Source organism: Hyaena hyaena, unplaced genomic scaffold (assembly GCF_003009895.1).
Source record: "Hyaena hyaena isolate Hyena2069 unplaced genomic scaffold, ASM300989v1 scaffold_880, whole genome shotgun sequence".
Taxonomy (NCBI): Eukaryota; Metazoa; Chordata; class Mammalia; order Carnivora; family Hyaenidae; genus Hyaena; species Hyaena hyaena.
In genome coordinates this window covers 307,842-452,020 of record NW_024081515.1, presented here as the reverse complement: position 1 = coordinate 452,020, position 144,179 = coordinate 307,842, and the positions used below count along the sequence as shown (strand labels likewise).

Below are 144,179 nucleotides of genomic sequence, written 5' to 3'. Positions count from 1 at the left end.
CTTGGATCAGTTCTAGTAGGCTTCTGGTGGAGTCTGTCGGGTTTTCTATGTAGAGTATCATGTCATCTGCGAAGAGTGAAAGTTTGACTTCCTCTTTGCCAATTCTGATGCCTTTGATTTCCTTTTGTTGTCTGATGGCTGATGCTAGGACTTCCAGCACTATGTTAAACAACAGTGGTGAGAGTGGACATCCCTGTCGTGTTCCTGATCTCAGGGGGAAAGCTCTCAGTTTTTCCCCGTTGAGGATGATGTTAGCTGAAGGCTTCTCATAGATGGCTTTGATGATGTTTAAGTAGGTTCCTTCTATCCCAACTTTCTCGAGAGTCTTTATTAAGAAGGGATGCTGTATTTTGTCAAATGCTTTTTCTGCATCTATTGACAGGATCATATGGTTTTTATCTTTTCTTTTATTGATATGATGGATCACATTGATTGATTTGCGAATGTTGAACCAGCCCTGTAACCCAGGAATGAATCCCACTTGATCTTGGTGGATGATTCTTTTGATATGCTGCTGGATTCGATTTGCAAGGATCTTGTTGAGAATTTTTGCATCCGTATTCATCAAGGATATTGGCCTATAGTTCTCTTTTTTTGTTGGATCTCTGTCTGGCTTGGGAATCAGAGTGATGCTGGCTTCATAAAATGAGTCCGGGAGTTTTCCTTCGACTTCTATTTTTTGGAATAGCTTGAGAAGAATTGGGATTAATTCTGTTTTAAATGTCTGGTAGAATTCCCCAGGGAAACCATCAGGTCCAGGGCTCTTATTTGTTGGGAGATTTTTGATCACTGATTCGATTTCTTCACTCGTTATGGGTCTGTTCAGGTTTTCTATTTCTTCCCGTGTGAATTTTGGTAGTGAGTGTGTGTTTAGGAATTTGTCCATTTCTTCTAAGTTGTCCAATTTGTTGGCATATAATTTTTCATAGTATTCCCTGATAATTGCTTGTATTTCTGAGGGGTTGGTTGTAATAAGTCCATTTTCATTCATAATTTTGTCTATTTGGGTGCTCTCTCTTTTCTTTTTGATAAGCCTGGCTAGAGGTTTGTCAATTTTGTTTACTTTTTCAAAAAACCAACTCTTGGTTTCATTGATCTGTTCAATTGTTTCTTTGGTCTCTATGTTGTTTATTTCTGCTCTAATTTTTACTATTTCTCTTCTTCTACTGGGTTTAGGGCGTTCTTGTTGCTCTGCCTCTAGCTCCTTTAGGTGAGCTGTTAGATTTTGGACTTGTGCTTTTTCTAATCTCTTGAAATAGGCCTGGAGAGCAATGTACTTTCCTCTTAGGACTGCCTTGGCCGCATCCCATAGATTTTGAATTGTTGTGTTTTCATTTTCATTTGTTTCCATATATTTTTTAATTTCCTCTCTAATTGCCTGATTGGCCCATTCATTCTTTAGAAGGGTGTTCTTTAACCTCCATGTTTTTGGCGGTTTTCCAGACTTCTTCCTGTAATTGATTTCAAGTTTCAAAGCATTGTGATCTGACAGTGTGCATGGTATGATCTCTATTCTTTTATATTTATTGAGGGCTGCTTTATGTCCCAGTATGTGATCTATCTTGGAGAATGTGCCATGCGCACTTGAGAAGAAAGTAAATTCCCTGGCCTCAGGATGTAAAGTTCTAAATATATCCGTCAGATCCATCTGGTCCAATGTGTCTTTCAAGTCCATTATTTCTTTAGTGATTTTCTGTCTGGTTGACCTATCCATTGCTGTAAGCGGAGTATTAAAGTCCCCTGCTATTAGCACATTCTTATCTATAAGCTTGTTTCTGTTTGTGATTAATTGTTTTAGATATTTAGGTGCTCCCATATTCGGTGCGTAGACATTTATGATTGTTAGTTCTTCCTGATGGATGGACCCTGTAATTATTATGTAGTGCCCTTCTTCATCTCTTGTGATTGTCTTTAATTTAAAGTCCAGTTTGTCTGATATAAGTATCGCTACTCCGGCTTTCTTTTGATTTCCTGTAGCATGATATATATTTCTCCATCCCCTTACTTTTAATCTGAAGGTATCTTCCCGTCTAAAATGAGTTTCTTGTAGACAGCATATTGATGGATTTTGTTTTTTAATCCATTCTGCTACCCTATGTCTTTTGATTGGAGCATTCAGCCCATTTACATTCAGTGTTATTATTGAAATATGTGGGTTTAGAGTCTTTGTATCTTTTGTAGGGTTCATGTTTGTGGTGGTGTCTCTGGTATCTTTGTTCCTTGCAACCTTTCCTTCAGAGCATCCCCCTCAGGATTTCTTGTAGGGCTGGCTTCGTGGTGACAAATTCTTTCAATTTCTGTTTATTTGGAAAGGTTTTTATCTCTCCTTCTATTTTGAATGAAGGCTTGCTGGATAGAGGATTATTGGCTGCATATTTTTACTCTTCATCACATTGAAGATCTCCTGCCATTCCTTTCTGGCCTGCCAAGTTTCAGTAGATAGGTCTGTCACCACTCTGATAGGTTTGCCTTTGTATGTTAGGGCCCTTTTCTCCCAAGCTGCTTTCAAAATTCTCTTTGTCCTTGTATTTTGCCATTTTTACTATGATATGCCTTGCAGAAGATCGATTCAAGTTACGTCTGTGGGGAGTGCTCTGAGCCTCTTGTATTTCAACATTTACTTCCTTCCTCAGGTTGGGGAAATTCTCTGCTATAATTTGTTCCAGGACTCCTTCAGCACCTTTCCCTCTCTGTTCCTCTTCTGGGATTCCTATGATATGGATATTGTTGCGTTTGACCGTATCGCTGTGCTCTCGAACTCTTCTTTCTTGTTCCTGAATCAGTTTGTCTCTTTTTTTGTCAGCTTCTTGTTTTTCTATAATGGTGTCTTCTAAATCACCTATTCTCCTTTCTGCCTCTTCAATCCGTGCATTGGAGGCCTCTAATTTATTACGTATCTCATTTATCACATTTTTTAATTCTTCATGCCTATTTTTATTTTCCATTCTGTCTGTAGCCATAGTTTCTTTGAAGTCCCCTATGCTTTTTTCAAGCCCAGCTATTAATTATACCATTATTATTCTAAAATCTTGTTCAGTTATGCTGCTAATATCTGTTTTGAGCAGTCCATTAGCTATCATTTCTTCTTGGAGTTTCTTTGGAGGAGAGGTCTTTCGTTTCATCATTTTAGTTAGCTTTCTGACTGTTGTTAGTTTTAAAGACCTGTTATGCTCTCTGCACCTATGAGCGCTGCTATATCCAAGAAGACTCTTTGACTGTCCAGGGCCTATCCTTTCAGAGAGTGTTTTTTGAATTGTATCTCTTGGTCTCTCTTGTTGGGACCTTGGTTATTTTTTTTTCCTATTCTTAGTGATATTTGTGACTCTCCACCTTGTGTACTCTTGCTTGTTTCTTGAGGTAGCCCTGGAGAAGAAAACAGACAGACAAACACCCAGGGAGCAGAAGCACACAAATGCACAGGCTAATTCAACTAACTTGCAAAGTGAGTGGGAAAAGGAAAAAGTTAAGAGAAAAGATGGAGAAGGGAGGGCGAATAATAGGGAGTGTAAAATACATAAAAGGGTCATAAAGGAGAAAAGAAATGGAAAAAAGAAAACCAATGGACAAAGAATGGTTTAAAGCATATAACTGGATTTCCCCGCTACAGTTAAATAGCTGTGTGTATGCAGTGCTGGTTGAAGAGCATAGAGAAAGAGAGAGAAGACAGGGTGGGGATGAGGCAAAATTGGGAATAGAATGAACAGGGAGAAGGGATAAGAAGCTTTATTCAAAGAGCTAAAGGGTGGAGTATGGTTGGATAGGTGAGAGAAGGGTGCTGGAATTATCCAGAGAAACTATATAGTCTAATTACTCCTGAGAGAAAGAGATGAAGATGTCGGTAGGTGTAGAATTTACATCTAAAGAATGGACTCATTGTGATTGTTTAAGCAAGCTGGCGACCAGAGTTAATCAGGTGAGTGTTCTGTGGAAAAAAGAGAGAAAAGAGAAAGAAGAAGAAAAAGAAGAAAAAAAAAGGGAGGAGGGCACCTCTCAGGCAGGGATGGGCGTGGCGTCACCCAATGCCTCAGGCGGGAGCTCTGCCTCGGCGGTTGTGGGGAGGAGAGTGACGGTGCTCCAGGCCCTTCTTGAACCCCGCGCTGCTCCTCGCTTTTTTGGGCGTGTAAACTCCCCGTACCGGGGGCGCAGCCGAAGTTGGTTGCACTCTTCAACCCAGGCCAGTTCCAATCTCCAAATCCCAGTCCGCGCGCCCCGCTGAAATTGCCTTAGACATGGCTTCCCAGGCAACCCCCTCGGGGCAATTCCAGGCCCCCTGTGGAGCTCTGGGGGTGGCGTCAGAATCGCTGTTTCCTTCTCTGGGTGGGGCTGGCGAGCAAGGGCGGGGGCTTGCCTGCCGGGTGTGCCGAGCCTGCTGGAGTGAGGAAAACCAGGTCCCTCTATGGCTCGTCACCCGAAACACGAACTCACAGGCTAATTTCCCAGGTTTTAGCTCTTTGCCTTCCCTCCAGAGTCCCAGCCAGCCAGGAGTGCGGACGCCCGGTGTCTGCGCGGCTCTTTCAGCGGCCCCAGCTGCCCGGGAGCTACAATGGCGGCAGGCGCGCCGCTACTCTGAAGTCTAGCCGCGGGGAGCAGCACAAAGAAGCAGTCTGTGTGCTCAGCGCCCCAGGACCAGTTGGCGCGAGGGGACCTGGCGTGCAGGTATTTGGTGTGCACGGCCTTTCTATGCCCCGAGTGGAGGTTTTTCCCCCTGAGCGGAGGTTTTTCTGTTTCCGACTCTCTCTTTTTCCCCTCTCACTCCCCGCAGAGGGGGATCGCCTCCCACCCTGGAGTCTCCAATCCCCGACCGATTTTACCTTCCCCAGTTCCACTCACGTTAGAAGGCTCTCTCAATGGATTCTGCATCATTTTTCTCCCAATCTCTTGGGTTTCGTAAGGTTTCCAATGGCTTCAGATCTTTTCCGTGTGAGGTATGGGCGAGGGTGCAAGTACGAGCTCCTTACTTCTCCGCCATCTTGCCGGAATCCTTGATATACCACCTTCTAAAACGTCTCGGTTTTGAGTTTATTTCAGTGACACGGTCATTTTGTTCAGGGTGAATTAACCTCATGTTGAATCCTTCTTTTTTGCTATTTTCTCAGTTTCCAAGAGGCCATCAGCTTCTAAAGATGACACTAAAATCTTTACTGCAATTTAAAGTAAATATTTGATCAAGAATTTTTTTCTTCAAAATACAATACACAGTTGGCATATTTGGATAGATTTTTGGAAGTACATCTGCATCATATTTACTTGTCAGAACAAGAAAGTTCTGAATTATTTTTATGGTGTTTTATGTAAATCCATTTCTTGAGTATATAAACATCATTTCTGTTTTAAAATGTATATAAACAGTGTTTGGATATACCATGCCAGCTCATTCATAGAGAACACTATACTGTTCATACTTCTGATATTAGCAGGCTATTTAAAATATTGCACAAAATAGCCATTTCCCCCCCAAAATGTAAGTAGTTAATTGTTTACTTTAAAAGCAGTTTGAGGGACGCCTGGGTGGCTCAGTCAGTTAAGCATCTGACTTTGGCTCAGGTCATGATCTCATGGTTCATGGGTTTGAGCCCCACGTTAGGCTCTGTGCTGACAGCCAGCTCAGAGCCTGGAACCTGTTTCAAAGTCTGTATCTCCCTATCTCTGACCCTCCCCTATTCATGCTGTCTCTCTCTCTCTCAGAAAGAAATAAAACATTAAAAAAATATTTTAAAAAGCAGTTTGATTTCTGTTTTTAACTTGTCACCAATTTTAAAGAATTTTTCAAAAGTGTTTATTTATTTATTTTAAGAGAGAGAGAAGAAAGAGAGTACTCAAGTAGGGGAAGGGTAGAGGGAAAAAGAGAAAGAGAATCCCAAGCAGGTTCCACACTGTCAGCACAGAGCCTGATGTGGGGCTTGATCTCACCAACTGTGAGATCATGACCTGAACCAAAATTAACAGTATGACGCTTAACTGACTGAGCCATTTGAGATGCTTGTCTCAAATTTTAAAAGCAGGAATCCAGAGACCTAAGTCTCTACTCACAGCTCTACCACTGACCTGTTTTCTGATCTCAGGCAAATCACGTAAGCAATTTTAATAGTTTTTCACTTTATAAAAATAATAGCAATAACAACAAAATATTAACATTTTAACTTATTCCATGCCAGGTGCTACATGTCTTAATATTTATTCCATTCTAATGAGGTTGGCACTATTATAATCCTCATTTACTAATGCGGAAACTGAGGAAACTGAAGCACAGAGAGACCTAAGGTCAGCCAGCTAATCCTTGGCAGAGCCAGGCTATGGGCAGTTTGACTCCAGAATCCGTACTTCAGCCACTATGCTCCACTCCCTCTGAAACCTAACTCCCATCGTGCCATTTATATGCTTCGACCACTTGCTTTATTCTTGTTCTTCAAAAGCTCTCTCCAGATATCTGTGGCTCTAGACAAAGAATATTTTTCCACTTCTCACAGATATTCCCATCTTTGGATGGGGTTCTTCACTAGCGCCTGCCCTCTGATTGGAATGCTTTGCACCATTCCGAGTCCTGCCCAACCTTCAAGAATAAGTTATTTCCTCATAATTACCAACTGGTAGATAAATGCTCTCTTAATGACACCAAAACTTTAGCTACTAACTGTACAGGGAAGAAGGCATTTACAAAATCATAGGAGAAACTTTGAGTGAACAGAGGTAAACCATTTATATGGATGAGGCAATATATTATGATTACGTCAATAGTTCCCAAATTGTTCTACAAATTCAGAACTCTTACAATAAAAAAACAGCAGATATTTATAGAAAATTGATAAAACTCCTTCCACAATTAATATAAAATAATAACGGTCTGCAACTAATTTTTTCAGTTTTGTGATGAAAGAACGAAGGTTAGCTTAGGTTGAATTACTTCACCACATATTAAAATACATTATATTCTTTAATAAGACCAACAGTATGTCATATGACTGGAACAAAAATGTCAACAAAACAGAATATATAGCTTATAAACAGACCTATGTATACAAAGAAACTGATGTTACTTAAAAAATGTGTGACAAAAATGATGCTTCAGAACAAAGAGGATAGATGGATTGCTCAATGTATAGTGTTGGGGAAATAGGCTCCTTCTACAGAGAATAATTAGACAAGTTCTCCACCTTATACAAATGCAAAAGCATACCCCATAAAAATTTTAAAAAATGATTGAGGCAATGCCACTAAACTAACAAAATAAAATATTTAATAATATCTGTCAATTTAGCAAAGATGAGAAAAACTTCTTAAACAAGAAGAATTTCCATCTAATAAAGTACAGTATAAATGAAGTGAACAGATAGATCAAAGACTAGAGAAAGGTATTTGAAATATCTAAGGTAAACATAGTATGACTATCTGTTATACACAAAGAATTCCACATTTAAAAAAAGACATAAATATAAAATTTTTAAGTGGTCAATAATATTAAAGTAGGCAATTCACAAAAGAGAAAGTTCAAGTACTAATTCTATGAAGAAGGGTTCCAACTCGTTTGTAAGTAATCAGATAAATTCATATTTTAGTGATGCTATTTTCATTCATTGAAATCACAAAACTTAGTAACTATTGGGGAGGATGTGTAGAAATACACTGGTGAGTGTGTAAACCAGAACAGTCTGTATGGAAAGCAGTCTGTTAATATTTAGTGAAATAAATTGAGTGCATACGCTATGATCTGAAGCACCCTGTTCCTAGAGGTGGGTAAAGGTCTAGATATATAAATATTCTTCATGGCACTGAGAGAAAGAACTGGGAAAATGGATGACAAAAAGGATGCATGCTATGAGATACTATATATTAGAAGCAGTACAAAGATAGATCTCAAAAAGATAATACTTAGTAAAAACATGAGGAATAATATTTATAGTACAAAACCTTTTGTGTAAATTTAACATATACACAACGATAGCATCATATTCAGTTTTCTTACAAAGATACATATGTATTTGAAGACATATATCAAACACTGTAGTAAGTGTCAACTGGGTGAAAGGAATGGGGACAGAGGTCATGATGAAAAAGGGGAAATTAAAGGTGAGTAAAGCAAGACAGACATTTTGCTTGAATCCATGATGATACTTTGATATCAAAGAGCCAAAACAAGAGCCAAAAAATAAATAAATAAATAAAGTAAAGTAAAAAATGAAATGAAATGAAATGAAATAAAATAAAATTAAATAAAATTAAATAAAATACATAACACATGCTTTAGATCCAGCTAGGTTTGCCTGGACTCACACAATAAGGAACATAAGAAGGGAGTAGAAAGCAGGGGAGTCCTCTGTCTTTCCTACACATTGGAACCATGTGCTGCCTGGTTTTCTCCTTCATTCTGAAAATGTGGTATTTGGACTAAAAGCACTCTTTTATTTGAAGAATGAAGAAATGGAACAAAAGGATCCTTAAGAATCTTTGAGGATTCCTGGAAATAATGGAAATAATGGATGCTTTGGCATACAGTTCTGCCCAGCGAGGCACAGGCTGTATGACTGTGGGGGAGTCGTTTATTTCTCTTTTAGAAGACTTGTTATTTTGGGGCGCCTGGGTGGCTTAGTCGGTTAAGCGTCCGACTTTCGCTTAGGTCATGATCTCGCGGTTCGTGGGTTCGAGCCCCGCGTCGGGCTCTGTGCTGACTGCCAGCTCAGAGCCTAGAGCCTATTTCAGAGTCTGTGTCTCCCTCTCTCTCTGACCCTCCCCTGCTCACGCTGTCTCTCTCTCTCTCATAAAAATAAAAAAAAAAAAAAAAAAGACTTGTTATTCTTGTCTGTCAGTAACAATAATATCACCTAGAGCACAGAGGTTGTTGTTGTTTTTTTATCTTTTTAATGTTTTTTAAGTTTATCGATTCATTAGAGACAGCAAGAGTAGGGGAGGGGCAGAGAGAAAGGGAGAAGTGAGAGAATCCCAAGCAGGCTCTGCACTGTCAGAACAGAGCCTTATGTGGGGCCCAAATTCCTAAAGGGATGAGATCATGACCTGAGCCTCAACTGAGTTGGATGCTTAACTGACTGATCCACCCAGGCACCCCCAGAGCTGTTAAGATGAGATGGGATTTCTTCCTTTCATTCAACAAATATTTATTGAGTCTGTGTCATGATCTACTGTTCTAGGGGCTGCACTATATCATTGAACAAAATCAGTTAAAAAAAATGTCTAGCCCTTAGACATTACAGTGGGGGGAGGGACTACAACAATAACAAAATATAGGTAAGATGTCCAGAATAGTAAATGATGGTACATTTGGGTGAGACCAAGAACAGAGTAGGTGGATAGGAAGTGTCCAGAAGTAGAGCCATTCCACTTCATTTTTTAAAAATTTTATTAATGTTTATTTACTTATTTTGAGAGAGAGAGAGAGAAAGTGAGAGAGAATAAGTGGGGAAGGGGCAGAGAGAAGGTGAGACAGAATTCCAAGAAGGCTCCATGCCGTCAGCGCAAAGCCCGATTAGGGGCTTAAACTCAGGAACTGTGAGATGACCTGAGCTGAGGTCGAAAGTCTAACACTTAACAGATTGGGCCATTTAGGCACCTGAGCCTTTCCATTTTAAATAGGACTGCTTAGGAAAAGTCTGGCTGAGAATTTAAACAAAGATCTAGAGCAAGTAAGGGAACAAACTGAGCAGACTAGAGTGAAAAGGGCAGTTGGACGTGGGGGCCAGGAGGTGGAAGCTGGTCTGACGTGTCCAGGAAGAGCTGGGAATCAGTGTAATGGGAGAGCAGTGGGCAAAGTGCAAGCAGCATGGGATGGGAGGTGAGAGTTCACAGAATCCAGAACACAGGGCTCTTGGAGTCCACTGTAATGACTTGGACCTCTACTCTGTGAGACAGGAAGCCTCTGAAGGGATATGAGCAGTGAAGGGTTTGACTTCACTTACTTTAAAAGAAAACCTTCTATCTGCTGGGTTGACAGAGACTGAAGTCAAGGAGGGATGGGACTTAGGGGAGCAGGAAACTAGCAAGGAGGCCCTGCATCTCCTACAGCAGGAGATGATGGTGGTTTGGCCTGACTTGTAGAGTAGAAAGAGGGAAAAGAGTCAAACTCTGGATCTGTTTTGAATATGTCGCCATCTGGATGCAGAGTCTAAAAGGAAGAGAAGTATCCAGAATAGCATACACCATACATATCTAGTCCAAAGGTTGGCATCTAGAAGTCACTTCTGAGGCAGTCACCTCAGATGTTTATATAAGAGACCAGAGACCTGGTGCAGAGACCTGGTATCAATGTTCAGAGATTTGCATTCAGTATACTTGGGATGAGCCTTCTCAGATTTTTATATTTTTGGCAGGCATGTTAAATGATTCTGGCACAGATGGCCTACCCAGCCATGCTTCAAGAAACACTGATCTAGAAAGGTGAAAACTCTTAAAATGTTTTAGTGTTCTTGGAAGAAATGCAATTAAACTAGAGAATGCCAATGAAAATCTTGAGGCAAATATTACATTTTAATTCTAAGACAGGGAAAAATACACAGTGACAACCATGGATGACAAGTCAGGCTTTCTTCTTCCAGTGAATGTAAGAGCCAAGAGGGTGGAGGATACTTATGAAAATATATGTAATCGTCTTTATAAATGGAATTAATGGACAATACAAAATTGAGTTAAAAGCAGAAATAAGACGGGGGAGGGGAGAAACTGACTTTTTGCCCATTCTTTTGCTATTGTTTTGCGTTTAGGTTAAAATTACACCCGTACAGCTGCTGAGGCAAAATCAGATAAAATGAATAGTGTCTGCCATGGATTGTCAAATGTCACCATGAACTTGAAGAGTCAAGTTAGAAGAGTAGAAAATATTTTTAAGCATTTTTTTTCTTTTTTGCTTGATTTTTATCTTTCTTTCAAAAGTGCAAACTATTTAATGCCTCCTGACCAGAGTTTCCTCATTTGCAGATTGAAGACTCTCAAATGGATCCCCAATTAAGATTCTCTCTGGGTCCAAAATGATATGTCATGCTAAACAAAGCAAAGTGAAAGTGTCTCTTGTAATTTAAATCAAATACTAGAGGCTGATATACAGAAGTTCCGTGCATGTACCAATTCCCACTGAATTTGCCAGCTTTTTTTTTTTTTTTTTTTTTAATGTAGAAAGCCTAGTGAGAGGATTGCTCTCTAATTTCCAGCTCAGAGTTTGAAGGTTTCAGAAAGCCCAGATCATTCAGATAAAGTTCAGATACAGATCCTAACATATGGGTGCATTTGAGCTTTTTAAATTCATCCTCTCCACTTACAGAGGGAGCTGAGTATTTGTGAATAAAGCCTAGAAATCGCTGGTGCAGATGGAATACGCAGACAAACATCAGGGTTAATGACAAACAATATCTTTTAGCAATTTTTATAAATAAAATTACAAATAGCATCATTATTATTTTGGCCCGAGGACAGCTAGAAGATTATAAACAACCCTGTTATGTAGCCAGGAAAAATTAAAGGCAGAGAGTGCCAAACGTATCTTATACTCACTAACAAATCATCGCAGATTGGTAAGTAACTCGAAAAAATGTGGTACAAATGCAGAGAGATGCGTGCCAGGCTCAAATGCTTACAGATGACAGACAGTTCAATGCAGACAAATGAAACGTAATTATGACTTTGATGAGTCTTCATGCCGCAAGACAACATTTTGTGAGAAATAAAATATGAGGTTTTTTCCTAAAGGATAAAAAAAAAAAGTCTCTGGAGACAAATCGCTATGTATCATTAATGAAAGAGAAACAGAAAGAAAAAGACAAATCAATGCAGTTAACGAGTCCTAATGGCTCAATTGTGTATTCACTTCACCAAAACTGAACACTCGAGAGAGCACAAAACAAAAGATGAATTCTGAATAACAAAATCCTAGAAATGAGAAGCAGACTTCTGAAGTCTAGGTATTCTTTGAACGGGGAGAATAGGTTCCGCATCCTCTCAGGTTTGATTTTTTGATAAATCCAAAATTAGAAAATAATGATGCTCACAAGATTCCCAAATGATTGCATTTGGGGAATATCTTATTTCCTTGTATTTTTTTTTTCTTTTCTCCTTGTCAACTACAATTAAAGCCTCAAGGGGCAGATAGGAATTAAGTTGAATTCAGTGGCTATTTGGTGGGCACGGGACCAAAGCTACGGGGAAACAAAAGTTTGATCCACTCAGCAAAAGTTTGATCTAAGAAAGTGGTTCTTGATTGTGGCAATTTTGTACCATCACCCCGGCCACCTGTGCTCTGGAGACATTTGGCAACATCTAGAGAGAGGGGTGGTACTGGAGTCTGGTGGGTAGAGGTCAGGGATGGTGCTATTATACCCCACTTCTCAGAACAGTTTTGCACAACCGTCATTCAGTGCAACATTCCAAGAGTTGCAAGACTGGGAAGCTCTGCACCAGCCTTTTACAGGTGTTTCCATCTATGTTCAGGGAGTGAAACTGGTGGAGAAAGATACTCAGAGTGTAATGAGAACATATTTAAGGTTGAAATTCGTTTCTTTCAGGATACGGAGAAACCGAAGGAAATACTTCACACCTGTAGTGTTCTTTAAACTGCACATTGAAGAATTTTGGTTGACAGAGGTAAAGAAAATATACATCCCAGGCTGATCCAAGGCAGAAGGACATAAAAATAAATGGGAATGTTGAATGGCAACCAGGAAGAACTGGGGCTGAGGAGAGGCAGGTTCATTCACAAAGCGCCCACTATGTGCAAAGAATTGTTGTCTACCTGGCCACCTACAGCTGATGAAGGTGGATTGCAGAAGACACCTCCAGTTTTGAATACGATAGTCAAACTTTGGACTCACTCAATAACTAATGTGAAGCCATTAAAAGTGTTTGAGCACAGGGATGATGTGATTACAGAAAGATGATTCTGGAGGCAGAAATAAGATGGAATGAAGGGAGGAGAAGTTGAAATAAGGAAATTGGTCGAGTTATGGGAGCACTTCCCAAAATGTGTTCCTGGACTTGTTACAAAGTGTCATTCAATAGAAGTTTTCTGTGGTCAAATAAGTTTGGGAAATTCTTGGTTACACAAAATCAGACAGGTTTCTCTAACACAGCACTTCTTGGATTCTTTCCTTAGCTGTTACACATTATTACTCTTCACAAGGGGCTATAGTATATAGCGTTTTCCAAGTATATTTGCCTCAGGAATATTTTTCATGGCATATACAATAGGAATCATGCTCCAAAGAACACTTGATAAAAATGTAAAGTAACATTTAGAAAAGAAATGGTGAGAGTGGGTTAATATAAGAACTAGTGAGGTAGTGGAATTGACTTTTGACTTCCAGTTTAACACTAACACACTGGGCAGAGAGTGTTAGGGAAGAGGACATTCTTGCACACTATCATGATAGACCTAGAGCTGGAAGTAAGACATTCTAAGAAAGGGCTAAAAGAGAAATGATGCATTGGATTAAACTAGTATGACAATTCCTGACCAATTGTTGTAGCTGTCTCAACTGCTGGGTTGGGAAGGATTCTGAGGCTCTCTCAGGAATCAGTGAGGGATTGCAGGAGAACAGTGATGTCTTCCATGGAAGCAAGGAACATAATAAGCAGCACTCATGTCATATGTTTGTCACACATGGACCAGAAAGCAGCTAGTTCAACATGATTTATGTAATGGCTTTAAATATCCTTAGTTCATGAAAATGTTCTTCAAAGGGAATCTCTTCTAAGATGTCAATAAACAAAGCAGATAAAAGCAACACTGTCTAAGTAAGGTCTAGCAACTCCACTATTCTCCCTCTGGGTCTCTCTCCCCATTTACATAACTAACCATGATAGCTTCTAGAGCTAATTAACTAGTTGAACAAGATAAGGCCACAGATGCTAAGGGAACCAATCTTCAAAAAAACACTTCTACCTTCTCAGGGAAAATACTTCTTGTTTTCCTTTCTATTCTTTTGGGGAAAAATTATTTTAGAGAGAAACCATCAGAAGGGAAGGGAAGAAAGAGAGAGAGAGAGAGAGAGAGAGAGAGAGAGAGAGAGAATCCCAAGCAGGCTCCATGCTCCTGTGGAGTCAGACATGGGGCTCGATCTCAAGACCCCGGGATCATGACCCGAGCGGAAATCAAGAGTCAGACACTCAACCAAATGAGTCACCCAGGCACCCCTATTTTATTTTATTTTCTAATTTAGTTCCCATTTCTTCTCTATTAATCTCCTGTAAAGATTTGAGAGTTCCAAATTAATTCAGTTTTACCAATTAAAAAAAAAAATAAAAGGAGGGCTTTTCAGTCCACACATTAACATTAAGAGGAAAAGTTAGAATTTACAGCTAAGGGACCCAATGGGTGTTGGGGAGTACATTGGCAGCAGTAATGGAAAGTGGAGAAAACCTAAGAGAAAGATGCCTCTGTGACAGGCGGAACCTGCCATCTCCTCTCCCGGGCAATTACCCCTGCTGAACCTTAGAGGTGTTGAGATTTATTTAATTACTGGGGAATGATTTCTTTGCAGCTCCAGTTGTTCACTTAATGGTTTTGTCCTGTAAACTCACAGCAAAGTGCAGGGCAAGGAAACATATTTTAAAATGATATTTTGTCTTGGAATCAACAGAAGAGTACTGAAAGAATAATTTGTCACTTTGACAGGCTTCAGAGAGCCAATGAAATTACCAGATACCTTTTTAAAATATATTAGATATAGAACAAAGCAAACCATACTCTGTAGTTGGACATCAATTGAAGGGTTTTATCTGATGCATACATACTACTCTCGTCAACTAAAGCAACTTAGTATTCTCTCTCTTCCAGTTTATATCAAATAAACTCTGAAGGATCACAGCTAGGAGAGCTTCCCATTCAGCTTTGTGTCCCCAGTACCTAACACAGATGTGTGACCCATGTGTATTAAGTTTCCAGTTATTTGCTAAGTTAAAGGGATGTCTGTCTGAATCTCTAGATCATATGCAATAGCAACACGTTTGTTACTTGTGAGAAACTTGAACAAAAAGAGGCTGAAAAGCCTCAGTCTTCTTTTTGGAGGTCTTATAAATATCTCTGGGGGCATAAGATGTATGTTCAAGTAGATGCAGATTCTGAGGTGCATGCAGATTATGCTTTCTGCTAATTTTGTCAGCAATGGGGCTACCAGCTGCTAGGAGTGTGTTTCCATCAATACACTGGTACACTTAGCAGAGTTGACATGGATGGGGTAATTGGCCCACATTAAAAATTCCACTTATAGGTTAGAAACATATTAGTAAGCATATTTTAGGCAGTGAATCTCTCAAAGTTCCCCAAAGACTTGGGTAGATACTTCCCAAGATAGGACATTAAAGTGTTTTTTTTTTTTTTTTTTTTTAGCATTGTGTTTGGAATTATCTAAAATGTATTCCATGCACTGTGGCTATGAAATGTTGATAAGTTACAATCTTGATCACCTACCCTGGATTTGTTTCAGCCAAAGTAATAAGTTTTTACAACTAATTGTAAATATCACCTTTCAGTGGTTTTAATGAACCTAATAAAGAGATATGGTAATTTGCCTGCTCTCTGCAGGCACTTAGCTGTGAGAAAATTAAATTAGGATTAAGCCATATTAACCCTCATTACTTAGTCAGAGTCATGGATTTATTAATATAACTTAAGACAAAAATATATATAACAAGACAATAAAACATTGTTATATATGAATCTTCCAAAAATTTCAAAAAAAAAATCCCATACATGATATTCTTTTTAGCTATATTTTACATGTGATAGAATCAAAATTTTCCTTACACTTTTATGACAGTGTACTACCTTCAGGGGCACTTAGAGGGGTACCCTGGGTAGACTCTGCCTCACACTAACAATATGCTTGGTAGAAAGCTAGAACCTTTTCTTTCATTTTTATTTTTAACCTAGGCCCTCTTTCATTAAAATGAACCATATATATAAATAGAAAAGCTGAAGGATTTGTCGTTAGACTGTGTACTTATTTCCTTGTGACAGACAGTATAACTAGGAGGATCTTTTGAAGTTGATGAAAGTTTTAAAAATAGGAAACCCTAGGATCTGCCTTTTGGAACATAAAAAATCCATGCATTTTACTTTACTTTTTGTACAATGGATTTTATTTCCCTTGGACTACACACACACAGACACACACACACACTAAATAAACTGCTTGCAATTGTATTCTTCCAAGTTCTTTTTCTAAGCAAGTTAAGCAAAACCTTATCCACATACATCTGGACGTACTCAGAGCTTGTCATGTTGAGGTTAAAAACTTGGGATGGCATCAACTTCGCTGTCATTGGTTTTTGACATTTGTATCAATGCCCTCCTCTAAAATGGGACAGTTAGACAGTTCTGGGAGGGGTTCTTGAGATCTAAAGCACGTTGACGTGACTCAATGTACATAAAAAGGAAATGTTTCATTGTTTTGTGGTGGTTTCCAGGCCAAAAGTTTCCAGACACTGAAGACACTGACACCATGTTTCCAGAGAATGGGGATTGGTGAAGTGGCATGAGGGAGGGGCATGGGCAGGATGTCTGGATTTTAGATGCTAAAACCAATGAAAGGTTGAAGTTCCAAGCTATATTTGCCAAGAATTTGAAAGTTACATCTTCTCCTATTGATGGTCTCACTGTGATAGCCCATGAGAAGCATGCCAGAAAGGAGGGGTGAAGGGATTTCCTTTACTCATAGTATATAATATCTCCCAAATGTCTTGCAGAAACCAATAATTAGGAGTTGCCAGAATATTTCAACATCATATTATGGTGCAACTTCCCTAACTTCATGTTCATCTGCAGAATATGAAGGATGGGAGCAAATATGGATACGGAGAAGGTAAGAAAAAAATGGCATGAGACTCCTAGATATTTATGATAACAGCAGTGACATTATATGGGAAGTTGGTAAAATTCTCATCCTGAATAAAGATAAATTATGGATGAAGCCACTCCCACAAGGAAAGAAATGGAATACAGAATATAACTAATGTAACTTGTTGAGGAGAAAAGGCAGATTCTTCACTCGTCTTATCTCTTAAGAATGAGATATTACACCATCTGCTCCCCAAACAGTTATTTCATTTCACTCTGGATTTCTCCTTGGTCTCCTCCCTATGTTTCTCTGAATTTTCAGATTGGCTCTCTTCCTGTGAGTCACATCCTTTCTTTAAATGCTTCCATATTTACCCTCTCTCTCTACAGCTTATGTGTGACTCTTTGTTAAGCATTTCAAAATATTACATGTTACTGAGTCGTAATACATTGCCTGTATCCAGCACCTTTTATTCTTAGAACTCAGTGGTGCTCAAACAAATGCTGTCTTCCTAATTACTATATTTTAAAAATGATTATTCATCTTGCAGGTATAAAGCTGTGTCATAATTTTTAATAAAGTTAGAATGACTAGCTCACATTGATTCTACACTGCTTAATCTAACTTGTGCTGGTACAACCATTTAAAGATATCCCCCAGGATATAATCACTCCTCTTACTGTGTCATTGCCTTCTTCTACAATGTTCTACAAAATGCATCCACCTTTAACCAGGCTTAGGGTCATCCATTGGAATTATCTCTCTCACATGGATTGAGCCAGAAACTTGATAGTTCCCTCTCCCTTCCTTCTACCCAGTGACCAAAGGTTTGCAGTTTTACCCCATCATTAGCTTTATAGTTTTGAAAACTATGGCCTGGGGGTCAATTCCTGCTAGTTGCCTTCTTTCCTCAGTAGAGTTTTATTGGAACACACCCACACTCATTGGTTTACATATCGTCTGTGGCAGGGTAAAGTAGCGAAAGCACAAATTGGATCTTAAGTATGCCCCCATTTTAAAAACCTTCAAAGACTCAATTTTTTCAGTATAAAGCTCAAGTTTTTAACTACAACTTTTAAACTCTATTACTGCCTATGTCTCTTCTCTTTCCCCCCTCCTTAACAATAGATATTCCAGGCAAAGCAGACATCTTTAAGTTTCTGTAATATTCCTTCTATACCCTACCAGCAAGGACTCTTGATTCCAAAAGTCAGGTGCCTCTTCTATGTTTCTTAATACAATTTTCTATGTCTCCTAACTTAGCACTTGCTACGATCACAGTGTAGTTTCACTCACTTGACTGAATCGTCTACAATAATCTACTTCTTACTGACACATTTACTAGCATCAATTACAATGTCTGGCACATGTAGTATTTCATAGAGTTTTAGAAATAGTTAATTATGTAAACAATAAAAACATAGATGCCATGCACATACTGAGGGGGAAAAAACCACTGTGTGAAATTTGTAAAAGTACAAAGAGAATAAACAAATTTATTTATTTTTTTAAAAAAACTTTTTAATGTTTATTTTTGAGAGAGAGAGAGACAGAGACAGAGTGTGAGCAGCGAAGGGGCACAGAGAAAGGGAGACACAGAATCCAAAGCAGGTTCCAGGTTCTGAGCTGTCAGCACAGAGCCCGATGCAGGGCTCGAATCCACGATTTCTGAGATCACGACCTAAGCCGAAGTCGGCCTCTCAACCTACGGAGCCACCCAGGTGTCCCGAGAACAAAACAAATTTAGACAGAGGTAGACAAGACCCAAGAGTGGTAGAAAGAATATGGATTTGTTGGGAAATCAGCTAAATTTGAGAAGGTTATATGGTATAGCTATGAGAGAGCATGAGGCAATAATCAGACATACTTACTAGAGTATGATAGGCTAGGACCTGGAAACACTTCCACGGCTGTTCTTCCCACTGCTTAGTCCGTTATTAGAAATATGCTGACATCATCACATCCATGTTATCATGTCATTAATGATTCTAACTTCCACTCTGCAATTATTTACATATGCATTTTGATTAACTATTATTATTCTTGGTAATTGCTTAGTTTGAAACTTACTAGTTTGAAATATGTGAAAAATATTAGTACGAGGGGAGAAAATTTTAAGAAGGTAAAAGGAGAGACAGTAGGCTCAATGATGAATCTGAAGAAAATTACTGTTATAAGTGTAAGAAATACAGGCTTCATTATCCTTAAACATTATATTAATTATGACCGATCATCAGTATGTTCAATAGCTTGAGCTGTTTATATATAGGTTGTTATGGATTATCTCCGATTTAGCCATATGCTCTTCCTCTGTGTATAAATGTCATCCTTCTATGAGACTCATAAAGTTTTCCATTATATCTATGCAGAAGGAAGATAGCTTGCTTTTATATAAACTCCATTTGCCTTTATTAGACCGATGTCTAACCATCAGAGACATGGCTTTTCCTAAGGTGTAAATGAATGGAGGGAGTCAAAGGCAAGGAAAAAGCAGCCAAGAAATTAATATTTTTATTCAATCACTGTATCTAGAATTATCCCCCCCCAAAAAACCCAGAAACACTTTGAAACTGGGAATTAAAATTATCTTCTTCAACTAAATTGTAAAATTAATGATATTAAAATATACATCGATATTTTTCTGTGAAAATTTCACCCTACAGCTATTTAAATTCTCTTGTTTGCATTAAATCACTGGGATCTGTGCTATTATAGCTACAAAGAACTACATTCCAACTGAGAGACATACTTTAAAACATTTCCATGAAAGAGAGTATTAATGAAATATTAATAAATAAATAATAAAATATTTACAAATGAGAAGGTTTTACAGACTTTGGAAGAGAAGTGTTACCAAAATATCAAAAGTTCTAGTGAATACTAAATGGTCTCTGATCATATCCCAAAGGTGGCCTGGCTTCTCAGCTGTCTCAAGTGGCCCATTCATACATAAAAAAGGCTTTGCCAACAGGACATATAAATCTGTAAGCAATAACACTTGCCTTTTCATCTCACCCAAAGTATCCATAGGAAAGATTGTCAACAATCTTTTTCTAACTACAACTTTATAGCATTAGTTTCCAAAGACCAAAAAAAAAAAAAAAAAAGTGGAATATTATGGGATTCACATAAATGATTTGACTTATCCTGAGAAAGGAAATCCCCCCTACTGTTCTTAATGGTTATGTGACTGGGACAAGCCATGTTTGTACCGTTTGAATACATATCATCTTACTCCTGCCTGGTGGGATTCAGAGTCACCCACTAAGCAGGGTTAACTAATGACTGAAATGAAATCCAGTCAGTTTAGAAAATCTCAAAGGCATCCTGGAGTTAGGTTGGAAAGATGTCACTAATAGAAGGGCTGCACTTTATGCTTTGGCAATGTTTACAGAACCTCTAACACAATGGAACGTGATTAATGAGGTTCTCCAAACTCCAGTCCAGGCATGACGCTTTGTACTTGTCATATCTCGAGATCAGTCCTTTATCACCCTCATAACAGAAGAAATGTAAAACAGAACCCGATCATTTCCTAGAGGAGTTACCCTGGCTTTCATCCTCAAGTAAGCGAAGGGGTTAAACAGGAGACTTTCACATTTTTTAATAAGAATGACACTTTTGCTTAGGGAAATGCTTTTCTCATAGATATTTCTACATTTACCATTTTATTCTATGCTTACAAAAAGTTGTAAAGCAAGTTTGCCAGAAATGATTATCACCTCTGAGATGAGACATCTGGGGCCTAAGAAAATTGAGTGGTTTCCCTAGATCTTCATCTAGTTGGGAACATATTTGATACCAGAACTCAGCCTGCTTTTATTCCAAATAGACCGCAACATCGTCTTATAGTTAAACACACTCTATAAGGAATTGGCAAAGAACCTGGTTAATTAGCAAATTTTCTTAATATCTTCAAACCTCGTGTCTACTTTTCCCCTAAAGCCTGAGAGTAATGTTAAAAGTGGGAAAAAAAATGTGATTTCCTATCTATGATAAAAGATTTTTCATTGTGTCAGTTCAAGATGTTGATCTCAAAACTTTCCAAATTTTGTTTTCCTGTCCATTTGGAGTTCACACCTCATTAAATGCGCTCACGCTCATCCCTCTTCCATCTGGGACGCTGCTGTGAATGGGTGATGGACGGCTCACTGGTTTGGTAGATACAGCCCCGCTTCTGACCTCCTTTCTTCTAGCAACAATTTCCAGAGGCCTGAAAAACAAGGTCTTCCTGGCTGTAGAAAGGTTATTAAAGAGCACATAAACTCTATTTCACCACATCTAGTGAGCAAATTCCTGTTCGAGAAAAATGAATGCAGAATACCAACCGTGGCCCATTTTTTAACTGAGCACAACCATGTCAGTTGTCCTGAAGCTCATCATGTGAGGATTATAAATTTGTAGTCTGGATCCATTGATACTGTTGAAGGTACATGTAGATTATTCTTCCTAGATATTTTCATCAGCAGTACCCAGAAAAGCATGATACAGTTCATCCCACGGGAGTAGACATGACCAGCTCTTATTCTATTTTCTTCTTTTGTCTTGTCTGCTTTAGCTAACTTTGTTTTCAAGTAATCCTCCTAGTTAAATGGCATGTTTATCTATTCCAGGCATTGCAGTAGAAACTATGGAGAAATACCTTTGGTGGTTTTGCCTTATTTATTTTCTGGTTGCTCACAGCCGTGGGGCTGTCATCATTTGAAAAAAGAAAGACTCTTGATCTGAGCTCCTTGATGAACAAGATGTTGTCCTTATTATATATTTTTACCCTTTGGCAACTGATACTGTGTCTGACTTTCTTCTTAACCCGTCTGTCTTATACTTTCTTGTTTTGCCAGAAAAAAAGGAAAATGTGACATCGTCACAAATGATATTTATATTACCCTAACTGGACAGAAAGAGAAAAAAAAAATATTCCTGATTGATGAATAGCTAAAGAATTAAGCTGTTCAAAGGATATGTTAAAATAATTGATAATTCTATTATCAAAAATATATTTTTATTAATAAAACCTTATGCTTCCTTGAGCCATAGTAAACAAATGTACTATGTGTTGTAAAAATAGAAGAATCTCTGGCAGAGGAGTCTGGTGAGCAGAGAACTTAATACAAAAGCAGAGCATTCATTTTCCCTTATTGATTCATACACATTTTAAAAAAATGTTTTATTTATTTCTGAGAGAGAGAGAGAGAGACGGCATGAGCAGGGGAAGGTCAGAGAGAAAGGGAGACACAGAATCTGAGGCAGGCTCCAGGCTCTGAGCTAGTTGTCAGCACAGAGCCTGATGTGGGGCTCGAACCCACCAACCATGAGAGCATGACCTGAGCTGAAGTCGAACGCTTAACTGACTGAGCCACCCAGGTGCCCCTAGACATTGTTTAAATATTACTTTTTTCCCCAAAGAATAGAGTGAAAATGCCATGTCACCCTGTATTTTGTTTATTTCTAAATTTTATAGATCTCATGGGTGGATTTAACCAGATTGCAAATGACCCATTTTTTTGAAAAAGTAAGAAGAATAATGTTCAGACTCACATATTAGCTTATTATTTCTACTACTCTTCATATTCTCTATTCATTACTCCTAAGATACTTAAAGTCATCTTTATTGGTGATGTAAGAGGATCTAGCAAGAATATTACCAAGATTAAATAGTCATAGATATTGACATCAATCCTTTTAGCTTTTAAAAAATAATTTTATTTAGACATTTTGCATATCATGTAATTCACTCCTTTAGAGTGTACAATTCAATTCTTATTCTTAGTAAATTTACCAAGTTATGCATACATCACCATGAATCAATTTTAAGACATTTTAATTACGACATTATGATCTTTTATGCACATTTACTGTAAATCTCTGTTCCTTCTTCCCTGGCAGTTTCTGATTTGCAATCTTCAAAAATTTTGCTATTTCTACAATTTCTATAAATTAAGTCACACAATATGTGGTCTCTTGAGCATAGCTTCTTTTAGGGATCAAAATTATTTTGAGGTTCATCCACGCTTTAGCATGTATCCCTACTTTGTTCAAATAGCAGTCCATTGCATGGATATACCACATTTTATCTATGCATTCACCAGCTGGTAGATGTTTACATTGTTTCCAATTTGGGGCTATTATGGATCATGCTGCTAAGAACGTTTATGTAGAAGTGTTTATGTGGGGGGCGCATGGGTGGCTCAGTCAGTTAAGCGTCCGACTTCAGCTCAGGTCATGCTCTCACGGTTCGTGGGTTCGAGCCCCGCATCGGGCTCTGTGCTGACAGCTAGCTCAGATACTAGAGCCTGCTTCAGATTCTGTGTCTCCCTCTCTCTCTGACCCCCACCCCTCTGCTCACTCTGTCTCTCTCTCTCAGAAATAAATAGAACATTAAAAAAAAAAACTATTTAAATAAAGAAGTGTTTGTGTAGATGTATGTTTCCATTTTCTTGGGTAGATATACCTAAGAATAGAATTTCTGGGTTATGTGGTAAATTGATGTTTAATTTTTTAAGAAACATTTACACCAAAGTGACTGTACTATTTTATAATTCCATCATTATGTATGTGGACTTCAATTTCTCTACTTTCTTACCAACACTGGGCAGTTTCTTTCTTTTTTAGTGTAGCCATTATAGTAGGAGTGAAATGATATCTCACTGTGATTTTGTTTCCCTAATGATGTTGAGGCTCCCTTAGCTTTCACAGACTTGCTTCCATACTTTTTAAGTCTGTCTGCTTAGGACAGACATGGGAGAAATATACAATGTCTTTTAAGCAAAATATCTTTTAATTTAGAGGCATTTAAAAATAAATTTAAGTAACACTGGTTTTATCCATAATGCTAAAAATATATTGCCTGCTGATGAGAGAATTGGATGTACAGCAGGGTAGTAGCTAAACTATGGACAGGTTTCTAGAGATATGTCATCTACTACTAGCTGCTTTACTGCTTCTGTGACCTCTGACATGTGGGTGGAGGGCAGGGAGATCTCAGACACAGTCATCCATTTGGGAATGCTATAAGGGATAAAGGCTCTACAATTGGAAGTATTTTAAAGCACACCTTCTTGGGGTGCCTGGGTGGCTTTATTGGTTGAGCATCAGACTCTTGATTTTTGCTCCGGTTTGATCCCAAAGTTGTGGGATGGAGCTCTGTGTGGAGCCTGCTTAAGATTCTCTCTCTCTCTCTCCCTCGTCCCCTCTCCCCCACTTGTGCACTCTCTCTCTCTTTCTCTCTCTGTCTCTAAAATGAAATAAAATAAAATGAATATTAAATAAAGGTCATCTTCTTGTCTTTTTATTAACTCTGATCTGTAACCCATATTCTTGTATCTGCTGCACTCAATAATCAAACATGATTCCATTTACAAAGCACTGAAGTGAAAAGAACAGGAAACTATACTATATAAATGTGGAAATGCAGCAGAATTCCTAGAAATAAAAAGAAACACAGAATCCAAGAACAGAATGATTCAGATATTTCCACAGTTTCATATTATGTTTGGAACTCTTTAGACATCTCTTCAAAACACCAAGGAAAATGGGAAAGCTTTTCAAAATCAAGCTTTTAATGACTTCTTCAGAGAATAGAACACCGTGGCCTTTACCAACCTATAAAACAAACTTTGATCTACAATGGCCCTTCAGTAATTAGGAAGAAGAATTTAATTCGTGCCCTGGTAGTTTTGATGAAAGAGTAAAAATCAAATGCTAATGAGCTCATATTCATAGCATATGACTTTCAGGTGTGTCAACAAAAATGTTACTGATGGAAATTTCAAAGGCGAGGCAGAGTGACAGAGAAAGAGACACTATCTGTGAGGAACTTCGTCTTTAATATTTTATTATCAAGTTTTAGCACCAAGTTAATTTTTCAAAAGTGTTTGCAGGGGAAACATGAAATCTAGATTATGCCAACTGAGGAAGCAAATGAGATCACCAAGTCCAGAAAGTTCAAACATGAAAATAACTTAACAACAAAATTAAAAAAAAAAAATTAGAGAATCATTTGAAAAACTGTAGTTACTACTATTAGCTATATGGAAGGACTACGAAAGAAAGTTGGCCAACAGCAATTTGTGTGTGTGTGTGTGTGTGTGTGTGTGTGTGTTTCAATGATACAATGAGAAGACAACTAAGTATTCCCTATATTGTAGGACTTTATTATTTAGGTAATTCAAAACTTGGTTGAAGGATTGGTACCTGAAAGTATTGTTTAGAGCTACTTTGCAGGGACCAATCACATTTGTATCTTTGAAGCTCTGAAATTTGTGTAAAATAGGCTACCAGAAAAGCCAAAAATGACAATACAAGTAAAACCCGTGTCTTAAGATTATACAGAGTAAATTAGGTCTCATATTACATTATGTTATGTAAAACACAGTAGTCACATAAATAATAATAGCTTATTCTTTGTTTTAAGTTGATTTTGAGAGAGAGAGAAAGAGAGTGCAAGCATGAGTGAAGAAGGGGCAGAGAGAATAAGAGAGAGAATCCCAGGTAGGCTCCACAGCATGGGGCTAGAACTCACAAACCATGAGATCATGAGCTGAGTCTAACCAAGAGTCACATGCTTAGCTGACTGAGTCACTCAGGTGGCAGAATAACAGTTTATTCTTATTTTGAGCTTTACTTAATGTTTCTGTACTTACCCTGGAAGATAGTTTTGCTTTTCCTTATTGGAGGAAAGAGAAACTGAGGTCTTGGGCAGTTAAGTGTTTTTCCCGATAAAGTGGTATATACTTGAAGTACCATCATCCAAGTCCAAGTTCAGACTTTTTGCCACTACACATAGATTAACTGATGTAGTATTTGCTCTTATAATAGAAGTCAGGCTTGAAATCTATCTCTGACCTTCTAAAGAATGTTGTTTTATTTTCTAATATATCAATAGACAGTGGAAAGTATATGTGTGTGTGTGTGTGTGTGTGTGTGTGTGTGTACACAGTGGGAAGTTATTTATATTCATTGTATATACATATATAATATATATTCTAATTAAGAATCTTTTATATTCATTCATTTAAGTATGTTTTTTTCCAATTAAAATGATGCTTTCCTCTTCACCAGAGCTATCGTCAGATACAGAAGGTTCAATAACATTTTCTATAGTTGTAGCATCCCGGTTTCAATAAATCTCTGGGTAGATCTTTCCATCTCTTCTTAAAATGGCTTACATCTTTATATCAATTGTATACCCTTTTCCAAAGGGCATTTCCCTTACTGATTCTTCCCCAGTGCTGTGGGAGAATGTTTGTTTCGAGTTTTTGCCAGCTTCCCTTTGGAACAGGGGAGCAGTCACTTAACAAATGTCAGGTTTATGTATGAGGAAATCTCCAAGGTTTAACGTGCGTTTGTTTTCCTGTCAGTATGTACCTTCTGTTTTTGTTCACCTATAATGGTCTTGTAACCTGCATGGAGAGGCAAAGGAATCAAGGCTTAGGGAAAATGGATATTCAAGCAATTACTTGTACACTGATTTTCTAGTGCTTGGCCCAAAGAGATGTCCTTGATATGGGGGACTCTAGCTGGTACCTGGGGTTGCTGTATGTAGAAGGCTGGAAGTGAGAATAATGACACACGGCTCACTATGAAATCTGTACATTATCAAGGAAACCTCCTCATAACTTGGATGAGGTCTTCTCTCTACAGAGACTCTGTTTCAGAGCACTAAAGTACTTTGCATCTACCCAAATTGTTTTATTTACCTAATGAGTGTTTAATTATTTGTCAGCGAGGGTTTTGACAGAATAGAGACTAAGTCTATTCATCCAAGTTGTGCTACATGTTTTGTATTTTCTACAAATGTTTGTTGGATAAATGGATGAACCATGAACAGTATTGTGGTGCTTCCGAACCAGGGGAGTAAGTATTTCAGCGTCACAGATTCACATGAATAAAACCACACTCACAAAAAAATGCTCATGAGTGTTTTATAGTTGGGGAGAATTGAAAAGCCACCTATCCACAATGTGTTAAACCAGGGATTTCTTTACAGCGGCTCTCATCTTAGAAAACAGATTGGCTTTCCCTCTACCTGCTATAGAAGCTTATTCATGATGTCAGCAAGCATGTTTCAAGTGTTTGCCAGAATAAAGTAAGACCAACAAAATTCTTTGAGTAATTAGATTAATTAAACTAGACACTTAGACTAATCAAGAGGCAAACCTGTAGATTGCTATTGTTTCTTGGAAGGAGAATGAAATGAACATCATGCTATCAGAAAACCATGAATGGAAGTGAGGGAGAAGAGTTCATGGACGCCATGTTTTTGTAGGAAAGTTCGAATTTGCCAACTACATGTAGCAATGAGAACGAGGAAGGTAGGAGACATCTCAGAAAAGAACAAGATTTGGTGACTGGATTTGGGGACTGTAAAGTCTGGAATATTGAAGATGTATTTAAAATACATAGCCAAGAGGAGATAGTTGAACATTCTATTAAGGATGTAAATCATATAGGAGGAATTTCCTGAGAGATTATTCCTGGGTGAACCCAATATTTGGGGTGTTTGTGAATTGCACTAAATGTTTATTTTGTGCTTTTAAAAACTCTAAATTCATGAAGGTCAGCAGGACTTGTGACTCACTTCCAAATCAGAGTATGGAAAAGGACAACTAGTTTTATAGTGGAGAAACCTTGCACACAATACCTTAGAGAGCGACCATGTTTTCATCAGTGACATCATGCTGATATCATGCACCATCTGCTGCAATGAGAACAACACTCCACCTCCCCGGTATTTTTCTTTCCCTGAACCCAGAACTAGAGTCAAATCAGACAAACTCAAACTGAGAGACAAAATACCAGCCCATTCTTCTTCAAAACTCCAAGGGTCATTAAAAACAAGGAAAGACTGAGGAAATGTCACACGGAACAGGAGATATGATGACTAAGGCAATGTGGTATCTTAGATGGGATCTCTTACCTTCATTGTTTTGACAAATGTTCTAAGGTAATGTGAGATGATAACATGCGATGAAACTGTTCAGGTTGATGTAACTTTCCAATGTTTTGAAGGCTGAGACTGTGTGATGTAATGATAATATTGCTAGCAACAACTGAATAACAACTGAACTTTCTAAAGCACTTTCACATGCACTGACTCATACTGTGACCATACTGTGAGGCTGGTAGAACAGGTATTTTTATGGACATTTTATTAATGAGTAAACAGTGGCTCAGAGCCGAACTTAGTGGATATCAAAATTTTCAGTGCCTTGGGCTTAATCCATGATCTTATAAATCTAAATCCTGTGTTATCTTTACTTCCTCAATGTCTTAGAAATACAGGCCAAAGTACCTGTGCATGTATAGATGGGGGTGTGTACACATAAATGGATGGAACACTAGAAGATTTGAGATGGCAGTCCCATTTCAACTGACGTAAAAACTCCACTGAGGATTGAAGTCCAAAGAATAACTAATGAGCTGATTTTCTGTTGTTGTTGTTTTTTTTTTGAGGCTCACAGATGTATTTTTTTTCTCTCTCTACTCTTCTACCCTTTTGTATTAGTGATAGTTTCTTAATAAAAATGAAGTAACCTCATTATCCTAGTTTTGTGAGGCTGCTAAATTATCACACTCTGGAGCCCCTGAACTACTTTTACTACCCTTTTGCTTCCTCTAGCTACACCAGCACACACTGCTAAAGCTGAGGTACAGGTCATGTGGTTAAGAAGCTTGTTACAGTTATTCTGTATGTGATATTTTTCTGTACTTAATTTTCCTTGTCCAGATTACAATCATCATATCAATAGTCTTTAGTAGGGAGCACATGCAGATGATTTTGTGTCCTTATAATTTATTTTTTAAAAAAAGTTAATATTTATTTATGAGAGAGAGAGAGAAAAAGAGAAAGAAAGAGAGAGAGCAGGGAGGGGCAGAGAGAGAGGGAGACACAGAATCCTAAGCAGGCTCCAGGCTCCCAGCTACCAGGACAGAACCTATCACAGGGCTCAAACTCTCAAATCCCTGAGACCATGACCTGAGCTGAAGTCAGGCACTTAACTGACTGAGCCACCCCGGCATCCCTGTTTCTTTATAGCTTATAAAAAGCTATCATCTGAAAAATAAATTCTGTACATCTGCAGCTACCTTGTGTCACTTTTTCAGTCTTACTCATTTTCTGGCAGCACAAACAAGGGAAAACCTGTGCAGAGTTCCATTTTCTTTTAAGCAAAAACATATTCTTATTTTAATGTTTTATTTATTTTTGAGAGAGAGAGAGAGAGAGACAGCGTGAGCAGAGGAGGGGCAGAGAGAGAGGGAGACACAGAATCCGAAGCAGACTCCTGGCTCTAAGCTGTCAGCACAGAGCCCGACGCGGGGCTGGAACCCACGAACCCTGAGATCATGACCTGAGCCCAAGCTGGACACTTAATCAACTGAGCCAACCCAGGCGCCCCTAGCAAAAATGGATTCTTAAGGTGAAATAATGATACTCTTCTCTCAGACGAAGGTTTCAAGGAAAGAACCTGATGTGGATACTTTCGTACACTTATACACACCAAGATAAGTATTTGAAAGCAGGTCGATGAGTTATTTGTCCTAAAATGTGGTCGTCCCTGTTGATTCTGCAGCTTGACAAGCTCTCCCTATGCTCTGCTGCCACCTTGGCAAACTAGAAGGATTTACAACGAAAATTCTGCACCACGCTGGCTGGAAACTGTTCCCATTTCCTCCCTGGGCCGGCCCTGCTCCGGAGGCGTTTGGAATGGCTATTACAGATTCACATTGGTTTGGGGGATGTTGCAGAGAAAAACTTAGAACATCTATCCTGTGGAGAAACACTTTTTTTCCTTTTAAAAATAACTCCGTTTTCGCAAGAACCACGTGTTACCCTCTAAATGATTTTTAAAGACACCTTTCTTTCCTTCTTTAGTCCCGCATGGAGACGGAGAAGAAGGGAATCTGTTGAAAATGGTCTGAGTTTGCGCTGTGGGTGACGTTCTGCCTCTTCTGGGTGTGACGGTGACAGCGAAGGCGTCTGGCTCTCAGTTTCTCTCGTCTAGACTTCCATTCCCGCTCCAGGAGATGACTCGCCTCCAACTGCAGTTAACTTCTTGGGAGTCCGGAGCACTTAGACAAAGTTGTTTACAAAACGCAAAGCATCTGGGTGGCCAAGGCTGAGACTCGTGTTTTTTCTCTCTCTCTCTCTCTTTATCTCTCTCTCTTTAAGAGTTCATTCATTCATTCATTCATTCATTCTGCTTCCACAGGAGCTGGGAAAATATTGCTGATCAATATCTGGGCGCTTAAAGCTGACCTACTGTTTTCAATGTTGGGACGCAGATGTATTTTCTGCATCATCATTCTTGTCTGTATTTCTCTTGTTTATTCCATTCTACGGCGCGCTCTCTCCCTTCCCTCAGCCCATTCACACCGTTAACTCCCTCAAACCCGCCCCCTTGCCCATCCCCCGGCGTCTGGGTCTTATTGGAATACGCGGTCCTCTGCCACGGCTGACACGGGGTGAGTGGGTGGCACACAGCTCTCCCCGCGTTCCCATTTAGATGTTGCGTGGGTTGGTGCGTACCCTCCACCATTCGTCTCGCACACGCAAAAGAGTTATAAGCTAGAATGAGAACGATCGGAGAGTTGGACATCTTCAAAGCACCGCTAGGAAAGGAAATAATGCGAGGGGCGGGAGGGAGGAAGAAATAGAGGAATGAAACCCAAGTTTGCTGGCAACTTCAATAAATCTGGTAACTGGAGGCAAAAAAAAAAAAAAAAAGACTCCGAGGGCTGGGTCTGGTCCGGATGAACGCGGGGCTCCTCCCAGGCCGGAGCCCGGGGCTGGAAGCCGCCCCCCCCCCCGGCGCCTCGCCAGCGAGCGCCCCCGGACAGCAACACCCCCGCCGGGAACGCACGTGAACAAAGCTCTGGCCCCCGGAGCCGCTGCTTGCGGTTTCCGAGTCGGTGGCAGCTTCTCCAGGGAGTGTACGGCGCACACAGGGTTAACTTAGCTCCCTCCCCGGTAGGAGGGAGGGGAGGGGGAGGGGTAACACGGCGCACAGTCTCGGGCTGGGTACCTCGGAGTTAGTTGTACGGACGAAACCTGTCGCTGTCACTTGTGAGCTCGGCACCTTCCACCGTCGCCGCGGAGGAACCGGCGCTCGGAGGTCCCGGCAGCGGCCGCAACCCCGCGCCCGGGCTGCGCGGCTGCCGCCGGGGGGGGGGGGGGGGGGGGGGGCGCCCGGGCCCTCGGATCCGGCGCCGAGCCGCTGCGGGGCGGCAGCGCCGCGGCGTCCACCCGACCCGGGATCCGGTTGGCCGTTCTCAACGATGGGCAGGAGGGACCTTGGCGGTGACCCCTAAAACAATACCATGCCCCGGGAGCCCCGCTGCTGCCGCGCCAGCTTCTTCCCTTTCCACCTCCCCGACCCCGTCGGATTCGGATGAGCCCCCGCGACGCGGCGCGGCTGCCAGGTAAAGGGGCAGAGGTACCGGCTGGGGTTTCCAGCAACCGCCGGAGCGGCTGCTGAGCGGCCGGGGGTGGAGGGGGAGGGGGAGGGCGGGAGCGACACAGGTATTTTTTGAACCAGCTTAGGGGTGGTCATCGGGATGGGATGTTTTTGGGTTTTTCTTTCCTCCAGCGAAAGCCTGGGCTGCTTCACTCTCCCCCGACTTAAGGGAGGTCTATTTGCAGGTAGAATTTATCTCCTTCAAAGAGTTTTGAACCCGAGCTCTGGGTGGAAACCCAAATTTGCTAGTCTGCTGGGAGGGTCGATCCCAAAGTGGGGTGTCCAGAACCATTAAGCTTGCTGGGATCCAGCCTCCCACTCCCCCAGAATGAATACGCTAACTTCTAGGAGTAACACCGCCTGCCCCGCCACCCCCGCGCCCGCTCCTCCGTCTGACGTTCTTGTCACCGCTGTTATCAAGAGGTTGCATCTAAAGCCGCCTCCTGCCCGGAGTCCGGGACTGATCTGTGGCTGAAAGGACTCGGAGGACGCCGGTGCATTTCCCTTCGAGTTGGGGAGGAGGTTACTTTTTCCAGAAGCAAGGGTTTCTCCGCTCTGCTCCTCTGGAGCGGCCCCGCTGGGGGCTCGGCCGGCGCGTCTCCGCGGCGCGCCAGCGGGGGCGGTGGAAGCCCGGCGAGCACCGCGGACGGAGCCCGGGTGCGTTCTCGGGCGGCGAGCGTGGGACGCGCAGAGCCCGCGGGACGGCGGAGAGCGCCGCCCCCCCCCCAGCCCGCCCCCGCGCTCGGTGCGGGGCCCCGCCAGCCGCCACCGCGTCCCCGCGCGGGTTCTGCGCAGCCTGGAAAGATCCCTCGGCCGCGCTGACCGGTCTCGGGCTCGTCTCCGTGCCTTCAGCGGCGGAGTGCTTACTTCTGGTTTCTAATCAGGCCCAAGATCAAGGTTGCCAGTTGAGGGCGGGGTGTGAACCAGGGACATTAAGGATGATGGGGGCCGACTGGACTTTCGCTCGACGCCCAGGGAACTCCTGGGTCGCACGGGGCTCCAGGCAGCTGCAGCTGCTGGTGGAGGTGGAGGCCACCACGGCCGTCCTCGCTGGCGCTTCGCTCCCGGAGCCTCCCGGCAAGATGGCCCTCAGTCTTTCCTAGTCAGGTTAACTCCTGCAGCCGTGCCCCTCCTCCTGTGGATATTTGTTAGTCGCGCACGGAGTCTGGGGAGAGGAGCGGTTATGTAGATGCAAATCAAAGTATTTTCCTGGCCACTTTGCATAATGTAACAGGAGCCGCGACCCGCGGGCACAAACCCAGGTCGCGTGTGCGTGTGTGCGCGCGCGCGCGCGCGCGTGTGAGCGCGTGTGCCAGCGTGCGTCTCGGGCGTGCGTCTGGGTGGATCTGTGCGTGGCTTGGGCTTGGGAGGCAAATGGGGCGTTTCTCTAAGTCGTCTGAAGACGACGGAGGCACTCAGAAACTTGAAGGCGGTAGACACAACAGGGATGAGAAGGAAATACAAACAGTTGGGAAAGCGGTGCTAAGTGACTCAGGCTTTGAACTGAGGACGGGGAAGTCGTCCAGAGCCGGTCGTGGCCGCCGCCCCTGCCTCGCTCTTCGTCCGCGACAGGCTGTGGATCCCTAGGGAGCTGGTCCTGCGCGAGCTCCAAGCTTGCTGTCTGCTTCCCGCGTGGCCCCGCCGACGGCGCGTCTCGGCGCAGCCCCGCGCTTGGCGCGAGCTCGCTCTCCCTCTTCTGTTCGCAATCAGTCTCTCTACAGACTTGTTAAAACATGACAGCAACTTACTGGAGGCAGGAGGAGCGACGATGAGACGAGAGGAGAAAACCAGAAGCTTTTAAAATAGGTTTTCCAAGAAAGAGACGTGCACCTGGTTTTCTTACCTTACTCTTTAACCTTTGCAAAGAGATTGCGAACTGGAAACGCTGCCTGTATACAAATCAGGCTCTTTTTGCTGTCAAGTCTGTTTCCTGAGTCTTTGAGGCTGACTTTAGTTGTCCGCTGTAATCTACGGGGAAAGTGAACAACCCTTTCTCCAGCAGCCAGAGTGAAGGGAGAAAATGGGTGTTCAAAATAATCATGTTAAACTTCGGATTATTTTTCCAATTAAAGTTACTTGATAAGGTCCGGGATCAGGGACTTAACTGGGGGATGGGATGGGGGTGGGGGGCGCAAATCACCAGGGTTGCCTTCATTTGAAATAACGCCATCTTGGTTGTGAGACTTGTAATATTTTTACCCTCTAATCTCACGATTCGATCATTTCTCAGTGTCTAAGTAACAGATCCTCTGATTTGCAAGTACATCGCAAGCGGGCAGGGGAGAAACCGACTTTCAGCGCTCAGACGGCGGCATTACCCCTAAGAGTTGGGGGGGGGGGGAGAGGTGCAGGCTAGAGAGAGGAGAAGGCGTGCTCGGTCAGGGTGGCATGCATGGTGCTGGCCCAGACGCCCTGCAACTCTTCAGGGAGGAGAGGGTTAAAAGCCGAGTCCGACTTTGCCTCTCGGAAAGCTTAGGGTTGCAGCCGCGCCTCCCAAGCATTCTTTAAACCAGAAATGTGGGAGGGACTCCGAAGGGGAGGGAGGGAGGGAGGGAGAGGGGGTGCAGAGAAAGAGGACTCGGGGAGGGGAGCGCGCCAGAGCGCGGGGGACGGAGCGAGAGGAGGAGCGCGGGAGCGGCGGAGGCGATCCCGCGAATTCATTACTGTAAACATCTCCCGGGGGTGTCAGGCGGGGAGGGGGCGGGGGCCGCGGCGTCTACATTAACCCGGCCGCGTCCGATCGTGGCAGCAGTGAGGTCGGAGCAGCCTGGGGACCCACACCGCGGCCGGCGCCGCACTTGGAGCGCGCCCCGCGCCCGCCCCCGCGCAGCCCCGCGCCGCGCCCGGGTCCCGGGCTCCGCGCCGTCAGCTCCGCGGCCGCCGAGGCGCTCACGCCCGGCTCCCCGGCCGCCCCCAGGGGTCCTCCGCGCCCGCGGAGCCCCGGCGCTGCGGGGCCTCGTTCGCCGCCTTTCCCCGCTCGCTGTCTTTCGGGACTCCTGGCTCGGTCGAGGCGGAGCGGGGAGGCAGGGGAGGCAAGGAGGCGGGGGCCGCGGCGGCGGGAGCCGAGAGAAAGTGGCATGCCCGAGCCCTGGAGGTGCAGGTGGCGGAGGAAGGCGGGAGACGATGCCGCGGCTCCGTAGGGGAGAACGGCGAGAGCGAGCGGGGCGAGCGGGGCGCCGGGGCTCCGGCCGGCTGCGGGGAGGCGCGCGCGGCTCTGAGGCTCCGGCCTCTGCACCCCCGCACCCCGACGCTGCGGGCGTCAGGGCTGGGCTTCGGCAGCCGCCACCGTCGCCGCCTCCGCCACCCGAAGGACCCAGCAAAAGTTTGGATCTGGGGGAGGACGCGGCGCTGAGCGAGATTACCACCGGGGCTGGAAGGAGACCTCGAGAACCTTCGCAGGTAATGCGCACCCCCGACTCTCTCCTTCCGTGCCGCGCCGCTGGGCTTCCGCGCCTTCCCAGCGCGGCCCCTGACGCTGGCCTGAGCTGACTGAAAGTGCGAGGGAGGCGAAGTTCAAGATCCCGGGGATGGGCACCCAGCGCGGGGAGATCGACAGTCTGGTTAGAGGGGCCCGTGGCGCTTCTCTGCCCCCGGTGGGCAGCTGGGTAGGGCGGTGAAGCTCCCCCTGCGGATTGAGGAGAACCGTCGGCCCCAGCTGGGGCCTCATCTCGTAGCTCCTTGGAAAATGAGAATGTGGATTCAGGGGCTTTTAGTATTCTTCAGTCCGGGGGGATGATGCATGGATTACACTCGTTCCCACCCTCACCTTCACCCTCTCGCTCTCTCTCAGCCTTAATATTTAACGTCTTTTCAACATGATAGGAGCCCACTCCCATCCCATTCGCCCACCCCATTTAGCTGGTGTAGGAAAGCAAATCTGGGCGCGCGTGTGTGTGTGTGTGTGTGTGAGAGAGAGAGAGAGACAGAGAGAGAGAGAGACAGGGAGGGAGAGAGAGGGATTCAAGTAAAGAGAAAAATGTACCTTTCCCCCCTTTGACATCTCCGGATCTTTCCCTCCCTCCCTCCTTCCATTCACCTTCTGGCGTAATAAAATAAAAACTTTAGAAGTCACATTTTTATTGCGGGCTGATAAGAAAAGCATTAACCATTGCCGACGTGAATTTTCAGTGAATGTATTGTGTGTGCGTGTGTGTGTGTGTGTATTGAGGGGGGTGTCAGTGGTGTTGCAGAGAGGCCGGTTTTTCCTCGGTGGCCTGATGCGCCATGGTGTGGGGGGAGTGAGTACTGTGCAATTGGGGCTGGGGGCAGGGGAGAGGATATGGTCACGTTTCCTGAACAGCAGCCTTACTTAAGCTAAGAAAATAGCTCCTGCTTGTCCCTCGGAGAGCTACAGAAAGATTCCAACCCCAACTCTCCAATGTCCACTCCCCCCCCCCCCCCCCGTCCAGTTTTGAGTTTCAAAGCAGCTCAGCGTTTGCTGCTGCCATCATCTCTATTATGATCATTATTTATTCACCGGGAAGCTCATCTTAACTTCTCTTGTAAATGGAAATCAGTCTCCAAGAGCTTTTGATTAATTTTAGTGGAAGGAATCTCTTGTAAAGCTTACAGTAAGCTAATCAATTGCAAGGCACAAATCCGTGTAAATGCTCGCGCAGGAGTGCAAGGTGCTGATTAGATTTCCTCACATGCTGCATTTGCTATGCAAAGCCCCATCTAAATGGGAGCTATTGCTTGCCACTCAGCCGGGAGGCTCTTAACTCACACAGGGTTTCAGGGAGCTTTGGGGCATGTCCCCTTGCTCACAGGCGGATTGCTGAATTTATTATGTCTAACTTCTAGCCTAAGGCTAATATGTAGGATAGCGTCCAAATAGGAACCCATACTGTCTGTGGACTTAAGTGATATGACCTTCTTAAGTCTCCAGTGAAGGATCCCCCAAACCTTTTGAGGTAATATAACGCAGGTTGGCGTTTGTTCAAGGATGTATTTAGTTGTTGCAGTATGAATGTAAAATTTTAGGTTGGTATCTAAAGTGTTAGAACTGGATTTTTTTAAATCACTGAGCAATATGCAGCAGATATATAAGATGGACAAGCCACCATGTTAGAAGAGACTAAATCTTTGGGTAACACACATGCCATGAAAAGTTGCTCATTCCCCATGATGCTATTGCTCCTCTGAATACAACTTTTCTTCCTTTCCTCCTCAAAAGCCCCAAGCAGGATAGGGTTAAACCATTTAAGAATTTGTGATAATCACCAATGGCAGTGTTACACCATACTGTCATGTTGAATCGGCAATATCTGAGTGGAGGAAGTTGGAGGACGAAATTTCAAGCATTATGCCATGTCTCTGCCAGTAGGTACAAGAAATTGTAAAAAGAATTGGGCTAGCTGTGTAACAGAACCGATTACAAACCTAGAATGGAAAGAATGCTTTTTTTTTTTTTTTAATGCCCATGTCTTAACACTTCAGTAGTTTCATTGCCGTTTTAGAAATTCCCAGGGATGCTTTTAACAGAAGAAAGTAGATTCCCAAATGACACCATGCTGGGCTGCCTTGAGGTTCCTTAGGCAGTCATGGGTTCTTTTTTTTCCCCCTACGCTAGGTTTCAGATGATGTGATCTTATCCGAATTTGACTTTGACCGGCTGGATCTAATTTGAACCTCATCTGATGCCCGTTACATTTATATTCTGGCCTGCTAGAGAGTTTGATTTAGGATTTAGACATATCTCCCTGAAGCAACCTTATATCTTCCCAGCTTGAAGCTGTGGTTTCAAGAAAGTCTCAAGTATGTATGTCCAGAAGCTTTATTCTGTAGAGACTCAGTGTGAACATCTGATCTAGTCTGACTCTTAGGTCTTGTACCCAACAAGGAAGAATTGCTGCTTCTGTAATCAGCAGTGTCTGAAGTTAAAAAATAACAGAGGTTGGGGGGGTGTCTCAGTTTTGCTCACTGTTTAGAAGATTCAAAAAAGGTCAAGGTGATGCAATTTTATTTCTATTCAGGTCAGACCTTTCTGGGTAATCATCTTTTTAGTATTTTTACTTTAATTTCAATTCAAGTTCATTTTTCACTAGATTACTTTAATAACTTTGTGGTTTCTGCCACAGTGATTCAAATCCAGTCCATTAGTGACCTCTATCTGTGAGAAGTGAATACTCATTGTTTTTCTTTCTTCTCATCAGTCTGCAGATTACGTAGGGGGAAAAACCCAAAGGCTCTGTCGTTCTATCTGAATGTTTAGATTTCCGAGCCTGATTTTTCTAATATGGAGTTCAGTATGGGTAATGATATTTCACAACAGTAATAAAATGTTACAGGCTAATAGGCTACTAAATGGTTATTCTGTATAGCATCGACAATATGATCAATATAAATAAAATAGCAGTGCTATCCATTGCCAGTAAAAGGATTGTACAATCAGGTAGACTAATGTTTTGAGACTCGCAGTGCTGCTGGATGTAAGTGAAATTTTATTGCCCCTAAGTGCTTACATAACAAGGGAAGCTTGAGACAGGCTCAGAGCATATATGTGATAACTAGACTTCATGGTAGCAGTGTGTGTATGTCTTTAAATCCAGCCCTGCTTCTGCTGTGAACTTATGGGATAGATCAAGGACAGGCGAGGTGGGATGCGAGAAGGGTGTCTATAAACAGATGGTCTTTTAAGGAGACTTTTAAAATCTGATTCCTAATCCCAGCTTTGTCTTCTGAGGGTTTTGAAATTGAAATTTCAATTTGAGTTGATTATTCTAAATGGTAATTGAAGACAAAGTTTACTGAATTTCTTAGGTGGGCGGGTACCATTATCTGACATTTTCCAGATGGTTTTTGATGTAGTGGTATTCATGGATATGGAATTTTTAGGAGGTTTTCTTTCTTTTCCCTTGGGCAGGTTTTACGTAAAAGACATTTTCAAAGACATTATTGTTATTATTATTATACAACCGTTATAATACCCTAGCTAACTTTCTTTCTTTTCCTCACCTTCCAAATGCTTTGCTTTTTAAAAGTTACATATTTTTTTTCCTAGAACTACATGTTGGGGATAGGAATAAGACTGCCCGTATCTTTTTACTCTTTTCAGCAACGTGAACTCCAATTAAGTATCTGTTTATAGTAAAACACACACACTCACCTACATATACATCAAAAAAACCATTTTAAGACAGAGATTCTTTTCAAGGTTTTAAATATGTTTCTTTTTAAAGAGCAATGACACAAATATTGTAATAAAAATATCCTGTGTTCCGATGAATACAGAGACTTATTTCAGTAGCATGGAACAGTAAAACACTGTATTAGCAAAATAATCAGTGGTATTTTCAGTACATGGTCAAAATCTGTTAGAACCTTCGTGGGTTTTTTCTTCTTTCTTGGCGAATTTCATATCTACTGTTCTTTTTTGGTTTTCTTTGATTCCTTCTACTGAGGCTCTTTGAAGTGATTCAAAATTAAACAGTAGCTACTTTTTTTAAGGGAAATTCATCATGTTATATTCGGGATTCCAGAAGAGTTAATGATGCAGAAAAAGTCCTGTAAAACATCTTTCTAAAAGAAGTCCTTCTCTTGTGGGCTTCCCACTTACTGGCCTCCTGTACCATTTGCAGTGAATTGGAACTCCGTTATTTATTTATTTTTCAAATACCACCACTAACTTAATTTAATGTGGGATGTGTTTCTGCAGAAGCATGCGGCACCATGTGTCTGGAGTCCCCTGAACAAAGCAGTGTCGTTTTATGGCTCTGTAATAAGGGAAAGTCAAAGAAAATATCCTTGTATACTTTGGGAAGTCTAAAGGCCACATTCATGATTCTCAAACACTGGTCAGTTATTCTGCTGATGCTTAATAAGGCCACAAGTTTTCCGGCATTTTAGTGGTTAAAGACCTCAGCCTTTTTTTTTTTTTTTTTTTAAACATTCACAAAATAAGTCTCGGTCCTCCTACCCATTAGGTGCTCATTAGAGCCGAGCAGTTTTTCTCACTTTTTCCCCTGGTTGCTTTTAAGGGAATGTGCAGGAAACTTGGCCTAAGTTCCTCTGTCCCCCTCAGTCCACAGGTCATGTGTTATATTTCAGTTCTCTTTATTAGAGCTTTCAAGACACAGATAAAAGAATCTTCCATCTGAACCTTTTAAGAACCTGAGGGCTTTTGGATTTAAACGTAGCAAAAAAAATCAGGTCTCAAAGTTCTTAGAAGCTATTAGGTCCTGGAATATTGAAACCCCCTTCAACACAGAGTGAAAGAACAGTGGCTCCTAAAGTCTGTTCACAAATATAGTGCCAGTTGACGTCAACAGAGGTCATGAGCTGAATGGAAAACATTAGACTCGTATCAGTCCCGAAATAGGTCCATGTGCTGGTGTCACTCTTATCCCCAGCTGCCTATGGGCGTCACTTTTATGAAAATCCAGTGTCAAAATAGCCTCTGTGATAGTTTCTTCTCCCACTTTCCTCTAGACTTGGACTCAGATATTTTGAAGAAGGAAATAATGCCAGGGATTCTGATACTCCTCATAGATAAAGGGAGGTGAAGGTTACGGAAGTAGATTGGAAAAGCATTTCACATAGAGGATCCAAAGAATTCTGCGTAGGCCCTGAGGGATGAAATTGATTCATACTTAGCCTCCCCCCCTCTTCTCTTACTTTTCCCAGTTATCACATTCAGGATTTTATTGCTCACAACTGCCTCTGTGAGTTGGTCTGAAAACTATTAGACTAGCTTCTCACTGGTACCAGGAACCAGAAACAGTAGAAGGCTATGTAAGTCTGCATAGAGTTCCCTTTGAAATCATTTGGCTTTGCACACAATGATGCACGTTACATTTTATCGCATAGATGTTGAATTCTCCAAATACAGTTCGTAAGTTTCTTCCTTTACCAACCTACCCGAAGAGATTAGAGTTGGATATTGTTGTAAAAATAGTAATAATTATTTTAATCACATAAGCGTTTAGATGTAAAAAATAGCACTTCATTGTCTCCCCACCATTCTATTAGATACAAGTTTTCCTGTTATGGACAGCTATAGTTTAATGATGTAGGCTTGTGATTTGGGACCTTAACTGTGGTGGCGAGTGAGCAGTAGGGACATTGATTTGGAAGAAAGAAAATATGTTTATATAAAGAATGCCTCTCTTTTTCTGTCAGCACACTGCTTTCTACATTTATGACTTTGGACAAATTTCTTAATCTCCTGGAGGCTTAATTTGCTTTCTGCAGGGTTCCACGGGGTTGATGCAGGGTCATATGAGATTAATGTGTGGGAAAACGCCTTGGTAATCATACAGTGTTATAGTCCTATAAAGGTGCATAATTCAGACTGCTAACATTTACCTATGCAAGACTGTCATGGGCCAGGATAGTTCTAGGTCTTACATTAAGACAGTGTTCTGCCCTCCAAGGGCTTTTTGGTTTTTGCGAATACCATAAGAGAGCGTCCAAGCAGTCAAGTGTCTGGTGGCCCTCCACACCATTTCTTCCATTCATTTAATGGCGCCTTTTCTTCTTTTGGGAGTTTTCTCTGTTCTGATGCAAGTATTCTTTTCAAGAATCAAGGGTAATTAGGGTGAGATCTGTGTAAGGGCCAAGCTTTCCATCCTTGACAGGTTGTCTTAATGTTGGAAACTGAATTTATCTCAAATGGATTCCACTGAGGATCTTTTGGGAAGAAACCATTAACATTGCCCACAGTAAAGCTGTTTTTCTTCTTGGCTGCGTTTATACTTTAGTCATCCAACTTACCTTTTGCAAAACATAAGTCATTAAAGATGATGGTGTTGGGGTGCCTGGGTGGCTCAGTCCGTTAAGTGTCCGACTTCAGCTCAGGTCATGATCTCACTGTTCCTGAGTTTGAGCCCTGCATCGGGCTCTGTGCCGGCAGCTCAGAGTCTGGAACCTGCTTCAGATTCTGTGTCTCCCTCTGTCTCTGCCCCTCCCCTGCTCACACTGTGTTTCTCTCTGTCTCTCAAAAATGGACAAATGTTAAAAAAATATATATGGTGGTGTTTAAAACTTTGGCTTTGCAACGTGAGGCAGGCTGGTGCAAAAGAGTTGCCTTTTTGGAACAGCAAACCTCCTGAGCTCATTACCAATGAATGGAAAGACTTGATTTATTACGATACCAAATTACTCTCCAAAGCATGGCCTTATTTTAACATTGTTAGTATCACAAAACCCTTGTGGGACAGTTTTTTGCAACTTATTTTTCCATACTTTTTTCAGTTGCGTTTTTATAATTGTCAGATCTGATACGTTTTTAATTTTAAATGCTTCATGAGTGTGTTTATTTTCCCTTCCTGATTTGTATACATGTAGGCCCTTGTAAAGGTTAATTTTTAATCATTTTACGGTTGCTTAATTGAAGCTCACAGAAAACACATGCGTATGGGACATGTATTTATGAAATGTATGGTTAGATTGTGGTTCTTGATCAGAAAGAATGTTTTTATCAGTCATTTGGACTTCTGACAATCTGTATTTAATAATGTTCTTTTCAGTTTCAAACTTACTGTTTGCCAAAGTTCTGACACTGCCTTCCTTTTTCTTTTTCTTGTTTTTTTTTTTTTAAGTTGATGAGTATTTTAGCAGTACGTTGTAAAGCACCTGGCCGTATAACTATATTTGTACATGACAAATTACCCTTGTAGTTTGGCAAAGTTAATCTGAGTGCTTTCTGTTCTGGCAGTGCTGACTGATAAAGTAATAACATTTGAAGAAGGAAAATGTTTGCATCTACTCTGGAGAGTTCTGCTAATAAAATGAGAAGAATCTGGAGGTATATATGTGGCGACTTAGAAAGTCACAAGCAAGTCTAAGTCTTAGATACCATGAGGAGGGCGTACTATTACATTCTTAAGCTTGGTGGTGATCATTCAGCCCATATGTCCCTAACAGAATGGAATAATGAGATAGCCCAGTTATTTTTAACTGGACATTTTCTTTTCCAAATGGGTCCTTAGGAAACTCTAAATAAAGAGAAGCACAAAATGCAACGAGGGGATGTATTTTTGTGTGAATGGCTTGGTACTCCTGAAGGAGGTATGATTCTTTCAGAGACGGAGGGTATACACTGAATGATTCACCCAGGAGGTGACTTCTAGCACTTACTGTATGCCATCCTACTCTATAGTAGGACTAGAGAGGAAAAGCAGTAAGGTAGGATCCCTGTACTTGAGGTTGCCTCGCCTGGGGAGCAGAGAGGGAGACACAAAACCTAATTGCATTATACTTACACATGACTGAAGATAGTCAACCCTAATAAATGTGCCAGGAATACACACGATTAATGAATAAAGTTTTACGTTTGGAGAGGGATGGTCTCAAGTTCTCGTGCTGGCTGTGTCACTTCTGAATTTGAAAATCATGGACAGATTTTTCAACGTGTTTTAAAATTTTTTTAATGTTTTTTTTTTTTTTTTTTGAGAGAGAGAGAGAGAGAGACAAAGTATGAGCAGGGGAGGGGCAGAGAGAGGGAGACACAGAATCCGAAGCAGGCTCCAGGCTTTGGGTTGTCGGCACAGAGCCTGACATGGGGCTCGAACTCACTAGTCACAAGATCATGACCAGAACTAAAGTCGGACACTTAACTGACTGAGCCACCCAGGAGCACCTTCAATGTCTTTTACTCTTTGCGTCTAGTCTAAAATGGGAGAAAACATTTTCTACTCATAGAGCTGTTTTTCTGAGGGTAGAGATAATTATGTAAAATGTCCACCTGTGTGGCACACAGTAGAAGCTTAATAGAGGCTGAGTGCAGATCCTTCTCTCTCCAAAATGATAATGATTCCACTATGTTACTTTTGCCCTTCTACAAATATCTTTACCATTTCTCTGGAACCTCCCAAAAGGCATTTGACCCCTTAAACCGATTCGCCAACAAAATACAGCCTCTTCTGCAAAATAAAATCTCAATACTTACACGTGTAACAGAGCATGAAAAGGACAGCAGAGGAAATAAGCACTTCACTTGATGGCAGAGTGAGCTCATAGCTAGTGGTGTATCGTACAGTCTGCTGGTGTGATAGGTGTCAGAGAAGGGAGGGGAACAGAAATGAGGACTCAGTCCTGGGGAATCAGAAAGTGGTGTCAAGTGGGCCTTGTCCAACTTGTAGTTTGGTTGCTATTGTTGATGTTCTTGCTGTTATTGTTGTTCATTGAAAGCACAGGCTTTGGCACTTGAAGAGTGCTTCTCCATTCAGCCCACTTCACGAGTATGCACCCTTCCGGGGGTGACCTATACCTGCAGCTTGCAACAAAGTCCTGCGTCCAGACTGTGACGCTGGGCACGGTGAGCTGTAGTAATTAGGTCTTTGCCAAAGTACAGAGATTTTTATCCAGATGAATTTTAAACACGTGCTTCCCACAATTCATCTCACACATGACTCTTGGCAGAGTTGTGAGAGTATTTTATTGTAGAAGATTAACACGCAAATTATTGTTATGCTTATATAATGCTTAGTTTGTAGTTATAGAATGATTGCGCCTTGCTGGTGTAGTGATAGATGTCTGAATCAGAATGACGCTAGTGGAGTATTAGTTTAATGTGGAACTACTTCTTTCTGAAAGTGCTTTCCAGTTAAATTAAGTAAAGGGGCTTCTAACTGCTTCTACAGAAGATATTCTGAACAAATATAGTGCTCAAAGGCAATGGTCAAAATACACAATGCCGGGGTTATTTTTCCTTTATCATTGTAATTGAATGTGTGTATAGTATAACTTTTGCTTTCTACTCAACAATTAAAATTTAGGTATTTTCCCCCAGTATAACTCTATAAGTTTATTGCTATAAGAAAATATATTTAACAAGATGTTAGGCATGTCCCAGACCTCCAAATCCTGAAACGCAGAAGCTTTTCCTGGTAAGATCACATAATAGATAATGCGATATATACACATACAGTTAATCAAATTGGAGCAGAGAAAAGCAGGCAGTAGAGTATATTTTGTAAGGTGTCCACATCTTGGTAAGTAGCTTCTGAACCAAACGTTCTACCCAGCATGAAACAATAAGACCTTGTTTTGCTACTTTAGAACATGTAAGAGAGATTAAAATTCTTTGGAAAATAGTTTAAAATTTTTTCTTTGACTCAAATAGGTAAGGAACAAGTCCAATAGTGCTGACAGCAGTGGAATTTAAAACTCAAGTCTAATAATCTCTGAGTCCCAGAGGAATGCAAGGCAGACATTCGTTCTAGTCACGGGCTTGTAACCGGGGATTTAACAAAGGTTGAATCCTTACCATGTGCCAAGCTCCATGCTGTTTTGGCATTTGGGATATTCTTTCAAAGAAGACTTCATCCTTGCTCATCAAGAAATATGCTGGCTTGGCCTAGAGATCCCCCTTTTCCAGACTTGACTCACCCATCTGAATTAACTGGAGAAGTTGGTTCAAGATCCAGGTTCCTGGGACCTTGGCCTGGAGATTCGGATTTGTTAAGTCTGTGAGAAGCCTGGGAATGTGGATGCCCAAAGCCTGGGAATGTGGATGCCCAAAACTCCTGGAATTGGAGTTTACTGATGGACATATTTTTTAAATGTTTTTTTCTGACCCAGAGACTCAGTAGTTTTAGCATCATCTGGTTTACAGTCATCTGTGAATTTCTGTCAATATTTTTCCTGTGTATTTCGTCACAAAGAAAATATTGGTTGATTTAACCCAACTGTTCAAGGAAGGAGCCTTCATAGGGGCCAGACGCCCAGGCTGGCTTCTCACTTGGTGGCCCTAGTCTCCCGTGTGATGTCTCTAGCACCCATCCATGTCGCCCAAACTATTACACTGCCCTGTTTTCGGTATCCCTGCAGTTACACACCTAAAAAGCCAACTTATATTACTTTGGTCATCTACCCCTTGGATTCCCGGTTCCTCTGGAGAAAGTCCATCTAAATGAGATCCTTGAAACCTGGGTCTCAAACCATCACTCAGGCCTCATTCTTCGGCACCCATCTCCTGCACCCAATTTTATGATAAAGAATGGCCTCTTGAGCCTTTCCCAGACTGTTTATCCTTTATGTAGAATATGATCTCCTTACTCTCCATTTGGCAAGCTCCTTTTCTTTAAGACCCACACGAATGTCACCTTCCCTCCCAGTCACAATTACTCACTCCTTCCACTGTGCTTCTACAGTATTTTGTTTGTACTTTTATTAATTCCCTGCGGTTGTTGTGTGGTAGTGTGTCAGTCTTTCCCATTAGATTCCAAGAACCTTGGCTCATTCATTCCTTGTCCCTAGTGTTAATCATGCCCAAAGCACCGGGTTCTGCAAAAATGTAATTGAATGAGTAAATGCATGATGGTGCTGGCCAATCCTGGAAGACAAGAAGATTCGTACTCTAATTATAGGGACGGCTTCCTCAGAGGTGAATTTTCATTCCCATAGACTGGTTGCCCAATGGGAAAAAAATTACAACGCCCACCTTTCTACCTCACTCTAAGCTGGTTTGTCAGGCAAATGCCTGCTGGTTAACCCAACCCTGATCAGCATCAAGCACTCCAAACCACACATGAGGCAATTCATATGCCACACTGGAAGATCTGTTTAAAGAAGAAATAATTCCACTTGATGATATATCTTTCTTGGCACTGAGTAAAACCATCAGTTAAGAAGATGTGCACACAGATGTGGTTAACCATAGAATGAGAATTTAAGTCATGCCATTAACTTTGTGTATCTTTCTTGGCTTAATTAAAGACAGCAAAGCAAAGAACTTGTGAAAAGTTTGTGCATTTGTACTCTCATTTTCTCGCCCTTTGCTTTTATTTTGTTGATTTTTGTCTCAGGCACATGATTTCCTGGTGGAGATATCTGAGGAGCCAGGGCTCTCCAGAGAGGAGAAAGGAAGACCAGAAATCATAACTCGTTAATCACTCTTGTCTCCACAAAACAGGATCCACCTTAGTCTTCTTGATGTGCACACTGAAGAACATTTGAAGGTTACAATAAATTCTCAACTTACAAGGTTTAATGTGGTCATAATGGTGACAAAAGTTGGACTCTCAGTCCTTCCATCTTAGCCAGAAGATAATACTAATAAAAACCTTGCTATTTTCAGGGTGAATTACCAACTGATGGACAGAGGTGACTCGCATGCCTGTGGGCTGGGTGTGTGAAAAATTTCAGCAAAAATTCTGATGGCTAAATAGGTAGAAGATGGTGGAGCATAGTTTGATATTCTCCCACCTTCACTTGACCCCTTGGCTCCCTTGGGGCTGTCTCTATGTTGGTAATACTTTCAATGCCAATAGGAACTACAATGAATGACACCTGAGGTGATTTTTGATAAGCCATGATGCTTTAATACTAGAGGCTTAGACAGCAATCTAGAAGATCTTACAATGTCAACTTAAGGGACTGTTTAGAAACCATATGCTCTTCTTATTCTTGAATCACACTTAGTATTAGCAAGGCCATATTGTCATCAGGGGATTAATCATCACAATAATAATGATGATAATAATAATAAACAGTAATATATAAAGGTATGGATCATAGGTAAGGTTTATTTAGAGTATGCTTATGAAGTTCATGTATATTATCACACTGAGATCTTCATCAAACCTTATAAAATAGGTTCTGTTTAGTAATACTGTCAATAACCCGATTTCACAGGACAGGGAAACTGGGGTAGCGAAAATTGCCTAAGTTGTTTATCTTACTCTGTAGCTATTATCTTTATAGGATAGGTGAGCACTGGGTAATTTCTTAAATCAACTCTAAATTTGTTTCTCCGTGCCTTAAAAATCAAATTCAGAGTTGATGGCTCGTTATCCAGTAGGGCATCTTATGATGTAACTTTTTGTGTATGATTTTTTTAAAAATAGAAAACTATGTAAGAAATCATTATTTACTCTCTGCCATTTTTGAATGAAAATGGTACTTGGGTGTCTCAAGATATTTCTGTAAAATGGAAAGAGAGAAGACTCACTAGTTTGAAAGTAAAGTATGACAACTCTGATCCCATTTTCTGAACTAATGAAAGTCTATAGAAAAATGCCTGATTGTGGGGTACATGTTTTGCAGAGAACACTCGCCATTCTTTTCTTTACCAGCACTAATAATAAATAGTTAAAATGAATTGATTTGAGATTCACCTCTTTTTCCCTGTGGAGGTGATAATGGACAATGGAATGACCAGAGGACAGATAATAGCATAAAGTCAGTGGCCTCTGATAAGCCTGGAAATAATGGAGAATTAACTCTGTTATAAATAGGTCAGATTCTCTCCTTTTCTAGATCTATGTAATTGCTTAGCTGGTAGACTTTATTGGGTGAAAAAATGAGCCAGAGATGGGCTGGAAAAGGCTGCTCTACAGTGATGAGTTGAAAATAAGTGCAGGATGTGCTACAAAGTCTTCACCCTGTTGAATGTGACATTTGGCCACCTCTCCTTTTATGCACTCTGTACTGATGCACTTATCTCTGCCTAAAGCAAAATTGTGTTTTCTGAATTCAGAGATTGTAGTGAAGACCTTCCAATTAATTGTCCTTCCCAATTCCATGTAAACATCATCCATGCTGCCTTAATTCCTTAATCTCTACTCCTTAATTCCTCCATTCCTCTTTAGACAGCTAGACCATGTCTACTGGTGTTTGTGTGTTCTTCTGCCACCATGTGCCTACTACCTGTCTTGAGGGAACTCGGGAGGAGCGGCATACTTGATTCAGTCATCTTGAATCACACTGAGTATTAGCAAGGCCATATTGTCAGGGGCAGAAGTAATCTAGATGAGCTCATTGATAGAGTTAGGAAATCAGGCTCCACCCAGACACAGGAGCAGTTTAGTGAATGGCCCCATTGCCAGCGAAGTTCCATAACCACATGAAAACACCAGTTCTGTTTGGCCCTTTGGGAAATTCTGTGGTGTTTCTTTCTGTGACAGTCTGAATTTGGCTGAATTGGGTAGAACCAAAATATTTGCTGTCTGCACTTTGCAACCGAGAGATGATCAGGCCATGAGAAAGAAGCCTAAACGTACTAGTGTCACTCCTACTGGTAGTGGCTGCCTGGTTTGTCTGGACCACATGTGTCTGGAATGGATCAGCCTATGATCCCCTGTCACTCTTCGCTCTCCACTCTGAGCGCTCATCTGATTGGGTTTTCTGGTGGACTTCAGTGTGGGTATGTGTCAGCTTGGTCTAGAACCACTGTTTTGAGCCATATTTGATTATTCCTTTTCTTTCATTTTCAACTGTTCTATCTCTAGTTTTATGCATCTTTTAAAAATGCTGTCCCTCGTACCCTTTCACTTTGGTTTCCTTGTAGGCCATGTCTGCCTTTCCTCCCCTGACTTTCACACCATAGTTACCTTACTTTTCCTCATTCCAGGGCTGATGACATTCCTTTTCATTATTTACAAGGTCAAGCCTAAATTTCTTAGCTGGATACTCAAGGCTGTTCCTTCTGTAGCTCTCCCTAATCTTCCCAAGGATAGTTTATCTTCTCTTCTGAACTAAATTTAGAGTATGTCCTTACTTTTATCTTTATGGTGGTCTTACTGTGGTGTAAAATTTTACCAAGTGCTTTGTCTCCAGTACCTATGAACTCATCTAGTGCAAAGATCATGCCTAATACATGTTTGAGGAACTAAACTGAACTCAAGTAGCTGACCCCAACTACCTCTGTGAAATCTGCATACAGCCCAAGCCTGTGTCTCCCTCTATACTACTTCCCATCAGATTTTAAATATGGAACAAATTAATAGTGACAAAGTTTGCACAGATAACTCTTACATTTTTGAGTTTTAAAGTTATTTAATGGAATAAGCTCCCTTTGTTCCCTTTGTGGAATTTTCTGTCAAAGCAGTGTACTTTTGCTTTGAAAACAGGAAGGTAGAACATTCCAACAGCATCATGAACCCTCTGTTTATATTTGTAAAACCTGTAGTCTTTCCAGGCCTTGAGGCAAGAGCAAATAGACATAATCAGAGGCATTAGAACTTGATTATGTTGAATTGGATTCTTATAACTGAGGCTTGATAGCCAAAATTAGTGGTGTGGTAGTTTATACTGAAAGAGATGCTTGCGTTATTGCAAAACCATAGACTTCAGCTTGCTGGAATCTTTGACGACATCTGGATGTTTTGAAAAATACAGCAATCACATGTTTTTTATTATCTCTATAATTGTATTCTTTTTATGAGGGAGCTGCATGAAGACACAGGGTTGGGGGTAATGCAAGGCCATGACGTTTGGATTCAGATGGATGGATTTGAATCCTAGTTCTGTCTCAGCCAGCCGGGGTAACTAGAGCATGTTTTGATTTTTTTTTTTTTTTTCATCTTTGGGTCTACTTTCTGAGTGTTTAAATAGAGGAAAAACAATATGCATCTCACAGGATCACCGTGGCAAATCGATTGGGTAATGCCTGACACATAACCACGTACTAGTCAACATTAGTGCTCTTCCCCTTTGCCCTCTGACTTGAAATAATATGAATGCTGTGGCTTATAAGTGGGTGTTTTTTCCTATGTAGATAAGGCAATTTTGCAATACTGTGTCACTTTTCCCCAAAAGATCTCTGTGGGGACACAGTTCCTCCTATTCACATTTTCCATAACACTGTTTATTTCTGGGGTCCAGAAGAGAATACAATACCATTGTATTGAAGAAATAGCCATTCCTCTGTCTCAGTTAGGATAGTCACTGCTGAAAAACTCTGAAAATCACATATTTTTTTATGGGCAAAAAAATCTTTCCAGCAGTCTCCTTGCCTCAAAAGCCGTGGGTATCATGGATTATTAGAAAGGAATTATCCAAACAAAGTGCTCTTAAAAACAACTGCCTGCAGAGGAGTCTGGCTTATCAACAGGCAAAAGAAGGAATTTTTCTATTAAATTTCAGCTTGTCACTACAAACATGAAAATAGGAACCGTCATAATATATTCTTTGGGGACAGTGCTGTGAATGTTTCTACTAGGTGCAATTCTCAAGTAAGAGCTTTTAAGAATGAACATGAACCCTTTGAGAACCCTAGGGAATGTCTATTAGGAAACAGGTAAACAACAAAATGGAAGCCATGATAAAGAGGGAAGTAAACAAGGCAAATTAAATAAATAATTTCATTGCAGACCTCACTCTGGAAAATATGATGTGATAGAGACACAGTCTATTTATCCTGAATGACTAGTGTAATTATAACTGACTAATGAATATTTTTTCTTTTTCTGCATAATTTTAGTGTCATCCACAGTTATGGAAGTGTTTTTCATATGAAAACATCACAGCCATGCAAAATTGTATTTATCGACATCTTTTCGGTGAAAAATCAGGGTTGTGTTAGCCTTTACTTAGATTTTGGTTTGATGGTTTATCCAATCTGGAAACACAGTGTTAGGAAATAAAGAAAGGTCTTCACTATAAAACATGATTTTTTTTTTTAACCTTTAACAAACCTACTGGAACTTACTCTGGATTATACTTTCTTTGTGTGGAGATATTATTCTCCTTATGTAAAATACTGTAAATCTGGAAGGGGTTTATGGGAAAATTATAGCATTCCTCTTATTAGTGATGAAAATAACAAGAATAATTATCTTGATGATTTCAGCTGAAGTTTGGTCTTTTCATGATAGACATGGATATAAGCTAAGTTGCCACTGTCCTTCCTATTCTCTGTTTCTGTATTTATAAATCATTAACATCATTCTGTGAAAATGGATAGCAAATATATTCCTGAAAAAATGAGTGTTCAGATAACTCTTTTCTTTAAGTGGTGGAGAGACTAGTAAAATAATGAGATCCAGAAGAAATCTCTAATTTCATTTAACTGGTAGTTTGAGTTTGATTCTGACTCCACCATTTTCCCAAAACTCCTAACAAGAAGAATGAAAGGGTTGAACTTCAGGTCCCATGCCCTTCTCTCTTCAAAATTAAGAGCATGTTACTCAGCATTCAAAAAGAATGAAATCTTGCCATTTGCAATGACGTGGATGGAGCTAGAATGTATTGTGCTTAGTGAAACAAGTCAGTTAGAGAAAGACAAATATCATATGATTTCACTCATTTAGAATTTAAGAAACAAAACAGATGAACCTAGGGGAAGGGAGAGGGAACAGAAGAGTTGGAAGCAAACCATAAGAAACTGTGAATACAGAACAAATAGGGTTGATGGAGTGAGGGTTGTGGGGGATGGGCTAGATGGGTGATGGGTACTCAGGAGGGACTTGTTGTGATGAACATTGGATATTGTATCCAAGTGATGAATCACTCAATTCTACTCCTGAAGCTAACATTGCACTGTATGTTAACTAAACTAAAATTTAAATAAAAATTTAAAATGAAAAAAAATTAAGAGCACATTACAGCTGGTTTGGAGTGGTAGTTGTATCTGTGAAATGTGCGAACAGGACCCTTAGATCATAGTTGAAGTGATATAAAGAATAGGATTGTTTGAGGTGCCTGGGCGGCTCAGTCTGTGAAGCATCTGACTCTTGCTTTAGGCTCAGGTCATGATCTCATGGCAGGGGGACTAGCCCTACTTTGGGCTCTGCACTGACAGCATGGAGCTTGCTTGGGATCCTCTCTCTTTCCCTCTTTTTCTGCCCCTCCCCACTCACTTGCACTGCCACTCTCTATCTCTTTCTAAATAAATAAATAAGCATTAAAAAACTAGCAGAAAATTTAAAAAAAAGAATAGGATTATTTGGAGAGGTTAGGAAATGGAGTCAGAGGGACGGAAGCTTAAGAAACACTGGAGCAAGTCACTGGTAGAGATAACCCCCCTGAATCTCTTTTTCTGTGTGCAGTAGCTCTAACCCTTCTTCAAGAGATAGTTATTGGGAATTGATAAAAAATATGAAATGTTTGCTTTTTTCATGTCTTCCCTTCATTTAACTCGGTAAAGCCCAAGTGACAACAATAATTGATCCAGTGTCATCTCCACTGGTCCTGTTTAATGGGAAAGGATGGGAGGGACAGTTCCTTGTCATGGGCACATCCAGGAATGAACCCACGTAGAGGGAATCTCAAGTACAGTGTGGTCGTTCATTGTTAGATTTAGGTAGGCCTGAGTTTGAATTCCAGCTCTACTATTAACTGACTATGAAATTTGGGGCAAAGTATACATTTCATCTAAGCCTCTTCTGTAAACCGAACACATTAATATTTTTTAGAGTTCTTATTAAGTGACATAAGAAATTAAAAGTATTATACATAATGGGATCTTAGTGTATTGCTGTTGGCTTTATGTGTTGGGCTAATTACCACTGTATCCTAAGATGGATGGATAGATGCATGTAATGGATGAATATCTAGAAAGGTTCTTCCCTGAAATGTCTAAAAGATCCATTTTATTTAAGATTGCAGTAGGCCTTACTGGTATACCTGAAGATTGAATTTAATTGTTGCCAGAGGGAAAGTATGGTATGAAGTGAGAACCTTGAACATGGGAACCATTCTTCATAATCCTTTTCATTTTTGTAACTCAAGTTTCTTTTATTTCTTAGAGGCTTCATTTTGGTTTTGCTTTCTGCTCTCCTATAGTAGGTAGGGTGTATGTAATTATCCCTTTCTCAGAGAATCCCAAAGAGGAGAATGAAATGCTGAAGGGCATGTCCCTCTGTTTTGTGTAGCCATGTATTCAACAGTCATCCTATCAACGGTTGATGCCATGAATTGAATTGGGCGGCCAGTGTAGGATACTCAGAGCATTGTTCAGTTGGTGGGCCGAAGGTCTGAGTTTTAGTTCTGCCTCTAAAAAATCTTTGATTTCTGTCAGATTGCTCAACCTTCTTGAACCTCAATTTCTTCATCTGTTCTACACTGGCAAGTTCCACTCACTCTGTAATTGTCAGAATCTAGGGAGCTCGCGTTAGTGATTCGGAGCTTGGCTCTGGATTTGGTCGGCTTGGGCTTGTAGCTACCTTCCCTACTTCAGAGCTCTGGCACCTTGGCAAGCTTCGTATTCCAAATAAGCCCCCCTTTTCTCGTCAGTGCTGTGGCAAGAGCCTTTAGGTGAAAACCTCTTCAAAGAGTTGCCTTAGGATGAAACCAGATTATACGTGAAGAGTGTTTAGCATTGTACCTAGTGCAGTTATGTGCTCTATAAATATTAACAGCTTTTCCAACATGGCTTATTAAAAAATAATATGGTAAATGTCTCTGATGTTTTGAAAAAGCAGCAGACATTAATGTTTCCCCTCATTACTGACCCAGCAGCTTAGGTCATGCCCTTCCAAGCTACCAAGGGCAGATGATCACAGAGGAAACATCTCACAGACTTCGTCAGAGAGAGATAGAGTCTCTCTAGCTCCCTCTAGGAGCTCAGTAAATGCCTGATGATGCTAATGCTGCCCTTTGTCAGAGCATTGAGTTTCTGGTGCAGACAGGTAAGGCATGGGGACCTTTTGGTTTATGGCAGGATTTGGAAGGCTGATTATGGAACCTTCGGTGTGAAGGAGCAAATCCAGTAATCCTTCCAAGAGGCCTAAACTGCTGTAACTAACAAGTCTTGTTTCTCTTATATCTGATGTTTCTGCCATGCATTAAGTCCCTGGAAATTTATCAGCCTCACCTCCCAGATCTAGTTTCAGAAGACTTGCAGAGGTAATGACATTTTTCGATGCCAGGTTCAGGATGTGACTCTCACATTTATTTTTAACTATGGGATTTTTGCAAATTAAAGATTTTCAGGCTCAACACGTACAGCAAATAAGGCTGAGAGTACTTAGAGAGCAGCCCCCCTTCCACCTGTTGGCTCTTTTCTTTTGATTCAAGTAAGGTTGTGCGGGTGTCTGCCTCACTCGTGAAGTGACTTGTGAAATACACACCCACTCTCCTTCGCAGCCTTCAGACAGAGAAAAAGGATGCAATGGATAATGCGGTGATAAAAGTTTATTGGCCAAGAAACATGGGATCAGGACAAAATGTGATGATCAAATTTCCTTAGAATGCAAACGGAGTATTTAGTAATGGCCAACTTTTAAATGCTTGCCCCCAATATTCCACGTGCCCTCTCTCTCTTTTTCTTTCTCCTTCTCCCAGTGACACTCCTGGGATCATGTATGGATTATTTCCCCTTGTTGAGCTCATTGGAACGACAGCCTCTAACTCATATTTTATCCTCAGTTCCAGCACTGATCAAGTAAAAAGTCAGCGATTCAACACGTATTTATGGAAGGAAAGAAAGAATCAGAGGAAGAGGGGGAGAGAAGGAAAAATAAAGAAGGGGGAATGAAGGAAGATTTCAGCTTACTTCCAACAGGTGATTATAAATAATTTGTTGGCGATGGTGTTTCTACACTGTGATTTTGGAAAATGACAGAGCCTTTTTGTTCTATTGAAGAGATAGCAAAACAGATGACTCTTCAAGTACAGTGAAACTCAGCGCTGCCTGTGTGCCTGGCATGGTTACCCAAATTATTATACAAATAGAATAGATTCAGCTTTATACTCATTAGCTTATAGGGTAGGGCATATACTTTTTTAAACATGAGTTTGAAGTTTAAATTGGAAAGAAAATCTCAGCTGGAGCAGGTCAAGCTTCACTTCTCTTTCCATTCTCATATAAAAGGAGGGGGAACACATTTTATTTTATTTTTCAAAGCACTTATTATTAAAGGGCTTCATTGTGCTCTGCAGGACACTATGTATATTTAAGTTAAAAAAGGATGCATGATTGGGCCAGCAATCAGCAAATATTTATCAAAGTCCCCAATACTAGAAAGTTCCACGTGCCAGTTTAGTGGTATTCTTGAGGGATTTAGTAAAGTGTCATCTTGCAAAAAAATTTTTAAAAAATTACTGCAAAAGACAAGCATTTGTCAGTGAGTGGTCACAGGCTTTCACAGGTCAAATGTCCTTTCTATAGAATGGAAGTATTATGTGCTTCATTTCCGGAAATATTAGGCGAGTTAAGAAATACAGCCTAGGAGGGGCGCCTGGGTGGCTCAGTCGGTTGAGCGTCTGACTTTGGCTTAGGTCATGATCTCACGGTTCATGGATTCGAGTCCTGCATCAGGCTCTGTGCTGACTGCTAGCTCGGAGCCTGGAGCCTGTTTCAGATTCTGTGACTCCCTCTCTCTCTGACCTTCCCCTGTTCACATTCTGTCACTCTATGGCTCTCAAAAATAAATAAATGTAAAAAAAATTAAAAAAAAAAAAAAGAAGTACAGCCTAGGATGCTCCTGGGTGGCTCAGTCGGTTAAAGGTCTGACCCTTGGTATAGGCTCAGGTCATGATCTTATGGTTTGTGGGTTCGAGCCCAATGTTGTGAGTATGCAGCCTGACTGGGACTCTCTCTCTCTCTGTCTCTCTGCCCCTCCCCTGCTCATGCATTGTCTTTCTCTCTCTCAAAATAAATAAACTTAAAATATTTTTTTTTTAAAAGAGTTACAGTCCAGGGTGCACAACATTTTCATTTCTTTCCAAAGCTTGCCAGTGGCAAACAGAGGACTCTGAGGTCCTATCAGACCACATCTTTGCTGCTTGAATACTTATTTTGAATCCTCCCCCCTTTCCTTAACTGAAAGCTGACAATGAATCCAATGCCCAATTAAAGCTGACAATGAATTCAACTCACTTAATAGGGCTGAGCATCCTTCCCTCTTAAAATGGTGATATTTTTCCTTGATCCATTGTTTGTAAAATTTAATTCATTGACTTTGACCAAAGTAGTCAGCATTGTGAAGAGGAGTGTAGTGTTGCCGGAGTGTTGTGGTTGTGTCTTTGTAGCCATTTCTTTCTGAATGCAAACACAGAGAGCTGCTTCTGTGAATTTCAATAAATTTGGCCTGGTTACGAGAACAGGATGCTGGTAAGGTGATTCTAAGGTTCTTTTCCCCTGAAGGCGGTTTGCTGAATGACAGAGAAGGCACTGTGTCGTGAGCCAACCAGCCTCACACACTGTCACCCCCTAAGTATACATACCCCCCCCCCTTGCAGAAGGCACTGATATGAATTAAAGACCTATAACATCATCTAATAAGACCCGTCTAATGGAGAGACATATCATTCTGGTAATGTAATTTTGGTCCTTAGACACTTGCAAGTTAGAAATTTGATTTTACTCTTCGTGTAAAAGCTATCTTTATTGAAAGGGAGAGATAGAAACTTTACGGGTGGCAAGATATTGAAGGCTTTTCACATCAAATTTTACAGTAGATTCAGATCCTGATATAAGGGGCTGAAGGAGGCTGACAGCCTTCATAATCTTGCTGTGCCTTCAGAAAGGACTTAGTCACTCTGTTAGAATATGCCCAAATTCTGGTACAGTTATGCCACAGGTCGGCCATGTAACTATTTCTCGTCTCTGTAAAAACCTTCAAGCGAATCTGGCAATGAGAGAAGAAAATGGGAAGAAAGCCAAGTATTGAAAACTAGAGAAGAAATAACTGTTATAACTTTTAATGATCAGAGGAAGATGTGTACGTGTTTCTATTTTCTAGCAGTGAGATGTTAATGCAGTGTGAATAGAACACACATAATTAAGGAATTTGCTGTGAAGTGGATACATTCAGTCTTATGAATATAGATATTTTGAGCTTTTAAGATATTTTGTATTTTAAGACAGTTTTAACTGGAATATACAGATGATTCTCTTAAAATTAAATCAAAGCAGAAGTAACAGGCTGTGCTGTCTGGACATTAAAAATGTCTTGAAAGTTTGATTTTCTAGAGACAATTTTATAAATTTTATCTGCAGCATTTGCTAATTTGAGAGAATGCCCTCTGAGTTGTTGAAAATTAAGCATAAGGAAGTATGTCCAAGGCACAGTCATCTCATTGGTAGAGGCTTTATTTTAGATATTTACCTTACCTTTTGATACGCTCCACCCTGCATCCTAACACCCAGTGGAACACTATTCATAAAACAAACAAACAAACAAACAACAACAACAACAAACCAACTGGTGATAAAATGCATTTGGGAAAATGTTTTCACTTTGGAAATGGAATCGTAGCCTGAACTTGGTCTGAGAACCACAGGTTCCTTGGAGAGAACCTGTTTGCAACCCAGTGATGTTGCACATGCTTTGCCCTGCAGGGGAGGTTGTAGAAAATGGTTAAGCTGGTCCTAGAGCCAGACTCCTTGGGTTCAGATCCCGTTTCTTCCTTGCTACTCGGTTGCCTTAGACAAGTTACCGTGTCTCTGCACCTTAGTTTTCCTCCAGCATGGAGATCATATCTACATTATAAAGCTGTTGAGCAGATTTAGTGAGTTGATACGTGCCATCTGCCCAGAACCGGGCCTGGCAGGTAGTATGTGCATAGTAAGTATTAGCTTTTATTTATCTTTTTTAACTAACTACAAATAGTGCTTTAGTAGCACAATTTCTGTACCATTTGTAATCACCTAGTAAAAGACTTTGTGAACTCTTCTTGCTTTCTAAGTGATAAGCCTAAAAAACACAAGCCCCGTTCCTCAATTAGAAGCTAAAGTCATGACTAATTTACAGTGTTCTTTTCTAAAGCTTTTTTTTGTTTGTTTTTAATTAGATAGCTACATTACTAGTTTGCAGACTGTAGTGCGTATCATATTCATGGCTCCTAACCAAGTGTTGAATGAAGTGATGGACAAATTTGCTTGAACTACTTACTTCTTTCCTGCATTTATATTATGAATATTAGGGTTTATGAGTAGACTACCCAGATTTTTCAAAAAGGGATAGACCAGGTGAGAGGTTATAAAACAGACTCAGAGGTTGTAAAACAAAAGCAGACAAACACACAAAAAAAGACACTTCTCACAACCGCTTTCTCTGTAGGACAAGTTCCTATTAGAAAGAAAAGGGTGATTGTACCAATAGTTAATCTGGGATTGTTTTTAGGATGTAAAGAAGGTAATGGGCATCTGTAAAAAGTGTCTCTTATTGTGTTCTAAGCATAGATCATAAGAATAAGGAACTCTCTGTGTGGTCTGTTTTGCTCTTGGAATATTTATGTCCTGTGCACGTATGTGTTTTCATTTGGGTTATGAAATTGTCATTTTGTGGACAAAACAAGAGGCAAACAGCTCTCGTTTGTCCCCAGAGTTATAGTCCGGTTTACCAGGGACTTTGCATTTCCACTCTGTAACGTTTTATCCTTGCTTCAAAATTATTTTTTTTTAAAACAAAACAAGTAATTGAGAACAAACCGAGAAAACAAAGTGGATAGGTTGTGTGGGGGAGAATCAGAGTCATGGGCAGTTGTTTAGCTGCTTTTAATGAGAAGCAAAGCAATGGCCAATGTTCCTGGATAAATGTCGATATGCATTATTAAGTGAAAGAGTGGTAAAATATAGACTGTCAGAAGCATTTTTCTTCTGGAGACATGGGGAGAATTGAAATGCACTTTCAAAGGAGACATCTCTTTCAGTGTTTCTTCCATCATTTTCTGTTTGAAGCTTTAATTACAGTGCCTCTTGCTACCTAATGCTTTCAGTTTAAAGTCACATCACAAAGGAGAGGGGAAGAAGCAGTTGCTCAGACAAACAGCAGCTATCGCATCAGCACCGAGGTGTTTATTCACCGGGAAGTTCCCCCTACGTGATTCCTTCAGAGATCAACATTTTGTCTGGAGGATACTTTTGTATCATGCATATCGGACACAATGTTTCTTTAGAGCAATTGCTATGATATTGCTATTGCCAGAGCAGATAGTAACTTTCAGGAAATAACGTTTCCTGAAATAGAGGGAACCAGCTATCTCCATGGTCTTCTCTAGATCTGGCAATGTGGGTGGCTAGTGGTTTCTTAAGAGTTTAGGATCCTGATCAAAGGAACATGTATTTAAAATATAGTCATAGATCTAGATATGGAACATGTAAGCATACACACACATCGATCTGTACCTCTACACACATATGCATGCACTTATACATACATTTATAACTGTCACAGGTACTCACACTGAAAAATTTATTACTCAGTCTAGTCAATACTCTTTGAGCACATGCTCAGCTTAAGGGTGCAGAGGACTCAGCCTCTGTCTCAAGTTGCTCATGGCCTGGAGGTGGACAGATAAAAGTGAGGAAGTATCATAAGCTGTGGTGGTTCTGGGGGTGTATGCAGCGGCTTCAGAGCCAAGTAAAAGTGAGCCTCATTTCCCTGTGGGCTCCTGGAAAAGCTCCAGAAAGAAGTGACCTTTGAGTTAATCTTTGATGAAGGAATTAGCTAAACAGATAAGCAGTAAAAGGTCTACCAGGAGCAGTGTGGGATCAATTTGGGCTAACTGAGCACCAAAAAGAATATCAGTTCTTTTGTTCCCAAATAGTTCAGATGTTCTTTGAATGCCTTGTTCTCACCCTCCAGAGGGAAGAGAGTCAAGGAGCCAAACCACAGTTGCTTGTAGTAAGGATTGTATGTGATATACATTATATGTATATATACACATATATGGATAAATAAGGCCCTTTATAAAGCTCGTTTACATTTTACTTTCTTTTTACCTCATAGCAGTTCAGCAAGGTAGATGAGGAGGATCATTATGTTTCAGGTAAGGAAAAGGAGGCTCACAGAAGTGGTGTCACTTGCAGAAGTCACATGGTTCAGTTTCCGTCTGGTGTTCCTGGACTCACCTCTGGAACCGAATCTGCACTGCCCTTCCCATCCTGAGGGTGGATGGTGGGTTCCGGGTTAGATTCCAGGGTTCCAGTACCCCAGGATCTTGTACCAACAGCATTTGGTCCGTGGCTTTCCTTACCCATGAGTCACTAGTAATGCATAGCTAGTTAGCGTTAGCGCGCCTGCTCGGTCATTATCATGTCATGTGAAATTGGCAAGGCTTTCTATCTGTTTCAGGAAGCCCATAGGATGTGAGCAAAAATGTTGACTTTCTCTGCCAGGTCCGCTTTCCTTATCCTCCCAGGAAGTCAAACACATCTCTTAATGCTGCGGCCTCATTTCCCTACTTCAAAGTATTTCTGCCAGACATTCCTTGTCTGTCCTAGTTCTGACTCTTCAGGGATGGGTAGGTTTGTTTGTTTGTTTATTGATTGATTGGTTGATTGGTAGATTGTTCCTTGTTTCCTACCTGGGAGGTATACACCCACCTGAGAAGAACAATTTTGATTTTCTTCATTTGTACAGGTGCAACCGTGTGGCCATTGAACTAACTGAAGCTAGGTCCTGAGTCAGCAGTATGGAGTAGAAACATCCCTGAGCCTATAAAATTAGAAGTGATACCGTGCAGCAAAGGACTGCGCCCTCATAACGACAGTCTTCACATGGAGACTGCTTGCTGTGTAACAAGGGAATGTGTAACGGTTAAAAAAATGTGGCTCATAAGAAGAAAAGTTGAAAGATACTCTGTATAGCAGTGTGACTAGTCTGCTTGATTTTGGATTCTGTGATGCTTGTGAGAAATTTAAAAAAAAAAGTGAAGAGTATTATTTTCTTTTTTCCCTACAATTAAGATCTTTTTGACTACGAAAAAATGCAGAAGGGCAATTACTCCGTTACTTTAATTACTCTCCTAATTATAGCGATAACCTTGTCACATTATCATAATTCCCCAAACAGAAAATGCAGGCTCCAAATTGCACCAATATTTGGTAATTTTACCTTGTTAACGGCTCACTGTCATATGTAGAACACTAAAAATTTTCCCATTACCTTTTGGCAGCAGGGTATCTATTTTCTCCTCCCCCCTGCCCCCCCCCTCTGCCTCTAAAAATGATGTTGCGTTCTGCAGAACACCTTTATGTCCCACCACCCCACGATTTGAACACAACTTTTAAACAGCGTCTCACAGCTTCCAAAGCTCTCTGTGGAGCCGTCTGTAATTCTCCCCAGGCTGTTTGATGGTGATGGGGAGCTGAGCATGTATCTGGAGAGGGGAGATCACAGCCTGGGGTGAAAAGTAGCTGTTTATCAAGGTATCTTAACAATCTCAGTTCACGTTGTAAAACATTACCCTGTATGTTCTGTGAGATTATATCCACTAGGGATTTGTCAGCCATTGTCACCACACCGTAAGGAATAAGGACATGCGTTCTTCTAGCCAACTTAAAATAGTCTGCATTTCTTTGCCCTCAATTTCAAAGGCATTGACAACCTGGGACACTTGCTTGATGGTGCCATCTGTTAGACTGTGAACTGTGCAGAACAAGTGCTGGAATGCTACTAGAAGACTCCAGAACCCTGGCAGGTAGACAGCGAGGTATCCTGATGCGTGGCTCATGCCTGTGTAGAAATCCTTCCTCCATTATCACAGCAGATGATATTCCTGACAACCAATGAGGTTGCGGAATGACTGCCTGGTTTATAATGATAATGTAGGTGTGAGATAAAATAGGATCATACCAGAAGCCTTTCCAAGTAGAATGGTACATCTCCCTTCTTTTCAAATGTATACCAATGTAGGCCTGAGAATCATTAGTTCTTTAGACAGTCTCGGCCTTTGGTAAAATTGTGAAATCGGTTTGGGCTTTGTTAGGGTTGTCTTTGCATTTTGTTGTTGTCCTCCTTTAGGGCCCCTAAATTTTCAGAGCTCCCCATCCTTACTTCCATGGGACATTTTACTCACCATATCCCTTTTCTGTCCTCAAGCTCCTACCCATAAAACTAGTCTAAAGATAAGTTGGAAACTCTTTGCTACCACAGTGAATATAACTGCCCCAAGTGCTAAATGTTACTTTTTTGAAAGTATTTACATTTCTGCTTTTGTTTCCCTTGCCTCCGGAGACATGTCTAGTGAGAAGTTGCTGCATTTTCAAACTGTGAGTAAAGCCTTGGGCTAAATGCAAGCAGTTTCTGAAATGGAATGTTTGACAGGTCCTGAACAACCGGTGGGGAAGAGTGTTCATGGGAGGAAGGAGGCCATTTCCTTCTGGAAGGTCACTATACACCTGGTCAGCTTCTGAATAAGCCCATCTGACTCACTCAGGTTTTCGAAAGAATATTTTGTTTCACATAGACATAGACATTTCTCAAATTCAAACCCAAAGTAATTGGAATGTTATATATAAAAAAAAAGTTCAATTTCCTTAATGGTTCCTGGGTTTGGCAGGGAGGAAGTCTGGCAGCTTGTACTGAGAAGACCAGGTTTGAATGCAGTCTCTATCACTCTCTGGCTTGGAGGACCTAATGCAGGGTATTGGATTTTCTAGAAGTACAGTCTCCTGCTCTGTTAACTGAGGTTCATAACACCCACTCATAGACTTGTTCTGAAGATCACATGAGATGATATAAGGTAGTGGAGAGAGGGAGAGAGTTCCAGCTTGACCCACTGCTCTACTCCTTTCTTTTTAAATCCAGAAACAAGATCTCTTAATTTATTTCATGTCTTGAAGACTATGGTGCTCAGTGGGCATCAGTTATTTTCCTGTTCTTTAGGACATTCTTCAGGCAACAACAGTTCAATAACAGGAAAGAGTGCCATCACATGATTGCCTCATGTTCTTCAAAATGAAGTCTATTGATGGTTGAATGGTATAAACAACAAGGAACATAATTGGTAAGAATGACCCAGGGGAAACAACCCAGTGAAATTAAACAAAGGAAATTTTATACTGTGAAGAAAAATCAATGGGTTGTAACAGAACCCTGCAGGAGATGACAAAGCTCTTGAGTCCCAGAGACCTAGAGGCAATTGAGAAGCCGTGTGGACTAGAGCCTGGGTTTCTTGTTTTACTTTTCCAAGACTGTTATCACACTGTTCAATATAAAGATACATAATAAATAATTATATTTTAAATCTATATTTTCTTACATAAAATCAGAGCATGCAATAGCATCTATATCACATCTGCCCCTTAAAAGAAAAGAAACAAATATCATTTTTTGAGGACTACAGCTTTCTAGACTCTGTGCTGCCTTATTTTAATTAATCAGTTTAATCATTACAGAAGTCTTATAAAGCAAGAATTGTCATGCTTATGCCCAAATAATATCATGGCAGATACTTCTGTCACCAGGGCCACACAACCAGGAAGTGATGAAATTGAGATGGTCCAAAGTGTATGCTATTTAACAAATGGCAGATACACTGAACGACCCCCTCTCCCCAGCTCCTGCCTTTTGTGACTGACTTGGTTCAAATCTGTAATCTCCAGATCTCAGTACTTAACATGATTTTAGAAAAGAAAAACAAAAACAGAGAGGACTTCTCTCATAAAACGATGTGAAATGTCAGACATCCTAGGTGGAGAGTATGGACGCATCTGGTATTTGTAAATAAACTTAATAGATGACCATTGACTGTATATCTCAGTGAAGATACTGGAGTTGAAAAGGCTGGGTTGACACATGTAAAAATCTTAGCATCAAATAGACCATAAGACAAAGTAGTCCAACATGTAGAACTTGAATAGACAGCCAGAAGTTAGGGCTTCTTCCAGAAGATGACCTTTATCAAAGCAAGTAAAGGATAGCTGGGGGGGGAGGGGTTGCCCTTCAGTAGCTCTGTTTTCAATATTTACATGGCAGAAAACCAAAGTGGCACATGGCTACCCCTACTCTTCTCTGCCCATACATGGAGAATATTATAGCAGTGGCATCTCCCCCACCATGTCTCATTGAATGGATTCAGCCAATGACTATACATAACTTGAGTTGGAGGATAGGTTTAGAAACATAAGTGATTTTTTAAAACTCTTGGCGGTGAGTAGCAATTTGGAAATGTTAAAAGTAACACTGATTTCCCTCATTTAATACAAATAGGTTATCTTTGAGAAATAGAAGATAATCAAAAATGGAATCAACAATATCCATCACTAACAACCTGAGCTACAAACATATTTAGGTAATGAAAAGCCTAAAGCTTTACATCTCCACTGGGCCAACCAAGCCCACTCCAAATGTATTTGTGGAGGATCTATGTGAAGATATTTTGTCTTTGGCAAAAAGGGCTGATTTTCTGAGTGTGCCATTTGGACTCATAGATAATATAGAAATAAAGTATTTGGAAGTAAGTTTCCGTCATTTTTCTGTGTCTTTTGGAGACCATAGAAAACCATTTTCTATGTCTTTTGTAGACATAGAGAACATTATTACAGAAAAATATGACTCTACCTATCATGATTGAAACAAATGATATGTAATTTAAGGTAATAGTTCTTAAACTCTTCAGCTTCGAATAGTCCTACAGATCAGCTTCTTTATCTATATGATGAGGATTATAATAGTGCTGATTTCAAAGGATTTTTTTTTATAGTGATTAGATGTGAGACTGTATCTAAAAGTGATTTGCAAGTTGAAGAGTACTATTCATGTGTAAGTCCTAGTGGTGATTATTATTCTGATTCTACCAGATAGTTCATACATTAAGCCATATTTCATGTGGCCAGGCTTGTTATAAAAGGTTTGTGTAATAATACCCAATTTAAATCTATTCCCTTTGGTTTTACTAATTTACTGTCTCATATTTCCTGTATAACTGTGAGTTACCTCGCACATGTAATCCTGGCCTTGCCAAAAAGCAAACAATTAATTTTATAATTCAATCAAGTCTTGGAGATTTTAAAGTGTTGCTTCCTCGATATTAAGGAGAATTCAAATTCCTGAATTGATGGACTTCCACCTAATTTATATAATATTAAAAGGAAAGCTGTTGAACGTATACTGGTCATTTCATAGTAAGAAGGAAATAAGAAATTCGTCATGCGATCACTGGTTTTTATCTTGTGTCTGCCTTACCATTTCTAAGACAGCAAGAAAAGAGAAGTGGAGGTATGAGCTATATCAATTGCAGAAATAGAGTTGATAAGATACAAAAGTCAAGATACAAAGCCATAGGAATTCTAGAGTTTTGTTTTTGTTTTTGTTTTTAAAAACTCTATCCCCAACATGGGGCCCAAACTCATGAAAATTTCATGCTCTACTGACTGAGCCAGCCAGGTGCCCCTCTACAGTTTTATTATTGTTATTAAAAATTGTTATGTTTTTTTATGTTTGAGAGAGATACAGAGTGTGAGTGGGGGAGGGGCAGAGAGAGAGGGAGACGCAGAACCTGCAGGTTCCAGTCTCCGAGCTGTCAGCACAGAGCCTGACGTGGGGTTTGAACTCACGAGTCAGCTTTTTTTTTTTTAATTTTTTATGTTTATTTATTTTTGAGAGAGAGACAGAGACAGAGTGTGAGCAGGGAGAGAGGGAGACACAGAATCCAAAGCAGGCTTTGACTTTTATTTTAAATGAGACTTATGTTTCTGTCATTTCCATTCCTTTGAGGGATCTTAGGAAAATGTGAATGAAATATCTTACATTAACTTACATTAAAAATTGCTTTTTTGGTTTGTTTCTGGGTTTTATTTTTTGGGGAGGTAGGCAGGGTAAGTATAATGAAACTCTCCCTGATCTAAATGACAGGTCGTCTGGGGTGTCATTTATTGTTTTTGCATACGAAGAGTGATATTAATATCTTCAGTATGTATGGAGTCATAAAAATAGCTTTTGTCATAATATCTCTGGTGTGCTGTTACTTTTCTCATAAGAAATCTGTCACATTCATTTTAAGTTACGATGTGGATACGAGACAAGTAGATTCTGTAGTTGTTTTAATGGGCTGAGTGTAAAAATGATGACCTTGATGGAGGTATCCACAGTATTTTGTAGCATCTGGAACCTCACTAGTTTCTTAATCTTATTAATAGGAATATTACCAGCTCTCTAGTACCTGCCTGACTAATGACCAAATTTATTTATTTTTCTAAATGTTCAAATGATTTGAGGATCTAAATCCATGGGGATGCATTAAGAGGTATATGCTTGAGAGTTCCTGTGGTCAGGTTATTGGTTTCAAAATACAGGTTGTTAGCTTTTAAAAACGAGTTGCTATTTTAGGTTGTCATGCTTAAAAGACACTTGGAAATGGCATTAAAAAAGACTCCTACATTGAAAGAGCTGTTGCAAGTCATGAGGGAAAATGTGCTTGACATCACACTGATGAATTCATATCTATTGAATTCATGGGTTCTTGGGAAGGTTTGGAACCTGTAATGGAATTTATTAAAAAATGCCAACCAACAGGCCATATCTTAGGGGAAAAATGTCACTGCTTGTGGGGTGCTTTTAATATAGGACAAGAATAAGCAAAATGTACCAATTTTTGTAAGGTTTTCCCCCACCCCAAACATTAGAATAAGAAAGATGGGTCTTGGTCCTTTGCCAAATCTAGGCCATGCTGACGGGTGACCTAGAGTAGGAAAACTATGAAAGGAGGAACATTTGCAAATACTACTATGACAGTAGTTTTCTGATGAATTATGCTGATTATTCATACAGTGGAGACGGGAGGACAAGGTAGGGCCGAAGGGATACTGGCACTTGCCTAATTTTCTTTGGTTTCTTTGGTTTGCCTAATTTCTTCTTTGGTTGAAGGCCTTAAAGAGAGCATATGAGCCAACAATAGTTTCTAGATGTATTAGAGAGGGGGTAAAAGTTTGTGTTGTGGACTGAAGTACCCTGATGAACCACGCTTTCATGGGTCGGGGAAGATAGTATTCACCAGATGATGACTGAGTCTGACTGTAGAAACTTAACAAGGAAACTTTCATTGAGAGATAAAGGTAACAGATTATTATTACGTTCACGACTGGAATCAGGCTTTGCCCTCTAAGAATAAAATGGCTTTGTAAAGGAATCCGGGGATCATCTTGATTTTTCAACCCATAAGATAACACTTGGTAAAATCTCAAGGATAATCGTAAAGGTGCCATTCTTACCACTCAACGAGTGTGCGTGTGTGTGCATGTGTGTGTGTGTGCACATGCTTACACACGGGCGCTTATGAAGACTGGGAAACTCTGCTTCTGTTTAGGTGAAAGCATTTTGGAAAATGTAGTGTTGATATTACTCAGTCGTTGATCCAAATATGTATGGTAGAATACACAGGAATTATATTCCTGGCCTAGTTGCAGGGAAAGAAAGTGTCATCTGGTGGCTGAAAAATAATCTCAGTGTTGGGTCCTATCAAATCTTCGGCATGAATAAAAAGGAACACATCCCTGCCACGTATCTGCTTCTCAGGAATGAAACAAGCAGAACTACTTTTCAGTTTGGTCGTTTGTCAATTAGTTATGATGAAGAAAACAGTCCGTTTCTGCCAGATGAAGGGTAATACAGTGGAAAACTTTCAAACAGTATATTTGTGTTGTGACTAAAAAGTAATGAAAATAATTTCCACCGGTTACACAGAATTTCTTGTGATTCATCCCGTGTCACTGAAAGTTGGAGGAAGGACACATCTATTGGAATGGATTTAAACAAAAAATGCGATGGAGCCTGTGCTCAGGAGTCTTTTTTCTTTTTTTTCCCCAAAGCAGCTGGGCCAGGGAAGGTGTGTGCTAACACAGCCATACATTGGGAGCAGGGCTGTGGATTCAGGTTTTACAGAAGTGGCTAGAACCATCAGCTGCCACATTGACATGTCCACTCAGAACGCCATAGGCACCCGGGCAGTGTGTCAACATCACAGTATTCCCATCATTAGCATGGTGCTTGCACATATGTATTTAGAACCTCTGAGCTTCCTTCCACACTTTTCCCATTAGGCCAAAATGGCGCCTTCTAGGAAAACGGAGACTGTCTGTATACACCATGTGAGTTTGCCCTATTGCCATATTGTATGGATTTAAGAGCATGAATTCTGGAGCCAGACTGTCTGGACTCAGACCTCAGATCTGCCATTTTCTCATGTAGGAGACTGAACAAATTCCTTTATCATTCTGCCTCGGTATTTTGTTCTGTACAATGCAGATAATTATATATGTACTCCTGTTGTGAGGCTGTAAGGATTGAATGAGTTAGTTTCTGCAAAGGGCCTAGAATGGAGCCTAGCACAAAGTAAATAACTTGATAAGTGAATTTTTCTTTCCTCTAGAGATCAGGGGAATGCTTAGCTTGCCTAACTTCTACGAACAGCATGGATTACCATTCTCCCAGCAGGTGAGTCACAGAAGGCTTGTACAGAGCCATTAAGTGAGGAGTCTTACTACTGATTTTGAAATTAGCCATCCCTGTTCTCCTTGTGATTGGTTCCTTGAGAATTTGGCCTCCTTCTTGTTTCATAATGGGACAAATAAAGATGAGATAGTAGAACTGCGTTGACTTGAGGGAAGGAAGTGCTGGGGTAAGAACAAGGGCCTTTGAGGTAAGACACATGGGTGTGTTCTAGTTATGTCGTAGGCAAGTCACTCAGTTTCTCACTGAGGGGGAGGAGTGTCCCTGCCCTGCCTGGTCAGTCAAAAGGGTTACTGTAAGAATGAACCCTGAAGCTCCTGGGTGGCTCAGTCGGTTAAGTGTCCAACTCGGCTCAGGTCATAATCTCACAGTCCGTGGGTTCGAGCCCCGTGTTGGGCTCTGTGCTGACAGCTCAGAGCCTGGAGCCTGCTTCAGATTTTGTGTCTCTCTCTCTCTCTCTGCCCCTCCCCTGTTGGCTCTCTGTCTCTCAAAATAAAATAGACATTTAAAAAATGAACCCTGAAATTAATAGATGATTGGAAAACCTTACTGACCATGTGTGAGTCACTAATATACCACAGTAATGGTCATGGTGAGGTATATTTCCAAATTAATGTAACTTTTCTTATGTTACATAATTTAAATGGGGATTTTCCTTTAAAAAATGGGCTCATATTCAGGAAGCTTAGAGCAGGTCTGGACCAGAGAGCCACAAAAAGTAGTGTTTGAGCTTCACAGTTTACTGCTGTCTTTTGGTTTGGAGGTTTTTTGGAGGGTTTTTTGGGTTTTTTCCTCTTGTCTTTGTTTCCATGAACCTCATCTGGGAACCAGTGTCCCAATCCTGCCTTCCCCACTTGTCTGTTAATGAGGACAGCTCACTGTGGAACCCACCTTGGCTATTCTCTCCCCCTATTCTGGGGATCCTTACGTTTTTCCTGTCAGTTACATAATCTTTTGAAACTCCGTTTCATGGTCTGTAAAATGGAGCAGCCTTTACTGACTTCAGAGGTTAATGGATACAGTATGTAAATACCTGGCATGCATTAGCTGCTTCTCTCTGCCTCTTCTTCTCTTAAAGATCTGCAGGGCAGTCTATGTTTTATTTTAGAAATTCCAACTGTGCTACTAACTGATCAGTAATCCCTTTCATGATGAATAGTTAATGTTTAAAATGTTTTTCTTAACATTTATTCATTTTTTAGAGACAGAGAGAGACAGGGAGTGAGTGGGGGAGGCGCAGAGAGAGAGGGAGACACAGAATCTGAAGCAGGTTCCAGGCTCTGAGTTGTTAGCGCTGAGACTGATGCGGGGCTTGAACCCACGCTCGAGATCATGACCTGAGCTGAAGTCAGACACTTAACTGACTGAGCCACCCAAGTGCCCCAATAGTTAACATTTTAACAGTAATTTCCTGGCAACTCCACTCCTTCCTTGAAAAAGAAGGACTGGGTAACAATGGACCTTTGGGGCACTATAGCAAAGTAGTGAAGACTGTTTGGGGAAATAGGAGAGCACTTTAGCCTCTATCATTGATTACCATTTTGCTCTTGAGCACTACTGTAGGATTTCTAGAAAGAAAAGAACTTTTTGCCCAAAGCAGCTCTGTCATTACCACAGATGCTTGGCAGCTGACCATCTACTGTTAGGGCTACCAGTGTCATCACATTTTCCTTCTTCCAGTCTGGGAAGGAGTGAAGGGGACATCTGAGCTCCTCTGCTTCCCTGGACTGAGCAGAAAATGATACCAGGAGCAACCAGGTGTGTGGAACCCAGCATGGAGCCCTCTGGGCCGGTGCCATGGAACCAGGGCAGGGGGAGGACAGTTTTGGCAAGAGATCACTTCCTGTACCAACCACCACACCGAGGTGCATTCCACTTGGCCCTTAGGGATGAACATTAGAGATAAGGAAACATTAGGAGCCAGGACACTGTGAGTCCTTTAGAGTTCTAAAGTCTAAAAGTCTGCAGAGTCACAGTAAGAGATGTATGTGAAGAATTTCAGACGAGGCTTATTTTGTCCCCAAGCCCTCTGGTTACCATGTTTTGTTGTTGTTGTTGTTGTTGTTGTTATCGCTTGTTTTCTGTGTTTTTTTTTTTATCAGAGCTACTGAAAAATACATTTATCTTGCTAAACACTGATAAGCCAATGGCAGAATACCAAATCCTAAAGTGATGTTATTAAAGTATTCTTTTTCACTGCTTTTGGAGGGATCATACATTAGTCATAAAAATGATTACAAATGCTGTCGTTACCAAGATGTTTTCTTCTCAAAGTTTTTGTCCGTTCAATTTTGAGATCATGCTCATTAAATGTGACCGTGTATCTTAGTGGCTTTAATAAGATGTTGGTACATCCATTTCATCTGACACAGTATTCCCTAAACAGGATTTCTCCAAATGGGCATATCACCTTTTAACGTTAAGGAAAAAAAAACCCAAGAGGGGAGCCTGGGTGGCTCAGTCAGTCAAGTGTCCGACTTTGGCTCAGGTTGTGGTGTCACGGTTTGTGGGTTCGAGCCCCACGTCGGGCTCTGTGCTGACAGCTCGGAGGCTGGAGCCTGCTTCAGATTCTGTGTCTCCTTCTCTCTCTGACCCTCCCCAACTCATGCTCTGTCTCTCACCATCTCTCAAAAATGAGTAAACATTTTTAAAAAAAGGAAAAGAAAAAAAACCCCGAGAACAGAAACTGACAAGCTTCCTTCACACAAAATAAGATTCTTTGTCTCTACCATCCCTTCTCTGGCTTCTGGTACTGACAGCCATCACCCAAGAGGGGAAGGTTGCCACCTGGACACATAAATTAGACCTTGGCTCCTTTTAAGATGTTCTCTTGTTCTTTTGCCAAGCTTGCATTAGCCATTAAAGGTGAAAGCCCTTGGTTTTCATGGGTTTCACATTTCAACTCTAGATTAGAATCTATGTGAGGATATTGTAAATAACTTAGTAGATATGAAAATTGAACATGTAATAATTCAACTCCTTTTTTTAAAAAATTTTAGGCATTAGGATTCATAGTTGTCCTTTCTTACCTCAGCCTGACCACAGTAGTTGAAGCAGCTAAATGAATTAACATTTAGAGGTCAATTTTTTTTAAAACATCGCATAGATGTGCTTTAATTTGTACACTTAATGAAGGAGCAAAGAGTGGAGTCTATGGCTGTAATGAATTCTTTCTATTTGTGTTTTCCCTTAAATTCTCATTATTTCTTTGAAAACAACTCTGGTAACTTTATATATCCCATTTTACCTTTATTTTCCTGCAGTACGCTCTATACTGAATTAATAGTTTAGATTTTAAAGCATTGTTTCCTCAAGTGTTCATAAGACCTGTCTCTTGAGAAAGTGTCCATTTAGGTTTCTCAGTGGTATTGTGTTTGTGTGGTGTGAGGCGGTAATGGGGACCGGTGACATTCCTAAGGATTTGGAACCCAGAGATTTTCTTCATCTGTTTTGCTCAATCTTGAGTAGTTTAAATGGATATACTTTATTTCGGTATGGGATGCTACCTGCTAATTTTTTTCTCCAAAAGAGTACATCATTTTAAGAGTCACCTTGGTTTGGCTCAGGGTTGGCTGTAACGTTTTTATATTTGGATCTGCTATAATATTTTTTAATATTCTAAAATATCTTAAAATGGAAATTATCACACTCTTGTGTATTAGTTTCAGAAGCTTTAGCAAACTAGAAACATAAAGAATGCTATGAGATTAGGGAGAATATACATTATAAGGTGAGCAGACAGTGTATATATAGTGACATTTTCATTTAATGGTGCCTATTTGGCAGTTTAACAGTATAATCCAATGGATGGGCTGGTTGATGTGGGTATAACAAAGAAGAAGTAATTTGTCTAAACTTTGAGCTCTTCTCTTCCACCGACGTGTCCAAAGGCTGTACCAAAGATTGATGTCAAAGAAGGGAATCAAAGATAATCATTATTTGTCTGGTACTTCAGTAACTTTCTTACCATGGTGGAATGGGAAGTGAGTAACAAGATGGTCTTAGGCAAGTCCACTGAGTCAGAACTCTAGTGGAACTCTCCTCTGACTCTGCATTTCACGTCTATAGAATACAGTTAGCACCTTCTTTCCTTATCAAATATCTCTTGATTGGGCTTGCCAAAGCTCTTACTGGCCCCTGTTTCCCATGATATAAGCCATTTGTCAAGAGACACCATTGTTTTATAGTCAGTGAAACAGAAATGTGTGTGTGTGTGTGTGTGTGTGTGCGCGCCAGCTTACAAAGATTATATATACTCTATAATCAATCTTATCTAAGCAAACCCAAACATTTTTGGGTGGCATCTTGAAAATAATCTCTGTTATTATCTGACAGCTGCATGGTGGTGAGCCAGACAATAAAATCTTGAGAACCACAGGCCTAAATAGCAGTGGTCATGGGGCGCTTGGGTGGCTCAGTGGATTCAGCGTCCGACCCTTGGTTTCGACTCAGGTCATGATCTCATTGTTTTTGAGTTCGAGCCCCACATGGAGCTTTGCACTGATAGTATGCAGCCTACCTTGGATTCTCTCTCTCTCCCTCTCCCTGCTCTACTCCTGCTTGCATATTCTCTGTCTCTTTCAAAATTAAATAGCAATAGTAATGGTTCAACTTTTGTGCCTAGCATTCAGTGCTACAAATGACATGGGTAATGTATTATCTATCACTTGGCCCTGTTTTTTCTCATTTCTTCAGCTTTACTTGTATCAGAAACCTAGGATTTTCTGTTCTTTGCTTATCTAAGTCCCACGTCGCTTCAAAGTGAATCTTAAGTGGCTTATCTTCATGACAGATTCATGGGGTTTCTTCAACTCATGGCGGTTCCCTTTTTCTTGGAGCTTATAGCTGTTATCAGTTATACAACTTCTGTCACCATTCATCAGCTCCCCATCAGCTGCCATTTTTACTTTTATATAGTCCTTTTATTGTAGTTATTTTGTTGTTATTTTCATTAACTTCTCAAACAGGTGCATTTATCTCCTTCACCAAGACATGGGAAGCAGGGCAATATGTCTTAGAATTTTTTGTATTATCATCATTAATTAATCAGGTCCAATATTCGTGGCAGGGGTTATCAACCCTTGGCTAATTGATTATAAGACAATTATATGCAGACAGTAAGTAGGTCTTGATATTCTTTTCTTGCTCATTTGTTCTGTACTTAGCCAAGCGCAGTTAGTTCAGGGCTAAGTACAGTAAAACCTGGATTGATAGTAACTTATTCTGGGAATGTTCAGCAAGATGAGCAAACATTTCTAATAAATTTTAACTTCATAAAGGAACAGTGTTTTGCAATATGAATAGTACGTGATGCTGAACTTCACATGATCACAGCTGAGCCAATGTTTTTCTGTTTCTGTTTTTGTTCTCTCTCTCTCTGTCTCTCTCTCTCTGTCACTGCGGGTTGTGGGTGATCATCTCCCATACTGGTATGCTTGGTCTCAGGCCACAGTGTTTGGCAGAAATCAGTGAGTTTTCAGATTGTTGGAAGGTGCCCATAACTGGCACTAATGTATTTTTTGTCACTTCAAAGCACCTATAGACAGTCCTTTGCTTTTCCATACAAAAGTAAACTTTGGAATGCTTTGCCTCATTTTGGGTCAGGCTGCTGCTGCCTTATTGCCAGTTACATTAAATACAGTATATGACAAGAGTGTATTAATACCGTAGTGTAGTCAACATCCACGCCAGTGTATACAATGACCCCCATGCAGAAAAAGATTTCATTGAGCCAATAGATAGCAGTGATTCCATTAGTGATAGTGAAATTTGTCTTACACAATAACAATCCTCTCTTGTGTCTTCCTCACACCAGCCATGAAGGCTTTCAAAGGTAAATGCAGATTAGTTTGTTTACTTTTCTTATATTTTGTATTTTCTTTAGTATTTTGTATTCTATTACAGTATTGTAATCATTTTTATATGAATACTTTTGGGTTGGGGAGCGAATCCTCTGAGTTTCCATTATTTCTTATGGGGAAATTCGCTTTGATCTACAAGTGTCTTGGATTACAAGAATGTTTCCAGAATGAATTACGCTCACTAACGAAGCTTTTACTGTACTAGCAAATATATGGTGACCCAATGGGTCCAGAGAAACAGACACTCTTGCTTCTCATTCTTACCATCTAGTGAGTCATGAGCCCTGCCATGTGGTAGGTACTTCAAACATACTAACTTATTTCATCCTCATGGTAGTTTTTGTAGTTACGTGCTGTTATTTACATTTTACAGGTGACTAAGGGGCTCAGAGGGTTTGAATAACCTGCCCCAGATCTCACAGATAATCAAGGTAGAAGAGCTTGGATTTAAACAGGGATCTGAGTGACTCTCAAGAGAGCCTTTATTACTACTTTCCACTCTACTGAAATTCTGTTAATTATAGGCCATGCTTCAGTTTTGACTCTCCAGTTCTTGGCCGCTCTTATACCCGATTAGACACAGTTTCTATGTTAACATCTTTTCATGACTGAGTCTTGCTTTGGACATTGGAAGTTCATCGTTAGCAACCTAGAATTGTCAGACATTGTCCATGGAAGGCAAATTCTCCTCAGTTGTAAAGGAGGGATAAATTGTAAATGGAAGAGTTATATTAAATGGTTAGAATATCACAGAGAAGAGATTCTGCTGATAGGAAGAGAAGGAAATACTTTCTCTTCCATCGCTTCTACCACAGATACAATACACATGCACGTGCGCGCATGCACACGCACACATACCCCATATCCTCGGAAGCAAAAAGTAATTGAGTCTTATATTCAGTAAAGTGCAGTTAGATTTTTCTTTACTCACTTTTAACGCTATGTTAACATTTACTGATACAATGAAGAAACAGCTTACATCTGTTGAGATAATCCCTGATTCATATGTGGATTTTTTTATGCTATATTGTGATTGGACACTTACTTTGTAGCTAAGGAGTTTACACATTAGCTAAGGATAAAAAAATGTCTCAGCTCCTTCTGTTGTGTGTGCCAACTCTTTCAGCTGTTCAAGACAGGATGTAAGGAAGAATTGTTTAGAAATGACAGCATGGGGTGAGTTCTGGCATCAGGTGTCTGAGATGCTATTCTTGGTTGTGTATCTGGATTGCTAATTTTGAGTGAGTGATTTTCCCTCAGCATCTCCATCGGGGGAGTGAAGAAGTCTATGATAATATTTTATTAACCAATATTTGAGTATATATGATACCCTTTGGATTCTCACATTAACACTTAAGATTTCAGACATCTGACCCCCCTCTAAAGGCTTAATGGAGTGATTTGAGCCATAAGAGAAATCAAACTTATTCTGTCTTCTTTATTTCATTAGTCTGGTTTAAAGCAATCTCTCTCAAATGTGCATGCATCCAGACTCACCTGGGAGCAGGTAAACACTGTGCTGTTTGTTCCATAGGAGAAATAACCTGTAAGGGAAAGTGTCAGGAGTCAGCATTTACAAAGAACTTCTTAGGAATTCACAAAGCATGATAGTGATTTGCACCATTCACCAGTTCAAAAATAGTTCTTTCAAAATTTGCTCATGACTGATCACAAGTTCGGTAGATTCAACAAATAAAAATACAAGATACCCAATTAAATTCAAATTTTTCATAAACAGTGAATAGATAGATATTTGCATACATGTGTCTTATGCTCTGTTTGTATCTTATTTTATTTCACCTGGCAACCTTTCATGCTAGAGAAATCCAAGATAGTCTTGGGTCTTTCACAAGTATTAATACTAAGAAGCCAGAAAGGATCCTGACACAAAAGATTATGTAGAGGCTTTGGTACTGCCTGTTAACTTGTGTCTTGATCCTTTTGAGGAGCATTATATTAGAAAGAAGTTTGAAGATATCTTTTTTTATCTTTGATTCATTTTCTTGCCTTTATGCTGCATTTTGCCATTGTTGCATTCACTTTTATTTCTTAAGTAAATTGAAAGGTGGTGTTTTTTTTTTTGTTTTGTTTTGTTTTGTTTTTTTTTTTTTTTGATTGCAGGGGAACTTAACCACATGGCTCCTATTAAGCCATCACTTCATGTGGAAATTTGTTCCAGCGCTTCTCATGTGGGTATAAACCACCTTTTCCTAAATCACAGAGCTCTATTTTGATGTAGGCTTATGAGGAACCCAAGAGCTCCCTGTTGACCAGTCTGCTGTCTTCCCAAACAGTTATTCTTCCAAATGGAATATTTTCCACTGTCATTGAATTGCATCTCTTTAGTCTCCTTTGGAAAAAATTTACCCAGGACATGCTGGATGCAATAGGCAACAAAGCCATTGGCCATCATTCAAGAGACCAGGTCATTGCCAACAACACTAGGATTCATTTACACTGAAATTGATCTCTGGGTACCACCCACCCTTATTCTACACTGTCTCAGCAGGAAAGGTTTGTGGTCATTGGGTAAGCAAATATTTTCATTTTGGTTTTTCTTTAATAAGTCATCAGGCGTGATTTTTCATGCACTTAATGGACACACTTGTTTTGTGCTGATGGCAGAGACTAGCAGCTACTAGCACAGGGTCTGTAATAGGTAGTTTTGATCGCCAAGGAAATAGTTCAGCTGGTTAGTCTCCACCTTGTCATCGCCCTGAAGGTTTTTTACTCCCAAGCTTTGCTCCTGGGCTTTTACCATGTCCCTGAGATCTCAAAACCTGGACCCAAAGCATTCTCCACAGTCCTCATGTGTGAAAAGGGCCCAATGTTATATTGCCCGTGAATGTTGAATGTATTTATCTGATACTTGTGGGTGCCTTTGAGTGGAGTGTGGGTGGGTGGAACAAAGGATTTTGTGACTTGCAATCCCATTCCTCATCGTCTGGGGCTGTTGACAGTTAGATTAGGTCTTATATAAATACTTCTTCATACTCCAAAAATATCACCAGTGCCTCTGTTTCCCTCTGAAAACATTGTTTTAGCATGGATTAAGGGATCCTGTAGCCCAAGAAAGAAAAGATTGAGTGCCTCCAATTTGACTCACTTTTTTTTTTTTTTTTTTTTAAAGTTAGGCTAGAGAAATGGGATAGTTCTCTGCTTTGGGACAGGGACATCAGCCTCTCCAGTGGTAATCCCATGCAAAGGGAAGCTAACTGTAGTAATGAGAGAGGAGCAGTTTGGATTCCCAAGTGCCCCAACCAACGTTGCTTACAGCAAGTATTAAAAACCCTGTCTCGCACTGTCCTTCTCCCTGTGGGGCAGAGCATTGAGGAGGCCAGCAGCAGCAGCAGTGTCCAGCCCCTCTGGGAGGTACAGACCGTGAGCGTGTGCACAAGGGTTTCTGCCTTTGTTTTTTCTCAGCCCCCTTCCAGCCATAGTTACCCTGCTCAGTGCCTTGACTTCCGAGTGTCAAATTGTTCACCTGCAAAGAAGTAATAATACTACCTTCTTGGCCGGACTATCCAGAGCTTAAAACAAGTAATATATGTTATGTGCTTAGCACAATGTCTGGGAGAGGCCTGGCTTTTAAGGAATTCAGTAAACCTTAATTCCCTCCTGCCTGTAAAACTTTATGTAGGAGGGTGTATTCTATGATGCTTATTGCGCTACCTCTTTAAGAGATTATTCACGACCTTGTTTATTTATTGTTGGCACTCTCTCTGATTAATCACCTAACATTGAGTTCACCAGTGACCAATTGAGATAAAATGATCTTAATCTTCTCATAGTTTGTACTGTACTTGAAATTCAGGCCATCAAAAGCAGTCTCAGAAACTCATGGCCAAACCCTCAGTTTTTTGGGTTTCATTCAGATTCACTGCTGTTTTAATTACATGTGTTTTCCTATTTCCCTTTCAGAACAAGAGCTATGTATTTTCATCACCATGGTTATCTTCTGATGCTTTAAAGTATTTTCCTGTTTTCCTCTATTTGGGCATAGAAGCAGTACTTTGTCTAAAAGTATTTACTGTCTCCGAAAAGTAGATAGAGTGACTTAAATTTATAAAGTGCTAAAACATTATCATTATTTTGTGCTTGGTGCTTGCAAACTCAGAACTTTACATGCTGGTAAGAGCTTTCAACACCTTCTTTCCCTCCTTTGAAAAATAATCAACATATTGCCTCTAGCATTCTTTCAAGGAAAGCCAAAGATTGTGTTTTCCGATTTCTGAGCATATGATTCCTATAGCTATGGCAGTACAGACTGCTTGTACCTTTTGGGAGTAACATAACAATACATTGTCTTTTTGGTTAACAAACTCATTCAGATGTACAGCTCTCCACATTAAAACCAATCACTGGCTTGATGGTAGATGTGTTCCATTGCATTGGAGAAAAGGCCTTAGAGATACACCTTGAAGGCATTCCCGACCCCCAGGAGCATTGATATACTGTGCTAAGAAGGGGGCAAATGTTCTGGTGGCAAACCCAAGTCCTTGACATGAAAGTCACAGGATGAGCATATGGTTTGTATTTCTGTTTAGAAAAGTGAAAAGCCAGTTCTGCCCATGATCTTAAAGACTGTTATTTCCCTAACTGTAGGTTGGGCCAGTGGTCAGCGAGTTGTGCTGCCTTGTTAAAAACAAAACGGAAATTTAAATATCACAGTAAACAAGAGGCAGCTTGTAATGGATTGCCACTTGCAATTTTCATCTTGGGTTGGCGAATCCAAGGCCTGTGGGATTCCATTGTGGGTGTTCCCATTTAAATAATTATTCAAAGGCTATCAAATTTTACCATTCGGATGCCTACGTTTGCTGTTGGAGTAGAAAACTACAATGCTGAATCAATTTTTTAAAATGTATTTTTGTATTTTGTCAGTCTGTATAGAAATGGAGGAGAGGAAGGGAAATGATTCATTTTAAATGACGTTTGAATCCATTTTCTCCTGCAGTGCTGCCACAGAACTCCTGTTGACATTAAGGAGAGTTGAGTGCATCATGAAGAGGAGAATTCTAGTCACTAGCCCAGTGTCATTAAAAGGAGGCACACGGACTTTTATTCATTTCCTGCATTCGTGACCCCCTTCGATATTCTGCTTTCTAGGCAGTGTGCTGTCTGTTAGTCAGCTTATTAGCCTCCAAGGACCATGCCCTGCCTTCGATATGTATGTTCTACTTCCTCTACTGTCGATAGGACTTGACCCAGAAGGTCAAGGACAGATTTGGGCCTTTATTCAGCAAACAATAATCACTGCCTTTAGAGTTTGTCAAGCTCTGAGTTGAGGAGGAAAGAGCCAGATATTTTTAATATTGCCTGGGGTGCTGCCCTTTTTATTGTCAACCATGTATAAAAGGCCCCTTAGTCTGTTGTTGTTTTTAATACATTGACACTTTTTTTCCCCCATTTCTGCATGTAACCATTCAGAAAGCTGCTGAGCATTCCAGGGCAGCGCTTTTGGTGACTTGTGCCAACACAAAAGTCACTAACTGGGTAGTGTAAAAGCATATTGCAAGCACCATTATCAGATGAGAACATCTTTATATGTCTATAACCTTTTTGATGATAATGGAAGCAGTAACAATGCTAACTGATGGGTGATAAACCAAGAATAGATGGCTAAGTGGCTGTCTCTAAGAAGTCACCTTGTACATCAGAGGCCAAGTGGTGAGAAGGATGCATTGGCCTCCTACCTACAGCTGACACTGGCCAAGAAAATAGATGCCACAGCAGAGTAGGGAAGATAGAGGTTGTGGAATGTTAGTAAACCTTGGTTTTGGGGTATTTCATGTATTGGCTTTACGTAGCTCAATGTAGGAGCACTTTTATAAAAAAGAATATTCCTTCCAATTATAGACACACACAGAGTCACAGATAGCTCTGTTGGAGGGGAAAACACCCCTATCCTGTGGTAAAAAGTGTAGGTTGAGTCCAGTTGAAATCTGAATGGCTGTCTGTGCTCCCTCAACCCACACTGACACTTCAAAACCGGGAACCGTCTTATAAACCTAGGAAATATCTGCACAGCAGACACACATCTCTTCCCGTGGAAAAACCTTCTATCTTCTGATCCTCCTGACAGCTCTGATTGGAATCAGCTTTTGGAAACCATTTTGAATTCTTTATTTGAGATGACTGACATCTGCAGTGGATATCCACTCATACTCTAGTCTCCCTTTGGCAGAAGAGCCTTCTCCCAGCTGACTCTGAGGGATCTCACGCTCCCCTTCCTCCCAGAGTCCTCTTTGAAGTGCAGTGCTTGGTGTGCATGGGGAGCCGGAGGGGAGGAGCAAGAACCAGCTGAAATTCATGCTACCTGGTGGGATTACAGGTTTCATATTCCTTCTCTCTTTTTGAATGTATATATTTATTTTTATTTTGAAATGTTTGCCTTCTCTGGGCTAAAGTAAGAAAGAGTTGGTCTGGTTTTAAAGAGCATCCCAGAGCCATCCAGTTTATGCAGAGTTGACGGTGACAAGCAGGTGTCATCAAAGCCATCAGTGCCAGGATTAGGAAATTAGATGTATACTTGTTTACTTAGGCTTAAGTTATTGCGGATGGAGGGTGGATATGGGTTGGGAGGTGTCAGAAAATTTATAAATGCATTCAGATGCTCTCTCTTCCCTTGAATCTCATTTTCCAGCTACCCGGAGAAAATTACTTTACCTCTCAGAACCTCAATATTCCTTAGCTGTAAAATGGAAGTCAAACTCTTGGCTCTTAGGGCTGTTTTGAAGATTAAAGGACACAGTCTTTTAAAATACTTTGCATAGTTTCTGGTTTATCTTAACTGCTTAAGAACCGAATCCCTTGTCATTATCAGGACCATATTTACAATGCAGCAAGTTTTTGCTGAATCTGTATGGAGATCTAGAGGGCGAGAAATGACAGGGTCTTCCTTAAAAGCAACACCATTGGAATAATAATAAATACTCCTGCGAGGATATATACCAGTAATCCCGATGAGGGGGTGGGGGTGGTGGTTCAATGCCTAGGCTACTGGAATTTCCTAAAATAGGTAGTTCTCGAAAGGGGGTGCTTGGGTCATTTGTAGATTTGTCCTTGACATTCAGTAGTCTGCTTTGGTTGTCTCAGTTGTGTCACTCAGATTCGCATCTTGTCTTTCTTTCTGTTTTTAGTTGTTTGGATTTCTCCCAAGGTATTTGTGGCTAAAATTCCTTTTGGACTCTGAGCTGCCTTTTTTTCATAAGCCTTGGATTGGAATCAATAGAATGTCAAGATGCCAGGCACATTCAGCTTAATAGCAGGTGGGTGTCTGCTGGACAGTGTGCCTGATTTGCCTGACAGTAGCAAATTTAGGCCAGAATTAATGAGCCAGAGAAGGTGCCGTTGGTGTTGCAGGATTTCTGCAGAGTCTTCTGAAGTGATTTTGTTTTCTCCTCCTAACGGGATCATGTGCGCTCAAGAAATTTGTGTTCACGTACATGCCCGTGCGCGTGTGTGTTGTGTGTGTATATGATTTACTGTGACATCGAGCTGACTTATTCTTGGAAAAGAACCCTGACACACACCCCAAAAAATCTGGCTCATAAACCTCAGTAGAGTTGAGTTTAAGGCAACCGTTTGTCTTGGTCTTTTTAATGGTCAAGGAGAAGAAAACACTCCAAGGCCAGTAAATTGCTGAGGTTTTGGTTTACACTTGTTAGGACACATTCCTATTGTATGAAGAGCAAAGTCAGAAAACAATGGGTCAGCAGAAGGGAGATTCCCTGGGGGGAGGTAATGGAGTCACAGCCAGGGACTACAGCGTTTCAATCTTGCTTCTGCTGTTTTGAGGATGTTTAACTTTGAAAACACCACCTGCCTTTTGACTTTCTTCTCCTCTGGGTCTTTACTTATGTATCAGGGAGTAAAAAAAAAAAAAAAAAAGACTAAATATGGAAATGCAAGTGAAGTAGCTGCTGTACATCATAGCTACTTCCTCAGTAGTGGCTTTCTAGCTCATCTGTAGAGAGAGAAGAACACAGTGATGGTTCTGGTTTCTTCCCTGTTTATATTTTAGTTGGTCCCTTTTTCTCACTCTGTGTCTGGCATCAGGCTTTCTCTTGTTTCAGCTTTGGATTTCAAGTAGAAACTCCTCTCTGGAACCTATCCTTTCTAATCGTCAGCCATGAATGCCCTTTAAATTCCTGTGACCTCCCACCATGGATGATATTAAATATTCTGATCTAGATTTGGGCAGAGGATGAATAAAATGGAAATGAGATTTATGCAAATGAGTTTCCCATTTGTTTGGAGATGGTCCGGAGGCTGCTGCGACAGTCATGGAGTATTCCAGGATTCAAGAACAGAGCAAGCACTGCTCTGAATGACAAGCTGGAGGGTTCATGTGGCTCATTACAGGATGCCACTTACCCCAGAGAAGACCAGCCTCTATATTTAGTGGTCAAAGAAAGGAAAACAATAGTTTGACAGTACCATTGAGCCCTAATTTAAACAGTTTAGAAAATTCTACCACGTCTCCACTTCTCGGAACAAATTGACGGTTGTTGCCTTCCTTTGGTTCAAAGCCTCAGTCCTCATGGACCTTTTCAGTGATGAGTGCAGCCTGTTAGCACTGGAGATTGATTCAGGTGGAGAGTTCCGGTTTTTTCTGGAATGAAAGGTTAAAGTCTCCCTGTGCAATAATGATAAAGTTTGTTATATGGTATCAACTATTTTTAAATGTATAGAAATAGATTTTCATGAAAAATTATTTATTTTTATTCAGGAAAAAAAGTGTGTGTATTTATTGGGGTTATGAAGATAGTGGCCAGTGTTTCTTTGCCATATTTCACTGGAATGAAAAAGAGATCTAATATTTGGGGTCATTTTGCAGTGTTACTTCTGAATAGTACTCCATCCACAATTAGGACATGTTTCAAAAATGATTCTGTCATTTCATTTCAACTTGGGCCGTAGCCTTTGAAGGGAGGAAGCCCAGGCCGTTGATGACAGCTGTACCTGCGAACATGGATGCACTCTGGCATTAATTTATGTGTTTCCCTACAGGGAGGGGCGTGGTTCTCTTTCCCTGGCACTCCTGCTTTGCACTGGCTGTGTTTTTGTTGGAAGGTTCCCAAATGGAGAGCATCACCAGTGCAGCTTGTCAGTGCAAAAATTACAGGCTTTGGAGGAAGAGCTAATTTTAAATATTTACTTGACTATTAATTTTTCTGAGTCTACGTTTTCATGTCTCTGAGCTGTATGTAAGATGTCTTTCGGGAATGTTCTTAGGAAGTTTAAGTGAGAGGATATTTATAGTGAACAGTACCTCTACCAGTGGAAGATATGTACTTACTAACAGCTGTCACCCCGTATCCTGTAAGATATACCAGGTGCATGCTCTGGTCAAGTCCTGTTCTTAGATACGTGGGCTGGTGGTAAGGCAAAATTAATGGAGTTTTGATATCATTCTCTTCAGTAGCCAGATGAGCATTAATTTGATGTGATATATCCTTATAATTATATGGTGTGTGTGTGTGTGTGTGTGTGTGTGTGTGTGAGAGAGAGAGAGAGAGAGAGAGAGAGAGAGAGATTGGGGTGGTGGCAGTCATGATTTGTTTGAATTTAGGAGCTTCTGTGAAAGTGATAGAAAGCTTGAGTTGGGGAAACTAAGAAAGGGGTAAAAAGAATTTGCCCAGTTACTCTGGGAGATCTTTTTTGGGCCTCATTGATTTTCATTTGTGCTTAGGGTTTGTTAGAGACAGTAGAGCAAAGTGGCTAAGAAGTCTAGAATCAGGTCAGTCGGGGTTGCAGTTCTGACATTAAGTAGTGTTCTGGGGTAAGTTACTGACTGGCTGTGGGCTCAGTTTCTTCATTGGTATGATCGGAGTAAGTAGAGAAACAACTTCATAATGCTGCCATACGGATTAAATGAAGACATCTGAAGTAAAGTGCCTGGCACATAGGTAGGCACTCCATAAATACAACATAGCTACTACTACCGTAATCATTACCATGATGATGTGTATAATGGGGATAATAGTTGGATCTTATGCAGTCATTGTGAGGATTACAGGAGATACTCATGCACAGATTTGTCCTCTAAGAAAGTGCTCAGTAAGTCTAATTTTGAGAGATGTTAAGTAGTGGCTGTGGAAAAGGACATCATCTTGTAGGGTTCTGTATATGTTAGATGTCCGTTAATTTTTTATTCCATATTTCCACTATATTCTCTATATTTTTTTCAGAATAAAAATTGCACATTGTTTCACCGCACAGTGTTGTAGGTTAAAGCTAAGCTTCCAGCCTACCCCCACCCCCTGCACTTTTCAAAAATAGAAAGCCATCTGAGAGAAAAGATCCTAGAGAAAATCCCCGTGTGAGGAGTGAGATTGTCCTTGTGAAGGGTTAGGGCTCTAAGAACTGTATGCAGAAAATCATTGAAAGATAATCTCCGCAAGATGCTGAAAATTACTGGGGGTGGCCCCAATCCTGAAGGTGAGATTGCCTCTCCTGATATTTCCAAAAATAAATACTTAAGGAAAATTTGTTTCTGTAAGATAAATTAATTTTAATTTATACAAATTTTCTACTGTGCTGTATAATACTTAAAGAAGGAAAGGTAATGAGAAAAAAATACATAAAGTGCACCCATTTTGTTAAATCAGAAATTAAGGAAACACTTTTAACCCGTTCGTAATCTCACTGTTGGTAAGGTGGAATGGGCAGATTTCCCAAATAGTAGCAGTCAAGGAATTAATCCATTGAGTGACTGATGGGCACTCTTTCCCATGAGCAGAAGTCAAGTGTGGGTTAAAGCAATGAATTTGGGGAGGGGAACACTTACATTATGACAGCAGTTACTTGCAGGTCTAGATGTACCCAGGGTAAGGCGGCGGATGCCATAGGGGGAAGCTGCAAGCACATTCCAGAGCACCTACAGGGCAAAGTCAAGGTCACACTACTGGTCCACTTAAAGGCTACGGCTTCAAGCCATTGTGCAAAGAAGAAACTATAACTTACTTTATATGACATGAGCATTGCATGCTCATTGCAGTGCTCTGGGGCGAGCAAATGCAGGAACCTCCTGAAAATCAAGGAGGAAAAGGAGGAGGGAGCCTTTCTGAAGGTAATCAGAAGCTGACGATGGATACACGGATGTTTTCAGAATAGGCAGTGATTGGCCTAGGTGTTCTGTTATTGATTGGCTCCTGTGGTGCACTGGACGGTTTTTGTCCCTGTGATAGGATTTATATATTTATCCCTCGGAGAATATGGGCTCCCCCATTCTCTGGAACCTGGGAGCTTTCAGTCTAGGGAAGATTCCACAATTCAGCTGCTCTCATCTTAATCTCTATTTAAGCAACAGTGAACTAGGGCTCCTTAGCTACTTGCCTCGCAAAACGGAAGAGTTGATTAGTGTTTGCACAGGTCTAGGAAATATCTTTTATGAATGTGATGCGCCCGTACCAGGCTGTGCAGTATTGGCTGGGGGCATTGCCCTTATATCCTTGTTTAAATAGTTAGCAGAAGTTACATGGCGGAAAAAAAAAGCACTGAAAGGTTTAAAGAGAAAAACGCGGAGGCCAATTAAAGCCATGAAAGAAACGCCTGTAGAATCATGTCTCCGTTCTGTATTTGTGTGAAGCGGTAGGCGTTGAGTGTCTAGATTGGGTGACGGGGCACAGTCAGATTTGGAGGGTCTTCCGTAGCCATTCATTTCTGCAGCTCTTTCTTCCCTTCCTGTCTTCCAGGACATGACAATATGCCCTCCAGAGCCACAGAGGACAGACGTTCTTCTCTGGGCTCCTGTGGCCGCTTCTCTGCCCGCACGGCAGGCCTGTGTGGCCCCGGCAGAGAATTCCGCACTGTGCGGTGGGTGGCCGCAGGTGGCCGCTAACACAGGGTGCAGAGCGCTGCTGACCGCTGCTTTATGAGCCTTGCAGAGGCCGTGTGCGTGTCTGCCCCTGCACGTCTGTGACAGTACTGGTGTGTTCGGCCATCGCTGGCCCTACCTTCGTCAGGCCTTCTGTGTGGGACGTATATGAGGCTTTCGTGCCCCCACTTACTTTTTATTGCAAACGGGGCACCATCCAGAAAGCATGGAAAGGGAGGCCTAGAAGGAGGGGCCTGGTAGAGGCGATGAACAAAGATATAAGAGGGCTGAGGAAAGGTAAGAGGCAGGGGAGGGCTTCTGTGGCATGGTGAAAGAATATTTAACTTAGAACCAGGAAATGTGGTTGGCTTTCTACCACAGCTGCTGACTGGCTGTGTGACCTTGAACCCTGGTTTCTTTATTTGGAAGATGGTGGTCTAAATAGCTACCTGCAAGGTGGAGGTGAGATTAAGGGAGATATAATGCTTGTGGTGTCATCTGTATTCAACACTCAATACGTGTCTCCAGTCCCTAAGCCTTTCAAAGCCATCTCTCAGCAGGTTTGAGTTGAATATCTCCCCTCTGGGTTGAAAGAGCAAGATGGCTTGCTCAAATGTTTTATTCCTCCTCATTAATCTGTTTCAGATTTGGTTCATCCCAGACTATCATTTTTTAGGACGGTATTTTAGATTGTTGGTATGCCAATCCTGCCTTCCCCACTCAAAGGAGGCTCAGTAGCATTCAATTTTGAGAAAAATACTAAAATTATCCTTATTTTTAAAACCACAAAATTTATTTCTGATCACAAATGTAAGGCGAATGTATCTGCAAATAAATAAATGAATCCGAAGTTAAAGAGTAAAAGAACCAAAAATAATAATCTCAGTACAAAGAATTCGTGTGTGTGTGTGTGTGTGTGTGTGTGTGTGTGTGTCTGTGAGAGAGAGAGAGAGATACATGAGAGTATATGTATGTGTGTTGGGTATTTTATTAGGTATTATTTTACTTAATGTGTTATTTAGAGTTCTAGATTATGTAGAATAAAGTTTGCTGAGATTAAGGATGGATGAATTTTATTTTCGTCATATGTAGATATATTGAAATCATCAGAGATTTGACAGTGCCATCTGGCCCTGGAATCTGTGAGTGGGTTTAGGAGAAGAGCTGGGAAACCAAAGATGAGCTGTTGTATTTTCTTTCCTTTTTGTCTCCTAGCTTCTTGAGGATTAATTGACAAATACAATTGTATATACATTTTCCTTTTTTCCTATTTTTATTTCTCTTAGAGAGAGAGTTAGAGACTCTCAAGCAGGCTCCGTGGAGCTGGACCTGTGGCTCAATCTTACGACCTTGAGATCATGACCAGAGCTGAAATCAAGAGTCAGATGCTTAACCAACTGAGCCATCCAGGCACCCCTACATTTTCCTTTTTTAATGTTCTTCAAGAGTACATACCATTGCTTCAGCTTTGCTGCTAGTCAGTATTAATGATTGCAAATACTTTTATATCATTTACCTCCTTGACATTGGTTCTCTTTGCCATATCTATACCTATACCTATCTATTTATATACACACTTATATATAAAATACGTATATACACACATATGTTTTATATATATATATACACACACAGTTACACATACATACAAAATATATGACTTATGTAATCCTTTTTGTAGAAGAGGTAAGTGAGGCACAGAGAGGTTAAGTAACTTGCCCCCAAGTCACACAGCTAGTGCAGCCAGGCTTCAATCACAGGGGGCTGTGCGACTTGAGCTTCTAGCAACTCCTCTGATTCCACGGACAATGCCAGAGTAAGAAATAATGCTTAATTATTATTGCAGGGCATAAAGTTTCCTTTCTGCAAGGTGAATATGTCCTAGAGATCTGCAGTATAACATGGTGCCTATAGTCAATAGTACCACATTATACACTTAAAATCCGTTAAGAGAGTAGATCTCATTCATTGTTCTTACCACAATAAAATGAAATTAAAAAAGAAAAGGAAAGAAACAGTGCCTCAGACTGGTGTTTCATAATCCTGATAAAATCACCTCTACTTAGGTGTCAGTTCTTCCACAGTTTAGGAATTGAAAACACGGTAATTTGTTACTTTTTTTTTTTTCAACATAAAAAGTGAAAGATACAAAGGGGTCTTGGTTTAATTTTTTTAAAGCAATTGAAGTTAGAACACCAGCTAGGCAACTTCTGGACATGGTAGGCATGGAATCAATTTAGGAATGGTCTTTCATTTGTATAATGAGGCCATGATATGTCTCAAAGTCAGAAGGAACAAGTTCACAGCCAAAAGGTCAACACAAGAAGGTAAGCTGTCCCTCATGGAATTTAGGCGAATTAAAGTAACTCCCACATAGCAAGTAAATGTTCAAAATAGTAGAGATATTTTTTTTTAAATTTTTGGAGTTGGCTTTCCTTTACAAATCTGTATTCTCCAGTTTGGCTGTAGGGGAATCTCACTATTTTATATTACCAATACCTTACTTGATATTTGACCTTTGATTAAGTCTTAGCTAAGGCATTATATTTTCCAGTTTTACCATCATGTGAGGAAGCTCCGTTTTACACTGGTTTCAAAATTATATTTAAAAGCAAAACACGTTTATATTCTTTCAGCATTTCAGAAAATGGGCAGAAGTATATTTTAAAAACTGCTTGGTAATCCAGTTTGTAGCTGCCTAAGGAATGGGGGGAAAAAAAAGGCAGAGCTCATCTCGGTCATTCTAATTGACACCGACAGCAGACACCAGCTCCAAAGAATTCTTGTGGAAGAGCTACTCCTGTTGTCCAAGACTGCTCTGATTTGTTTTGTTTGCTCATTTGATGTATAATCTTGTGGTTTCTGGCCCCCTTCACCGTCTAAAGCAGAAAAACATATTCGATTCTCGGGTTGTTTTAATTGGAACTTGCTCTTCAAGTTCTAACTATTTCAACAAATCGAAAGACTTGACTGTGGAATTTTTTTTCTTTTTTCTTTTGAAAGTGAACACTTTTCTGTTACTCAAACCCTACCCACAGGTTCCCAGGACAAATGGAAACTCTCTCTTCAGATGTGGTCACACTTGACAGTTCAAAAGAACAAAATCAAAACATTTCAAAACTTGAAATGAAAACTCATCCTTGGAATAAAAGCTCATATTCCAAAGATGATATTAAAATGATAATAATTTTTTTTAAATTTTTTTTAATGTTTTATTTATTTCTAGGAGAGAGAGAGAGAGACAGCGTGAGCAGGGGAGGGTCAGAGAGAGAGGGAGTCACAGACTGAAACAGGCTCCAGGCTCTGAGCTGGCAGTCAGCACAGAGCCCGATGTGGGGCTCGAACCCACAAACCGCGAGATCATGACCTAAGCGAAAGTCGGACGCTCAACCGACTAAGCCACCCAGGCGCCCCATAAAATGATAATAATTTTTTTAACGTTCCCCCTTGACTCTAAATTTTCCCTGATTAAACACTACCCACAAGGCTGTCTTGTCTTCAACAGCCTTAGAGTGAGACCTCTGGAACTCTAACTTGGTGAATGATGAGGAAATGTTCTGGGGTACTGCTTTTATTTGAGCTTCCTATTTTATCTTTGGTGATAACGATGAGATTGAAATATTCTAGAATGAATCAATTTTGACTATTTGAGTACTGAATTTTATTTTTTATATGATTACAACTTAAAATGAGTGATTGTTCTTGTGGCCTTTTATATTTTCCTTTTCCATCTTCTTGTGTTGTTATATGAAAGACACAGGCACTGTTACTAATAAAAAAATATTTAAATAAATACTTCCAATCCAATCAGCATTCCAGTAACTAGAGGAAGTGCTTTACCTGGATATTGTCTTAAAATATCCTTAGCCACCTTTCAGGGAAGGTTCTGTTGTATTATTATCAGCATTATGCACATAAGGAGACCTGAGCTTCCAGAAGATCAGTAACTTGTTCAATGTTATATCACTAGTTCAGGGTTTCTTTATGGCAGTGCCATCGACAGTTTGAACTGAATAGCTCTTCGTTGTGGGGTCCAGTGCTGTGTCTTGTAGGAGATGAGGGGCATCCATGGTCTCCACCCACTGAACGCCAGTAGCACTCCCAGTCATGACTATCAAAAATGTCTAGGGGTGCCTGGGTGGCTCAATTGGTTAAGCATCTGACTCTTGATCTCAGTTCAGGCCATGATCTCATGGTTCGTGAGTTTAAGCCCCACATTGGTCTCTGCTCGGACAGTGTGGAACCTACTTGGCTTCTCTCTCTATCCCTCTCTCTCTGCCCCTCCCCTGCTCATGTGCTCTCTCTCTCTCTCTCTCTCTCTCTGTCTCTCTCCTGAAATAAATAAACTTAAAAAGAAATGTCTACCACATTGACAAATATCCCCCAGGGGAGGGGGGCAAAAAAGCTCCTGTTGAGAACCACTAAGCTAGTTATGAGGCCAAGCTTGAGAACATCTTACATTAATTCCCTTCCTCTTAGATCCTATATTGTATTGCTTCTCTCTGCCCACATAGCACAAAGCTATAGGTTTTAGTTCTTCTTGCCTCTTTCTCTCCCCTGCCCTTTCTTTTTGCTGAACCTAAAGTTTTAGCCCTTAGTAAGTAGTCACTAATGGCTGCTCATTCATTTCAATGATGGGCTAAAAGTGCAGTGACAGACACCTTCTTATTCTCTTTGGGTGGGATCAGTTAAAACGGCGGAGGGCTCTGCACACTGTGAAGGCAATGGCACACACAGAGCAGCATGCATGAGGAAACATATAGTAAGCATTTTTTCAAATTGCTCATCTCCCTTGCCTTGCTCGGTGTGTGCTTGGGTTATGCAGTAGTCATGTGTTCACAGAGTAGACTTCTCATCACTGTGTCTTGTGAATTGCTGAGTGGCCTTTTGAGTTTCCCAATTTTTTGTTATTTTGACAAAATGAGACCCACTCTTCTATCGTGGTGCCTCTTACTGTTGACTTCAGAAGCGATGTGATGGTAACTGCTAAACACTTTGAAAAGAATCCTGAGACATCCAGTTGGTTGAAAAGTAAATCATTATTCAGTGGAATTGATTTTTAAGATGAAATGACCCATTTCTCACTCATCACTGTATGAAGTAGAAGAAAGCAAGGAGGTAACAACACAAGGCTCTCCCAAGCTATCCTCAGGTTGGTTTCAGTTTACTCAGGAGTGACACCTTTTCAGGCTTTATTGTCACTGAGGATTTGAACAAACATTATTTTTTTTAAAGTTTTTTATAGTTTATTTATTTTTGAGACAGAGAGAGACAGAACATGAGCAGAGGAGGGCCAGAGAGAGAGGGAGACACAGAATCTGAAACAGGCTCCAGGCTCTGAGCTGCCACCACCGAACCCGATGCCGGGCTCAAACCCACGATCCACGAGATCATGGCCTGAGCTGAAGTCTGACGCTTGACTGACTGAGCCACCCAGGTGCCCCAAACAAACATTATTTTGAATTAAAAAAATTTTTTTAATGTTTATTTCTCTTTGAGAGAGAGAGAGAGAGAGAGACAGAGCATGGGCTAGGGAAGGGTAGAGAGAGGAGACAGAGAACCGAAGCAGGCTCCAGGCGCTGAGCTCTCAGCACAGAGCCCAACACGGGGCTTGAACTCGTGAACCGCCATATCATGACCTGAGGCCAAAGTCATATACTCAACCAGCTGAGCCACCCAGGCACCCCAGACCAATATCATTTTGGAAAGAAACAGAATGAAAGCACCCATCAGTGGTATCTTGATGTTGGTGTCATCTGTTCACTTCCCAGAAGCTGAGTACATATCTGGCCTTCTTCCAGTATGTGTGTTTGAAGTGCATTGTCCTATGGGAATGCTTTTCCCATGGAGAGTCTGCATTGGAAAGAGTTTGAACTCTGAAAATCTGAAGATGCACAGGCAGGAGAAGGGCCTGCACGTTGCTTGGGGGAGTTATGGAGCAGACGCTCATCAGGACTTGAAATGTAATCGACATGAATGCGTAGGTGATCAGAAACTGCATCACCTATGGCTTGCAAAATTGCCATCAAATTGTTCTTGCCAATTAGCGTATACAATAACTGAGGATAAAACAAATCTTTATATATCTAGGTTAGTAGACAACTAAATGGTTCTTCTTAATTGCTTTTGATTTATTGAGTGACAGGTGTACATGAGTGCTTAGTTTATAAATGAGATTCAGTTTTGTCTACTATATATATAGCAGTTTTATTGCTTAATAAATATTTCTTGAGCTAGGCCCTGACTCTTATGTGTGTGAGGAATAAAGGGGCTTTATGCTTACATAGAATGCTATATACATTTAATATGCATTCATCTTATTGTTTTAAACACATAGAGCAGTCAAGAAATGAATGACTCACTCCACTAAATTGAAATAACAAAGTAAATTACAAATTGATTTTTTAAGTGTCAAATTAAATATTTGTCTACATAAGTAGTTGATTTCACCCTGCCTGTATTGGGTCATTAAAATAGATGCAACAGGAAGAAAACAAAAATCTTTTATGAGATATTTTTTAGAAGAAAACACGTGATAGGAAAAAGATGGCTTTCTTATTTCTTAATGTTAATCAATATATTCTGTGATGATGGAAGAGAAAATAGAAAAGAAAGGAAATGACTCTAGAGAAGCAAGGAGGAAGCTCCTCCTTTGTTCTGCCTTTTACATCCCATTGGCCACATCCCTACTTTTCATCCACTATGGTAGCAGTTGGGCTACAAATTGTGGGACACACAGCAAATAGTGACCTTCACCCTCCCTTCCTTCTTTACCAGGTAAGAAAACTGGTACACACTTTCTCCTTTGGGGATGACTGTGTATCAACTCAGAATAAATGGGCAAAGAAGTGCAAAGAAGTACTGGCATTACTCTCTCAGCCAAAAACTAACCACATGGCTTTTGCACCTGCTCATGCAGGACACTATGCCAAGGACGGTGGGGGACCCAGACATGGAGAATATGCTTCATTCTCCATTCCACAAGCTCAGGGATTTCCTTGTAGTCAATCCATGATACTTTAAAGTCACATAAATCGGCGCCTGAGTGGCTGAGTTGGTTAAGCCTCCGACTTCGGCTCAAGTCATGATCTCATAGTTCATGGGTTCAAGCCCCGCATCGGGCTCTGTGCTGACAGCTTAGGGCCTGGAGCCTGTTTCAGATTCTGTGTCTCTCTCTCTCTGACCCTCCCCTGCTCACGCTGTCTCTCTCTCTCAGAAATAAATTTAAAAAAACATTAAAAACATCTAAAAAATAAATAAAATCACATTATGTTTTGCATATTTTCAAATCCGTGGAAGGAAAATATACAAATTATGTCTTCATCTCCCGTTTGTACTACATCTCAATTCACATCTGATATGGGTACCATATTTCCCCCCATTATGCTGTAGAGTTGCCATTGGGTTATACTATGATTCAAGAGAAAAATTTAGGTTAACTTCAGGAGATAGAAGAAAAAGATGATTTGATTAGATATCTATATACAGTATCTAGGTTAACTTTTCATTTGTTTGGGCATCGTTTTCAAATGGTTAACTAATGGATTTTTAGACTTTTCTTAAAACTTCTAAGTTTTTTTCTGTGATGCTTGTGTGGCTTTATTCTGTTGCTTTTGAACTTCCATGAAGCTAACAGCTGCCTCTTATGATATTCAGACTCTGTTTCTATACCTCATCACCTGGCTGCATGGAGAGTAGGTTAATTTAAGGTTTACCAAAACTTTCATATGATTTTTTTAAACACAGTTGGAACCCTGTTGATTTGATAAGACTGAAACATGTTGAGCCAAAATCATTAGGTGCCAGTACAATTTTAAATATGTCATATACTCCCTGGGGACTGGAAATATCGAAGGGATATTGCTGAATATTTATAGACTACCTGGAAACCAGTTGATAATGTTTTATAGATTTTGAGCTCTTTAAACCATTGCCAAACTTTAACTATTGCTTTTGGTAATTTAGCACTATTATTGTTATTATTTTGAGAAACAGAGTGAGAGTGAGAGAGTACATGTGCAGATGTACACATCCAAGTGGGGGAGGAACAGAGAGAGAGGGAGACAGAGAATCCCAAACAGGCTCTACACCTTCAGCACTGAGCCCTACGCTGGGGGCAACTCGAGCTCATGAATCACAAGGTCATGACCTGAGCTGAAGTTAGACTCTTAACTAACTGAGACACCGAGGCGCCCCAATTTAGCATTATTTACATGACTCTTAGTTACCGTTTTTTCCACCCTTGAATTGAGATTATTATATAACTGGCTCTGAGCATTACAGGTACTCACCATCTGATTTCTAAAAATTATATTATAAAACTTCCTGTTCACCTTATGTCCTTGGGATCCCATCATTTCTCTGCTTATTTAGAATACTCAGATCACAAGTATCTATTAATAATTTGTTTCCCTATGTATCTGAATAAAGTATTCATGAATACAAAGCATATATAATATTTAAATATTATTTAAATTATATGAAGCAAACAAGTGATTAAAGTTTTAACTGATAGTAGTTGACCATAATTATTTTTTTGCCTAAAACAATTAGCTAAAATTTTTATTTTCAACAATAATGAGATTTTAAGTCCACTCAGATTGTGGTCTTCTGAATATTTTAATGAACTGGCTCTAGACCTAAGCTCCTCAATCTACTTTGTCAAGAAAATTCATACTGCAGTCGATAGATCCAGGTAATCCAGCAGCCACGTGAAACAGCCTAAGCTCTGTCCTTACATAACCAAGATGAGCCTCTTCCTATGATTGAGACCCTGAAGCTTGGACAGGTAGGAAGAGACACAGAGGTCTGTATGCCCTTCCACAAACATCAGCCCCACTGTCTGATACCCTTTAGCATGGCTTTCTTCCATTGGATTGACAGCAGATAAAAATACACTCTAAAGTAAAAATTTATATTGATTCAGGGTGCCTGGGTAGCTTAGTTGGTTCAGCATCCAATTTGTGATCCCCGTCAGGTCATGATCTCACTGTCATGAGATGGAGCCCCGCATCAGACTATGTGCCAAGCATGGAGCATTCTTGGGATTCTCTCTCCCTATCTCTGCTCGCTCGCTCTCTCTCTCGCTCTCTTTCTCTCTCTCTCAAAATAAATAAGTAAACATTAGAAAATTTATCCTGATTAGGAAGGGTCTCTTAATACTAAAGAGCCCTTAAAATGGGATGATATTGGCTTCTAATTTACTTTTTTAAATAGTTTATTGTCAAGTTGGTTTCCATATAGCACCCAGTGCTCATCCCAACAAGTGCCCTCCTCCATGCCCGTCACCCCCCTTCCCCTCCCCCCCCACACCCATCAGTCCTCAGTTTGTTCTCAGCATTCAAGAGTCTCTCATGGTTTGCCTCCCTCCCTCTCCCCCCAATCTCCCCCCTTCTTCTCCCCCATGGTCCTCCATTAAGTTCCTCCTGATCCTCCTATATGTGCAAACATATGGTAGCTGCCCTTCTCTGCCTGACTTATTTCACTCAGCATAACACCCTCAAGTTCCATCCACGTTGCTACACATGGCCAGATTTCATTCTTTCTCATTGCCATGTAGTATTCCATTGTATTGTTGGCTTCTAATTTAGAATAGGAATAAACCCAGGAAAGGAGAGGCCAGTAGGAACAAACCATCTGACCCATAGGGATAGCAAAGAAATAATAGAAATTCCACAGACACACACTATGTGTGTCAAGAAACAGAGGCTGAACCCTAAGCAGAGTCATATTCTGTAAAAGGAAGTGACACTTTAGGAGGAAATTAGAAATGCCGGTCAAGAACTGAGTGACTGAGGACGGGTGCAAGGGCCTTGCCCAGGTTCTACCTGTATTTGAAATTTGCTTCATGAAGGGAGTAACCCACGATTACTACAACTGCAGAAGTCTGAGCATTCTTGTTTGTGCGTTAAACGTATGCGCATGTGTGCCTTTTGAGTACGGTGATGTGTGCCTGAGCAGAGCTTCATTGAACTGTTTCCTCTGGTACCCTGTGCCCAGTTCCCTCCTGCCTGCAGGTCTCAGCTCAGATGTCCTGTTTAAAATGCACCCACACAGCCTTTTGCCACACACCCTAAATTCCTTTAACTTTTGTAGATGCTCAATGAACAGTCAGGAATGTCCTCCCTGAGCACTGAAGGAAGTTTAGCCTCCAGAGTTTTCCCAGTCTCCATCATTTCCTGTTGAGGAACATGCATGAGGCTTTTAAGTTTTGGTATTTTTAATTGTAAGTCCCTTTTCTATTTACATTTCATATAATCCTGAAGGAACTAAAGTTTTCTTACTAGTTCCATACACACCCACACTAGCTCATTAGGAGATGCACGTGATAGAATGACTCTGCGTTTTGTGTGTCACTGTCACATCATCCTAGGTTCAGGAGCTGATGGTTATAATCTCTGTGACTTTGAGCACATCATTTCATTTTTCTTAAATTTAGTTGTTTGTTTTTTAATCTCAAAATTGGGTTAGTGGTAATGACCTACAAGAGATTTGTAAGGATTAGTGGTAAGATTAAAAAAAAAAAAAGATACCAGACAAGGTGCTTGACATGAAGAACCTGCTCAGTAGTTGGTAGGCACACATTTTGAATATATATGTGTATGCTTATTTATTTTATGTTTGTTTCTATGCATGTGGCTATGTGAAATCATGGATTTCAAAGATATGGAAGAAACAGTCCTTTGAAGTCTGTGTGAAAAGAGCTTAGGAATTAATGTCCTTCTTTTATCCAAGGTATAAGTGCCTACCATGTTCAAAGAGCATCAATAGGATTAATATTCAGAATTTTCTTTGAAGTCCTAATACAGAAGGGCCTGGAAATGAAACCCATAGCTATTTCTATAGGGGGATAACTTCTTAATACCAAGTAACAGGCCCAGCGGGAAAAGTAGGCCAGATCTGGTTCACTGTATTTTTCTGTCTTCACGTATATACTTTCGCTCGGTGCCATGAAGAAGGTTTAGAGGGTTTCAGTTGACTGGCAAGAGGCGAGCACGTTCCTTACTTGGTGTGTCACTTAGTGTCACTTAGAGTCAACTTCCACAAACCTCCTAAGGGCGGGTTTGGAGGCCTTTGAGAATTCTGCACTTGGGGTTGGGCTCATGTTCATTGATCTTTGGATAGGCTTTAGGCCTGCATCTCTCAGGAAATTACAGTTCATTTTTCTGACTGTTCAGGAAGGACCTTTTAAAATACCAGCGTCCAACAAACAAAACTGGCTCCCTGCACGGGTCAGGGAGATGGCATCTCACCCAGGGGCCAGGAAACAGGCTCCTCTGAACTCCTGCAGCTGTTTGTTTTCATGTGTTATCTCTTCTTCCAGATCTGGAGAATGACACAGAACCTGTCCTCACGGATCTGGGTGGGGTCAACTAAAGAATTACCCAACCCCTCATCTTCACAAGAGAGTTAAAATGAATGAAGCATTCCTGTAAATATTAAAACAGTCGGACAAGCCCTTTCTGTGTAGTTCTTCTTCTTCTCTTTTTGAGATGCTCTAGCACATTTGCTATTTGTTGTGCTTCTTCCTGTAGAATCATGGACCAAATGAGAAATTAGACATAAACACAAGACAAGCTTTTTTTTTTTTTTTTTTAAAGTAAACTCTTCTTTTTCTTTTTTTTCTCTTTCTTTTTTTTCTTTGTTTTCATTTTCTTTTCTTTTTTTTTAATATGGAAAGAAGAATTCAGTGTGAGAATTTATTTTTTTGGAAATTTCTTTTTTTTTTTTTTTTTTAATTTTTTAATGTTTTTATTTATTTCTAGGAGAGAGAGACAGCGTGAGCAGGGGAGGGTCAGAGAGAGAGGGAGTCACAGACTGAAACAGGCTCCAGGCTCTGAGCTGGCAGCCAGCACAGAGCCCGACGCGGGGCTCGAACCCACGAACCATGAGATCATGACCTAAGCGAAAGTCGGACGCTTAACAGACTAAGCCACCCAGGCGCCCCTTTTTTTGGAAATTTCTAACGTGCACATAGATAAAAGAATTTCAGATTTAGAAATTCTGAAGAAATGGAACCCATCATCTTTTGAAAGACATTTAAAAAAAAAGCCATTTTCACTATTTAAACTCTGCCTGCCTATCACCATGGTAGCTGGGAGAATTTGGATACTTCATAGACCACCAGTTACCATGCAACTGCACGGATCAGAACACGCTAACTGTGCCTTGCTGGTTATGTGATGGGTTGACTTTCAATTGATTTTAAGCACACTTTAAATGGTAATGAGAATGCTGAGCTGCGAGACAGCATATGATTTTAACGATTTGATTCTAAGAAAGCAAGCAAACATTTAAAATTGATAGAGTTTCATGATAGCAAAAGTCAAGGTGAAATCTGAGTGTTTGAATGACAGAAACTGTTTCTTCCCACTCTATTATTTTCAGCTGTGCCTTTATTGTATTTTATTGTATCATATTTATTGTGTTAATATGAAAAAATGAAGAGGAAAACCAGAATTTGCTATCGAAGTTTAGATCAAATTAAATATGACATAAAGCTTTGCTCAAAAGGTATGACTCCTTCAGTGCTTTTGAACTCAAATCATCCTTTCAGGCAAAATTTAATATGAAAAGTCAATTAAAATATAATAAGGAAAAATGTAGTTCAAGGAGCTGGAAAATGAGAGAAAATGTGTCAGGGTGTGAAAGAAAAATGAAGAGAAATATTAGCTATTTACGCATGAACTACATTTATGTATATATATGTGCTAAGTACATATTCTCTTATTAGCTGAGAGAAATATGTGAGTAAATGAAATGAGCCACTTGGAGATGTTTTCTTCCTTCAGAGGAAAAACATCATGGTGTCATTACAAAGTTAGTTTTTTATATTTGTTCTACTAGATTTTATTGACAGCCGTTCCCAGCTAAATAACAAAAGTCTGTAAGGTTATTTTTTTCCCTTAAGCTGCTCTATTTTAATACTGGAAATAAAATGCAGTCGGTGTTTAGGATTTTGGGGGGTTTAAACAACTTGTGAGAAGTCCTATCTGCTCACAGAGGCAGGAGTTTTCTCTACAGTTCATTCATTTCTACTTCTGCAGAAAGCTAAAGATATTGGTGAATTCTACAACAGATGTGTGGCTTAAAATTATATACTGATAGGATGGTACAGCTGAATGGGGCCGCAGAGATGATGTGCTCTGGTGGCACTTTTTTTACACCAACAGAATTGACTTATTTACAGTCATAAATATAATTTCTGCAGTTGAGACAGAACCCTTTGATCTCCTCTGTTTGAGATTCATATTAATGTGGCTCTGTACTTGTTAATATTTCACTGTAATGGCTTCATTTGAAACTGTTACTCTTGTTACTTCATATAGAACAATTTATATCCAAGGATGAAAATAATGATTCCCATTTATTGCGTACTTAGTCCATTCAGGCCTTTGCTAAGTACATACTTTGCATAGATCACCTTATTTAATCTTTATGCCCATATTGTAAGGAATTTTTGGATTAGAGGAGTTAAATGGTTTGCTGAATGTTTGCCCACTGCTCGTTAATGTCAGAGAAGGTGTCTGGATACAAAGTGTATCTATCTGACTGTATTTATTCATCCTTGAACTAAACATGTTTCTTTTTTTTAATGTTTTATTTATTTCTGAGAGAGAGAGAGAGAGAGAGAAAGAGAGAGAGAGAGAGAGAGAGGCAGCATGAGCAGGGGAGGGTCCGAGAGAGAGGAAGACAGAATCTGAAGCAGGCTCCAGGCTCTGAGCTAGCTGTCAGCACAGAGCCCAACACGGAGCTTGAACCCACAAACCGTAAGGTCATGACCTGAGCCAAAGTTGGATGCTTAGACGACTGAGACACTGAGGCGCCCCTAAACATGTTTCTTAATTGAGTTAAATCATTCTATCAGAATTCTAAATGTCCTTAGATTTTCAGATGATTTCAGATTGCAGTGTACAGACGACACTTATCAAAACCCAGGTTCTAGAAGTAGATTCAAGAACCCACGTCTTCTCTGTCGTCCTCATCATCACATTATATTCATTCTATTTATTGTAGGGCTAGGCTTCTGATGGTAACATTCAGATGCTCTGAGAAATTCTTTAAATCTCAATGCTAATTTTCAGTTGGACCCAACAGGTGGCAGTCCATCCCTGGGACTCCTGGGATGTTCGAGCTGAAAGAGGCCTGAGGCATCGTTAAAACCTTCTTCCCGTTATGGTTTTAATACTCAAGAAGAGACATGAAATAACTTTTCTCAAGGCTACATATGTAGTTAATAACAAGACTAAGACAAGGAGCCAGGTCTCTGTAATTTACGGCTTTACCTCTTTCTGCTATTCAGATAGCCTTTCTTTAAAAGTAATGTTGAGGGTGCCTGGGTGGCTCGGTAGGTTAAGCGTCGGACCTCAGCTCAGGTAATGATCTTGCGGTTCCTGAGTTTGAGTCCCACATCAGGCTCTGTGCTGACAATTGAGAGCCTGAAGCCTGTTTCAGATTTGGTGTCTTCCTCTCTCTCTTCCCCTCCCCCAGTTCGTACTCTGTCTCTATCTCTCTCAAAAATAAACATTAAAAAAATAAAAATAAAATATAGTATCGAGTAATGAATTTAATCATGTACAACATATTTCATACAGCTATGAATTACCATGAAAGAAGGGAAATAGTGGTTTTTTTAGTTTTAAATTCAGATGGCAAATGCAAACAGCTTTAGGCTGCATGAAACACTCTTGATTCAATAGGCTAAAAATACTTTCCATGTCAGAGATGGCCATGTTCTGGCTACTTCATTCCTAGACCATGTTCCAGAATAGTACTAATAACCACCTTCTAGTTGGCGGCTACCATAGATACACCATGTTGCTATTCTGATTTTTAAAGTAACTCTATACGGTAGGTATCACTATCCCTGTTTATTGGGAGAAAACCACAACTCTCTGAAATTAAATGATTTTCACCATGTCATATAGCTCCTTGTTAGAAGATTCAGGACTTGAACACCGGTTTCTCTAACTATAAAGCTTACACATTTCCCTCTGTACCGCATTGGGCCCACAAAATTAAAGTTATTGACAGTGAAGAATTATCAGGCACATCTAACAGTGTCACAACAAAATTAATTCCTCCTTCTTAAATTGCACCTAAGACATTCAGTTAACTCATTCATTCATCTATCCTTTCTTTACTTCATCAGTGAATTAACACATGCCTGTGTATTTTACAAGTGAGGAAACCAGGTCATGGCAAGATTAAGTAATTTCCCCATGGTCACACAGCCAGAAAATGGCAAATGTGGCATTTCAATTCAAGACCCAGATAAAAAGATAGGCTGTGTCTGGCTATGAAAAACTTCCAATGACAGTAGCTTCACAAGCAGTAGATATAAATTTCTGAGTGGCCTATACAGTGACACTATCAGGAAATTCCTACAAGTAGTTGAGAGTGGCTAGAAAGGAGATGGTGGAGGGGCGCCTGGGTGGCTTAGTCGGTTAAGCGTCCGACTTTCGCTTGGGTCATGATCTCGTGGTTCGTGGGTTTGAGCCCCGCGTCGGGCTCTGTGCTGACTGCCAGCTCAGAGCCTGGAGCCTGTTTCAGTCTGTGACTCCCTCTCTCTCTGACCCTCCCCTGCTCACGCTGTCTCTCTCTCTCTCCTAGAAATAAATAAAAATATTAAAAAAGAAAAGAAAAGAAAAGAAAGGAGATGGTGGGGGAAAGGAGATCGGGACAAGTGTAGTTTTATTTGTTTATTTATTTTTAGCTTATTTTGGGGGAAGCAGCCCTCATATGAAGAAGTAATTATAAAGAAAGGCCTGACCTCACCAGTGCCTCATTTGGGTGGTAAGTTTGGAAGAAGTAGGAAGAGTGGTGGCCACTACTGAGGGTAACTGAGGGACCGAAACCGTCATTGGTTAAAATGGAGAAGTCAGAAGAAGAATTTGAGAGATTGGTTTGAAATTCTAGGATGGGTGGATGGCTGTTAATGTCCATGGGTCTGGAAATCAGATCAGATGGATCGATGTTGGAACTGGGTTGAAGATTTGGAACCCAGTTTTACACTGTTAAAGCAGGGGCATTTAATTGTGTACTGAAAAGAAGGGGCATGAAGATTGAATTATAAAGAGGGTCCACATTTAGAGTTTGGGAGGTAAACAGATGTGGTCAGAGGAGGAAAAGGAAGACTAACAGGATATCAGAGAAAACTGATGGAATGGAGAGTTTAGGGAAAAGAAATATAATCAGGAGTAGCAATCTTTGTGGAGAATTCAAGGTAAAGGAAAACTGAAAGAGCATTAGATTTTATATTTGGAAATAATATGGCGGACTTTTAAAAAATGTTAACGTATCTATTTTCATAGAGAGAAAGGGGGAGAGAGAGAGAGAGAGAGCAGGGCAGGGGCAGAGAGAGAAGAGTGAGGGGATCCTAAGCAGGCTTCATGCTGTCAGCACAGAGCCTGACACTGGGCTCGATCTCATGATCTGGGAGATGGTGATCTGATCTGAAGCCAGGAGTCCAGTGCTTAGCCACTCAGGCACCTCCACAGTGTGGACTTTTTAGAGAGAAGTTTCAAATATGTCAGCTGGATTATAAGGAGCCAGAGGGTAAGATACAGAGATAACATGATTTATATAAATGCAAAGAGAAAGGCAAAGCAGGAGCTTTGGGATTGAGGACTGGGAAAGAAGTTTTGAATAGTGAAGCCCTGATCAGCTTTGTTAGCAGAGAAGACCTAGCTGGAGATGGAAACTTCATCTTAGCCTCAAGCTGCATAGTGTTTTCTACTCCAGGTACTTAGTAGATGTTTGTGGAATATTGTCACTTAGCCTTTTATAAAGCCAGAAAGATGGATATTACCCTCATTTTATTTATTAAAAACATGATGGAATCAAACAAATGGAAGCCATGACCTCTAGTCAGCAGGAGGGAGCGGAGGAGGTTGGGTGAAGAGCACAAGGTTATGTTCAGAAAGAAGTTCCACTCGTGGCCAGGCAGGGACTAGGCTCTGGAAGGCAGTGAAGGCGCAGGTACAGAGTCAGATGTGCTGAAGGGAGCATAGGATGAGATTTAAAGGAAGGAAAATGTGAAAGAGACCGCCTGCAGAATGTGCCCAGGGCGGGCAGTAAACTGACGGTCCAGACCCATCAGGAGCATGTTGAACTCACCGTGGACTCATAGACCATTGTCAAGCCGTTTTGTCAGCATTGCTTACAATCCCCTTTGAACTTTAAATGACACAGTGTGATCCTAATAAAGAGGTCCTGGGGCACAGCCAGGCTGCCAAGACTAAAATTATGCCCAATATCACCAATTCCCCAGAGAGACTGCAGGCCTCTGGATAATAGAAGGCAGTGGGCTGCCCTAGCAGCTGGTTAATGGCCAGCTGCAGTGAATGGATGGCCTGGGGAGAAAAGCCCCAACGATCTTTCCACCCCAAAGGAAAAAGCATAGCTTTGGCATCAGAACACTTGGGTTTAACCCTCAGCTCTGCTGCCCACTGCTTAGATAAGGTGAACAGATCCCCGAAACTGCCTGAGCCTCAGTTTTGCCATTTATAAAATGGCGCAATGAAAAGACTTGGCCTTATTAGAGTTGGGAAGATCAAATGGCATGTATGGGAGAGTACTTTGTAAATTGAAAATGCTGTGCAAATATTATCTCTTTAATCATGTACATTATTGTTGGAAAAGCCTCAAAGATGTGGATGGTTTAGAAACCGTACTAGCAGGAAGATTACCCTGTATCTGAGTACTATTATCTGGTACTCAGAAAGTACTCGGAAAGGTACTTGTCCATGAGTCCACCATGAAATGTTCTGAATACGCCGTACAAGTGGTATTCAGAAGTCAAGCTCCTAGAAGTCAAGTAAAAGACAAGTAAAAGACTTCGACAAATACTACTTCTTGGTTTGTATGGAGGAAAGGCTCTTTTCAAAATAGACATGTGAGTTTTTTAACCATATCTAAAATTTACCATTAAATACTAATCTATAGTAAAGTGTAGAGAACTGTATTTCATGAGTATAAATATATTTGCATAGATATACACATATATTATGTAAATAGATATAAAATTTTACATGCATGTTTACACAAAAATATATATATATATAACTATTTTCTTTGCTCTAGCCTACAAAGCTGTCTTTTGAAATGATGACACATTTATTCCAGTTTCTCAAAGTAACTGTCTTGCTATAAAAACCTTGGAATAGTCCTTGTGCTCAGATTTGGAGTTACCACAGAATCATTCCTGGAATGTTCTTGTCTCTTCTCTGGGCCCAGCTTCTCTCCTGGAAGGCGACGTGGCACTTCCGATTTCATTAAAGCACCCTGTAGCTCAGAGAACAAATTGAAGAAATCACGACTGATTACATTCTGTGCTCTCTTTGTCTTCATCAGGATCTGTTGAAAGCCAAGTTAGAGTTTTCAAAGTGAGGGTAGCCTGAGGAGGCTCTACACTCAGTACAGAAAACTGTGATTTGGTAAAAAGCTCCCTTTCTTACGAAAAGTGAAATGGAAAGGGTGAGTGTAATTTTGCTTTAAGAACCCTGCCTTAACATCAGTGACTTAATTCACCCTGTAGGGGAATGGACCTGGCAACTTATTTATTAGGAAACAGGTTGCTACAATGTCATAAATTGATGGTGTATCCTTTGATGTGTGAGAATTCTGTGTGGGGACCCTTCTTTCCTGCTGAAAATGAAACTAATAACCATTTGGAAGATATATTGTAGAGAAAATATGCCATAACCCCAGATGATGATCATCTCTCTTTTGGTATTTATTTTGGGGAGCTACGAGTGGGGGGTCTTGAGGTGATTTTCTTCTTTACAACTAGATGAAGAGTTGGAAATGAAGCTAGTTTCAAATGCCACTTCCTTTCCAAGTCATTCAGATATTCCCAAATATTCCCCCTCTTTTCAGCCTGGATATAATTCTGTTGATACCTCTATTTATGGCATTTATGACCTGCCTTCAATTATTCATTTATCCATCTTCCTTGCCTTCTTCTCTCCTAAGTAACGTGCAGGCAAGGACTTGAACTGATTTATTTCTGAATTCCCTGAAGGCACTTAGTACAAAGCTCTTCCTTCGCTTTGCTCGCTCCTTGGTAGCTGCAGAAGCTGTTCCAATGAGGTAAACCCCAGAGAACAGGAGATAGAGGCCTCTTTGCTTGTGTCTGTAGGGAAGATGAAAGTTGAGGTTCTGGGCATCGATTATTAAGAGGAAAAAAAAAAAAGACTTCTGTCATTAATGCTTTCTAGAATAATCTCATTGACTGAATAACTGATAAGCTCAAAACCAGCATATGAAGAATGACCCTGTCTTACTGTTCATTGATGAGTGACTTCTGCTTGAGGACATGAAAAGGGCAGATAAATACCTTCTGATAGAAGATGAAGGGGTTCCCTCCTTATTTTTTCTTCTCTTTTCTTTTTGTCAGATCTTGGCAGGTAATTGAGACCTGGATTAAGAATGGAGAAAAGGTCAGAGGTGAACATTGTACAGATTTCAGGGTAACAAAAAAGTGACTCCACTGCCTTTGATGGGGACATTTTAGCTGTGTTAAAACACACGGTTTTCTTCAAGCTCACATCATAGCTGTCTTTAATATTATTTCTGTGAATTCAGAAACTTCTGTTGTTCTCTTACCTAAGTTAACACCACCCAGTTTTACTGGTTTTTTAAAACATTTACGGGGAGTGTTTGTTTTATTATTGTTGATTTGGGGGGATACAATGGGATGAAAAACTGGCACCTATTTTAACATTGGAAAGGAAGGAGCTTAGATAGAAGTGACTCCATCTCCTTCCTGAAAGATATGTGTGACACCAGGCCTAGGAAAGTTAATTGACATGCCTGTATTTAAAAAAAAAAAATGTTTATTTATTTTTGAGAGAGAGAGAGCAGGGGAGGGGCAGAGAGAGAAGGAACACATATTCCAAAGAAGCAGGCTCCAGGCTCTGAGCTGTGGGCACAGAGCCCTTTGAGGCCCCGAACTTATAAACTACAAGATCATGACCTGAGCCGAAGTTGGATGCTTAACTGACTGAGTCACCCAGGCACCCAACTGACAGCCTGTATTAACAGAGCATTCGGGAGTAAAATCAAGATCTCCAAAATCTTACCCACATCTTCCTTTAGTTATACCTTATTTCATATGTTTTCCACTATGTTCCTCTGCTTCCTGGTAATTTTCTCTAATAGGCATATTTATTTACCCAGCTAAATTGTAAACTTTTCAAGGACTTGGATCATATCTTTGACTTCTTTTGACCTTGTACAAGTAAGCCTGCATTTTTGAACATTATTATTCACATGAGGTCACACTTCAAGGATTAATAATGGCTGTGGGCAGCATTTGTTTGTACAAATTGCTGTGGATGAAGAAATTGAGAGAGAGTTGGAAAACTCCACCAAAAGAATAAAAATTAGAAGCAAGATAAATAAGCCTAAGGATTGTCTTTAAAATGGAGGAGGGTTTCTTTTTTGTTCTTATTGTTTTTTAAATTAGACTAATGGCAGAGGAGCTAAAATGATGCAGATAAACTGAATCGCTCTAAATGTCTGCAGTACAGAGCACTTCGAGAGAAACACCTTCAAAGAGGGCTGAGAAAATGGGAAAGAAATTAGTCTTTCCTGCTTTGTGTGTGCAGAGGGGTGGCCCCGGGGAATTAGGAAAGAAAATGGGAAGACCACAGTGGCCCTCCCAGCCTCATCTGGCCTTCAGGGCCCATTAGCGGAGACAGGGCACTTTGACACTGAGGGTTCAGAATCATCACAGGTCAAAGACACCACTAAGAATTCATAACCCTTTTGGAGCCTAACTGCAGCGCACCTGATAAATAATTCAGGTAGTCAGAAGTGCCTGGGTACGGAAGACTCTAAGTGTGCTTTTTCATCTTCTCCTTTAATAACATCCAAGGCTTTCCATCTATTTGTTTAAATTTACACACCCTTCTTTCTTTCCCCTCCCTCCCTCCCTCCTTTCTTTCTTTCTTTCTTTCTTTCTTTCCTTGTTTCTTTCTTTCTTTCTTTCTTTCTTTCTTTCTTTCTTTCTTTCTTTCTTTCTTTCTTTCTCTCTCTCTCTCTCTCTCTCTCTTTCTTTCTTCCTTTCTCTTGCTGCTTATCTCTCTCTCTCCCAAGAAAAGTCATTTAGGTACCCAGTGTTTCGTTTTCTCTTAGCTACATTTTGCTTTTGTGAGCTCACAACTGTAGGTGGGAATAGGGAGCATTTATTATTTCGGTAAGGGTAGCTGTCTTCAATGGATGGTGCTCCTCGGTTTTGCTTAAGTTTTGGCCTCAGTAATAGGTTACAGGTTTTCTAGGTTTTAGGGCTGATAGAACTGCGATATGCATTTGAAAATGGACATAGTGTACAAAGTATCTATATCAGGTACAATAAGGGAAGTTTAATTAAGTTTAATTACGAAAGCAAAAAATATTTAATAATAACTGACAGACACACACACAGACATTCAAATGCCTAATAATTTGCCAATCTTTTCATGTAGGGCCCAGGGTTCTGTCTGCTTATGGAACTGATTAGATTTTTGTTTTCTCCCCCAAATACATCAGCTCAGATTTCCAGTTTGCTTTCTTATATTGCAATTAAAACATTTAGGAATGAGGAGAGTAAACTGAGTATAGAATCATAACAGATTTTTAAGATTCTGCTCTCTCCATATTTGTCTTCCCTAATGTGCCAGCAACTTTAATTGACTTGCCATTCAAAAAACAAAACAAAACAAAAAAACCTGTTTTTGTAAACTATTCAACCGTGCTTTCATATGAGTAACTCCTTTTTAGTATTTCTGTTTTATTGCTTCACAGAATCTTTATTCTTGTATAACTACAGTACAAAAGCATCACTACCATAATATGGTTGGGAACTCTGGGTAGGCAGGGAGCTCAAGAGTAGAGTAGGGCGTGTGTAGAGATGCTAGAAGAACATCAGAGCAGCCACTAACACCCATGGTGCCACTGGTGCCGTCAGTGAGGGGAGGAGAGCATAGCATCTTCGGGTATGTTGATTCAATCTAATATTGGTAAGGAAGTTTCTGCTACATATGTCCCAGCTACTATATATCTCAGATGAGTCACCTTCAGGAAATTAAAAGTTTAATGCCTCAATACCTACATCGTTAGAATGGCAATATAATAATAATAGTTACGCATAGGGTTGCCACAGGAATTAAATGTTGACAAATCTCAAGCATGTGGCACTATGCACTTCAGCACACATCAGCTATTATTACTCTTATTTCCATGCTTGGTATTCTTACTTCTAATCTATGGAAATATCTCTCAAACTTTTTTTATTCCCTTCCCCCAAGAAGGTTGCGTAAAGATTTTCTTTTCCTAAAGATCCCCCTCCTTTCTGACACTTTTTAAATGTTTTTTATTTATTTCTGAGCGAGAGAGACCATGTGAGCAGGGGAGGGTCAGAGAGAGAGGGAGATACAGAATCTGAAACAGGCTCCAGGCTCTGAGCTGGCTGTCAGCACAGAGCCCAACACAGGGCTCAAACCCACAAACTGTAAGATCATGACCTGAGCCAAAGTCGGAGCTTAACCGACTGAGCCACCCAGGTGCCCCCTTTCTGACATTCTAATACTGCAGACATGCCAGTATGTCTGTTCGTGTAGTGTGGCCACTTGAGAAAGTCCATCAACTGGAATAATATCTAAAGTTTTCTTCTCCTTTTCCCAAGAACCAGTCTTTACCTCCCTTGTGGATGCTGTCCTACTAGTAGAGAATGCATGACCTATTGTATTTCAGGTGATTGTACTTCTCCTCTACCCAAGGCAGTTGGACACTGTGTTAGAGCAGGATTGGCTCAGGACGTGACTGAGCATGTTGACCTGGGAGTCATGCTCACACTACCCCACTGGAGCCCCCTCCCCCCCCCTCCCCCCCACCCTGAGATAGACACTTAGATTCAGAGATGTTGATCCAGAGAACCCTGTAAGGGATTGAAGCACATCAATGATTAAATTTAGAGTCAGAGAGCAATTAGAATTAGATAATATACTTTTCTTAATAAACTCTTAGCAGCTTTCATTTTTTAATTAATGGCATGTCATTGAAGGTATGAAGTTGTTATTCATTTGCCTGAAAAGTAGGGATTCTTGAAACTGTTAGGGGTAAAACCGTGGCACTTGAGAAAAGGTTTTCAGCTCTAAAAGTGAGAAATGCTTAGGACCTAGAAGCTGAGATTAGGTTCAGAAGCAGGTCCAGAGTAGAGGTCCAAAAGGAAGACTTTCCGTTGGTACACAAACTCAAATTGCTTCACAGTCCTGCTCTGAGAGTGAGACGTAAGTGAGCTGTTTCTGTTTTTTTGTTTTGCTTTTTAACTTTTTAAAACATTATTTATTTTTGAGAGACAGAGTAGGTGGGGAGGAGGCAGCAGAGAGAAAGGGAGGGAGACGCATCCCAAACAGGCTCCAGACTCCCAGCTCTCAGCACAGAGCCCCACATGGTGCTCAAACTCACTGACTGAGATCAGGACCAGAACCAAAGTAGGAGGCTTAACTGACTGAGCCATCCCAGCACTCGTAGGGAGCTGGTTCTTAATGATCTCACTTTATGACTGACTCTGGCATATCTTTCTTTTCCTTTCTGTGGTGAACTATCTATGTAAGGTATTTTTGTTATTAGTCTGCTCCAGCTGCCATAACAAAGTTCCACAGACTGGGTGGCTGAAGCCACAGAAATTTCTTTCCTCACAGTCCTGGAGGTTGAACATCTGAAATCATGTCAGCAGGATTCTGCAGCCTCTCTCTTCAGCTTGTGGGTGCTCATCTTCTCTATGTGTTCTCACATGGTTCTTCTGTGTATATCTGTGTTCTGATCTCTTCTTCTTATAAGAACACCAGTCATAAGGGATTAGGGCCATGCTGATGACCTAATTTTAACTTAGGCATATCCTTAAAAGACTGTCTCCAGATGTGGTCACATTCTGAGGTTTGGGGCTAGGACTTTAACACCTTAGTTTTGGTGTTCATAATAATCCACTACCTGTCACCTGTGGACATTCAACAGTGGATTAATGAATGAACGGATGGATGAATGAATGAACGGGTGAATGAATGAATTTTTATTTTTTTACCATGTTTGAATTAGCAATTCTGTCAATTCTTGTGAGTTATTAATAAGTTTTTTTAAAAATTTATATTTTTATATTTCGTCTTAAAAGAGATAAAACTCCATACCAGTGTTTCTATCTATTCAGTAGCTATGCACAGTAGCTCTCTCCATAGCGGCAGGTCTTCTTGTCACCTGAAGGGCCACTGTCACCAGCAGCACTGCCCCAGACATTTGCAGGGCCCCACACAAGGGTTGGAGAGGGAGAATCCCTCCTCAGATTCAATCTCTTGAAAGTTATAAATCGTATTATCAAATTGTTCTAAAAGTGTGTACAGTTCTCTTATGTGACTGATCTGCCTTTTAGAATGCCCTGGAAGGCCAGTCAGGTTTGACTTTAGAATTCTCAAACTCTACCACATCTGCATAGAAAATGGCAGTGCAGAGAAAGCTGGTACCAAGCCTCTTTCTTCACCCAGGGGCTCCGTCATGGACCCCAAGGGGCCTTGCACACACACAAGCCAGCTCTGTGCTTCCCCCACCCAGATAAACAAGCCTGAGGTGCCCTAACCCCAGGAAGACAGACCCCATGGAGAAGCCTGTCCAGGTTCTGGGAGAAGGTTTCTGCAACCAGACTACTGACAGCATAGCCTAGGAAGGACCATATAAGCTCTGGATGGTCATGGCCTGTAGCCCTGTGCACACCTGGCCCTGGTGGGAGGGTGTAGGTTGCTGTGGTCAGTGGTCAGTCTCAGGTCTTTCAGGAACTTGCTTTGGTGTTGAAATTGTTCCCATGCTCTGACTTCCCTGAAGAGGGAGCAAGAGAGTCAGGGGACAAAACATTCTGAGGAAACCTTAAGCTCAGGGCTTAGCAACATCCAAAGGAGGCTAACGGAAGTGGTTGTTGCACCTGAGAATCTCGCCATTCAGTCCTGATTGTAAATCTCTAGTTCCTGGCCTCCAAGTCCCACGAAAGACCGACTCATTCCTTGTAAAGAGATTTGCGTCTAGTAAATGTGAGCAGATCTCTGGTGGAAGCGACAATGCCCAGGTTCCTGTACCCCCACCCTGAGTGGGGTCCACCCTTGCCTGCGGGGAACCAGGCAGCAACCCCAGCACCCCCTCAGGTGAGACGGAACAGCCTCTCCGTAATGATGCACCCTCACCTCACCCTGGACAGCACTGGCAACTTGTTTGTCACTAGAGTCACTAAAAGCCATTTTTTCAAATTATCTAGGCTGTGCTCCTAGCTTCAGAATAAATAAATAAATAAATAAATAAATAAATAAATAAATAAATAAAAAGCCAGTGCTTTTCCTCACCACATAGAATACTTTATAGTAGGGACCAATTTACTTACTAGGGAACAGCGGGTGGTCTGTGCCTTTCCCAGTAAAGGGGGCATTATGCTAAGCAGGGTGGCTGGCTTCAGTGCTGAGGATAGAAGGGGAGAGACCCTTCTAATTAATTACGTGGCTGTCTTTCCCCAGCATGGGTACCTCACTTTGTCTTTTAAGTTCTTGTTTAGTCAAAGCTGTATTTCTTTTATTTATTTATTATTTATACTTTATTTCCAAAGAGAATTTGAGACAGCTGAAAAGTGTGGGGGGTGGGGGGGTGGGACGCAGATTATTTGTCCTGAAGCAGGGCATTTAAAGAGAAAATTCCGACAGAAAAAGTAGGGAGCTTACTTTTCCTCCCCAAGCTCCTCTTCCCCATCGAATTTTCTGTTCTACTTGATCTCTTCCCCCAAAACTTCTTTCAGCTTTTTGCTGTACAGACTCAGGTTGTCTCTTTTGATCCTTACCTTCCGTCACGGTACCCTCCCTGTTCTAGGCCACTTAATTGCAGTCTTCCCATTGCCCTTAGAATAAAGTCCAAATGGCTTGCTAAAGCCATGAGACTTTGTGTGACCAGGCTCATCAGTGGCCTCTGTTCACTCCACTCCTCCCCAAATGCCAGCCACATTGCTCTTCTGGTTCTGGGAAGGGGTCAGGCTCTTCCTCCCTTGACCTTTGCCTCTGCTCTTACTATGCCCAGAGTGTTGTTAGTCTCTCTCTTCCCATGTGCTGCCCTCTCTTGTCCCAGATGCCCCATTCATTACAACTCCTCATTCTTTGGGAATCCCATTCTGCAAGATTTCATCCATGACGGCCATATTTAAACCTACACCTAGCACCATCAGTGATGTTCTCTGTTATCCTTCTTTCTTTCCTTCAGGACATTGCTCGCCATTTTAGCATTTCTAGTCTCATGTTTATAGGCTTTTTCTTTCTTTTCTTCTTGTTTTCTAAACATGTATCTTTCCTAACTGTAATCACTTTGTCTTTTTCTTCTTTGTATCACAAAGAGCCCACACTGTGCCAGGCACATAGTAAATAGCCACTCAACAATTGTTTGACGAATGAATGAGTGAGAAATACTAGCTCTAGGAAAAGGTCAGATATACTTTACTTGATTTAGAGTGTCTGCCAAGAATGTTTGGATTTCTAGAGAGAGTAGCATTCTAATCCAAAGGAATTGGTTTATATTTATAAAATTTTAAGCATCAGGGACCTGGTGAGAAAAGGTTTTTGAGGAAACCATGTCACGTTAAGTGGATGCCCTCTCAAAGAGTGTTTTTCCTTGACCTAGTTCTTGAATGTTTTGTCTCAGAGAGCAGACCTGCCATTTAAGACATAATGCTTTAGAAGATAAACCTTGTTAGAACAATCATGATACTCCCAAGGGTCTGGGGGCCCGAACTTTAGTCAAGAGTGAAGAGTGTGGCCAAGGAAGCGATGAGTAATTGGATCTAATTTCATAGATATGATGCTCTCCTCATCCGTCTCACTATTTTAAATTTGATTTATCATCCCAAACATCCTGTTATTCTCTAATACTTGGGTTTGTAATTTTAGTAAGAAGTGAAGATTGGACCTCTTTCCTGGACAACTATCAAGTCACTGAGACAAAGTTGAAAAAACAGCCCAAACTGTCTTCTCATATGATGGGTGGGTTAGTGTTACTGGGACCCTCTTTCAGCTGTGTTGCTTCCCTCTGGTGGTGGCTTTGTGTACACGGGCTTGGGTGGAAAGCACCGAGTCAGACTGTAGTCTGCTCTCCTTATTAGAAAAGAAGGAAGGGAGGGAGGGAGGGAGGGAGGGAGGGAGGAAGGAAGGAAGGAAGGAAGGAAGGAAGGAAGGAAGGAAGGAAGGAAGGAAGGAAAAGAAAGAGTCGTCATGTTCTCCTGGCACGCATGCGTGCGTGTGTCTGTGTGTGTGCATATGTTTGTGGCAGGGGAGGCACTTTCTTTAAACAGAATTAAGTGGTTGAAATTGATTGACAGCCTGTGATTAAGAAAAGACAAAGTTTTCTGCACTTGGGGATAAAGTTTGAAGGCTGCAGTGTTCATAAATGAAAGCAGTGCTCCAACTGTGTATAATAAACCTGTAAAAGGATCTGCTCATATGTTTAAATTACGCTTTGTTTGGAAAACATATCTGAAAATTCATTCAAATGAGAAGAGCTGCCAGTGTAGATTTTTTAAAGATAGCTTTTAAAATCTGTTGTGCATTTTTAATATTTTCCCTTGAATTATTACTTTTCTGCAGTGTGTAGCTTACAGTGGACGCAATGTAATGGTTCTCATCTGGAGTTTCATTTTAGTCTTGGAAATCACTTGACTTTATCCCATATCATCATGCTGCAGGGGTGGGGGAGGGTGCCCTTGAGTAACAGAGACGGTCAAGGATAGGAAATAATCACTGTTCTTTTGTTTCTTTTCCCCTCTCATTGCTCAAATCCAGAAATACTCCCCTGAACATAGCCTGACACTTCAGCGTGACAGGTGTTCTGAAGATGAGAAGGTGCAATGTAAAAACCTGTTTATTCAGTGAGGAAATTTTGTACCATTTACATTCAGAGCCATCCCTATGATACCAAAATAGGCTTGTGCAATGAATTTTTCATTTTTTAAACTCAAAACCAGATAACTCACCTGCAAATACATACTATGTAATTTCATTTCATGTGCTTAATCAATATCACTGATGGAAATCTGTATTCTCCTTGTGAAGGAGACAAGTTTTTCTGTTTCATTATGCATATTACATATGTGGTGCAATATTTTGGTGGGAAAATGGGTCATGTTTATATTTTTGGATTCAGTTTATTTTTTTCATGTGCTTCTTTATAGCTCTCAAAGTTCCTGGCCTATTTTGTATGGATTGTAACGATGTGGAATGGTAAAGGGGTAAGCAATTAAAGCACAGTTGAACTGTCACACTGAAATTTGTGTAAATATTTATAAGCTGTTGCCGTTATTTGAGCAGAAACATGTATTTTTTGTAGTAGACCATAAACACTTCCCTGAATTCGGGTCAGAATCATAGAACTGAAGCGTTAGGTATCTAAGGTGATTGGACATGCCTTTCATCAAACCAAGTTTGTAATAATGGGCCAGACTGACCCCATTTTAGTTGATAAGAGCACAGAATTTGATGTTATTTTACCAAACAAGTATAGTGCTGTGGTAATTACAATGACTTTCTAGTTGCATGATTTATGCCTTTTAATAAGGTCATCTAGTTTCTCTGTATTTGAGGACTATTCATCCATCTCTGTCTATCCCTCAGTCTCTCTAGGTAGGCTGGTATTGCTTAAAGGTTTTGAAGTCTTTTCTGAAATACTATCTTGGTGATTTCTCATGAGACCTCAGACTGAAGATGTCAACGAGTTTTTACAGACTGCCTCTTTGAATAAAATGATCATCTGAAGGTCGTTCTTTGATTCATCCATTAGTCTGTAGACACTTCTTGAATGTCTGCCATGTGCTGTTGTAGGCACTGGGGAAACAATAGTCAGCAAAAGCTGTCCAAACTCTGCCCTGTTTGAAGCTTACAGGGAGGCAAGACATGGTTTAGAAGCAAGGCTTTGCAGCTCATGCCTGAGTTCAAATTCTGTCCATGTCTTTTATCTGCTGATGGGTCTTGGAGAAGCTACACCACTTGGACCCCCATTCTCTCTGTGGGGGCAGTAACAGTACCAAAGTACTGTTATTGCTTTATTATGAGTCACTAAATATAAGTTTCTTAAAAAGTATCTGAAATTGCAAATGCTAAATTAGAAATGCTCTTAAAACACTTAAATGATAAGTCAGGTGGGTGTTTGGTTGTACACATAAGGAGCTAAGAAGACAGGTGAGGATGAAGATTTTAGACTGATTCATTTGCATACACAGATGATAATTTAAACAGAAAGCTTGGATGCCATTTCCTACAGAAAGAGAAGAAAAGATCACCCAGATCCAAGCTTAGTGACCTCACACTCAATGCCTAGATTGAGGACATAGGAAATAGGAAATAGGAGGAACAGGAAGAAAATTAGAAGACTAAGATGTTATAGCAACCAGAGAGTGAGAAAGTTTCAAGAAGGGCATGACAACAAGTTTAAATGATGCTGTGATATCAAAAAAGAAGACAGTCAGGTTTACCAACCCAGGGCTGATTGTTGACATCAGTGAGACACAACTTGTGTGAAAGTAGGGACAGGAACCAGTGGAATGTGAAGATGGGTGGGAGGTGAGAAAACAGAAATATCAATTATGGACTCTTCTTTCTAGAAATTTGGATTAAGGTGAGGAGATAAATGGGGCAAGAGCTGGAGGGGGTATTTGGAGTCAAAAGGATGATTTTTGGTGGAAAATATTGGAAACATGCTTGACAGTAGATCTGGTTTAAGACAGAGAGGTTGCATACACAGGAACGGAGAACGTAGAATTATAATCTAGAGAAGCCTGTAGGTCAAAGGCGCCACAGGAGAGATGGAGTGGTCAACCATTAAGGAAAGGAAAGTAGGTGCAGACACAGATTGACTCAGATGTTTGGCAACAGAAAGACATGGGAGATACTGTCTGATGTCTTCTGCTTATCTTCAGATTAAAGTCAGGTTGTCTATTGAAAGTGAGAGGAGAAGTTAGGGAATCTAAAGGAGAGTTGAAGACTGGCACCATCTTTGAGAAGAATGAGAGATAAGTTTTCCAGAGAAGTATCACAGTGTTGCTAGAGAGGGTGCAATCTCACTGTAGGCTAGTGATTTCTTATTTAAGGTAGACCTCATCTGTGCTATTAGGTGACTTTCTCTGGTGAGAATCTGAAACTCGGGCAGGCACAAGGGAGATTGGGCTTGTGATAGGGTGAGTTTGTTTGCTTGATTGGTGCAGTCAAAGAACAGACAGCAAGAGAACCTTGGATGTTGGCAGAAGGATTTTTGAAAGAACAGATTGTACACCCTAAGCCAAGAAGGAGGGGAATATAGTGGGAAGAGCACCAACTTTTTCTTTTCTTTTCTCTCTCTCTCTCTCTTTTTTTTTTTAACGACAAAAACTGAGCTGGTATTCTATGGCTAGGATTTGCTACTCTTTGAACTTGAGTAAGTCACAAATTTCCCAACCTTGTTTCATCATTAGTAAATTTAGGATAATAATGACTTATTCCTCATCACTCTGTGAGTATTTCATGTTACTAACAGTGGTTAGCACTTATTTGAATAGTTAGCTGAATTTAAACTCAAATTGGAAATGCACCAGAGCCTAGGAATACATAAAGTGATTATAGTCATTTGCTTATTTCTTCTGTTGAATTCTCAAGGACTCTATAAAAGAAGCTCATATCTCTTGTTCTATCCCAACATGGCTTGCCTCTCAAAAAAACAAAATAGTAGGGGAGGGGAGGAGGTGAAGAAAAGAAGATGACTTCTCATTTCCTCCTCCCCCACTCCAGATGAATGCTTGCAGAGTGCCCTTGGAAGGCTGGGGGAAAGCTTGGAAAGAGACATAAGTATTCAGAGTGAGCACTGCATGTTTGGATCATAGGGCAAAAGATAAAAGAACAAATTACTCAAACTTTATTCTTTTTATTTTTTTAAGTGTTTATTTACATTTGAGAGAGAGAAGTAGAGACAGAGAGTGCATGAACAGGGGAGGGGCAGAGACAGAGACAGAATCCTAAGCAGGCTTCAGCCCAGAGCCTGACACAGGGCTCAAACTCATGAGCTGTGAGATCATGACCTGAGCTGAAGTTGGGTACTTAACCAACTGAGGCACCCAGGCACCCCAGAAGTCTTTCAGAATTTCTGGAGTCAGGTCTTTTTATGGGATTGCTTAGAAGCAATCTCTTGCAGAAAAGAAAGGAGATCTAGCAAGATCTTTCTTAAAATTACTGTGTATTATGTTAGATTACTGATCTCTCTACAGATTTTTCCCCCTTAGAATTGAAGGAATTCTTGATAACCTACAACATGTCATCTGAAGTGATTAGTATATATAAGGTGGCCATCTGTTGGGCAGTTGAGACTAGCTTTATTTCTTCAACAGCTTTTCCCACAGTGGCCCCACCTGAAGACCTTCTTAGGCTGTAGAATGTGGTGACAGCCAACTTGGGATTCTTTGAGATAAAGTAGGTTTGGAAGCTTTGCTGTCTGTCTACTGTCCCATCAATAGTCATCAAGTCCTTTATACACCTCCAATCCTTGGCACCTTGACACTGATCATCAGCTGAATTGCAGCTTGGTTTCCCACTCCTGCTGCATCCTGGAGTCACATGGGGAGAACAGACACTGGGTTCCCTGGCATAATTACCCTGTATTTATGCACCAGTCCAGCTTAGAGGTTTTACTCACTTCAGATGCCAGGCTACTGATAGTTTTGTATATTTAAGCAGAGGGGAGAGGCTTCAGTTTTTGCATGTTGTTTTTAATACCATCGTAACTAACACCATTCATCAAATCATACCAGTAGCTAGTATTTTCTTATGGAAATTTTACAATGCCATCCTCTGTTCATACCATCGTGTGGCTTCAACCAAATGACTTCATCTCTGTAGACTTCATTTGAGGGTAATATACATATCTCCTTTGGGTTGTTGTGGGATTACATGAAATTAAACATATTAAAATGCTTTTGGAATTGTAAAGAGTTTTATGCAAAGAGTTATGTGATCTGACATGAACTGATACTCAAACACAGAGGCTCTGTCATAGATATATTTCTAGCTTTCTGCCCGGCAAGGAATGGGCCCTTCCCATATGTTTGCTGGGTTGTACTTGGCGCTGGCCTGACCATGAGTCTTCTCTTCCTTTATGGGCAGCACATACCAAGAAATGGAGGCATCAGCATTGATAAGATTCTGAAGCAAATGAAAGAAATGGGACATTTACATAGGAAAAGAGATCTGAGAGACCTAGTAAATGTCTCCATGTATTTGCAGTGTTGATACTTGGAAAAATGTATGTGTGTATTTCCAAAGGAAAGAACTATGATCAATGAAAAAGGAAAGTAAAATTTAATTGATTCAAAAGAACCAACTCTCTACTCAATTAGGGATATAACTCCCAGTGCAGAAGGCTGTTTGTTATTGTTGCTGTTTTTATTTTATTTTATTTTATTTTATTTTATTTTATTTTTTTATTTTATTTTATTTTATTTTATTTTATATTTTATTTTATTTTCTTGTTTATTTATTTTTGAAAGAGAGGGAGCAGGGGAAGAGCAGAGAGGAAGGAGAGAGAGAATCCCAGGCAGGCTCCGCACCATCAGCGTGGAGCCCAATGTTGGGCTTAAACCCATGAACTCTGAGATCATGACCAGAGCCAAAACCAAGAGTCTGAATGAGCCACCCAGGCACCCCTGTTGCTGTTTTTTAAAGCTAAAAATGGGAATGGCTAACACATAATGAGTGTGTGTTTTCCACGTGTTAGATAGCACTTGAAATGGTTTATGGCTCAACAAGTATGAGAGTAAAACTGCCATGTTCTCCACTTGACAAATGATTTGACTGGGGCCCAAGGAGGTGAAGTGATGTGCCTGAGTTAGCACAGCTGGCAAGTAAGAAAGCTATCCAGGTCACCTATCCCCGGAGCCAGCACAGTTCCTTGAGTCCCTACTTGGCACTCTTAGTTGCTTTATATTCATCTCTAGTCTTCCCAACAACTTGGTGAGCACTGCTTAATATGCTCTCTTGAGATGAATAGAGGGAGATTGAGAGAGTTCAAGTCGGGGTCCATCATCATGCTTTTGAAGAGTGATTGAGCTGAGGTCAAAGCCAAATTCTGACTTACCTCAAATCCTTTGTTCTTGTTATGCCACCACACCTTCAACTCCACCTCTTACAAGTCAATTTGATCTAAAAAAGAGAAAAATCTGTTACCTCCGTGCCTTGAAAACAATTCCCAGTGGGTGTATTTGGGTGGTTGAACTCTAAATTGGTCATCAGATCCACCTGGGGAATATTGACAAAATGCACATGCACAGCCTTCTTTGAAGACCTATCAAACCCCAAATCTGCAGGCTGGTGCCTAGAAACCCTATTTTTTCATCATCTCCCTCTAGTGTTTTTTTATGTTTATTATTGAGACAGAAACAGAGCATGAGTGGGGGAGGGACAGAGAGAGAGGGAGACAGAATCTGAAGCAGGTTATTGGCTCTGAGCTGTCAGCACAGAGCCTGACGTGGGGCTCAAACCCATAAACCATGAGATCATGACCTGAGCCGAAGTCTGTCCCCCAACCGACTGAACCACGCAGGCACTCCATCATCTTCCCCTAGTGTTTTTGGTGGGAAAACCTGGATCAAGTGATGGGGAAAATCCATGTCAGAGATAAGAGCATGAAACCAGCTGTTTTCTATGCCTGAAACATGAGTTACTGAGTATATATTTGGCCAAATGAATAGATGTATGAATAAGTGAACTACCTCTTTCAGAAATGAATTGAAAAGTATATAGATGTGGGCTTTAGGGAGTCCATCCTTTATGGGGCCTACTTCTATCCTTTCTTTAATCTTGGTGGTACTGTCTCAGTAAAATTCTTCTCTATTAGTGGCTGTCCACCACTGAGTTTAAACACCATGAAGGCCAGTCTTGCATCCAGACGTGCAGACTTTAATGCACCCAAGGAATGGTCAGTGGGAGCTCCCCAGTGGCTGAGGATCAGAGAGTGGCAGTAATGAATTTGCCCTCAAAGTTTATGCACTTGAGTTTTTAACACTGGTTGCATGTTCTAAACCTATTTTTGAACCAACTGCATTGTAAACCATGTGGGAAAAACTCTTCATATGTGTTAGAGAATTTTATGCTTGCTAGCTCCTTTTTTTGGGTGGGGAGATTCCAATTTTAATGTTTTCGATCCTAGACTGACTGGAGCCCGGAAATTGTCTACTGTTTATATAAAGTATTTCCTTTCTTTCCTTACTTCTCTCTTCTCTGTCTCTCCCTCTTCCCTTCTTTCTTTCTCTCTTTTTTAGCAAAGAAAAATATTTGTCTATTGAGAATTTCAAGGGGCTTGGTGAGGATCAGTGAAGGAGATGGAAAAGTTAGGGGGTGGCTATTGTTTTATTTTTCCCTAAATTCCTCTGCTAATCCCCACATCTTGCCCAGCTAACTATAGAACTCTCCTGACTGTTGTAAGAGCAGTATTTATAACCTATCTCAGGAATGTGGATATGCACACAAGATCTATACATTGCTTTAGTGTTTCCAGATTGTAACAGAGACATTTGTAGTGCATTTAGGCCTATCTATTCTGCACCTGTGTGTCTGGTCTGATTTCACGCATAAATTGCCTAACTCCAGAAGTGCTGAGTCCCAGGTACCTGGGGAAACTTCACAGAGCCTCCCTCCTCAAATTAGCTTTCTCATTCCTACCAGTTCATTTACTACACTGTCTTGTCACAATCTAGCCAATGCCGAGACCATTAAGATTTTATTAGGTTTGTCCTGGTGTCACTATATTATGCAATCGGCAGTGCCTATTGACAATTCTTATTTTCTGTACTATGATTTTTATAGTCTGAATTTATTAAGCACTCCTGGAATACAGGCTCCTGGAATTAATTTAAAAAAAAATCTTCGTAGCGCTGGGAGAGAAACACTTTGTTGAAAGCTTTAACATGATTTATGTGCTTTGAGTCTCAGTTCCTATGAAAAGAGTTGAATTAAAGTAAAGTAGCCCAGAATAAGTGCTGCTCTTACTGTCAGCTTTAACAGACTGGCAGGGCCAGGTTCTGGTGTCTCCAAAGAGCATTTGTTACGTGTTGATTTATATTCAGTCTTTTGAAACTGTGTTTTCTACTTTCAGTGAAAATTCTTGTTTTTCCTTAGCACCTTCCATTAAATCACTCTTCATAATCACTAGCTTTCCTGGAAAGGAAGCATTCTCAGTGTATTAAAATAAATAGGAAAGGGAAAAAATGCTCTCAGTATTTGAAGCTCCTCTTATAAAGCAAAATATTTTATTCCTTATATTTAGAGACTTATACATGGAAATGGCTAATGACCTGGACACAAGAGTTTGTTGATTGTCTTCTGGAAACTAGACTACCTCAGGGAGAAGCAGGCAGAGTTGGGGAAACGTACCTTGCCATCTGAGTTTGTTTCCTTGTCTCAGCTGGGCTGTTTTACCTCTTGATGTACCTTACAACCAGTGTGGCTGCATGCGCAGCACTTCTTGAATCTCTTCCCTTTCTTGTACCTTCTTATACTTCAGATCATCACATACACAATCTTTGTCCTGCAGTGTCTTTCCTGACACCCTGTGGCTAGGTTAGAGCTTTTTACACAGTACCATAATTCCTTGACATCCTAAGTTTAGAACTCTTTTTACAGTACCGTAATTCTCTGCTTACTCATTTCTCTCCCCTCCCCCCCCAGTGACTTAACCAACCTCATGAAGCCCAAACCTACATCCCTTCCACCTAAGACTGTATCCTCGTTCTAATGCCCAATAAATATTCATTGAATAAATGAATGAAAGACATGTAGCATTTTAATGTTTTTTTTTGTTTTAGTGTCCATGTCCAGAAGCATTTTTAGGTTCTGTTTATTAGAAACCTATGTTTGAGGGGCGCCTGGGTGGCTTAGTGGGTTAAGCGTCCGACTTTCGCTTAGGTCATGATCTCGCGGTTCGTGGGTTCGAGCCCCGCATCGGGCTCTGTGCTGACTGCCAGCTCAAAGCCTGGAGCCTGTTTCAGTCTGTGACTCCCTCTCTCTCTGACCCTCCCCTGCTCATGCTGTCTCTCTCTCTCTCTCTCCTAGAAATAAATAAAACATTTAAAAAAATATTTTAAAAAAAAGGAAACCTACGTTTGATTTCTTCTGTAACATTAGAATAATAATGCTAACCTTCTAAGGTACTTGTAAAATGGTATAGGTCAGTGATTCTCAACTGGTGGTGATTTAGTCACCCCAGGAAACATATATGACAAGGCCCGGAGACATTTTTGGGTGTTCACAGAAGCCCCACCACAGAATTATCTGGCCGAAAATATCAATACTGCTGAGGTTGAGAAATCCTGGAGTATACGGAAATGCATAGAAGTTGGTAGGTTCAAGGTGATTTTATTTTGCTCTACACATTGGAGTTCACCTCTTTGGATAACGTAAATATTAATAATTACACAGAGAATTATAGTTTATGTTTTTTATGTTCTTGTAGGTATCAGGCAACATAAAAGCTTTCCACAAATACTATCGTATTTAATTCTCTAAAGAATACTATGAGTTACGAACTATTATCATTCTCATTTTTCAGGTGAGGAAAGGAAGGTATAAAAGGTTAAGATCCTGTGGCTACTCTATGTCAGAGGTGGGATGAGAACTCAGGGACTATGCTTTTGACTGTACTGTACCTTCTCTATGAATGCAGTCTCCAGCTTAAGGTCTAAAAGGATTTCTGCCCTCAGTATTCAGTAGGAATTCACACTGAAAATATGGAGGAAATTTTCGCCTACTTAAATGAAACAAAAAGTCATTATTGCCTACATGTTTGTAATTTTACACTTGCACTAATTGAACAAAGATACAGTACGTTGGCTGACCTAATATAGGCTGTTGTTGATCCAAGGATTACAACAAATCTGTTTGATGTCATTCTGTGTGATTCCCAAGAAGCTCAAAGAAAACCCTGAGAGTTTGTTTTCATTCAGAATTGAACTTGTCATAGCTGATCAACACATTGTGATTTCGATGGGACTTTTCTCCTCTTAAGGTGGATAAACAGTGACAGTTTGCCCCGTGTAATCCTATTAGGAGATTTTTTCAGGACCACATCCTCTTCTTACATAATTATAAAAGAATCATTCATAAGTAGAGTTCAGTAGCAACAGAGCAAGGCCTGCGGCAAAGGATTGGCTGATGGGGCTTTTACCCTTCATACAGAAGACACAATTCAGGCAAGTGGCAAATGTACAATTTGAAAGTATGATACTGTCCAGGTCCATCCTGAGAGCTTTGTTAAGCTCCCAGTGATTATTGCCTTTGAGGCTGTTATCTGGTGCACTTTCCAAGTAAATTCTGTCATCCTCAAGTATTGGCCAACAGTTTCCATGGCCTTAAAACTGGGCTTGCAAACAAGTTAAGAAACATCTATTCATTTTATTTAGGAACTTAGAACCCTGGGGGAGCTATTTTTCTCTCAGGAAATTCTGTTTATTGTGTATTACTGTCACATGTTGAAGATGCCTGCGGAATACTAAAAAATGTGTTAAGTTCTATTCTTTTGGTCTCTCTTTCCGACCTCCTGTGAAGAGTAGATACTAATAGCACCAAACAAATGTTTGTTCTTAAATAAATCATGCTTTATAAAAGTGGGCTCCCCTGATTACAAGTGGCTTTTTTAAAAAATCTTTTTAATGTTTTATTTATTTCTGAGAGAGAAAGAGACAGCATGAGCAGGGAAGGGTCAGAGAGAGAGGGAGACACAGAATCCGAAACAGGCTCCAGGCTCTGAGCTCAGCTAGCTGTCAGCACAGAGCCGGACGCGGGGCTCGAACCCACAAACCACGAGATCATGACCTGAGCCGAAGTGGGACGCTTAACTGACTCAGCCACCCAGGCACCCCTGATTACAAGTGACTTTGTAAGCTCCTTCCTACTGGGCATCAGTGCTTGCCATTCAGAAATACATTTTCAAAGGTCTCTTGAGGCCAGGTACACACACACTACAGCCCTTGCACTACTCTACATGCAAGGTGTCATTTCTATATAAGATATCATATGAAACCATCTCCTCGGGACAAAAGTGATTTAGTATGCCTTATGCTTTTACTCTTCTTAAAGAGTCATTTGATGTGTTCTTCCACTTATTTCATATTTAATAAATTAAAATATTTGAATGATTAAATGTCACTATGTTTAGGGCAATGCCTCTCACATTTTACTGGGCACACCCCAGGTTCTTGCTAACATGCAGATTCCACCTTTCCCACAGTTTCCTAGCTCAAGCTCATGCTCCTGGACCAGGATCACACTTGACTCACTAGCTGTTAAGGAACATCAGAATGGGTTAAAACTTTGAAATCTGAGCTAAAGGTGACATCAGGTTGATGCCATTAAACTAATTTTCCCTATACTATCCTTAGTTATGTTATAAAGGAAGTTTTTTCCTGGGGAGGGATGGTTCCCGTCTAGTGGAGGGAAAACATGTTTATTTGTATGTTTTAACAAATTAAATAATGTTTGATTTTTAATAAAGTATCATGTCTCAATCTGCTTTTGCCTGGAAATAGACTCCCTATACCTCCCTTTCCCTTTCTTAAGGTTTTTGAATAATGAAACATAAATTTTACTCTTTCAGGTCATCAGGGGCATTTTTTAGGTGGTGCTCAATTTTTTAAGTTGTAGAACAAATTTACAATATCCTTGACACTTAAACAGCATTTACAATGTTTTTTTAAATTCTTTTTTAATTATGTTTCTAAAGATAGCTAAGGGAATAATTTCAAGTAGTTCTTCTGTGCGTCTAGAGGGAAGTTGTTTCAATTTCTGTCTGTTGGTGAGAATTAAAGTCATAGCTTGCCATGTTCTGTCATGTTGGCTTATTTTGTAAGGAAATAAAATCTGGCACCTTTCAATTATCTGCTTTACCGCTCTGATCTAAAGATAGATGGAACACGTTGTAGAGAAAGAAGGCATGATTACTATCTGTCTATTGCCTTGACTTCCCTAGCTGGGCTTCTATCATTTCAAGGTCTTTCTTTAAAAGCAGGAAAAAAGGGGTGCCCTTGGGGGCTCAGCTGGTTAAGCATCTAACTCTCTATCTCAGCTCAGGTCTTGATTTCAGAGTCATGAGTGCTCTCCACTCTGGGCTTGGAGCCTACTTAAGAAAATAAAAAAAGTAGGAAAAAACACAGATGGGAGGAAGGTGGTGGTGTGGAAAAATGCCTTATTACTAATCATGAATGTTGCAACTTTTAACTTTGTACCTGGAGGTCCCGAAAGAGGGAGTATGTAGAAATGTATCATGGGCTGGGAGTTTGGTCCTTCTTGGTAACTCAAGGATAGGCTACTTTGGAGGAAGACAAAGATGAGGAGAAGCAAAAAGTGGAGAAGAAAAAATTCCTCTGCCTTCACATTTGCTTCTGTGCATTATGTTTATTCCTCTTCCTCACAGTGTTAGATCAAAAGGACACGTCTTTTTAAATGGTTGCAGCCCTGCCTATTTTGCATTTAGAAAGGGCTTCACATGTTTTTCCCCCAAATTTTGTTAGTTACTCAGTCATTTGTTTCCTCTTGAAAGAAGATGTGACCAGTTGGATTTGTAGGTAATCGTCCTTATTAATTCAGTGGATTCAACAATGTGCCTATTGTGCCTTTCCATTTAGATACTCAAACAGATATTTAAGAGGAGGACTGACTAGGCTGTGAAATTCACAATATGATCACTGATGGCGAGAGCTAACAGTACGGCTTTCTTTTGAAGATAAGATAATTGAATCATGTTCCTTTCTTGAATACCTTTTCAACTAAATTATTGTTGCTTAAAACATCACTTAATGCCACCTCCGTGCCTTTGGCCATTTAGTCCCAGCCATATTGTTCTTAAAAGGCATATAGTGATCAGAACTTCATCCATTAGTATCCTTAACTGACTATTTTCTCTCTTCTTTCCTATAACAGATCGCAGATTGAGCTTAACCAAGAAGTTCATAGTCTGTTCGACACTGACCTGATCTACAACTTCAGAAGGGAGTTCTGCCTGCCCAGTTGGCCTCTGTTGACCGCAGATTGACCGCAGATAGCTTGGCTTCACTCATTGCCTGTGTGGAAAATTCTCCCTATTGATTTTTTTTTTTTTTTTTTTGCACATGGAGGACAGTAACAAAGAGGGCAACACAGGCTGATAAGCCCCGAGACCACAGGAGAATTCTTTTCTTGCAGGCCTTTGGGACTTTTCCTCTAGTTGGAGTTCTGGACTTTAACAGAACACCTTCTAGTCATTTTGCTTTTGTTATATATATATATACATATATATATATAATTTTTTTTCTTTTTACTTTCCCACCGCCTTGTATTTTGTTTCTGTACTTCAGAAATGGGCCTAAAGACCACACAGTGGCCCAGCCATGGGGCTTTTTTCCTGAAATCTTGGCTTCTCATTTCCCTGGGGCTCTACTCACAAGTGTCAAAAATCTTGGCGTGCCCTAGCGTGTGCCGCTGCGACAGGAACTTTGTCTACTGTAATGAGCGAAGCTTGACCTCAGTGCCTCTTGGGATCCCGGAGGGCGTAACCGTACTCTACCTCCACAACAACCAAATTAATAATGCTGGATTTCCCGCAGAACTGCACAACGTACGGTCGGTGCACACGGTCTACCTTTATGGCAACCAACTGGATGAATTCCCCATGAACCTTCCCAAGAACGTCAGAGTTCTCCATTTGCAGGAAAACAACATTCAGACCATTTCACGGGCTGCCCTTGCCCAGCTTTTGAAGCTCGAAGAGCTTCACCTGGATGACAACTCGATATCCACAGTGGGGGTGGAAGATGGGGCCTTCCGGGAGGCTATTAGCCTCAAACTGTTGTTTCTATCCAAGAATCACCTGAGCAGTGTGCCTGTTGGGCTTCCTGTGGATTTGCAAGAGCTGAGAGTGGATGAAAATCGAATCGCTGTCATATCCGACATGGCCTTTCAGAACCTCACGAGCTTAGAGCGTCTGATCGTGGATGGGAACCTCCTGACCAACAAGGGCATTGCCGAGGGCACCTTCAGCCATCTCACCAAGCTCAAGGAATTTTCCATTGTTCGGAATTCGCTCTCCCACCCCCCTCCTGATCTCCCAGGTACACATCTGATCAGGCTCTACCTGCAGGACAACCAGATCAACCACATCCCTTTGACAGCCTTCTCAAATCTGCGCAAGCTGGAACGGCTGGATATATCCAACAATCAACTGCGTATGTTAACTCAAGGGGTCTTCGATAATCTCACCAACCTGAAGCAGCTCACAGCTCGGAATAACCCCTGGTTTTGTGACTGCAGTATTAAATGGGTCACGGAATGGCTCAAATACATCCCTTCATCTCTCAACGTGCGAGGTTTCATGTGCCAAGGGCCCGAGCAAGTCCGGGGAATGGCTGTCAGGGAGTTGAATATGAATCTTTTGTCATGCCCCACCACGACTCCTGGGCTGCCCGTCTTTACCCCAGCACCAAGTACAGCCTCGCCAACGACCCAGCCTCCCACACTCTCTGTCCCAACCCCTAGCAGAAGCTACATGCCTCTGACTCCTGCCACAGCCAAACTCCCCACGATCCCCGACTTGGATGGCAGAGAAAGAGTGACCCCACCGATCTCTGAACGGATCCAGCTCTCTATCCATTTTGTGAATGACACGTCCATCCAAGTCAGCTGGCTCTCTCTCTTTACTGTGATGGCATACAAACTCACATGGGTGAAAATGGGCCACAGTTTAGTAGGGGGCATTGTTCAGGAACGCATAGTCAGCGGTGAGAAACAGCACTTGAGCCTGGTTAACTTAGAGCCCAGATCCACCTACCGGATTTGTTTAGTGCCACTGGATGCTTTTAACTACCGAGCTGTAGAAGATACCATTTGTTCCGAGGCCACCACCCATGCCTCCTATTTGAACAATGGCAGCAACACGGCTTCCAGCCATGAGCAGACGACTTCCCGCAGCATGGGCTCCCCTTTTCTGCTGGCGGGCCTGATCGGGGGCGCGGTGATATTTGTGCTCGTGGTCTTGCTCAGTGTCTTTTGCTGGCACATGCACAAAAAGGGGCGCTACACCTCCCAGAAGTGGAAATACAACCGAGGGCGGCGGAAAGACGACTATTGCGAGGCAGGCACCAAGAAAGACAATTCCATCCTGGAGATGACAGAGACCAGCTTTCAGATCGTCTCCTTAAATAACGATCAGCTCCTTAAAGGAGATTTCAGACTGCAGCCCATTTATACCCCAAACGGGGGCATTAATTACACAGACTGCCATATTCCCAACAACATGCGATACTGCAACAGCAGTGTGCCAGACCTGGAGCACTGCCACACGTGACAGCCAGAGGTCCAGCGTTATAAAGGCGGACAGTAAGACTCTGGAGAACACACACACGTGTGTGCACCGAAAGACACACGAATTACATTTGATAAATGTTACCCAGATGCATTTGTGCATTTGAATACTCTGTAATTTATACGGTGTACTATATAATGGGATTTAAAAAAAAGTGCTATCTTTTCTATTTCAAGTTAATGACAAACAGTTTTGTAACTCTTTGCTTTTTAAATCTTAAAAAAAATAGTTGCTGAAGTACTGTACAGGGTTGTACAATAAGAACCCAATGCCAAGGCAAAAGAAGGAGTGATTCTTCCTCATGATGCACATTAACCATTTTACTGTTGAAGCCGTCAGAATAAATTCCTTTCTTATGGTTGGTGGTCAGATGAAAGGGCCGATTAAAATGGACTCATCAGGGCAGGCTAAATAATGTGGGTAAAACAAGGTATGGCCCAGATATCTTTATGCTATTTCTATACTTCCTGGTGAGGAAGAAAAGTTAAATATTTCAAAATAGATGAAAGGAGGTGGCTACCCTGATTTGACTTAAAGCAGGAAATATAGAAAGCATCACGAGGAAGCCCGTTCCAGTAAGATAAGTTAACCGAACCCGGCAGCATCCAGAAAATGACATGAGTTTTGAAAAGAACTTCAAACCCGGGGGTTGGCTTTCTGAATGAGAGCTTAAAAATCACCCCTCATGCTTCCTTGACCCTATGTGATAACAGAGTTAGAGACTTCAGGCTGATTCCAGTCATCTTCAGGGACAGATAGGATGGTCCAGCAAGAAAACTCCCTTCGAAAGTGTTACTATTTCTAATTATATGTCAGGTTGAATCACATTCAACAGAGATATATTCTAGAATACTTTTTTAGAAGAGGCTAATAAAATAATGGGAAGAATTATATTGAATGGAATTATTTTTGATAATGAGAATTATTTGGGTAGATTCGCTCCAGCTATGTCAACATGATATTTAGACCAACAAGAGATCAGTGTTTGGAATATACTAAACATGTTAATTTAAAAACTATTGATACTATTTAGACAAAAACAAGTGATCAGTGGTTCTGCTATACTTCATCAAACGACTTTGTTAGTATCATGTTGAAATAGCTTGAATTAATACCTGTATCCCCTTGCAAATTTGTCTTCCAATCACCTCACCTATATTTTCGTAACTAGCTGTTTATGCTAGATTTTTTTTTTCCCACTCTGCTTAAAATTTGAAAGAAAAATTATATGCCAGTCTTGGTTGCACAAAATATCCATATATACTTATATACTTTAAAATGTATACTAATTTTCACTGCTAATAATTCTATAAGGACATATCAAAGCTGGCTGAAATAATGTATTTTTTTTTAAAGCAATACAGAGTTTCCACCTTGGACCGACGTCGATCCTGTTCCATTTTTGAAATTTCATTTATTCCTTTTCAGTCTTGGATGTCCCTCTTCTTCGGGACTTGTGGAGGGATGATCAATCTTACATTAACAGGATAACATGAAAAATGAACAAGTCAGAGAGCACAGGCATGTTCCCCTCACCTTGGCAGAGTGGGGCATAGAGTAGAGGACATGGAGAAAAGAGGGATGTCTGTGCTTAATTCTAGATATTTTTTGAAACAATGCTCATTTTCACAAAGTATGTATAATCCACTCCTTTTCATCCCTTAGATGTAGAAGGGCTATCGATCACACACATTATCTAAAAAAATATATATCCTTGGAAAATTCATTTTAAGATCAAATTCTGCCCCGTGTTGTGTATTTCCTTTATCACTGGCCATTTTTAGGGTGAAAAAAAATGAAAATTGATGTCACACTCAGTTTGGCTTTCTTTCTCACTCTTTCTCTGTCTCCCACTTTTAACAAAATAGAACTGCGATGTGTCTTCTTCGTAAGAGTTTAGGTATAAAACGCTATGCAAGGTTTTCTTTATAGTAAAAGCTTTATTTTCTTTAATAACGTACTCCCAACTTATATGTTTTAATCTCCCTTGTCAGAAAGCAGAAAATGTAACTGAAGTTATAATGTTGTAGAGGCAAGAATCAAAACAGCAGTCAGTTGAACTGAAATTAGCTATGAATTAATTTGAATTAATTCTAAGGTGACTTAGGTTTCCATATGAGTTTATTAGCTAGCAAATTCTGGCTGTTGCTTTTTTAAAGCTAATTCCACACAGCAAAGGGACAAGACAGTCTGTGAAGGTGATCAGTGTAACGGTAAGCCATCTACCATTCAGGACAATGCCATGGGGTTTTGTGTATTTAACTGGATAATTCCCTTCCACTGTTGTCTTCTCCTTGGCTGTGTAGATAAAACTATGTGTTCAAATGATGGTACTTTGACTTTTGAGATTTTTATTTTTCCCTCTTTGATCCACAAAATAATCATTCTCATTTATTTATATTGTGTAAAACCCCCAGCGCAATATTTGCCTGCTGAAACGTTTTTGTTTCAGGCCAAGACCAATGTTGGAAAGGTTTCTATGATGTCTTCTGGGATTCACAGAATTATTTGGGGCTTGAGTGGTACAATGAAGACCTAGTCATGTAAAATGGCTCCTTTGCTAGAAGTCGTTTCTGAAGAGATAGAACCTAGTGACAGTCTTTGCTTTGATCTCGCACACAGTATCACAGAGACTGCGAAAATCAAGGTCCGTGTCTCATTTGTCATAGCATACCTGGGGCTCTCACTTACACGAGGATAGAAAGCACATCATGGAATTTGCAGTGTCTTATGTGTCTTTGGAAAACTGCTGAATAACCAGCCACGGTGTTGGCTTAGGCTTTGATTGGCATCTTCGATTGTGGGAAATGTGTTTTGCTGATACATCTACTCTATAATTGAGCCTCTCTTGTGGCCGTTATTATGTATTTTGAGATTAGTCAAGAGTCACAGTTGAAGGGGCAGGCCAAGATCATGAACAAAGACATACCCACTGGCTTATAGAATTTGATGCTGTTTGACCAAACAAGCTGATTTCAGGTAACACACGGTCACGTTCAGAGCTAGGCAACTGTCCCTGTGCAGAGGAAATTCTAGAAGAAAAAGGTGTAGCCATGATCACACAGATATTATTGATCGTTATTCATTCCCAGGGTTGTCATTAATATGTACTTGTTGGGGGAGATGTGTTTGGACAGGGAGAGGCTCTGTGTTTCCCTCCAAACTGGCAAACACATTAGCAGTTCATCATGGTGGACGGCCATAGCAGAGACAAAAAGCATGTTTTCCTGCCAAGTTTCCTTGTATGAGAAGGAAAACATTCTGTCCCGTGAGAAATCATGCAATTTCTAATTATCTGGATGTTTGTTGAAAATGTATAAGATATGTTCCCCGAGGTTTAAAAAAAAAAAAAAAAAAAACTGTAATGTGACCAGTCTGGCAAAAAGAATTAATGAGGGTGCTAATTTTAAGGTTATGTTTCCTACCAGTGCGGATCATGACGGTCTTAGTCACTTCCCAAGATCATAACTTACTTCCCCACTGTGGAGAACCAGCTCTTCAGGTAGTGAGCAGAACACCCAGTCCAAGCAAAAGTTATGGGGAAGAGATGCTGAGACAGATCAGCAAACCCAGTGCACCTTTTGACAGTGAACTGGTTAATTTCCATCGACTTCTTTGTTTATTAGCATTTTTCTCTAACCTACAACAAGTAGACATTGAGTTATACATTAGAACATGAACAGTTTTGCCCATGATTTATCTTTCCAGCTTCATGGGAATGCAAAGCAGTTTCTTTATGCTGCAAAGGGAGATACAAATAGAAAACAAACAAATAAAAAACTCCTAATTCTTACTCTTGTCAAAACCAGCCTGATGCTCTTTTTTTTAAAAAAGTCAGAACATTAATGAAGAAAGCTACGGCTTACATCCTTCTCTGATTTCTTCAGCAGGGTCAAAAGACAACTGACCATTGGGGGATGCTTGGCATAGATTGGGGGGAGAAAGTTTTGTACATGTATGATACTGTTGTTATAACAAACAAATCAGATTCTTTTGCTGTAGTTTTCATTTTTCTTCTTCTAGAGGCACATCCACCAGAAGAGCACAAAGTAAGGCCATCGCAACAGGCATTTTTAAACTAGTATGCAACACACATATGCGTACACACACACACACACACACACTGAAGAATTATAAAGATATCCATGGGATAGAATATTTATAACTTTTTGAGGCAAGATGAAGGCATCGCCACTGTCTGTCCCTCCTAAGACCAGTATATATTCACTGAAAGTTAATCCCGATGGTTTGTTATTGTTTGAATCACATGTTGATTTGCTTCTGGTTTGTGTTTAGTGTGTTCTCATGACAAGGGACTGCAGGGTGTTGGAAAATTCTGCATTTCACATCCTCTGGGACCTACCATGTCGCACACTTTGTTAACTACAAACTTCACTCTACACTATACAGTACCTTGTTGATATATTCAGTAAAGGCTTATTTTAAAAGAAAACCACATTGTGTTTATCTGAGTAAGTTCATTGGGTTACAGTCAACACTTATGTTGTTAATGTGAAAGAAATGTGGGCGGCTTCTTGCTGATGCGTGAGGGTGGCAGGCATGAAGGACATTATCTGAGTTTTCCTTTTCTCCTACCTTGAAGACAACTTCTGTTTCTTAAGGCCATTTAACCTTTTTTGTGTGAGGGGTTTGTATGAAATCTTCATGTTCTTTTCTACTTTCTAACTAAATCGTGTGTTCCTCTGCATATCTTTTCAGTATGCACACATACCTCAAGAATATTACTTTCTATTTGTGAAATCTGTGTTGCTTAAGATAGAGGTAAATGCCAATGGAGTTATCCAATCAGAGGAGGTTTTTCCCCCTATTTCATAACACACGCTGTTGGTTTTAAATGCCAGGGTTTTTTTAATGCATTCTCATGGTACATTTCTATTTCAGATTTGTTTGTAGCTCATCCACCCATACTTCTAACGAGCACTCATGAAAATTTATTCACCTGCTCCAGTTCAACTCGAATAATCCCATGATTTTGCCAGACCCTCTTCCTTTACTCTTTAGTAATGTATTTGACAGATTAAATCAGGAAATAAAATCATGACACTCCAGTTAACTAGTATTAATTATTTGTAGAATCTCTGTTGGGAAATTAAGTATGAAAAGTATGAAAGTATGAAAGACAGTGGTAACTGGTGATGTATGTTACACTTGGGAGACTTTATGCCAAGTACTGTCCGTGAAACTCTCAGTTATATTTTACCAAGAATTACAGACCTTACTCTGTAAAGACCAGACCCTAAGCTGAGGAATAAAATTGGTAAAAAAAAGTTTATTATAAAGTCAGGATTTGGCTGACTTCGGAAGTTTCGTAGAAGAAGAAAATACAGTCATAGGCAAGTCAAGCATATCTTCTACTTCCCTGCGTTCCTAAAGAAATATGTCTGTTCATCCAAAGTATTTACTTTTCATGTACCTTCTACAGAATACTATGTTAGGTTCTTTTGGGGATTCAGAGAAAAATGTGACTCTGCCTGTAAGGAGCTCACAGATTGTGCCATAAGCTTGTTTTCTAACATGTTTCAGAGTCTCAGAGACCATGTAATAACTTTACATTCTTTGAACCTAAACAGAGTATCTAAGGTGACAAAAGAAATATACATCTTGATGAATTTGATGATGTATTTGTTGTGTATATTAGAGGATCTTGGTGTTTAATAGATGCCACAAAGTGATAGTGCATTGATAACATTAGAATTGAATTTGAATTAAATTTTCAAACATATACTAAATAGTCAAATTATTAGGAATTGTGTTTAGTAATTAGACATGGAACTTATTTCCATCAGGCACCAGAATATAAATTAATCTAAAACAAAAATAATGGCACCTGACAGTTCTTGAGCACCTACATAATGCCATATTTACAATGCCTTGATACATGTGGTCACATTTTGTCTTTAACTACGAAGGTGCTTCAGCTTACATTCAGCTGAATGTAAAACTCATCTTCCCAAGAAGTATGTAATTCTTCCTTGATCACAAAACCTGTAAATGGCAGAGTCAGGAGTTAACCCCAAATGTGATTATTATATTAACTATTTTCTTGCCTCTTAATAAATTGACCAGTTTTAAGACAGACTAGCCTTCAGGACAACTTATTTGTCAACAATTAAAATTTGTGATGATGGAGATATCACGTCACTCAGAGGATGCATATATTAATGATTGTGGCAAATCAAGGGAACACTCTAAAAACCTAAAAATATCTGTCTTTCAAATCCCTTGATTATCCACTTCTGGTCTTTAGAGAAATTCTGTTTGTTACTGGGTGGCTGCACATCTATCTGACATGAAAACTTCAGATGGACTCAAGATATGCCTACACCCATGGGGTGAGATGAAAGAACTATTAAAAGAACTTGAGGCAGGTTATTTTTAGTAATGAATTTGTTTCCTACTTGAGAGGTTGCTTGAAGTATTTTGTAGATCTTGCTGAAGATGTTCATATTTCAGACTCTGCTAGGGCTTTATCAAACTGGCTCCTGGATTTACACTTTTTTTCTTTTTTAATACAAATAGAAAGTGTGTGCTCTAGAGGATATTATAGGAGCTTTGTTTTTATTAGTTGTACAGAATGTTAAGGATTAAGCATTTGTAACAGTATGCTCTAAAACAAGAGGTCTTTTTAGCGCACACACGTACACCAACTGATGAACCCTTTTGCCCATTTTCTTGGTATGAAGTCTAAACTAAATGAAAAATTCATTAAGTCCTCAATGAGATTCTTTGTCATTTCTGTGATTTAATCAGCTTCCATATTGGGTCAATCTATTCCTAACCAAATATAAAAACTATGCTGTTTCCGATTCTGCTAAACTCCCTGGTTTGGGTAGAAGGGGCCTTTGTTAGTTCAGTTTTGTTTTCACTTAGCAACTATTTGATGATGCCTGGTAAGTTTTGGTGCTGAATAAGATTGTTTTCCAGGACAGTAAACTTCGCATCATCAGAAATCTTTCCTGAAAATTATGGTACTCAACACATGGGCCAAGTTTTCCCTGTTTCTTTGCTTTCTCTGAGCACTTGCACTCTTACATTTAAATAATTATACAACAGTTCAAGTCCCAACATTTATATGCTTTCTCAAATGTTTTGTTCTCTCTGTTCCCTAACTCTGATGTGGCTAAGACCCTTCCTGTAGTCTCTAGTCCACTTCCATCTTTCTTACACACTGTGGGACAAAGTATAATAATCTATAAATAATGCCTGATTGTGACACGACTCTTGGTTTCAAAGTATGTCATTACCATGATTTTAAGAGAGAATTCAAGCTCTTTGTATCACATATGTGTCTTATATACATTACTCCCTGGCATTCCTTACAAGTATGTCCTCATTCATTATGTGCTCTAGACTAGACAGATATTTTAAATGAACCAAGAGGCTATCTTTACAAAGTGTCAAGCTCCTCCATACTGCTGTAGTTTTGCTCGAGGTCTTTTATTCTATGACATTCACTTTCTCTGTTGCTTAGTGAACTGTTCTTTCTTCAAGATACAACTCAAATGTCCCCCACCTTTGGGAAACTTCTCAAATCACATCTGTCAACTATCTGATCTCTCTGTGCAGTTAGTATAACTTTAAAATACTTTTATTTATGGCATCTATATGTTGTGGGTTGTCATGCATCTGTTTCACACCTATATTTTAACCCCCTGGAGACAGAGGAATACTCTGCCAATTTGTGTATCTCATCCAGTGACGAGTACAGTGCCCAGCCCTTGGCAGGTGTCTAGTACATCCTTTTGGGTAAAAGGTTAACAGAGCACATGGGACAATGCAGTGATGTCAGTGTTCCCCAAACAGCAGCAGCTCAAATAACAGCTACTCTGCCAATCTCCTATGGCTGGATGGCTTTCTTAAAAGCCTTCGAATGATCTGTGGAAGTCAGGATATGCAGAATTAGCCTTGCTCAAATGCTACTATATGCACTTTACAGGAAGCAAAGCATACATTTTCTAAAAAAAAAAAAAAAAACCACCTCTTGTTTACCCATGACTATTTTTATGGAAACTTTGTTTTCATGATTACTTGTTGACCACACATCTGATTTGAAAACTTTATTATGAAATCAGGATATGTTTACACCTACAAGGAAGGCTGAGGGAACTATTAGAATGATTTGAAGAATGTCCTTTTTTAATATTTTACAGACAACCCCAAACTCTGAGCCAACATGCAGAAAGGCATAGAGACATACCTTAAAGAATTGTCTTACAAGGTGTCATCATGAGAAATACACAAACTGTGGATAGACATAAAGTCAAAGTAAAACATTTTGACAGTTTGATAGACAAAATGAACTTTTCACATGTAAAAAAGCAGAAGCAGATTCATTTTTTGTTTCCATCAACAATATCAAAAGGGACGGTCAATATTGACTGTGTCATATCTTATACCTAAAATATGGCATGTATCACTTAGAAGTTCACATTGTATTATCTTGATTATTTGCTCTAAGAATAAATAGTTCTCTTCTAGAAATGATATTCCTATAAAGAAGGATGCAGTGGAGGTGGTAGTTATTAAGAACTTAGACTTGAAACAGGTGGACTTATTTTGGAAATAAGTTGGCTTTGTTAATAACATATACTTTATGGTCATCAGTTTCTTTTACCTGAAGTGGAGCCAGTGAAGTCTAATACATATGGAGGTTTCCAGAACTGCGGGTTTGTAGGGCAGTGTCTCAGCAAGCACTGAATAAATGTGCTTGGTCCTGAGCACCAAGTATTTTTCAAACAGATCTCATTCACAAGCACAGGGTGACATATTGTCCACTTTATATGAAGACACCAAACTTTGTGAGTATTAAGATCAGAAGTACATGTGAGTCATCTATTCAAAGGTAATTAACATCCAAAATTCCACATAATTGTGTACAGCCATTATCAATAAAAGTCCAACAGGGAGTTTTCCATTTTTTTCTATTTTTTTTTCTGGAAAAGTTAGGGAAAGTGAGGCGCCATAAGGTAACACAGAACCATAGCAGGTCTTCTGTCCCATGATGGGTGGGACCACTGAGCAGCACTGTTGAACGGAAAAAGAATAGACTTCTTGTAGTGTAGCTAACATATTTCCTCTCTGATGTTCAGAACACACATACATGTGATTATTGCTGAAAATTAGTGCAAAAGTATCAAATGTGCTCAAGAATGAATGTTCAGAAAACATTGGGAAATTAAGAAAACAAGATAATAACTTTCTCCTCAAAGATCTATAATGTTAAATGACATGGTTTTGTTTCATTTTACTGTCACCAAACCATAGGATCTATATCGGCAGTTGGGTGGCAGAGAGTGGAGCTGGTAACAACCAAATGGAAGAGCATGTTAATGGTTCTGCTGTATAGATGTGACAGTCTACCAGCTGTCACACAGTTACTTTTTGCCATCAATGCCATTCTTAATTTTGTAATCTCATTGTAATTAAGAGGCATACATCCTCTTCAAATAGGTCATGTTCTTTTTTCCTTCTGTACATGGTAATTAATGGTAGTTAAAACAGCCTCAAAGCAGGTCTCTCGCACGGAGTCTATATTAGCGTTATTTGCCTTTTATTTTGCCTCTCCTTGTTTAATAAATGCAGAAGGTGAGACATTCAGGTGCTAGGGGGAAATTGCTTTCTCCTCTAGTCCTTGACTACAGAGTGTAATTGGTTTCAGGGCAGCTATTCAGCAGGTATAAGTCAATATTGTCATTCCCGGGGTCTGTAGCCAATTTCCCTTCTCTTTGGGCTGGTGGGTGTTTTGATAGCTTGTCTCCCAGCTCTTTCTGTTGTTAAATATTTTACATATTGACTCTCATCAGTTGGAATACAGTGTGTGTTCCCCTAGTGTATCTGGAATAAGTGGGAACTATTTGGTTTGTAATGGAGACCAATCACCTCTAATAGAAAACAGCAGTTTCTACAGCCTATTGTATGGGGCTTACTGAACATGATGAACATCTCTGACTTTGTGTTCAAATCTGTACAGAGTTTTCCTTGTTCCATTCTATACTAACCTTGGGCATTGAGCATATTTATGCTTCAATTTCCACATTGGTTTGTGGGGTAATTACAATACTTACCTCAGCAGAAACAATATAGCTCAGTGCATGACACATACTAAACGTTCAGTTAATGTCAGGCGCTTTCTGAAAATATACGGAATTAATAGCCACTAAGTTTAGTTACACGGCTTGGATCTCCCTTGGATCATAGGTAAGACCATTCATCTCTCTGGCTTGTTTCTTCTAGTCGAGAGCATAAGACTTTGGTTCATTTCTTAAGTTCTTTAGGACTTTAAATTGTTTCATCCTTGTCAATTTTCCATGAAGTTCAGCTATAGTGAATTGGGCTGATTCATGCCATGTGTTTTTATGAATTTCAAGAAGATGTGTTTGGGATAGAAAACAGGGAATGTGCAAAAACTCTGTTTCATTGACTTTATTACACAGACTGGCATGTCCCCCATTAGTTAGAGCAACAGTAAACTCAATATGTTTGGAAAGCAACATGCACAAGTATGAAAAGAGCCTTGGAATCGCAAAGAATTCCCGCTTTGTACCAGTGTGTTATTAATGTTCCTAAACCTCACTTTCCTCATATGTGAAATAGGGTAACAGTACTTGTGAATAGTCAATGAGATAACTTTATGTCATGTGTTTGGTGCAGAACCATTCATTGAAACTCCTCATGGCTGAAAAATTACAAATGAATTGAAAGAGAAGCAAGTGGAATCAAAAAAGCCCATTCTTATTAACTCAATTATCTTTCCCTAAAAAGAGAGAAATTCAAACTATGTTACTAAGTAGACATTTATAAAATACTTTATTTCGATAAAAAATTATTAAAGATAGATTTCCCTACAGTAAAACTTGTATAAAACAAGATTGTTTCTTAAACTATTGAGTGCATCTTCTATCTTTGTAAGCCTTTTATGTAAGAGCTATAAACTTTAAATATTCAACAGAAATTATGAGAATATCCAGGAAAATGCTGAATGATAAATGTACCTTATTTTTGATGAAATAGAACAGATTTTAACGCTTACTGTGCCACTTCTTATCTTTGAAAAAGTATACAAGTTTGATCTTAAAAATGAAGAAAGAGTTTTTAGAATAATTAGAAAATACTTCTTTCCATGGCCTTCGTTTATAAAACCGTGGCTTACCTGGTAGCAATGGAAGTTAATTTCAAAATATTTAGCCTTAAAGTGGTTGCCTAAGGATCCCAGCGAGTAAGCAATAGCTTCAATTGATTACATCATACATCTGAATTTAATAATGAAACATTGTTTTATTAAAGACACTTATATAATGCAAACTTTCCAATAATTTATACCATCCAATGATGGATACTTTAGATAAATAGCTCTTAGCTATGTAGTTAGAAAGCTATCCTTAGGACTCAGATTGAAGTATCATCATCTGTCCACTTCTTTTACAAGCTCATTTATTCATTATGTCCTTGTTATGGAATTTTTAAAAGTTTGTTACCTCTATGAAGAGAACTTAGTAAAATGTAGCCAAGTTAGTAAAATAATTATTTTCAAAAGTTACTTAGGCCTTATGCTACCTCTTTAAAGGACCAAAATAGCATTTTAAAAGGAATATATCAAAGCAAATATTATAAAATTATTTAATAGTATTTTTTCCCCAAACATTCAAATTCTATCTGGCAGTTTAAGAACTTACAAATAAATCAAAGATGAAGTCATTTGAGGGAAAAGCACATTCTTAATTAATCTTAATTAATCTTACATAGTGAAGGAAATTCAAAACTTCAGAGATAATGCTTTTGAAATAATTGATTTTAACAAAGCTTTCGTTAATGAAAGAATTGCGACAAAGTGAGTCTATTCTACTGTAAGCGGGAAGCCATTGCAAGCCTGTGCAATTGGAAAATTACACAACAAACAAACCACCATAGGGAAGAGAGACAGACATAAAGAAAATGTTTACATAAAATTACATTTTAACGGGCAAAAAGTCCCCATCAAAAACAAAATGAAAACACACAAAAAATATGTTTTACAGAAGAGCGATCGAAGTATGAGCAAATAAATTGTGCTGTGAAATTCATTTTAGGGAAAAATATGCAATGTGTTTTGTGGAGATATGAATCAACATACTTAAACATACAAATCATTTGTGGCATGGGTACAAAATAGTCAGGCTTAGTTTAGAAAATGTAATAAAAAAGAAACATCTAGAGCAAGAAGTTATCAAAAGAATTAGCAAATAGTTTAAAATATTAACCATCTCAAGACACCTGGGAGGCTCCGTCGGTTGAGCATCCGACTTCGGCTCAGGTCATGATCTCACGGTTTGTGGGTTCAAGCCCTGCGTCAGGCTCTATGGTGACAGCTCAGAGCCTGGAGCCTGCTTCAGACTCTGTGTGTGTGTCTCTCTCTCTGCCTCTTTCCTGCTTGCATTCTGTCTCTCAAAAATAAATAACATTTAGGAAATAAAATATTGATCATCCAAGTACTAGAAATTGGAACTACTCTTATTAAAAGTTATTCGAGAATCCATGGCATATGTGATGGTGGAAATTGCAGTGGCTTTAGAGTTCAAATATTGGCTCATTGACTTACCAGCTGTGTCCCTAGCCAAATAATTAACTGCTTTAATATTTGGTTTCTTATCTTTACAGTGCTATAATAAAAACCCTTACCATTGTGTTGGTGTGAGAATTCATTTAAAGTTAAGAGCACAATACCTTGCACAATAGTGATTGCTCAGCTGTGTTAACTCCACTCAACTTCTTCCTGTCATTTCCTGTCCCTTTCCTTTTCTGTCACCCCTGGCAGAACAAAACACTGTCTTGTGCTCCTGTAATGAATACAGACATCGCACAGTCTGTTCTTTCAAGAGATCCTGAGATAGAAAGAGATGCCATCTCATGTGACCAGGAGTGACATAGCTTGGAGTGTGTGTCCGCCAATCCACACTGCAAGCAGGCATGCTCATGTATTGCTTGTTTTAAATTAAGTTTTAAAACATGGTAGTTGCCTTTTGAGCTTCTGTGGGTGCCTCTGGGAGTGCTGGTGGGGCACCCGCTTCTACAAATTTTTCTTGATGTAGCCTCCCCACTGCAGCAACAGTAGAGTTAACCATCTGTAACTATGTAACTGTTTCATTAAAAAGAAAACTTAGGGGCGCCTTGGTGGCTCGGTCAGACTCTTGATTTGGGCTCAGATCATGATCTCATGGTTTGTGGGATTGAGCCCCGTATCAGGCTCTGTGCTGACTGCGTGGAGCCTGCTTAGGATCCTCCCTCTCCCTCTCTCTGCCCCTCTACATCTCACTCACATGCAAGGGTGCATTCTCTCTCTCTCTCTCTCTCACAATAAAAGAAAAAACTTCGTTAATTTTTTTTAAAAGCTTAAATTTCCTGTGGCTTTTACTCTTTGCTCTGTCATCCTCCACTCTGAAATTCCCACCAGTTTTTCCCTTCCTCTGATTCCGGGCATCCTCACCAAAATGGGTACACGTTACCAAGATTTTCAAGAAGTGGAGTGTGTACTAGCCATTATGATGGTGGCTGGGAATATGTGTCTTACCCAAATATAGCAATTATCGGTAGAGGACGGGACACAAGACAATGGAGTATGGTCGGGAAAAGGAGAAATGAAAGAGTTTGGAGCACGGGCCACCAAGGCGGACAGTCACTGAGAGGGATCCCAAATTTGGGGGCAGCCTTAGGAGGGCAAAGGTCACCTGTGTGTTTGACATCCCAGGAAGTGCACTGGTGCTGTTGGTAGAAAGCTTGAAACTGAAGGGAGAGTTTTTGTTGAGGTTCTATTCTCTTTCCCCAGCCACCACCCTTCCCTGACGATTGGTAGGCACGTCGGTTCACAAATAAGCTCAGGTTCACCTGAGATTTCATCACCAGTTCACCTCTTCCTCTGCCCTGTCTTTCCTCGTCACCCATCCCTTTCACTTATGTCAGCTGCAAAAGTCTTTTCTAATAAGCCTTTCGTGTGTTAATCTCTGTATGAGTCAGAGTCCCTGAGAGCCCAACCTGCCACGACCTGCTTCACACTTCTGCTCAAGGCTGAATGTCCCCAGAGGTAAGAATATAATTGTATGAAGATGTAATACTGAACCCAAAGGCGTCCCTTACTTACTGAACAATGTGAAATAAAATTAACTTCACATTACAACCTCTGAAGATTTAATTCTGTGAATTTGAATGATGCGCCTCAACATGTACTCATGAGGCCCAAGTTTTGTTGCATGTTAATGGCAAACAGTTTGTTAATCAATATTGAACCTTTCCCCTTCTCTGATGATTGTCAAACTTCTTGGAAAATAACTCTAATATACCTTAAACATAAACATTTTACAAAAAACAAGGTGCATAAAAGCAAACAAAAAGAACAGCTAACATTCACTTCTTTGAAGCCATGTGAAACCAAAGTTTATCAACCCTATATGAAAAGAAAAAGATATAAGGAAAAGGCAATGACAATGCTTGGTGTATTCTTGTAACTAAATCCAAGTCTGTCTGCTTGATGCTCAGCAGAGAGAGTCACTGAAACATCCAGAAGGTAGCAAGGAAAGGGTCTACAGGAGAGGTGGCCAGAGAAGGAGACAGGAGAGCAAGCCTGAAATCCATCTCCCAGAAGGAGAAATGTAAAGGCAAAGGAGAAAGGTGGGGTAAAAAGTTCTAGCTGCACTTATTAATCTGCAGCTGGGATCAGTCCTATTAACCCTTTGGTTACTGGTTTCATGAGAACAAGTGTTTTCTGTGGATAGATAAACACTAAAATAAAATTTCTAGACAGTAGGTCTCAATTCTGTAACAAACGTTTTCTCATGATCCAATTATTTCAACCATACCTGCAGTATCCCACAAATTTTCTCAGTCGTTGACTGAACACTGGGAAAATGAGTGACTCTCACTGTGGCCCAATTTCCTTCTTTCAGGCATAATACCATGTTGTTTATGAGCATATCTTCTCGTTATGCTGACAAAATCTTGATGGGAATAAAAGAGTTGAATTCTCTTTTTGGAGTGGTTTATGATTTTAGAATAAGCAGGTTTTTTGGTTTTGTTTTTTTTTTTTTAATAATGTTTATGTGTTTTGAGAGAGAGAGCAGATGAGAGGTAGAGAGGGAATCCCAAGCTGGCTCCATGCTGTCAGCTCAGAGCCCGATGTAAGGCTTGATCCCACGTGAATTATGAGGTCCCAACCTGAGCCAAAATCAAGAGTCGGATGCTTAACCAACTGAGCTAACCAGGTGCCCTGAGATTGAGCAGCTGTTCTTGAAAGCAGTTGCCCACATGGGAAAAGAGAGGATGAGTTCTAAAGTCTATCAAATATTTGAGCACCAAATTTACTTTCTATAAATGCAAGTAAAATTCTGGGATTCCACCAGAAATCCCAAGACCTCTGATTTTACTTTCTGCTACTGACTTTTTAGTATGCCCAAGGAGTGGTAGCAATGAATAATTGGGCTCAACCCTGTTGGAGGGCTGCTGAATTTTCTCTTATGATTTTGGCTAGGATTAGAGTGCTTAACACAAGTTATACTTACAGACTCTTTTGCTATCCATATATACATCTCCCATCTCAGAGATGGCATAAGGGAAGCCCCTGAAAGAATTGGTGACTGTAATTGATGGAGTATGCTCTGAAGCTCTGAAACACAGGGCTAAGATTTCAAATCAGGTGTTTGCCCCTCATTGCATTGCACTACTTTCCTCATGAGTTTTCTTGCAGTTAGTGTTATTAACTAATTATTTATCTATTGCTGATACTGCAATGAGCCTGTGGTGGGCCATTCTGCAGATTAATCCAAAGAGATCTGGAAATGACCAGTCTGAGCACTTTATTCCCCAAACTGTATATTTTATCAGAACACCAAGGTACTCGGTGGATTAATGATCCGACCATCCTGCTGACTACATTTAGAATCATGTAATTACTAGATTTTAATGCAGATCATGACCCAGCTTTCCTTGGCAAATAAAATTTAGTCACCAAAGTATAGATACCACATATTAGATATCTTGAGAATTGTTTTGGTATTTTCTTTCATCTTTGGAAAAGCCACTGGGACCTTCTCTAAGAAGCAAATTAGAAGAAG

General features: G+C 40.4%; 1 protein-coding gene across 1 annotated transcript; it reads left to right on the top strand.

The window, feature by feature from the left end:
* Positions 1-30,819: 30,819 nt before the first annotated feature.
* FLRT2 (fibronectin leucine rich transmembrane protein 2) lies at positions 30,820-132,535 on the top strand. Its single transcript, XM_039220335.1, has 2 exons — positions 30,820-31,190; positions 125,667-132,535. Exon 2 carries the CDS (start codon positions 126,082-126,084, stop codon positions 128,062-128,064), a length of 1,983 nt encoding a protein of 660 aa, XP_039076266.1. The 5' UTR covers positions 30,820-31,190; positions 125,667-126,081; the 3' UTR covers positions 128,065-132,535.
* Positions 132,536-144,179: the final 11,644 nt, after the last annotated feature.

Excerpts from the sequence above, each read along its gene's own strand:
- FLRT2 (XM_039220335.1), top strand. The coding sequence starts at position 126,082 with ATGGGCCTAAAGACCACACAGTGGCCCAGCCATGGGGCTTTTTTCCTG.